The following is a 144,179-nucleotide window of genomic DNA, read 5'->3' as shown; positions in this document are numbered from 1 at the left end:
GTTTGAATTCTGGGTGCTCCCTTGTGTTTGTCATCACTAGGACACTTTACTCAAAGCCATGAAGGATTACTTTAGATAAACACACGACTTAAACATCAAAGGAAAAGATCACAAATATTGTGTCACTCCAAGATATATGGAACTAAAATGAGTTTTAGGTTAAAAGGAAAATCTTGGTTGCTGGAATTATGAAACAAACCGGCAAGAAATGCACAACAACAACTGTGGGAAAGAGGATCTAACACCTAAGGATCTTTCATTAACTCTGAGGCTGATCACCATGTTTATTTTGGCTTTCTTTTAATATGGGTTCTCGTAAATGGTGGTGGAGTTGACAACAATAATCTTTATAGTGTTTAATCTATTTTGCTTTAACAAGTCAGGTGAATATAACTTGTAAGACAATTCATAAAGCTTCCACCATATTAAATTTATTGCTGTAACTTATGACTCACTCCAAATATGCCACAAAAAGTGTTCTTTGCATTGTTAAGCTAACAGAACGTAACTGGATATTGCTTGAGTCAACATGGGGAAAGAAAGGAGATGCGGAGTGTTTATATGCCAACTATATATTTGCTAGACTGTGGTAACTTCACCAGGTATGTTTATTTTCATGTGAAGATCAAATCCTGATTGAATTTAGATACTTCAACCAGACTCCAGTAGACTCAAAACATAAATATTCATGAGATGCTGACCGTAATTATAAAGTTACTTACACAATGTGTACCCCCATTAAATATCACTGGTTACGTCAGTACTGTGACAAACCAAATCTGAATTAGGATTTTACTCCTTCAATTTTTTGTTTATTTTAAACAAACTGAAGGCTCCCAGAGCCCTCTGAAACACTAATTAAACTATTAAAAGGGCTAATGAAATTAATACTTGCTGATTTGGAGGTAAACCCCAATGGTATATTAAAAGAAAAGAGAAAGAAATATACCTTATTTATGATTTAGAAGAGTTCCTATTGAGCCATTGTTTAAATGAAGAAATAAATCTGAGGCAAACTATCATTAAGCATTTTAAAAAACGTCATTTCAACAAAACAATAATGATTTTATCTACCCATTGGTTTCTAAATCCCACAGGATCTAACTTTCTGAATGACTTAATTTGAATTGTGCATTCTGAAGCACAATTTATTCCAATTAGGTTTTTTTCTCTTTTCAAATTAAATCCTTCTTGCTTGTTTAAATATTGAAAAAGATTCTGGATGCTTAAATATATGGGGAATATGTTGGAATGACAGCTCAGTGCCTGAATACCTGCATCTTTTGTTCCTCCTAACTGGAAGGGTCACTAATAAAGTTTACACAGACAACATAATAACCATCTCAAGCATTTTGAGTTGTCAATTCTTCTTTAAGTCTTAATTCCCCAGCATTGACAAATAATTATAAAATAAGTTCTGAGCAATAAATCCCAGTGTGGTCTCCATTATACTTATTCCAATTATCCTTCCTAATTATCTCTTAAAATGTTCATAATGCCAGAACATTCTACTTTCTAACATAGGGAATCTCACAGCCACAGATTAAGCTGAAATGACTTTATATGTCCTATATTTGTTGTCACTGCTGTGCTGGATTTTACCGTGGTGTGTTTGGGTCTACTTCTAAGCCAGACACAATACAACACTTGCCCTGTTGGCTACATGCTTACCCTCTTGTTAGAAATAAGACTTTGTGTCAATTTTCCAGCAGCACATTTCTGGCAACAGGTAATTTGTGTCTTGGACTCCACTTGGCCAAAATATCCTTGGATGTTTATACGAAAACATCTAAAAGAAACGGAAAGTTGCCTTAAAATATGAAGCAAATGTGGCACTGTGGCATTGGTCAGAAGTGGCCTTCAGTCGGATTAATGATTGTCGCAATTTAGTCACAATCCTTGTTCTTTAACAATGTGGCCTAATTTCCAGTAGTTAACTGCAGGGGGTTTTGCTTTGAAGCCAGGTTTGATTTATAGCCTGCTTGTATGGGGAGTGCAGAAATCTGATGCACCGCAGTTCACTTGAAAGTGTTTCTCTCATTTAGAGTAAGAACCACATTTAGACTGCATTCGTTTATTCTCTATAAACTGATAATACAAATACAATTAGGTTTGAATTCTCTCACACAAAGTGGGAAGAAGGGACAAAAGAGCAAGGTCGACAGCTGAAACAAACCCATTAAAGAGTACTTAAACAATGATAAAAGTGAGATACACAATGGTAACTGTTGCAATTACCTGTGCCTCTTCTATCCACGTCAAGTTTCATAACAGTAAATATGGAATCAATATAAATGCAGAATGGAAAATAGCTTTCCACCTGCTATTTGTTCATTATATTGTTTTAATCAATGTGGCCTTGTGGTGCACGTAGGTTTTCAATGCCATCTCAATAAAAGTGAGGTTTGCACAATTATATCCTGAGAACCTTCAGCAAAAGAAATAATCACCAAGATCCAACTAAATTCATTTGGTAGCTGTAGATAAAGGAGGCAATTATTAACTTCAGCTGACTTGGAAACTTGGTGGTCTGCAGTACATTGTTCGCCACCTATGATTTTCCTTGGCATTATTTTACCACAGAGGACAAAAGAATGGTTTCAGAAGAGTTGGCTCAGCATTTATAAGAATGAAAGATATACCTAGACACTAAGGTGGATAAGTGGGGTGGAAGCAAAAACTGGCTTTAATCTAATTTACAGATTTGCTAGTTTCCTCCTGAGTTTTGATTCCCAGATGGCTTGTGTTAAAAGTCTTTATCAACACCAATGGGGTGAATTTGAAAGTCAGAGAGAGTGCCAAGCTGTAAGTAGCAGATAGGCACTCCTGCTACACAATTGTGAAGGAAAATTTTGTATTAGTATTGTGAACACCTGGGATTTATACATATTGAGTGGAAAGGAATTGCTGGAATAATTAGGTGGGCCAGGCAGCACCTGGGAAGGGAAAAGGATAAATCAATGTTTTGAGTCAAGACCTTTCTCCTAGACCAGGGGTTTCTAACCTGGGTTCAGAGATGCCTCAGTTAATGGTAAGGCTTCATGCATTAAAAAAAAAATGATTGGGAACCCCTGATGTAGACTGAGAGAGTAGACAGGAGATAGCTAGTACAAAGAGATGTGTGGGTAGGTCGGGCAAGAGCTTGCAAGCAATATGTAGATCCAGGTGAGGAGGAGTTAATTGGTAGATAGAGTCAGAAGGGAAACATGAAGTTAGCAACAGAGACTGGGGGCAATAAGCAGAGGCAACAAACGGCTACAAAATCAGGAATCTGATAATAAATCTGCCGTTCCATTTCTATGAGATTGTGAATACAGATTTTACATAAGAAATGGATACAAAGTCATGGTCTGGTTTCAGCTTATCTCCAATGCTACTGACAAGCCAAGGCTCCAAATGAGGCTCACAATGAGCCAGTCAAATTGTACTGAACAATAGTGACAGATAGTGATTTTACAGAGACACCTCCACACAGGCACACTTGAAGAATGTGTCCTTAACCCACTGCCATACTTTGCCTATGCTCATAAGTGCATGGTTGAGTGCAGCTCAAACATAATCTTTAAATGGCCAATGACAGAATCTCAGATGGGAACAAAGAGGCTTACAGGAGATAGCTGGTTGAGTGTTGGGGGACAGCCAGCTGTATTATGGGCACTAGCCTCCCCACCATCAACAATATCTTCAAAGGGCAATGCCTCAAGAAGGTGGCATTCATCATTCAGGGCCCTCATTATCTGGAAATGCCTTGTTTTCATTACTACCATCAAGGAGGAGGTACAGGAGCCTGAAGACCCTCACTCAATGATACAGAAATAGCTGCTTCCCCTATGCCATTAGCTTTCTGAAAAGTCCATGAACCAACGACAACAACTGCATTATTCCTTCTTTTTGCATGATTTATTTACTGTTGTAATTGCACTGCACTGCTGTTGCTTAGCAACAATTTCACATCACTTATGCCGTGATTATAAATCTGATACCAGTTCTGAACCAGGTGATGTCTTCTAAAGGGGCTAAACAGGTTTGTGTGTAGAAAAATGAAGAGTGATCTTACTGAAACTTGTTAGACCCTTGAAAGAGTAGATATCAAGAAATTTTCATTAGTCAGAGAATCTCAGATAAGGGGACATAGTTTCAAGATATGGGAGAAGTTATTTAAAACCTAGTAATCTCTCACAAAAGTAATGAACCTTTGGAATTCTCTACCCCAGAGAGTTGTGGAGACTAGCTCATCAGTGGTATGTATAGTGAGGTCAGATAACGTTTAGAAAGGTCCAGAGATTGAGGCTATGGGGATCTCACAGAGGGAGACTTCAGGTCTGGGTTCGATTAGGCATAATGAATTTGAATGACTGGGTAAGCTTGAAGGCCCAGGTGGCCTGTTCCTACTCCAGCTTTCTTGTGTTCCCGTGGGTGAAAATCTCCTGATCCTCTGTCCTTTATGAAACAGCCACTAGGAGTGCCTTAAGTAATTGCTGTTATTACAATTATTGCAATTAGAAAATCTAAAAGCACAGGAAGATAGATCAACCAGAAGAAACCAGCCAAAAGAAACATTCACCATAACAATTCATGCCTCAAACGTAATCCAAAAGAATTACTAAATTGCAAATGGTAAGTTATATTGTACAGGTATAACTTCAATCAAATGAAGTTTGAGTATGAGGGATTGTTGTGAGGGAGTTATATTAAAAATATGTCTGTTGCAGTTTGCGGCCCTTGCCTAATCTTTTCATCCTGATGAGGAAAGAGAGCAGCCACAGCTTGGTGCCTTTTTTGTGTGGTTGGAACTCCAAGAATCTCAGTTAATACATGGCAAGTTTCAGCAGATTTTAATAAAACTTACATTGTGAAAGGTTGTCATTCCATCAGAAACCTCGAAGCAGGTGGCCGCGGTAGAACTGACAGTTCCTTGGGAAGATCGGATTGAGGAGGCATTTGAACATAAGAATGCCAAGTAGCCAGTGTGCCAGTTAGAGCAGTGCCAGAGAAGGGGTGGCGGGCACGATGTGAGCCTATAGAGGTGGGGAGTGGAGGTCTTGCTGGTTGATTGTTCTGCAGAATCTACACTCTCAATGGCATTATGGGGGCTGCAAAGAAAAGAGCCCTCAGGACCTCACAGAGGCTACTGAGTGAGCCTCCAGATGGCTGTAGATCAGGAGGTGTGACCCGTGGATTAATGCTGCTGGGACACAAGCCAGGGCCTGTTAAATAGGCCAGACAGCATCTACAGAAAAGAGTAAACAGTCAAAGCTTCGGGCTGAGACCATTTCATCAGGACCTGATGAAGGGTCTTGGGCCAAAATGTGGACTGTTTACTCTTTTCTATCAATGCTACCTGGCCTGTTGAAAGACCCGAAACACCGGATGACCCCAGATTACATCACTGAGGGTGTGTCCAGCCCATCCTAGGATCTATCCCAGCATCATGAGTATTCTGAATTCCGCAAGGGGAGTGATGAAGAATTCCTGTAAGTTTCCCACTTATCTCATAGTGCAATGGCTACTGTATAAATTTCAGTTCAGCTTGTTCATTGTGGTTGCTATGGAAAACTAACATGGCAACAGATGAAGCAATCACATACAGAATCAGATTCCAGTTTATCTTTACCGGCACATGTCATGGCATTTATAGATTTACCAGCACCAAGACAGTGCAAGACACAAAATTACTATGTAGTAATTTACAAAAATTAATAAATGACAAATAATGAGGCTCAAAGATCAAGGCCTAACTGTGAATTTAGAACCTGATTAGCAGGCCTGAAATTTCAATTCAATTCACCTTAAATTGTCATTCAGCCATGCATGAATACCCATCAATACAGCCAAATGAGACAATGTTACTATGGGGCCAAGATACAAAGCACAGTACCAACCGTCACACACAGCACCCAGTAGAAGTGGTAGAGGCAGGATCGATACTGTCATTTAAAAAAAATTGCATAGGTATATGGACAGGAAAGGAATGAAGGGTTATGGGCTGAGTGCAGGTCGGTGGGACTAGGTGAGAGTAAGCGTTCAGCGCAGACTAGAAGGGCCGAGATGGCCTGTTTCCATGCTGTAATTGTTATATGGTTATATAAGATAGCCAGCACATGCAATATATCAGTAAAATACAGCCCTGAGTTCATGGATGCCGCAGACATCTACAATCCACCACAACACAGCTTGCCTGTCATGAACCCTGCGTGTTGCTGTTGAGCACTGAGCTTCCAGGGTCGTTGAGCACCTGTGTTTACTAATCAATATCTTAACTAGAGCTGTTAAGACGTTGTGCTTTCAGTTTAATCTTGTCAAGTTAATTGTGGCTGGCACATGACTGAAATCCTGCCTCAGCAAGAACCTGGACCCATTGCAATTTGCCTATCGCCACAACAGGTCAACGGCAGACACAATCTCAATGGCTGTCCACACGGCTTTAGTCCACCTGGACAACACAAACACTTATGTCAGGATGCTGTTCATCGACTATGGCTCAGCATTTATTACCATCATTCCCACAATCCTTATTGAGAAGTTGCAGAAACTGGGCCTCTGTACCTCCCTCTTTAATTGGATCCTCGACTTCTTAACTGGAAGACCACAACCTCTGCGGATTGGTGATAACATTTCCTCCTTGCTGACAATCAACACTGGCACATCTCAGGGGTGTGTGCTTAGCCCACTGCTCTACTCTCTATATACACACGTGACTATGTGGCTAGGCATAGCTCAAATACCATCGATAAATTTGCTGGCGATACAACCATTGTTGGTAGAATCTCAGGTGGTGACGCGAGAGCGTACATAAGTGAGATATGCCAACTAGTGGAATGGTGCTGCAGCAACAACCTGGCACTCAATGTCAGTAAGACGAAAGAACTAATTGTGGACTTCAGGAAGGGCAAAGCAAAGGAGCACGTTCCAATCCTCATAGAGGGATCAGAAGTGGAGAGAGTGAGCAGCTTCAAGTTCCTGTGTGTCAAGATCTCTGAGGATCTAACCTGGTCCCGACATATCGATGTAGTCGTAAAGAAGAGAAGACAGCGGCTATACTTTATTAGGAGTTTGAAGAGATTTGGCATGTCAACAAATACACTCAAAAACTTCTATAGCTGTACCATGGAGAGCATTCTGACAGGCTGCATCACTGTCTGGTATGGAGAGGCTACTGCACAGGACTGAAAGAAGCTGCCGAACATTGTAAATCTAGTCAGCTCCATCTTGGGTACTAGCCTACAAAGTACCCAGGACATCTTCAGGGAGCAGTGTCTCAGAAAGGCAGTGTCCATTATTAAGGACCTCCAGCACCCAGGGCATGCCCTTTTCTCACTGTTACTATCAGGCAGGAGATACAGAAGCCTGAAGGCACACACTCAGCGATTCAGGAACAGCTTCTTCCCCTCTGCCATCCGATTCCTAAATGGACATTGACCCCTTGGACACTACCCCACTTCTTTTAGTATACAGCATTTCTGTTTTTTGCATGCTTTCAATCTATTCAATATACATATACTGTAATTGATTTACAAACGCTTGTACTTATTTTTTTATTTCTTCTATATTTTGTATTGCATTGAACTGCTGCTGCTAAGTTAACGAATTTCACGTCACATGCCGGTGATAATCAACCTGATTCTGATTCTGATTATTTAAAGAGATCTCCCATTCAGGTCTTTAGTGGGGTTATTGTGTCGTAGAGGACGAATTACCTCACAGTGTTGCTCAGTCACTCTTCTAAGGCTCTGATTCTAAGGTTTAACCTCTTGTTTCTGTCTCTTCCCTGGAGATCCTGGTTTTTTCTGCACCTGAGTCCTGTCCTTCATGACATTGTCTTCTACCAAGTGAACACTGGGAATGCGGCACCGACTCCAGCCTGAACATCACACCGCACCCGGTAGAGCACACCGGCTCCAACGCCTCTCTCCTGGTGGTTGTAAGCAGGTGATGCTGCAGCTTGAGGCCCCGAGTCCATAAATGCTGCAAACATCTGCAATCTATCGCAAGTTAATATGTGCAAAATTAAACTTTGAGATAATTCATTAAAAGTTATGTATTTCTAGATCCATACATATCTGAAGGCACTCATGCAAATAATTAATGTACAAACATTGACATGTAATTGCCAACAAATTATATCTCATGTCATGTAATCCAATTCGAATGAAAAACAGTGACTTACAGAATGGATTGCAGATTCTTGATCCCTGAAATGACACTTGCAAAGCCTTCAATGGGTTTCCATCTAGAAACAGATGACTGATAATTTATTGAATTACCTCAAATTTTCTGTAGCACACATTAATCAGAATTTTTAAAATATTGTTGCAAAAATGCATGGAGAAGCCTAAACATATGGGATGGTGGGATGATAGTGGAGAGATGTACATCCAGAAGCTACAGTTAGTTTACGGTCGACTGTCCCTCATCATCCACAGTTCAGTCCTACAGGTGCAGCATCCCAACATGCATCAGTATGAGAGAAGGGAGCTTTCCTGAGCAGGTATCACCCCAGAAGTTAAGTAGGTTCATGTTTTCCTTTGAACTACCCACCACTCCCACCTTCTGACACCAACATTTCTCTCATGGTATCAAACTCCACCTCTTCCTTCCACCAGACTCGGGACTCTTCATCTAACTCATAATTTCTCCTATTTCCATATGACACAAAGAGGAGGCCTTCTGGCCCATTGAGTTTTGCAGGGTATCAGAGCATTCCTATCAACCCTATTCACCCATTTATTTCCCTGAAGCTCATTCTCTCTCATGTTCCTAAACCTCTGATTTTTCTGATACCCAGGGTAATTTATAGGAGCCAATAAACCTACCAAAATATACATTATTTGAGATGTGGGAGAAAGCAAGGACAGACAGTGACCTGCATATCTGAACAGTTTTATTGTGGACTTTATTTTCTGGCTCATTACCAGAATAGCTAAAACTCTGAAGAACAATATCCCGATAAGATAATTTAACTAATTCATCCCCCTGCCCCAAGCTATCAACAGCAGTTCAGTCCATTAAACACTCAACCCTTCTCAAGCATTGCGCCTTTGCTATCCAATAATATTGCTTGCTTTCACTGTTAATAAATCGGTTCCCACAATTGTTCCAGTGTATTCCGGAGTTATGGTATAAAGCAAATGTTAATTTCAACAGCAGCCAGATTTAGACCTGAATGTGGATTGTAGATTAAGTTTGAAATGTGCTCAGAACAATGGTGTTCTCGGAGCAGCAGACTGCAGTCGATTGCATGCAAAGAACCATTGCATTTGACCTCAGATGCCCACATATTAATGAATACAGCTAAAGGGACAACTCTGATTAACATTCAGTCTAGGGTGTCTGGAGTATTGCCCTGAAGATTTAGGTATTTGAAAATTATATGTAGCTTAAATGAAGCAGTCAACCCAAAGTGTCGAAGGAAATGATGTCATTGTAACTGTTGAGTTCCATTGAGGCTTCTTCTTCCAAGAGTGTCTCCGATACGATGCTTGCTGCTTGTTTTATTGAGTAAAGACTTCTACAGTGTATCCACCAGTTTAAGTGTCTTCCGGTGACTTCATTCACAGTCACAACCCCAGTGACTTGACTTCCTACCTTTGCATCATTGCCAACTCTCTTAAGGATACAGGTTAGCCCAGACTCCTGCTCAGGTTCAGTAACATCACCCAAAGATGAGTCCACGTATTCATTTAGAACATGTACTTCACTACCTCGCTCAGCCATTACCCTGCCCTGTTTCAATTCGACTGCTTGCCCAATACCAACCCTACTTTAAAGACCACTGATAAAAAAAATAACATTGTTCCTATCTTTATCTGTTATTTTTATTTAGAGAAAGAGTGTGGAACAGGCCCTGGCAGTGCAATGAGCCACATCGCCCACCAATCCCCAGGGGTTCCCAAACTTTTTTATGCCATGGACCCCTTTCATTAACTGAGGGGTCCATAGGTTGGGAACAGGTTGGGAACTCATAGTTTAACTCTCACATAATCATAGGACAAATTACAATGACCAATTAACCTACTTACCATTACTGATGTGAGCTACCAGAGGAAGCAGGAGCACCTGGAGGAAAATTCATGTATCACAGAAGGGGACATACAGATTCCTTACAGACAATATCAGAATTGAACTCAACACTCTGACACCCCAATCTATACTCGCATCGCGCTAATCGCTACACTACTGTGGCGCCTGAGATCAGATGTCTGAGCTGCATACTTTCACTAACATTTTCCATTGCTATTCCGTTGCCTGGATTGGGGAGCATGCCTTATGAGAATAGGTTGAGTGAACTCGGCCTTTTTTCCTTGGAGCGATGGAGGATGATTGGTGAGCTGATAGAGGTGTATAAGATAATGAGAGGCATTGACCGTGTGGATAGTCAGAAGCTTTGGAAGTAGGTACAGAGGAGATGTCAGGGGTAAGGTTTTTATGCAGAGAGGGGTGAGTGCGTGGAATGGGCTGCCCGCGACGGTGGTGGAGGCGGATATGATAGGGTCTTTTAAGAGACTCCTGGATAGGTACATGGAGCTTAGAAGAATAGAGAGCTATGGGTAACCCTAGGTAATGTCTGAAGTAAGGACATGTTTGGCACAGCTTTGTGGGCTGAAAGACCTGTATTGTGCTGTAGGCATTCTATGTTCTATGCTCTCTAAGTTCTATTCCAGTCCTCTTTACAAGTTCCTGCTCAAGCTTGAGGAGACTAAAACCATCACCTTCAGCAGCTGACAAAAGGCTGCCACATTGACACCAATTCCAAGCCTCTTCCTGAGCAATGTCTTGGGCAGAACCAAATACAGTGCAAACTCCGCGTCCTAGTAAGTCCCAAGGTGAATGTCTAACTCCATGTCCTTTTCACAAGTTATCCATTATATTTCCCACCCCAGCCTGTCACCTGCTGTACTTATCTCCATCTTTATGCCTCCTCATGCTGATATTTAATTAGCCCAGCATTTTAATGTCAGGCTTCCTTCCTCAATAAACCTCAGTTCAGCCAAAAACATCCTGTGACAATTTATGTAATCCATAACTAACCTAAACTTGCAGCAGATTCCATTTCTTATCAGTATTTCCAGTGTAACTTCAGTGGGAATGTAATATGGTAGTTTATATCTTAGAGCAATAAAATAAAAGCACATCATGAGAAGAATTATTCAACTGAACTTGACACTCAGCAGTGATGGGATGGGTGACCGAGAAATTTCATCACCAATTCTAAGAACCACCTCACAGGAGCAGAGAGGGTGGAGGGCTAATGGGAAGTAATTTCAGAGTTTAGGGATTACCTGCATAATTGCTGTTCTTGCTGATGTGCCTACGGCAAAGCAGAGTTAGCCACCCACGAGGTGCACAAGTCTTGATAGTTAAAACTAACTCAGCCCTCACTGACATCAGAAGCAGGTAAGTCCCAGTAGACTCCAATTTTTGCTTGGGCAAATGGCTGCCTTTGTTCCAGTTCTAGAAAGTGACTGATTTCCTGAAAATTACTGATTTCTGTATGCATCTCTGCAATGTAAAACACAACCAATCAGAGAACCACTGGAAGACACTTCAATTCAATGGCACTTTCAGGTGGCTACTTAAAATTATTAGTTTCAGTGTAGAGGCTCTATGATTCAGATGAGAAATCATTCCAAACAATATCTTTGCTAATGTCCCCTCACTCTGCCACCAGAAGACATGAAAAAAAACTTAGCATGATTTTGGGCCTCAATCACAAAGTTCCATAAGTATATTTTCAACACAATGAAATTGAAACTTAAAGCTATTGATTATAATACAAAAGTACTGAAACTGCAGCAGGAGCCAAACAATCTCCAAAAAATTATGTTATATTATGATCTATTTACAGAGAGTATTCCGACTCTTCCCGATCCTGAGTGTGTGATTTCTTCAAGTTGCCTCCTGCAGTGTTTGAAACAATTTGCTCTCCCTGGGTGCTGTTGGAGTATGGTTCTGGAGCAAGGTTTAATCAACCGTGTTTGTGGATTGAACTGTAGTTCACATGGTCACATTATGATGTGCTTCTGCTTTCTGGTCACTCCGTTCTCTGTTGCTATTTTTGGCCGACTTTGAATCGGGGCAGCCTGCAGATAATGAACACTCAGCTGAAATAAATATGGATTCTTTCATTTTTGTGTTTTATATCTTGTATTTCTCCTTGTTCCTTTTTATTGTCACTTGTGCAATTTGGGTTTTTTTGGGGCTTGTGCAGAGGTGGGTGTTTTTCTATCAACAGGTTCCACGGTTTTCTTTGTTTGCGGCTGTCTGGGGGCATATGAATCTCAAGGCTGTATACTGCATACATAACGTTGATAATAAATGTACCTGGAATCCTTTGAGATGCTGTCACACAAGAGAATTATGAATCTGTAAGAAAAGAACCAACTAAAAGAAATTACTGATTAAAGTGCCCAATGCACAAAATCATAGGAACAGTAGATACAGCCTGCCGTCCCAGATTTATCGGTTTGTTATTGTCACAGGTGAACAGCCTGACCTACATACCATCCATACAGATCAGGTCATTACACGGTGCGTTGAGGTAGGAGAAAGAAGGTAAAATAATAACACTGCAGAATAAACTGTAAAAGGCTACCAAAAAAGTGCAGTAAAATTGCAAGATCATAACGAGGTTAACTGTGAGCTCAAATTTGGCGCCCTTATTTACAAAAGACAGGATTAAATATATAGGTGCTCCGAAGATGAAATAATTGGTTATTTGGGGAAAGAAATAAATATATATACTAAAGTTATTACGAACTCCGTGGAGCATGTGGGGATCTTCCAATATCCAGGCACTCTTTCTTTTTTTTTCTTTCTTTCTTCTTTTTTTTCTATAGAGATGTTAGGGGGGGAGGGGTTAAGGGGAGGGGGGAAGGGTAATATGCATTTTTTTTCATATACTTTTATTCTGTAATTACCTGAAAATGCAATAAAAAAGTTTTTTAAAAAAAAGAATCTATCTTATCCTATAACAGGTCTATTTAACTGTCAGATAACAACAGGATATGAATTGTCCTTGAGCCTGGTGGCATGCGCCTTCAGGCTTTTGTGTCTTCTGCCCAATGGGAGAGGGGAGAAGAGAGAACGCCCAGAGTGGGTGGGGTCAGACTGTGCTGACTGCTTGACTGAGGTAGCAGGAAATATAGACAGTCCTCAGAGGGGAGGCTGGTTCCTGTGATGTGCCGAACGTGCAGGGCAGTTGCCATACCACGCTGGAACCTGAAGCTCTCGACCCTCTCAATGTTAACTGATGCACCATCAATAACTCACGCTGAGACTTAGGAAGCGAGATATCGGCTTTTATTGACTGGAAGAATAAACAACACTACATCCTGGGGAAAATGAGGGAGAGCAGCAGCCCACAGTCGCCTTTATACAGGGGTCTGTGGGAGGAGCCACAGGAGCAGTCAGACAGGTATATCTAGTTCACCACATTAACACCATCGACGTAGACAGGAGAATGTGCTCTACCCTCCACCCTCCACCCCCACCTTCTGAAGTCAATGACCAGCTCTTTTGCTTTGTTCGTACTGAGGGAAAGGTTGTTGTCATAGCACTATGTATCTAAGCTCTCTGTCTTCATCTTGTATTCTAACTTCCTGGTCAAGAGTTTACAGGGAGTAGAGTAGGGGCTGAGGACGCAGCCTTGTGGAGCACCAGTGTTTAGAATGATTGAGGCAGAGAAGCTGCTGTTTACCCTTACCGATTGTAGTCCGCTCGTCAGAAAGTCAATAATCCAGCTGCAGAAAGAGGCATTAACTTCCAGGGTCTGGAGTTTGGTGATGAGTTTGCTTGGAATTATAGTATCATAGGCAGAATTGTAGTCAGTAAACAATAGTCTGATGTAAGAGATGTTGTGGGGCCCAGGAGATGGTGTCTGCTGTGGACCTGTTTCAGCTGTAGGCAAACTGCAGGGGATTGAGGTTGTCTGTAAATCTGGAGCTGATGCATGCCATGAGCTGTCTCCTGAAGCACTTCATGACAGTAGATGTTAGCGTCATTAAAGCACATTATCTTATTTCTCTTTGGTACCAAGACAATAACGGTCTTCTTAAAGCAGGTGGGAACCTCATTTGAAGCAGGGAGAGGTTAAACATGTATTCAAAAACCCCTGCCAATTGATCCGCACAGGAGCTAAGGACACAACCAGGCCAACTTCAAGGGTGTGTTACCATAATACTACCTGCACACTTCCTGTCCAACCAGGAGATCAAACACCCTCGACCATTGCTATAAAACTATCAAAGGTGCTTAATGAACTATTCCTCGTCCACATTTTGATCAATCAGATGACCAGGCTGAGCCCCTAGCCCCTGAATACAAACAGAAGCTGAAACGGGAGAATGCAGAACAGAAAGTCGAGGAAACAGATGAGATTCTACGTGACTGCTTTGATTCGGTAGACCGCTCCATGTGACCAAGACTGAAGCTCAGAATCTGGTTTATTATCATTGACATTTCTCATGAAATTTGTTGTTTTTGCAGCAGCGGTAACAGCAAGACATGAAAATCACTGTAAGTTACAGAACGAATAAACAAATAGTGCAAAAGACAAATTATAATTTTCATGGGTTCATGGACTGTTTAGAAATCTGATAGCAGAGGGGAAGAAGTTGTTCTTAAATTATTGAGTGTGGAGCTTCAGGTTGCTTTCCCTCCATCCTGATGGGAGTGATGTGAAGAGGATATGTCGCAGACGGTGAGGATTTTTAATTAAGGATGCTGCCTACTTGAGGCACTGCCTTATGAAGATGTCCTTGATGGTGCGGAGGTTTATGGCCGTGGTAGAAAGACCTGACGTGAACCTGTGCATTGGAATCTCCATACCAGGCCACGATGGTCAGAGTGCTGGTCAGACGGTCATACCATTCAGAGTGCTCTCCCACTTCAGTACTTCTTCCCATTTTGTATGATCCAGGCACACCTTCCCAGCTTACCCAAAAGTCCCTTGATCCAGGGCAGCCCTCTTTGTTTTATCCACAACTCTCATAGAAAATAGCGTTAAAGCAAGAATGACTAATGAGGAGGATAGGGATCAGTGCATACTTCCTTCTCCATACTTTATCTCCTTCTTCTGTGATCTAGGACATTCCCTCCTTTACTCCATCAGTTCATGGGACACTTTCCTGTTTTATTCTCTTATTTCCAGAATCATATCCCATCTCCCCTGATTCCAGTTCACTACCATGCATTATTCTTACTTCAATTGATCCAGGTGGCATTCCTGTGCTTTACTCCAAACCTTCCTCATCCTGGCAACCTTTTACTGTCCTATTCCCGTACCCACCTTCTTTTATTCTCAAGACACTGCCTGCTTTGCCCCAGTTCCAGGATCTTGAGGAGATCTCTACTTTATCCCTATCTCTATTTATCCTCAGAAATCTTCCTTGTTTCCTCCCAATCTTTCTTGGCATGAGAGTACAAAAAAGTCCTTGTTTCTATTTTGCCTAGCAAGATAGCAGCTGTCGTCTGGGTAACCAATGTTGAGAATGACTCATCTTGTGTGTTGTAACACAGGCACTCTTCCCCTTACTCCAGCTGTTCATCCTGGTCCACTTATTCAACCACCAACATGCAGGGTCTATGCACATCTGTACTGGAATTGTTTAAAGTGTAAGCACCACAATCTACCATGCTTTGTATTTTAAATAATAGCATGCACTATGGAAGCATTGAATGCCTGCATTAAAGACGATTTTGTTAGCTCCTGCTGTAATTTCCTGTTGTATCCCTGAATTCTTAGCAATGGGTTAGCAGAGGACAAAGTATCCATTATCATTATCATCATGGATATGGTAAGGACCTATAAGTACCTGGAGGTGCATCTGGATGACAGACATGAGTGGAGCACCAACACAGAGGCTGTGTACAAGAAGGGTCAGAGTCACCTCTACTTCCTGAGGAGACTGAGATCCTATGGAGTATGCAGGCCTCTCCTTCACATGTTCTAGCAGTCTGTTGACACCAGTACAATCTGCTATGCGGTGATGGTCTGTGTGATGCCAACAGGCTCAATAAATTGATTAGAAAGGCTGGCTCTGTTGTAGGAGTTAAAATGGACACACTGAAGATTGTGGTAGAACAAAGGACCCTATGGAAAATCCTGGCATTTCTGGACAATGTTTCTCACCCTCTGCAGGCCACCTTGGCTAAACAGAGGAACGCTTTTAGTAATAGACTAAGACAACTGCACTGCTCCAAAGAGCACTATATGAGGTCATTCTTAACCACAGCCATTAGGCTTTATAATGAGTCAACCTATAGCTGGGGAAGTGATGACCCTCTCCTGTTAGACTGTTTGAGGTAACTTATTTTTTTATTCTTTCTTGGTTCTCTACTAACATTTGTGCACTTGTAATGCTACTGTGACACTGTAATTTCCTGTGGGATCAATAAAGTATCTATCTCCCTATCATCATGTGTGGTGGCACGTTGACGTGAGTGATCATGGTCTTATCCATGACCATGATTGTTCTTGGCAAATTTACCTACAGAAGTGGTTTGCCATTGCCTTCTTCTGGGCAGTGTCTTTACAAGACAGGTGAGCCCCCAGTCATTATCAATACTCTTCAGACATGTCCACCTGGCGTTAGTGGTCGGCTTGTGATGTGCACCAGCTGCTCATATAACCACCTGTCACCAGCTTCCATGACTTCACGTGACTCTGAATGGGGGGCTAAGTGGTGTATTAGGGCAGATTTTCCATGAGCCCCTTTTGATAGCTTTGTAGGCCACTGACGTGTATGGACCGTGGGTTGTAAACAGTGGCCTTACATTTATTTATTGAGATACATTGCAGGGTAGGCCCTTCCAGCCCGTAGAGCTGTGCCACCTCAGAACCCTAGCCAAATCATGGGACAATTTACAATGACCAGTTGGACTTAAGAGCCCTTATTACTTGTCCTTACATTCCTAAAGGCTCATGTATATGGAAAAATGAAGCCTGTGAAAAGAGTTTGTTGATCAGAGGAGACAATGACTATACAAATATAAGCTCATAAGAATCTCAAACAAAATCTTTGAAATGTCACTGAAAGTGCACAGAATCAATTTATATAATATCACATGCCTAGTGGTCCCTCATACAATTCTTCATAAGTAATTTGCTCTGGCAGCACCTTAAATAGAATTCAAATTCATAGTTAATTTTGCTTTTAAACAAGATGAAAGCCATACGAGATGCATGGACATTGTCATGGGCAGTGCTGTAGTTCTCAGACAGCTAGCCTCAACATGGATCTTCCTGCACCTTCACTATATTTCCCCAAGTACCTGCTGCTGACCTCTTCCTATTTCTGTCAGAAGCATAGCACCAGTTTCCACAAAGTACATTGGAAACACGCAAATGTGCCTCACCACCACGGCTTGCTTTGCGCTCTCATTCTAATGGAAGGAGAGAGCAGCTTTCTCTAACCAGACACGAGGAAAGGTGAAGCTATTGGGCTTGATCCTCATTCCCTGCCAAAAGCTTGAGTTGCAGCCAAATTGTTGACAAACTTGGTGTCATGTTTGACCATGAGATGAGCTTTCAGCCATAAATGAGTATGATCACTGTGACTGCTATTTCCAGATCCATATCACAATGCAAAGTCTGCTGTGCAGCTCCAATGCAATGGAAGCCAACATTTACAGCCTTATGTTTCTATTCTGACATTCTCCTGCCTATACTCCCTCCCCAAATTGAAGCTCACCCAAAATTTTATCATCCCTATCCTAAATTGCGGCCTATTTCATTATCCCTAACTTTTGTGCAGACTAGTCTATGGTGGCTGACATTTAATCTATGTCTCCATTTTAAAGTTCTCATTGTTGTTAAATCCTTTCATAATCTTCTCCTACATACCTCTGCCGTCTCCTCTAGCCAAAGCCTCCAAGGTAGCTGTGTTCTTAAGTTCTGGGCTCTTATGCTCTTCTGACAAAAATCCCTGGAAGCCATCTCTTTAGCTGCCAAGGCTCTGAAATCTTGATTTCAAATCCCTCCCCATCTCACTCCAAACTTTACCACCTCACTACCTCTCCTCATTTAAGATGCTCTTTAACATTACTAGATTGATTGAACTTTTAGTCACCTCCTCTAAATTTTTGGCCTAGGATCAGTTTTGGTTTGGTATTGTGAAATGCTTTGGGTTATTTCATTGCCCAAAGATACTATATACATTTATTTTAAAATTATTATCATTATTGTGCTTGAAAATGAAGGGATTGTTTGAGTTTAAGGGATGATTTTTCTCCCCATCCATGTTCCATAAATAAGGTAAGTTAAAAGAGGATTTGACTATTTCCAAGCTAATTGGAATACCTTTTCCAAACAATATTAATCCAAGGGGATAGGGATGATCTCAACAGGTGTGTTCAAACTCTTTGCCCTTTTGTTCACCATGCAAGATATTGCATGTTTGATGTGAATCTGGTCTTTGGCTGAACTTTCATCAGTCAGAATCATCCAGCTCACATCTAGACAAACGGAAAAAGTGTTATAACCTGTCAGCTCACTCACTCTAACTGGGAGCCAGCCAGAATATCCACCTCAAATAAAGGCTTCCAATGTGATCAGGATTTATATCTGTTCCAAGTAAAAGTAACCACACAATTTCTTTGAAATATCATTACTCCATATTTCAATGAACCTTTTCTCTAATTCCAAAAGAAATAAGTTAATTGCAGTGTGGAAATCAGAACATAGTTGTTGGAGATCTTAAACAAAAAAGTCACTAAATTTTCCAAATTACCAAAGGTTACTTCCCTGAGGGTGGGGGAAAAACATTCTATATTCCATCTGGGTAGCCTCCAATCTGATGGTATGAATATCAATTTCTGCTTCCGGTGAACAAAGTTTTCCTCCCCCCTTCTTCTATTCCCCACTCTGGCCTTTCGCTTCTTCTCACCTGCCTATTACTTCCCCCGGGCCCCTTCCTCTTTCTCCTGTTGTTTACTCTCCTCTCCGATCAGATACTTTCTTTTCCAGCCCTTGACCTTTCCCACCCACCTGGCTTCACCTATCACTTTCCAGCTTGTCTCCATCCCCTTCCCCCAATGTTTAATTCAGGCATCTCACATCTTCCCTCTCAGTCCTAAAGAAGGGGCTTGGCCCAAAGCATCGTCTGTTTACTCTTTTCAACAGAGGCTGCTTGACCTGCTCAGTTCCTCCTGCAATTTCGATGTGTTGCACCAAATTTTCTTTCTAGTTTTCTTTCTTCTCTCACTGAGTCTTTACTGTATTCTTTCATTTCCCTTTGTAGCGGTGTGCTACACACAGCGCTGGAATAACGACACGCAGACGGTGAGTTGCAGTTGTGTAAAAGATTTATTCAAACTTCGCGGCCTCGCTTTTAAGCCTTCCCGTTTCCACCCTCCCCCGGCGGGAATACTATAGGGGGTGTATATTCACAGTCGCTTCCTGCGCGCGGGCTTTTCCCCTCGCTGGTGAAGAAGGCCTGGCGACACTTTTTGGGGCCGGCCTCTCTGCCGGCGCGCACCATTTTGTGAGCCGGTTCGAGTGTGCTGGAAAGTGGGTCACCACATAACCTCTCCCCCCCCCCCCCCAGAACCGGCGATACACCCCCCAATGTCTACAGTCTGAGTCGGCCTCAGTTTGGGAGGTCTGCCTCTGCGCCGCGGTGCCTGAACCTCGACCGGCTGCGCCAAGTCCACATGGGCTGGTTTGAGTCGGTCCACTGTGAAAACCTCCTCTTTCCCCCCAATGTCCAGCACGAACGTGGACCCATTGTTCCTGATCACCTTAAACAGACCCTAGTAGGGCCGCTGTAGCAGTGCCTAATGTCCGCCCCATCGTACAGAAACAAACACAGTGCTGCAGGTCTTTGGGTACGCAGGTCGGGTTCTGTCCATGCTGTGAAGTGGGTATGGGGGTCAGGTTACCGAGCCTCTCACGTAGTCTGTCCAGGATTGCTACGGGTTCTTCCTGTTGCCCCCTTGGGGCTGGTATGAACTCTCCTGGGACAATCAGGGGTGCGCCGTACACCAACTCGGCCGATGAGGTGTGCAGATCCTCTTTGGGCGCCGTGCGCGTTCCGAGCAGGACCCAGGGAAGCTCGTCCACCCAGTTAGGCCCTTTCAGGCGGGCCATGAGAGCCGACTTCAGGTGACAGTGGAAACGCTCCACTAGCCCATTCGATTGTGGGTGGTAGGCAGTTGTGTGGTGTCGTAACTCGTCGGAGGTAAGACGTTGATCTCGGCTCCGGTGTCGACCAAAAAGCGACGTCCCGACTGTTTGTCCCAGACATACAGGAGGCTACCCTGATGGCCAGCCACCACAGCCATTAGCAGCGGCTGGCCCTGGCGTTTCCCAGGAAGTTGCAGGGAGGGCTACAGTGGCGGGCTTCTGCGCCCCACCGCTGGTGGTAGAATCACCATTGTTCATTGGCCTCTGCACTCCTGCCTCTGGGTTTTGTGGGCTCTGCTGTCGGGCCTGGTCTGGTCTGCTGTTGGGCGCGTGGCTTGGTGATCTGTGCAACGGACACCCCACTCTCCTTCATGGCTTTCCACAGCACATCTGCCTGGGCCGACACCTTCCGGGGGTCGCTGAAATCTGCGTCGGACAGCAGCAGGCGTATGTCCTCGGGCAGCTGCTCTAAGAACACCTGCTCAAACATGAGGTAGGGCTTGTGTCCTCCAGCCAGGGCCAGCATCTCATTCATTAATGCCGATGGTGGCCTGTCTCCCAAACCGTCCAGGTGCAGTAAGCGGGCAGCTCGCTCACGCCGTGAGAGTCCGAAAGTCCTTATGAGCAAGGCTTTGAATGCTGTGTATTTGCCATCCTCCGGGGGCAACTGTATGAACTCCTCAACCTGGGCGGCTGACTCCTGGTCGAGGGAGCTCACCACGTAGTAGTAACGTGTGGAATCCGAGGTTATCTGCCGAATGTGGAATTGGGCTTCTGCTTGCTGGAACCATAGGTGAGGTCGCAGCATCCAGAAGCTTGGCAGTTTGAACAAAACTGGATAAACAGATGCGGCGTCGTTCATCTTCAGTCCAAATATCATTCGGGCCGTTGGGGTCACCAATTGTAGCAGTGTGCTACACACAGCGTTGGAATAATGACACGCAGACGGTGAGATGCAGTTGTGTAAAAGATTTATTCAAAATTCGCAGCCTCGCTTTTAAGCCCTCCCGTTTCTGCCCTCCCCGGGTGGGAATGCTGTAGGGGGCACATATTCACAGTCCCTTCCCACGCGCAGGCTTTCCCCCTTGCTGGTGAAGAAGGCCTGGCGCCCTTTTTGGGGCCGGCCTCTCTGCCGGCACGTGCCATTTTGTGAGCCGGTTCAAGTGCGCTGGAAAGTGGGTCAACACACCTTCTGTAGCTGGTTTGTCATTGATTTCTTCTATTCTAGTACTCATTATCAGTTCCACTTCAGTGGTTAAGGCTACATAAATTTGTTGTGTTCTCTACGGTCCCAAATACCATTTTTCCTCATTAGCTAGCATACACTTACAGCAATTTGCAATGCAAATAACTTATAAATTTAAATATGCAAGAGCAAAACCATTTGGCAGCTATTGCCATTAGATACCTTGACAAGTTAAATTATAATTATAATTAATAATATGTTAATACTTTGATAGAGAACTCATGTCAATATAATTCTGTTATCATGAAACACTCATCTTTGGTGTTGCTTCAGACATTGATGACTTTGGCAATAATTTGTATTTCAAAGTTCAAAGTTTATTCATTATCAAGGTATGTATACATTATACAAACTTGAGTTTCATCTTTTTTTCCACAAAAGACAGAAGAACCCATAAAAAAGAAGACCCAAACTCCCAATGTACAGAGAGAACAAAAATCCTGCAAACAGAAAAAGTAAGCAAATGGCATTCAGAACAGAAGTGGGTCCATAGACACAAAGCCTGGAGCAGCCTGAGCCTCAGTTCAATGCAGAGCCAAGTTTGTGTTGCTAGTAAGAAGCACTTGTGTAATGATACATTTAAATCTGGTGGAAATATTGAAGCATCTTTCTCCTCAAAGAGGAACTCATAGGACTTTTACTCCTGATTATTGTTATGCGTTCATAAGTGTGGATGTTATGACGACCAGGAATGCTGATGGAAAGAACAGAAGGAAAAGGAACAAACCACCTGGCCCTTCAAGTCAGTAGGAGGGAACCCTGTAGAGGTAGTGCTTTTGAATTTTCAGAAAGCATTTGACAAGTTTCCACATAAAGGGCTGGTGTACAAGGAAAAATGGATTGAAAATTGGTAATCACATGGAAGACTGAGAGTCAAACTAAAAGGGGAAGAGTGAAAGATTGCCAATGACATGAAGGCAAGTGGGAGGGCATATTACAATGAGGATTTTAAGACTCTATGAATAGTTTGAATGGGTGGGTGAACAGCTTAACAGATGAAGTTAACTTGGGAAAGTGCAAGGCTAAACATTTCAGTTAAAGGTATCTAAAATCAGAATAACTAAATAGAGAAAGATTGCAGATGAGCAAAGTATGGAAGGACCTATTTGCTTTTGTGCAAGAACTGCAAAATAAAATTAGCAGGCATGTTCAGTAGATGGTTAGTTTGAGTACGACACCACCATCATTGCACTAGTTTGCAGATGATACTACTGTCATTTGACCAGAGGTGACAGATCCAAGTACCACCAGGAAGTAAACAAACTAGGGTCCTTGTGCAAACAAAACTACTCGGAACTGAATGCCTTGAAACAGCGGAGATACATATAGACTTCAGGAGAAGTGTGCCTTTTCTCCACAGACTCATCACCAACAACTCCATAGTTAGCCCCATTTCAATATCTAGGTTCCAGAGAACAATATCTCTTTCAGTAACAAGAAGGGTCGGCAAAGGATACACTTCCTATGGCAGCTGGTTCAACACAATCTGAATGCTGGCCACTTGGTTACCTCCTCCACCTTCCATTTGCTGTAATAGCAGTGGATCATTGAGCAAGTGTGCCTGCATCTGACTCCCAGCTTGAACTCAGCCCACACATTTTAACATGCAAGGATAAAATGAGGAATAATTTGAACTGTATAGGTATTCGGCCATCACTGTCTCCAGAGTAATGCAATGGAAAATATGTCTTTTCTGGTAAAGCAAGTGACCCGTAATTCAGAGTCCTTTGGAAAATTTGTCCCAGCTCTTCCTGAATGAGCCAATGCAAGTACCTGGGATGACATTATTCTTTATATTTCATTTTCTTTGCAGCATTCCTGGAGAAATTTGACTATGTTGTACGAAGGGCATCGATCTCTCCATTCTCCACAGTGCCCTCAACCCTGGATCTGAATCACACTCAACCTCTTCATCTACTACAAAGTCCCCCTAATCCCAGTTCCTCCCAGACCTCCTCACCCAGACACATTCCAGCGCAGGCATTCCTATTAAAGAAAGGATGAGGGAACCAAAGCCAGAGGCCCCTGGATGAAAATTTTAAAAAATAGTAGAATAAAGAAAAGAGTTGGGATACACACAAAATGCCGAAGGAATTCAGCAGATTAGGCAGCATCTTTATTTGACACTTTATTCCTTTCCGTACTGCAGAGTTCCTCCAGCATTTTGTGTGTGCGTTACTCTGGATTTCCAGCACCTACAGACGCCCTTCTGTTTAAAACAACATGGTTATCAGGTGAATGATTCACGTGAGAATTAGACTGAGTATAGCAAACAGATGGGGAACTGAAAAGTAAAATAAACAGAGCAAAGAATCAATGAGAATAAAACTATCATTAGCATAAAATAAGAAAATAGAATGATTCCAACACACACAAAATGCTGGAGGAACTTAGTAGGCCAGGCAGCATCCATGGAAAAGAGTATAGTCGACGTATTGGGCCAAGAGTCCTCATAATTTTTTTCTCCAGTCCTCTAAGACCATGAGACATAGGAGCAGAATTAGGCCATCTGGCCCATTGAGTCTGCTCTGCCATTCCTGCGACCAACACTGTGCACAATACTCGAGGTTAGCCTTCGCCAGCATCTTTCAACACAACATCCCATCTCCTGTGCTCAAAACTTTGATTTATGAAGGTCAATGTGACAAAAGCTTCTTTACAACCCTATCTACCTCTGCCACCACTTTCAATGACTTATGGACCTGTATTCCTAGATCCTTTTGTTCTACCACACTCCTCAGTGCCCATTCGTTCACTGTGTAAGGCCTCCCCTGGCTGGTCCTACCGAAGTGCAGCACTTTACACTTGTTTGCATTAAATTCCATCAGTTTCGAGGCTACCCAGATGAAATATAAGGTGTTGCTCCTCCAAGCTGAGCATGACCTCATCATGGCACAAGAGGAGGCACAAGAGATCGACATAACGGAGTGGGAATGGAAAGTGGAATTAAAATGGGTGGCCACAGGGAGACCCCGCTTTTTCAGGTGGACATAGCATAGGTGCTCAGCAAAGCAGTCTCCCAATCTAGGTCAGGTCTGATCGTTACACAGGAGGCCACACTGGAAGATACAGTTGGTGGCCCCACAGACTTACAGGTGAAATGTTGCCTCATCTGGAAGGACTGTTTGGGGTCCTGAATGGTAGTGAGGGAGGAGGTGTAGGGGCAGGTGTAGCACTTGTTCTGCTTGCCAGGAAGGAGATCAGTGGGGAGGGACGAATGGACAAAGGAGTTGCATAAGGAGTAATACCTGTAGAAAGCAGACACTGTTGGAACTGATCTCTGGACTCTGACACCCTCAGCTGTAACTGTGTTGAACAAAGGACTATGCTACCATGGTACCCTGTGAGGCTAAGAGTCCATCTTATCATACAAAATGTCCATTTAAGAGCCTGATAACAGTGAGATAGAAGCTGTCCTTGAGCTTGGTGGCACAAGCTTTCAGACCATTGTATCTTCTGCCCGATGGGAGAGGAGAGGAGAGAGAATATGCAGGGTTGGTGGAGTCTTTGGTTATGCTGGCTGGTTTACTGAGGCAGCAACAACTATAAACAGAGTCCATAGAGGGCAGGCTGATCCCAGCGAAGTGCTGAAGTGAAGCTACCACTCTCCGCAGTTTCTTGCAGTCACATGCAGAGCAACTGCAATACCAAGCTGTTATGCATCCAGGCAGAATGCTTTCTATTCAACTTTCAAAATAAATTGATTATCAGGGTACATACATGTCACCACGTACAAGCCTGAGGTTCTTTTTCTCTGGGCATAGTCAGCAAATCTATAGAACAGTAACTGCAAACCGGATCAGTGGACAAAAACCTGTTCAAATGCAGATATAATGAATAGCAATAAATAACGAGCATCAAATAACAATGTCACAGAGTCCTAAACTGAGTGTAGCTGTCCCCTTTTGTTCAAGAGCCTGATGGCTGAGGGGTTGTAACTGTTCTTGAACCTGGTGGTGTGAGCCCTGAGACAATTGTACCTTCTACCCGATGGCAGTAGCAAGGAAAGAGCTTGACCTGGGTGGTGAGGATCTTTGGTGATGGACGCTACTTTTCTATGGCAATGTTTCATGTAGATGTGCTCAGTGGTTGGGAGGGTTTACCTGTGGTGTACTGGGCTGAATCCATTTCCTTTTGTAGGATTTTCCACTCATTTGTTGTTCCATACTGGGCTGTAATGCAACCAGCCTTTGATAAAATTCTGTGGTGCAATGATAAAAATTGGTAAGAGTCAATAGGAACGTATTTCTTTTGTCTCCTGAGGTAGTAAAGGATTTGGTGAGCTTTCTTGGCTGTGACATCAATCTGGGGCTGTTGGCAGTGTTCCTACCTGGGAATTTAAAGCTCTCAACCTTCTCAACGTCAGCACCCTCGAAGTCAATAGGAGCATATGCACAACCCACCGCCTTCCTGAACTCAATGTCCAGCTCTTGTTTTGCTGACATTGAGTAAAACATTGTTGCCATGACACCATATCATTAAATTTTCCATCTCCTTCCCATTTCCATCTCCAGATCTTAATTTTTCTCAGATCCCACTGTTTGCCAACTACTTGTGCAACATACAGTATTGGATAAGCTGAGATTTCCTTCAACTAGAGATTAAGACAGTTAAATTTACAGTGTCTTTTGTCCAGTCACTGATAGTCTTTCCTGTCTGGAAAGTCTATGTGGTTGAACAAGGCATTGCTCATGGCAATGAATTTATAACCACCCACGAGATCTCTACTTCCTTAATGCTTCATAGTTTCAGATAATCTTTGAATGAAGTTCTCATCTAGGATATTACTGCCCTTTGCCATAGTCTCCCATCTTCTAAATTACATTATCAAATTCATCTAAAACCACCTTGTTTGTCCTTACTGCCCATTTTATTCAGCCTATTTGCCCCAGCATACCCTACACATTTACATTCTGTGACTCATAGGTGCAGTACACCCAAGGTCACGAGTATTTCAGCATTTAAAATATCTTAACATTACTTCTTTTAATGTGAATAACCTCACATTGCACACTAACCGGCACCTTATGTCCACTTTGTCAGCAGCAACACACACAAAATGCTGGAGAAGCTCAACAGTCCAGGCAGCATCTACAGAAAAGAGTAAACAGTTGACATTTTGGACCATGACCCTTCCTCAGCACTGCTTTGAGACCCTTCTTCAGGTCTACTTTGTCAGCCTGTCGATATTTCATTGCAGACAATTTGCTCCCTTAGTTCTCCTTCCAAGCTAGCAGGTGTGGCTATATCACAAGTTATTGATGCAAATGGATCAGTACTTGGAGCTATGATGTTGTGGCCATTACAAAGACTTGGATGGCTCAGGGCTGGGAATGGTTACTTCAAGTGCCAGGCTTAAATGTTTCAGAAAGGACAGGGAGGGAGGCAAAAGAGGTGGGGGTGTGGCACTGCTGATCAGAGATAGTGTCACAGCTGCAGAAAAGGAGGAAGTCATGGAGGGACTGTCCACTGAGTCTCTGTGGGTGCAAGACAGGAACAGGAAGAGGTCAATAACTCTACTGGGTGTTTTTTATACACCACCCAATATTAACAGGGACATCAAGGAGCAGATCGGAAGACAGATTCTGGAAAGGAGTAATAATAACAGGGTTGTCATAGTGGGAGATTTTAAATGGGGTGGAGTTTGTTAGGTATGTTCAAGAAGGTTCCTTGACACAATATGTAGATAAGCCTACAAGAGGAGACACTGTACTTGATCTGGTATTGGGAAATAAACCTGGTCAGGTGTCAGATCTTTCAGTTGGAGAGCATTTTGGAGATAGTGATCACAATTCTATCTCCTGTACCATAGCATTGGAGAGGGATAGGAACAGACAAGTTAGGAAAGTGTTTAATTGGAGTAAGGGGAAATATGAGGCTATCAGGCAGGAACTTGGAAACATAAATTGGGAACAGATGTTCTAAGAGAAATGTACAGAAGAAATGTGGCAAATGTTCAGGGGATATTTGTGTGGAGTTCTGCATGGGTACATTCCAATGAGACAGGGAAAGGATGGTAGGGTTCAGGAACCGTGGTGTACAAAGGCTGTTGTAAATCTAGTCAAGAAGAAAAGAAGATCTTACGAAAGGTTCGAAAAGCTAAGTAATGATAGAGATCTAGAAGATTATAAGGCTAGCAGAAACTTCAGAAAGAAATTAGAAGAGCCAGAAGGGGCCATGAGAATGCCTTGGCAGACAGGATTAAGGAAAACCCCAAGGCATTCTACAAGTATGTGAAGAGCAAGAGGATAAGATGTGTGAGAATAGGACCAATCAAGTGTGGACAGTAGAAAAGTGTGTATGGAACCAGAGGACATTACAGAGGTACTTAATGAGTACTTTGCTTCAGTATTCACTATGGAAAAGGATCTTGATGATTGTAGAGATGACTTACAGCAGACTAAAAAGTTTGAGCATGTAGATATTAAGAAAGAGGATGTGCAGGAGCTTTTGGAAAGCATCAAGTTGGATAAGGCACCGGGACTGGACAAGATGTACCCCAGGCTACTATGGGAGGTGAGTAAGGAGATTGCTGAGACTCTGGTGATGATCCTTGCATCATCAATGGGGCGGGAGGAGTTCCAGAAGATTGGAGGGTTGCGGATGTTGTTCCATTATTCAAGAAAGGGAGTTGAGATAGCTCAAGAAATTATAGACCAGAGAGTCATACTTCAGTGGTCGGTAAGTTGATGGAGAAGATCCTGAGAGGCAGGATTTATGAACATTTGGAGAGGCATAATATGATTAGGAATAGTCAACATAGCTTTGTCAAAGGCAGGTCGTGTCTTGCGAGCATAATTGAATTTTTTTGAGGATGTGACTAAACACATTGATGAAGGTAGAGCAGTAGATGTAGTGTATATGGATTTCAGCAAGGCATTTGACAAGGTACCCCATGCAAGGCTTATTGAGAAAGTAAGGAGGCATGGAATCCAAGGGGACATTGCTTTGTGGATCCAGAACTGGCTTGCCCACAGGAGGCAAAGAGTAGTTGTAGACGGGTCATATTCTGCATGGAGGTCGGTGACCAGTGATGTGCCTCAGGGATCTGTTCAGGGACCCCTAGTCTTCGTGATTTTTATAAATAACCTGAATGAAGAAGTGGAGGGATGAATTAGTAAATTTGCTGATGACACAAAGGTTGGGAGTGCTGTGGATAGTGTGGAGGACTATCAGAGGTTACAGCGGGACATTGATGGGATGCATAACTGGTCTGAGAAGTGGAAGATGGAGTTCAACCCAGATAAGTGTGAGGTGGTTCATTTTGCTAGGTCAAATATGATGTCAAATATTAATGGCAAGACTCTTGGCAGTGTGGAGGATCAGAGGGATCTTGGGGTCCAAGTCTATAGGACACTCAAAGCTGTTGTGCAGATTGACTCTGTGGTTAAGAAAGCATACAGTGCTTTGGCCCTCATCAATCGTGGGATTGAGTTTAGGAGCCGAGAGGTAATGTTGCAGCTGTATAGGACCCTGGTCAGACCCCACTTGGAGTACTGTGCTCAGTTCTGGTCGCCTCACTATAGGAAGGATGTGGAAACCTTAGAAAGGATGCAGAGGAGATTTACAAAGATGTTGCCTGGATTGGGGAGCATGCCTTATGAGAATAGGTTGAGTGAACGCGGCCTTTTTTCCTTGGAGCAGCGGAGGATGAGAGGTGACCTGATAGAGGAGTACAAGATAATAAGAGGCATTGATCGTGTGGATAGTCAGAGACATTTTCCCAGGGCTGAAATGGCTAGCACAAGAGGGCACAGTTTTAAGGTGCTTGGAAGTATGTACAGAGAAGATGTCAGGGGTAAGTTTTTTACGCAAAGATCGGTGTGTGCGTGGAATGGGCTGCTGGCGACGGTGGTGAAGGCAGATACAATAGGGTCTTTTAAAAGATTTCTGTTCAAGTATACGGAGCTCAGAAAAATAGAGGGCTATGGGTAACCCTAGGTGATTTCTCAGGTAAGGACATGTTCAGCACAGCTTTGTGGGCTGAATGGCCTGTATTGTACTATGTTCCTATGTCTTCATGTTCCAAATGTGAATGGCTGAGAACCCAATAATAAATATGTGAGTAACTTTTCAAAGGTAGACTGCTTGATTTAAATATATTCCTTGCATACACTGAGGTGAACTATCCCTTACTGTCTGAAATCAGTGGTTGAATCCACAAGCATACGGCCACTTAAATCACACTGAGTTTTCAAGTCCTGTGCTTGTGAGGTCAAATTTGGAACTCAAAGACTTACTGAGTGTTAGAACTATTGAATGAGAGAATGGTCAATGTTAATCTTTAAAGGGATTTGGATGTCTTTGCATGCAAGTCACTGAAAGCCAATCTGAAGATTCAATAGGTAATTAGGAAGACTCACGATATGTTGGCCTTTATTACTGCAGGATTTGTGTACGAAAATTGGGATGGATTCCTACAGTTTTGATGAAATCACTCTTCGAGCATTGTGCATAATTTGGTCTCCTTACTAAACTATTGATATTCTTGCTGCAGTAGGAGAGCAGTGAAGATTCTCTAGTCTACTCTCTGGGATATCAAATTGTCATACAGCCAAGGATTCCATAGATTAAGCTTCAATTCTCTAGAATTTAGAGGAATGAAAGGCAAATGAATTGTAGTGTGTGAAATTTCAAGACGGATTGAAAAGATAGATTTGGAGAAAATACTCCTTCAGGGTGAGAAAAGGGGCTTACTGTCTCAAAATAAGAGAGGTAGGCCCTTTGTAAGGAATCAGAAAAACTTACTCACCTGAAGGTTGTGAATCTTTAAAGGGTTGTTGAGGCTCATTTATAGAGAATTGCAGTAAAGAATCATTGTTTTTGGATGTTAAAGAAAACAAGGGTTATGGGATAGTGCAAGAATCTGTATTTTAGGTAAAGCTGACCCTCTGTTTTATGGAATGATAGAGAAGATCTGAGAGGCTGAGGCATTTTATCCTCTGCTTCTCGGGTTCCTATGACTTGGAATACTTGAGTGGAACTTTTATAAACACATGTCTACTTTGAGCAAAAATATCACATTGTGCAGATCAAGTATTTTTTTATAATGGATGTAGTCAATGACTTGTCTCATCATAGGAAGCTGGTATATCCCTAGAACTTGAAACATTACCTAGTTGTCACCAAGCTGAGAGTGGGAGTGTCTGGATGAACTCTCTAATATTGCTGCCAGCACTTAGAAAGATCCCACAGGATGGAAGATGGGAGTGAACATGGAGCCCAGGCACAAGAGGTGTGGCTGAAGGCCTTCCTGTTACTTTTCAGAGACCCAAATTTTAAATCAAACACTGCCTACTGGTTTAAGCACTGTCTGTGGATGATGAAAGGTGTTGGAGCAGGCTGTAGTCAGCTCTGAAGCTGCCTGGCAGGTTGTTAACTGTCTGCAGGGTGTTTCGATAGAAAGTGGGGAAAGGAAGCACACAGTGTTCAGCCTGCTCCAGAAGAGCTGCAAGTTCCTGTTAAAAGTGACCATTTACGTTGAAGATGAAAACATCTGGTGCATAACAAGTGGCAACATGATCTGTAGGTCTGACCAGAGAAGTTTATCAGATGTGTTCAGGTGAACTGCCTGGGCCAGTTTTCTGATGACTGTGACTTCGCCCTGAAACAAACATAGTATGACCTGACCTACACTAAGTCACTTTTTATGCACCAATAGCTCAAATTTCTGTTACATGGAGTTTAAAATGTTCACTGGAATCGCGTCCCAGCTTAACTTAGTAAATGAGTTGAAAGGATTATTTTAAGGGAGAAGGAGACCTATGTAAAGAGCCAAATATCTGCTGGAAATGTTTTTTTTAAACATACCTCTCTGAAATTATTGCACTGCAGTGAACTTGTTAGCAGTTATGAAGTGTAATTCAGATAGTCTCCTCAGGTGGATAATAAAAGGATGATATTGCTGTTTTTCACATATCAGAGTATTTTGACTTAGCAAAGAACTGGCTACGCTTAACCACCATGCTCAGCTGGTATAATGCATTTCTTATTTTACTGCTGTTTGACTTTTGTTTAGAAACTAAAACATCAGCCAAAGTGCAGCTTCCAAACCAAAAAAGGATCATTGAGATCACAGAACAAAACTGGTTACCGAAATCAATTAAGTGCTGTGTGCGACTGTCAGTACAGTTTTGCACCTTGGCCCTGGAGTAATGCTGTCTCGGTTGACTGTATTCATGGGGATTCATGTATGGTTGAATGACAATTAAACTTGAATTGAATTGAACTGGAAAAAAAAGTATTCTACTTTCCTTGGGCAGAAGTTGAGCCAGAGAGATGTAAAAAACAACAAATTGTGCTAGATACAGATGAAAGATAAAGTACTTTTCCCCAGGTTGAGTCAGTGTGTCCTGATGGTAGACTGGGTGAATAACATTCTCTCCCCTATAAACTTAGCAGGATCTTTGATCCGAAGACAACATGTTGCAACTTCCAGTGCTGTACCTGCTGTACTCACTAGAATAGGTGTGCAACCTCATCAAACCCACCTCTAGCTGTTACCATTCCTACTGTTCCAGATTGTGTGTCTCCTCTGGTCAGTGTTCAGCTAACTTGAACATTGAGAGAAAGCAATTTGTATCCTACCTTTGTTGTCTGAAAGCAGCAATGCAGAGTCATAGACATAGATTCCATGAGCAGGGAAATGGGGTCTTCAGCCCAAGGAGCTTCCACAGACTATCAAATACCCGTTCTACAGGAAACCTACACTAATTCTATTTCGTCAATCTTATATTTCTCTCAGTCCTCCCCAGATTCCGCCATTCACCTATATTAGAGGCAAAATAACCTGTCAATCAGCTTTAGGATGTGGAAGGAAATTGGAGTGCCCATTGTTCTTCCAACGCCTATGCAGCTGGTAATCAGGCAAGACCACCGTTTGAAAATGAGATCTCAAGGCGTACGCAAAAAGCAATGTGAATGTTTCCAGCAGATACTCCCACAATGATCTTCAAATACTCTGAAAAAAATACTTTCCATGAGGTGGTATACGTCAGATGGAGAATGTGTGGAGCAGGTTAAGACCTACAAGTATCTGGGAGTACAGTTAGACGAGAAGCTAGACTGGACTGCCAACACAGATGCCTTGTGCAGGAAGGCACAGAGTCGAATGTACTTCCTAAGAAGGTTGGCGTCATTCAATGTCTGTAGTGAGATGCTGAAGATGTTCTATAGGTCAGTTGTGGAGAGCGCCCTCTTCTTTGTGGTGGCGTGTTGGGGAGGAAGCATTAAGAAGAGGGACGCCTCACGTCTTAATAAGCTGGTAAGGAAGGCGGGCTCTGTCGTGGGCAAAGTACTGGAGAGTTTAACATCGGTAGCTGAGCGAAGGGCGCTGAGTAGGCTACGGTCAATTATGGATAACTCTGAACATCCTCTACATAGCACCATCCAGAGACAGAGAAGCAGTTTCAGCGACAGGTTACTATCGATGCAATGCTCCTCAGACAGGATGAAGAGGTCAATACTCCCCAATGCCATTAGGCTTTACAATTCTACCGCCAGGACTTAAGAACTTTTTAAAGCTATTATTAATGCTTTTTGAGATGGTGATTTAGATGCATATCATATTTTTTACTGAGTTAAGTATTGTATGTAATTAGTTTTGCTACAACAAGTGTATGGGACATTGGAAAAAAGTTGAATTTCCCCATGGGGATGAATAAAGTATCTATCTATCTATCTATCTATCTATCTATCTATCTATCTATCTATCTATCTATCTATCTATCTATCTATCTATGAGATTCTGTGCTCATGTACATAGGCACAGGTTAGTGGACTCTGCTACAGTCACGTACTCGTAGCAATACCTTGAAGCCCTTGTACTTGGATGCAAGGCAGGTTGAAAGTCTATGATTGAGTGTCAATCCTGCTAAGATAAGATATGACTAACCCTACATTCACAGGATTTGTACAGCTGAGTGGTTTAGAGAAATACTGAGAGAGCTAAGTGGTCTCTAAAGTTCAGAAAGCAATCGACCATTTTGCTCAACAATTAGAACATAGAACAGTACAGCACAGGAACAGGCTCTTTGTTGTGCTGAACCAAGTCAAAAACACCCAAACACTAATCCCTACTTGCACAATGTCCATGTCCCTCCCCTTACCTCACATTCGTGTGCCGATCTAAACATCTCCTAAAGGCCTCTAATATATTTGCCTCTACCACTGTACCAGACAGCACTTTCCTGGCATGCATCACTCTGGGTAAACAACTTCCCCTCACATCCCATTTGAATCTACTCCCTCACACCTTCAGTGCATGTCCTCTGCTATTAGATATTTCTACCCTGGTTAACAGATACTCCCTACCTATTCTATCTATGCCTCTCATAATCTTATAAACCGCTATCAGATCTCCCCTCAGCCTCCAGAAATCCAGAGAAAATAACCCAAGATGATTCAGCCTCCCATGATAGCACATGCACTCCAAAGCAGGCAGCATCCTGGTAAACCTCTTTTGCACCCTCTTCAATGCCTAATATCCTTCCTTTAGTGGGGTGACCAGAAATGTATGCAATACTCCAGGTGTGGCCTAACCAGAGTTTATAAAGTTGCAACTTTTGAATATGCTGGAGATGTCATGCTCGGCTCACTCATGCTCGAAGGCTAATGTCATACACTTTACTCAAACTGGTTTGAAATCCCTTGAATGCATTGGTCAGCTAGGTCTTGGGTGATGCAGAGTGATGTCCAACCTTGCTTGGAGGTTGCTTTTGGAAACAAAGTAAGAACATAAATTAGAATAATCTCTGTTAAACCATTTCTCATTGTTACATGTCATTGTACTGTTTCTGTATGAGTGAGTGAATGCACGTGGACGTGAATAGAGGAAGAATCATGGAAAACATGCTATCAGATCAAAGACTTCTATTTATCCTCATTCACTCCATCCAAGCTTTGTTGGTCTGAGGATTTTCAGCATTAATGGACTGACCTTTCTCTAAACAGTTGTAGCGTGGCAGCTTTCCAAATCCCATTTTTCTTTCTGAACTTTGATTTTCTCTGAGTTTTACATGCAGAATTCACCCTTGCCATAACCTCCTTCCTCAGCACTGTACCTTCTCTTAAGAGAGCCTTCTTAAATACACATTGCTTTCTACCAATCCTCTGAAGGAGCACTTTCACAATTAACATCAGAGAATGGAGAAGTTCACAAGCTGCCTTCTACCTCACTGTTTCTTCCACTCAATGAAAGAATAAATCAACATGATTTTTAATTCCCATTTTGGTTCTTCAATGGCATTTCTACTCAGGACTTCTTAGACCTCCTCCTAATTACTGAACAAAGTCTGGGCTCAATTCTGGTCACCTCACTACAGGAAGGATGTGGAAACCTTAGAAAGGGTGCAAAGAAGATTTACAAGGATGTTTAAAAAGCAAACACGAGGAAATCTGCAGATGCTGGAAATTCAAGCAACACACACACAATGCTGGTGGAACACAGCAGGCCAGGCAGCATCTATAGGGAGAAGCACTGTTGATGTTTTGGACCAAGACCCTTCGTCAGGACTAACTGAAAGGTAAGATAGTAAGAGATCTGAAAGTAGGAGGGTGAAGGGGAAATGCAAAATGATAGGAGAAGACCGGAGGGGGTGGGGTGAAGCTGAGAGCCGGAAAGGTGATTTGCAAAAGGGATACAGAGCTGGAGAAGGGAAAGGATCATGGGATGGGAGGCCTAGGGAGAAAGAAAAGGGGAGGGGAGCACCATAGGGAGATGGAGAACAGGCAGAGTGATGGACAGAGAGAGAGAAAAAAGAGGAGGGGGGAAAAACTAAAAATGTCAGGGATGGGGTAAGAAGGGGAGGAGGGGCATTAACAGAAGTTAGAGAAGTCAATGTTCATGCCATCAGGTTGGAGGCTACCCAGCCTGTATATCAGGTGTTGTTCCTCCAACCTGAGTGTGGCTTCATCTTGACAGTAGAGGAGGCCAAAGATGTTGCCTGGATTGGGGAGCATGCCTTTTGAGAATAGGTTGAGTGAACTTGGCCTTTTCTCCTTGGAGTGACGGAGGATGAGAGGTGACCTGATAGAGGTGTACAAGATAATGACAGGCATTGATCATGTGAATAGTCAGAGGCTTTTTCCCAGGACTGAAATGGCTAGCACACGAGGGCATAGTTTTAAGGTGCTTGGAAGTAGATACAGAGGAGATGTCAGGGGTAAGTGTTACGCAGAGGGTGGTGAGTGTGTGGAACCGGCTTCCAGCGGCAATGGTGGTGGCGGAAACGATAGGGTCTTTTAAGACACTCCTGGATGGATTCATGGCGCTTAGAAAAATAGAGGGCTATGGGTAAAGCTTAGGTAGTTCTAAGGTAAGGACATGTTCGGCACAGCTTTGTGGGCTGAAGGGCCTGTATTGTGCTGTAGGTTTTCTATTTTTCTATGTTCTATGTTTCTAAAGTCTCAATAGGAATCCTTATTAAGCCTAAATACTCACAATTACACTGACATGTACTGTAAATATCTAACAGGTCAACGCACCTTTAATAATGGGTGTGAAGCACAATCTTTTTAAATAGTTTAAACACTTTGATTGTCAATTAGCAGTTTTAAACTGTGAGCATGAGAATTCCATCCATCATCTGAGTTGGATATAATACAGCACTTCACTTGCAGCAGCTCCAATCACCCCCATCTTGCCTGTATTATGCTGATCTATCAACCCAAAATATTGCCTATTTAACTTAACACAATTACTACCTGATTCAATAAGTTTTCTCCAATATTTTCCATTTTACATATTTCAGATCTTCAGCATCTGCAGACATTTTTTTCAAAATCTTCACTTGTTGATCTCTGCTGGCTTCTGATTAAGCAAAGGCTCAGTTTTAAGGTTCATGCCAATATTGTGTCATCTCTTCCCACCATCCTTCATCCTTCAACTCTTTGAAAAGTCTGCAGTTCTTTAGCTCTGCCCCTTTGATTATCCCCAGATTTCAACACCATCGCATGTACAGTATTTAGTTTTGTATTAATCTCAGCTTGGTGATACTTGTGAAGCACAACAGGACTTTTTACATGGTGTAAATGGAAGTTGGTGTGGTTATTTGATACTTTAATACTTATTTTTCAAGAACTTTTATCCCTTACTCCACTGCTCTTGCTCGTGCCTTCCAGCACCACAAACCTCACTCCTCCAGCTCTATTCTTGTGCACTCTCCTGAATTTAATTGCTCTTTCTTTTATGATCATGCACTACTCTCCAACCTCTCTCCCATTTTTTATGATGGTCCTTAAAAAACTTTGTTATTTGCCCAAGCCTTCAATTATCTGTCTCTGTATCTTAATCAGTACATTCTTTTTAAATTTTGTTAAAATTTCTCTGTTGTGTTTATTAGAATGCTTCATTAAATTAAAGACTGAAGATTGAAAGATTTAAGACACATTTATTATCTAAGTATGTATGCTGTAAACAACACTGAGATTCATCTTCCCACAGACAGCCACGAAACAAAGAAAACCATAGAGGCCATTCAAAGAAAAACATCAAACCAACAATGCGCAAAAAAGAACAAATAGGCCAAACCACAAAAAAAAAAATGAGCAAGAAACACAGAATTTAAAACAAGAAACCACAAAATCATCAAAAGACTCCAGGCATATTCAGCGCAGCTCAGTTCAGTTCAATCGAGTGCTCTGTCTTTCATTATCTGCAGGCTGTCCCAATCAAAATTGTACAAAATAGCAACAAGAGAAAAGAGTAGCCAGAAACCAGAAACATATCGTAACGCGAACTGCAGAGGCCCATCCACAAGCCATGTTAATTAAACCTTGCCCAAGACCCAGACCTCTGGCACCATCCTCCGATAGATCCTCCGGGAGCAGCAGGCAAGAGAGGGGGAGAGAGGGAGAGAGAGGTCACACTCTGGTAGACGGCACTGAACACCCGCCTGCCTTACATTCTTGTCTTCGTTGATTTCAATCTTCCTCGATACTTTTAATCGGCAAGATCAGCAAGAAATTAGAGGCACTGGTAGTTCCAGTTATTATTTCGCTGGCATGATGTCCAAGTCGTATTTTGCAGTAAACTAAAAAAAATCCACACTTGGCTTAAGTATCCTCAGAAATGCAAACCAGATGTGTTACTGGGCCCAGTGCTTAATCTTATGTTAGTCATAAAGTAGTCATGATTTGATGACTTTATATGAGAATCCAAACTTCATAATGCTACAATCAAAGTAGTGTGGGTTCCTGTTACATGCTTAACACTTAAGTGGAGGGAGTCATCACAATGCTGAATTCAATTATTTACTTCCAGTTTTTTTAAATCTTTAGGAAAATATAAGAACTATGAGTATTTTGAATGTTGGATGTTATCCCCAATATATAAGTGAGCAACAATAAATATGCCATCATATCTTATTATTCCACCATTCACTGGAGCTATTTATGATTTGGAGTTATGATCCTGGTACAATGTTCCACCCATTATTGGTCGGTTCTTCATTGAGAATGTGTGCCAGACTGAATTTCTACACACCTCACCACTGATAGATTCCTACAGAGTAATTGCAGATCTCACAGAATACATAAACACGAATATTCCAGACAATGTCATTTCATTAGGTAGAATAAATTTAATGCTTGACTGGTGCTGCTTGTGGCGCGCTTTGAAGTTTCTGCACAATGTACGTCTGAGATTTCAAGAATTAATTTTCCTGTGGTGTTTATTTCTATTTTTAATTTGCCTAGTGCGCTGGGCTATAACCAATAGATTAGGGACCCCCGGGAGAATTACCTGTGGTTTTATTTCTCTGTTTTCTCTCTTAATTACTCCCCCGTCTGTCTGTTTTTTCCATTCCTAAAGTGATCCTGGTGAAGTTTCCCTACTCTAAATGTACATTCCAAAGGAGGGACCAGTAAGAAGTTGCAATGGCTGCGAATAAGGAGCAGAAAAAAATCAGTCATCGATGTGTGGAAGTGTTTGGACAACGATATATATAATGCTGCTAACCCTCAAGGGCTGGCCAGGAGTCTTCACCAAAAACTACCTCTATCACACTGCTGCAGCAAGCCAAGAGGAAAAGTCCAGGGGCATTAAAAATATTGCATAGAAACTCTGGAGCACCATTAACACTTACATAGTGGGAAAGAGACCCATTGACAGTGAGACACTTACAGCTGAGGATCTTGGCAATTGCCTGGACGTACGCCATTGAGTTCCCCCACACCCTCCCAGATTTATGATGCAGTACAATTAGAGAGTTGATACGGAACATAATGAGGGAAGTAGGGCGAAGGTCAGATTACTTTTCATTGTTTCCATAATCCCTAGACTATAAAACAGCTTTACTGGATATAAGTAATTAAATTAAAAGAAACATATATTTTAAAAATCTTTAAGAAAAGAACATTAGAATTAGTTGTTCCTTATTTATCTTCAATCATTTCATCCATCAGTTTTGCTGAACTGATTGATTATGTGAGCCTAGCAGCCAGATTTGCAGCTAACTTGATACTGAGGAGATCTTTTGAAGCCTTCAGACACTGTGGCAGCAGTTCTGTACTGAATCCAATATGTGGTAAAGCTATAATTTGTCAGTTTATTCACAGAATACAACCTCTAAAATATATTCCATGTGTTCTTCATTGAGTCAGATTTTCCAAACATCTGTTATCCATCTTGGATTTCATGGATTTTGGGATGGTCGGTGAACTGCCAACATAACCAATATTTAAGGTACAACTTTAAGCATAATGAAATTTCTCACAGTCAGCATAGACAGGTAAAGCTAAGTTTCAAAGCTACGTCTTTTCTGTGGTTTGTCTGAGATCAAGAATTCATCAGTGAAATCCATACATTAAACCATTTTGCTTTTATGAATTACTCACCATTTCAACACATTTCTTTAAGCCACACCAAGTCAGAAATATGTCAACCCAGCTAAGTAAATCACATGCCCCACTTGATAGTGGCCACGTATACACGGGTTTCTGCCTTTATGCAGTGAATTGTTATTTGAAGGCTGGCGTTGTCAGAAGATTGATGAACACGTTTCTTTCATTGCTGTTAAAGTTCAGCTGCAGCGTTTCAAACTAAGTTATTTTAAAGGAATGCAAAAATCACTGATGAAACTTACATAACAGGATGACTTATTGTAGCCACAGTTCTGGCTGTGTTTGTTGCTTGGTGCTATATTTTATGAAAAGAAGGAAAAATTTCACAGGGTCCACTCCTAGCTATATCCCTTATTTCCACACTCCACCCTTTCTCTATTCCCCACTCTGGCCTTTTACCTCTTCTCACCTGCTTATTACTTCCTACTGGTGTCCTTCCTCCTTCCCTTTTCTCCTATGGTCCACTCTCCTCTCCTATGAAATTCCTCCCCCCCCCCCCAAGCCCTTGACCTGTCTGACCTCACCTATCGTCTTCCACCTAACCTCCTTCTACTCCCCCACCCCGACCCATCCACGTTTCTGTTCTAGCATCTTTCTCTCTTCCTTCTCAATCCTGTTGAACGGTCTCGGCCCGAAACATCAACTATCTATTCATTTCCATAGATGCTGCCTGAACTATTGAGTTCCTCCATCATTTTATGTGTGTTCCTTTGTATCCCTTATTACATTACCAGCAAAGCATTGTGTTGACAGGTCCATGTTCTGGGCAACCTGGCACACGGAGGGCTCTTTGCCCTGTTCTCAACCTTCTCATCACTTATTTTACAGTGGGGAGTACCACAAACTGGGCACACTCAGGTCCGCGCTACGAATGTACAAAGCCTCACAGCAGAGCAGAATTCTCAGATGCTTTCCCAAGAAAGTCTTTGTGATACCTGCTTGAGGAATTCCACAAAGCTGGTAAAGTATTTAAGAAATGCTGTTAAATTCCCCAGACACCATGAGGAAACATATAAGCTATCACATACAGAAGTATTACACCAGAAGTTACAGAACTTGTCTTCCAAAGACCTGCACTAATAACCCCAGTAAGCTGAGTTCAAATCCCACTCTGAGAGTTTGAGTATTTGAATGCAGGTCTTAAAAAAAACATTTAGAAGCAAACTTCCGGTATCAGTAAAAATTGAGTTTGGTGGAAACAGCTTTTTTGTTTACTTAGTTATGTAAATCTCTTCGTCTTACTCAGATGGATCTATAAGGGACTCCTGACCCATTCAAAAAGGCTGTGTACATCACAGAAAGGATAATCAAACTAACATCATATATTGCAAGCCGGTATCCCCAGTACTGAGGTGTTAATAATGTTCAGTCAGTCATGTTGGGCACACCACCCCTGTGACTTCTGCCAGTTCAATATGTTTAAACTTATACACACGCACACACACTTTGGATTTAATAGTTCCTTCTTATGGCTAAACGTAGACTGAAAAACCTTGCTTAATATTTAATCAGAAGCAGTAGCTTGTTACTTAGATAGTTTGGAAAATAAAGCAATTTATTTTTGCTCTATTTATTTAACTAGTTAATTAACTGTACTGCAATCCACAGTTTTTAACTCCATTATTACTGCTGCCACAAAGACAACAAATTTCATGACAAATGCTGGTGATGCTAAACCTGATTCTGAAACTGAGAACTCCATAAATAATATTTCCATCTTTCTTTTCAATCTCCAAACTTTCATTCTCTTTTCTGCTCTCATTGTAGGTTTTTCTTTGTGGCAAATTGGAGATCCTTCATTCACTTTCAGTTCTAACTGCTGGTTATTTTGTCATATAAAAACTTAAGTTAGAAGAAATGCCTCTCTGCAGTAAGGCATTTCCTCTGATCTCCTTGAAAAAGGAGCTTTGACCAGCGGCCAACCTAGACATCTAAAGTTTTGAGAGGAGGGGACTACAATCACGTCCGCTGCCCGAGTATCTCTCTGAGATACCACCACCTTGTCGTGGTTCAGAGGCTTGTGTGATCCTGTGATCCTGAGAGCGATGGCATCTGGAGCTTAGCTCCTGGTAAGGACCCCATGGCGGTAAGATCAAGGAGGAAGATCCCACCAAGACCTCAAAAGCAGAGCACGCAGAAGATGATGGTAAACTAGAGTCTTCTGAATCACAGAACTATGAGGACCACCACAATGACTGCAGCCGAAGAGGGCCCCCAATTGTCTTGGTCTCCATGCCATTAGAATCTGGCCCTTTCTCTGTCAAGAACCATGTGGCTGCTCATGCATCCGTCTCCCCATGCTAAAAGTCCTCAGGCACAGGCATTTCTTCTGGTTTGGTAATCCAATCGACCAACTTGGACAAAGCCCTGTGGCGATCAGGAAGTGTGACAGGAGCAGGACAGTGAAGTCTGGGAGCTCCCAGCCACAACCTGGTACACGGTTGGTGGCTGTTAGATACAGTCATCTTGCTCTTGGACTGAGGCAGATAGAGCTTTTTGGCGGCTGCCCCCATGATTGAGTAGCCCTTTTCAGGACCCGCTCTGCTCACCACACATGGTGAAGGGGCTATGAAAGTTGCCCTGAAAATATTCTGCCTCCTCACTCCTGACTGGCTTACCCTGTCCACTGGGATCAGCAATCTGTGGTCTGAAACAAAAGCATGTGAATTATGGAGCCTGGAATGTACGGGCACTTACAGAGAGTGAAACCAACGGACATCCTGAAAGACATACTGCCATCATCTCAAGAGAGCTGAGAAGATTCCAAATTGATCTTGCCACCCTCTCTGAAATGCGATTGGCCAAGGAAGGATAATTGAAGGAGATTGAAGGAGCAGAAGGGTGGGTATACCTTTTTCTATAAGGGGAAATCAGCAGATAAATCCAGAATCCCCAGAGATGGATTCACCATAATGAACAGCATCATCAGTCACCTCTCCGAATTGCCAGTTGGCATTAACGAACTCCTCATGACCATGCAACTTAAGCTCACTAACAATCAAATAGCTGCTTGTGAGTACCCATGCTACAACCCTAGAGCCACCAGACGATATTACGGAGATCTTCTACGCTGACCTGGACTGCCTACTATTAAATATTTCCAGGGAAGATAAGGTCTTCTTCTCGGATACTTCAATGCAGGGTCAGCGACTCCTGGAAAGGCTCAATGGGAAGGAAAGTGTTGGCAATGTCAGCTCCAGTGGAGTGCTGTTACTCTCCAAGTGTGCTGAACATGAGCTGACCATCACCAACACCCAGTTCCACCAGCAAAATAAGGTAAAAACTTTGAGGATGCATCCGTTCAAAGACTCAGCATTTTATAGATTAAATCATTGTTCAGAGGAGGGATTACAGAGATGAAAAGAATACAAGAACCATAATCAGTGTTGATGATGGCTGGACAGACCATCGGCTTATTCACTCACAAATGACCATCAAAATCATGCGGAAGAGTAGAGTGCAAAGGAAGCTGAGGCGTCTCAGGTTCAATGTCGAGAGCCTGAAAGACACAACAATGATACAACATCTCCAGGCTGCCCTTTCTGAAAGACTCCCAAAGCAGTGTCTGGAGGACATTCAAGCACACTGGACCACACTGAAGACCACCATCCTTGATACTTGTAAAAACATCATTGGATACAAGACAAGGCAAAAGAAAGACTGGTTTGATGAAAGTGACAATGAAATAGAAGAGCTAATCAACAACAAAAGGAAAGTGTTCTGTCCCTGGCAGAAGGACATCAACAGCAAGGCAAAAAGAGAAGCCCACTCCAAAGCTAAGGCCGTAGTCCAGTGTAGAGTAAGTCAGTGGTGGACTGAGAGGGCCTAGAAATACAGTAGCTTGCTGACTCTGGTGATATCAGGGATCTCCTTATTGCCACCAAGGCAGTGTATGGCCCAAACCATCATGGCCTAAACGCCCTTCGCTCCAAAGATGGAGGGAGATGGAGAGCAGGCAAGGAGTGATTTCATGTCCATGTCCCATTCTCATTTGATATGTCTATCCATGGCCTCCTCTACTGTCAAGATGAAGCCACACTCAGGTTGCAGGAACAGCACCTTATATTTCATCTGGGTAGCCTCCAGCCTGGTGGCATGAACATTGATTTCTCTAACTTTCATTAATGCCCCCTCCCCTTCTTAACCCACCCCTTATCTATCTATTTATTTATTTATTTACTTACTTACTTATTTATTTATTTTGTTTGTTTATTTATTAATTATTTTTTCTGTTTTTTTCCCTCTCTTTTTTCTCTCTGTCCCTCTCACAATCACTCCTTGCCTGCTCTCCATCTCCCTCTAGTGCTCCCCTCCCACTTTCTTTCTCTCTAGGCCTCTTGTCCCATGATCCTTTCCCTTCTCCAGCTCTGTATCCCTTTTACCAATCACCTTTCCAGCTCTTAGCTTCATCCCTCCACCTCTTGTCTTCACCTATCATTTTGGGTTTCTCCCTCCCCCTCCCACTTTCAAATCTCTTACTATCTTTTCTTTCGGTTAGTCCTGATGAAGGGTCTCGGCCCAAAACGTAGACTGTACTTCTTCCTATAGATGCTGCCTGGCCTGCTGCATTCCACCAGCATTTTGAGTGTGTTGCTGGAAAATTGCAAATGTCATTCCACTCTTCAAGAAGGGAGAGAGGCAGAAGAAATCAAACTACATGCCAATTCATCTGTCCTCTGTGGTTGGGAAGATGTTGGAGTCATTTATTAAGGGTGAGGTCTCGGAGTACTTGAAGACAGATGATAAAATAGGCCACAGTCAGTATGGTGTCCTCAAGGGAAAATCTTGCCTGACAAACCTGTTGGAATTCTTTGAAGAAATAACAAGCGGGATAGACAAAGGAGAATTGGTTAATGTTGTGTACTTGGATTTTCAGAAGACCTTTGACAAGATGCCACACATGTGGCTGCTTAACAAGCTACCAGCCCATGGTATTACAGGAATGATTCTAGCATGGATAAAGCAGTGGCTGATTGGCAGGAGGCAAAGCATGGGACTAGAGGGAGGCTTTTCTGGTTGGCTGATGTTGTTTCACAGGGCTCTGTGCTGGGACCAGTTCTTTTTACGTTGTATGTCAATGATTTGGATGATGGAACTGAAGGCTTTGTTGCAAAGTTTACAGAAATTATGAAAATAGGTGGTGAGGCAGGTAGTTTTAAGGAAGTAAAAAGGCTACAGAAGGACTAAGACAGAACAGGCAAAGTGGCAGATGGGATACAGTGTTGGGAAATGTATGAAGAAATACAAGGATCGACTATTTTCTAAATGGAGAGAAAATACAAAAAACTGAGGTGTAAAGGGACTTGGGAGTCCTTGTGCAGGATTCCCTAAAGGTTAATTTGTAGGTTGAGTCTGTGGTGAAGAAGGCAAATGCAATGTTAGCATTCATTTCAAGAGGACTAGGATATATAGGCAAAGCTGTAAGGTTGAGACTTTATAAAACACTAGTGAGGCCTCACTTGGAGTATTTTGAGCAGTTTAGGCCCCCTTATCTTAGAAAGGATGGGCTGAAACTGGAGAGGGTTCAAATGAGGTTTACAAAAGTGATTCCAAGATTGAATGGCTTGTCATTTGAAGAGTGTTTGATGGCTCTGGGCATGTATTTACTGGAATTCAGAAAAATGAGGGGTGACTTCAATAAAATCTATTGAATGGTGAAAGTTCTTGATAGAGTGAATGTGGAGAGGATGTTTCCTGTGATAGGAGAATCTAAGACCAGAGGACACAGCCTCTGAACAGAGTGTGTCCTTTTAAAATGGAGATGAGGAGAAATTACTTCAGCCAGAGGGTGGTGAATCTGTGGAACTCTCTGCTACAGATGGATATGAGGCCAAGTCTTTATGAAATATTCTTGATTGGTCAGGGCATGAAGGGATACAGGGAGAAGGCAGGAGATTGGGGCTGAGAGGAAAATTGGATCAGGCATGATGAAATGGCAGAGCAGACTCAAAGGGCCCAATGGCCTAATTCTGCTCCTATTTCTTATGGTCCTGTGGTCTTATTCCAAATTTCAAACCAATAGTACTTTGCCCTCCTCAAGCAGAGGAAATAACCTTATAGCTCTTCAGACTGTCAGCATCATTCATGATTTTAAGTCACTCCAGCCTCTTTACCACCAATGAAAATTGCTCAGGATCAGGATTATACGTATATGTTTTTTGTGTGTTTGTATTTTACTGATATCTTATAGTACTTGCTGTCTTGTATGTGTGAGAACTAGGCCCAATCCATGGTGTCACCTGTTTACAGCCGCCAGGAGGGAGGCGTCGAAGTCAGTGCACTCCACCAGGGGGCAGTGTGGTGCAGGGTCCAGGCTGTCCTCCAGTGTTCACTTGGCAGAAGACAAGCTTATTGTGGTCAGCTGCAGATTTCTGCGGAGTTCAAGGCTCGGCTCTGGACAATTTCTTGCATAGCAATCTCTTACTGATATCTTCATATGCTTGCAATCTTGTATGTGCTATGTGTGCTTATGCTCTTTATGCTGTGTGACTGTTGGTACTGTGTTGTGTACCATGGCCCCGGAGTAACGCTGTCTAGTTTGGCTATATTGATAGGTATTCACGTATGACAACTAAACTTGAATTGAATTTAATTGAATTAAACTTGTCCAAGTATCATCATTATTTCAAAATAATAAATTAGTAAATTACAGATTGGCATATCACATTTGTGTTCTGTGTATCCATGCTCCAATGAATTTATTAGATGCCAGTTTCAAGAGGAAAACCCGATTTTCTCTTTGTATCCCCTTCAGGAAAGCAAAGACACACAAGATCATGTAGAAGTATTTCTTAATTTTAAAGTAACAAAGGATCTATACAGAAGTGCAGTACCAGCTTAAGCCATCGTGCCCGCTCAAGCAATTACAAAATGTTTCATTTCTACATAAAATGCCCTTACACTGAGAAAAGATTTGTATGTTCCGTGACTTGAAGCGGTAACAACAAACCGAGAGATACTTGCAGAAAACAAAACGGTAAAGACACAGTCAAGCATGGAGCAAAGTAGACAGACAGACAGAACACTGCGTTGTCAGTAGAAGGAACTGTAAAGCACCATCCCCATCTAATGCCCAAAAATATGGTTGTGCCGGGATGCCAAACAACAAGGAGTTGGTAATGATGATAATGTTCCCCCAAAGTTATATTTTGAATACTGGTCATCTAACAAGCAGTCTGCAATTGTTTTGTTTAATTTTCATTACTACCCGCTGGGTACTAAATCTTCTTAAAAGCTCAACCTACTGATGTATTGGGATGCTTATTTACGTGTTCTAAAATACAAAATAAATTTAATTACTGAGGAATTCAGTGTTTGCTCAAGAATACTTTTCTCATTCTATTACTGGTTTTTTTTAACCTTTTTTTTTAAAACAATTTACCTTTAGGACAGACCTCAATCAGATAAAAATCAAAGTAAATTTGTGTCAATGTGACTGTCAACACAAGCAATTACGAAGCTGTGAGCTTGGCAGTGCCCTCGAAGATTACAAAATGTGACCTTTCAGGGAGAAGGAGATAGCTTGATCCCTTTGCTTCTTTATTTGATGTCTACTGAAAATTGAGCTGGAGTGACAAGCATTTATTTTCACACAATATTTAAGGGAGACAGGAATGATTGTCCAAAACAGGCAGGTTTCTGGCTCTGCTGACATACATTTCAAACAGAAACAATAACAAAAATCAGTGCACAAAGATCCTCTAATGACATCATTAATAGAATTAAGTCCCAGTGGCTTTAGGCAGGTGTGGTCTAATTGTTAGGTGGAGAAGTCACTGTCATGTAGTAACAGCAGTCCGTCTGGGATTGGTGTCTCCGGGCAATCACTACTGTACAAAGGCATCCAGCGCTGAATGAGAAGGAATGAATAGCTTTCAGAAATTTAGACTCTGAGGAAAAGTTTAAAACTTTTATTTCTCTAAGCCCACCTCCATTCACTCTGCCTTGATCCTTCCTGCCACTAAACACAAAATATAAACACAGTGGATTCCACTTAACTGATCCATCGGTTAATAGAGGCAGCCACTTATTTGGGACGACTCTTAAAGAACAAAAGCTAAGCACAAAAATGGCTGGGATTCCATTCATTTATTTGGGACACTATGCTGCTTAATTGAGACAGTAGACTGTTGCCAAACCGTTTCTAATTAGCATCAGTTGCATGAACTTGTGTGGCCATTAGACACCACACTGTGCTTAGAATGATCAGTTTTTAAATAGCATCAGTTGTGTGTGTTTCTGTTAAAAAAGCAGTGATGTTTGTCGCTGATAGTTGGTGAGAAATAAGCAGTAAGTTAACTTAGAACTGTTGAGCTCAATTTGATTTCAAGCATTCAGGCTTGGAGACGCCAGAAACAGCCGGGAGTGAAAATGAAACAATTTCACTACTTCAATAAGTTAGGAACTATGAATAGTTTAAAGGTATCAATAATCATCCTGAATGTTACAATGAAAATGAAGATTTGGAGGATGCCATCATCAAAAGCATTGTAAGTGTCTCGGTATACACTCACAGGGCTGGACCCAAGCACAGAGGAACGGTAGGCTCTCTCTGTCGCAGTGGTTACCGGTACCAAATCAAGCCATGCGCTGCAGAAAGCAGTCTCGGTCACGGGAAGCCCTGACAGAGTCTCAACCCCAGGAGCTGAGGGTGGCACGTTCCCCAGGAAGAGACGGAAACAATAGGTTAGACACAGGGATACCAACAGAGCCTCAGAGGGAAGAATGAGCAACTCTGCAAGACAAATCATTCTCTCCAACACAATGACTATGCTAAACTAGAGTCCTCTTTCAAAAATCATAGAATGAGGGAAACTCACGTCAGTCACAATTAACTGATCAGATTAAACAGAAAGCAGAAGGCCTTAACAGCTATCGTTAAGACAACAATTAGTAAATACTTGAGCCTGGAAGCCCAGTGCTCTACAGCCAGCAGTGGAAGCCCGCAGGCTCATGACAGTATGAAGTCAGTCCATTATCTGCACTAAGTGTCTGCGCCAATTTTGTTATTTACAGTCAATCAAAAGAACACAGTGGTGTGTTGGTTGTTCATGGTATCCGACGATGAGAGTGCCGGGGAGTTTTGTAAGTGGAAAAGCCGTTGTACTGGGGCAGTTCCACTCTCTTGACCTCAGAAGTCCAGGTCCAGTGGTACAAGAGGTCGCCACAAACCGGAGTCATCCCTGGTTGCAGTGGATGACCATGACACCTTCTGTGCCCAGTCATGCTCGTCGCTCTCCCTGAGGTGTTGCAGAGCTGCCTTCTTGTCCGTTTGGATCTCATCTACTCAGTCCGCTAGAGCTGGTTTCACATGCCAGGGCAGGTATGTCCCTATCTCACCAGGCTGTGAAGCCCGTCAAAATCCTACTCTTGCTACAAGATCCACCCGTATAAGAAGGCGGAGCTTCTCATCCTGGTACACCTATAATTTTGACATGGAATGGCCCTGGAGCCATCATGGGATTCAGTATTTATTTGTGAACCCTCTCAGGTTTAAAGCAAAGAACCCCTGGTTTGAGGTCCACCCATGTCAGCTGTAACTTTCAGACTTCTGGGTGACTTCTTAACTTTAATTAATACCAGCAGCAGTATCATAAGAGGACAGTACACCCAGAAAGTTTTCCAATCAGCAGACCCTTAGTGCCTTTAGGCTTCAAATGACACAAGCACCGTTTCCTAGAAAGAGGTTCACTTGCCCAGCTCTTTTTAGCATCCAAGTACTCATTCAAGTTTCCAACTACATCCCAATTGTGGTTTCTAGCCAAGTAGCAGGTTTACCAGCAAATCCTCCTTCATTGACCAGTCACTGCACAGGAAGGGGAAGGTAACACTTTACCTCCAGAATGAATAAGCAAAGCTGTGAACAAAAATCAGGAATAAATTCTCCCAAGAAGCTTGGTTTACACCGTTGGCTCCTAAATGGTGCACCAACAGTTAAATCTGGTTTGTAGATGAAATTGTTTGTTTGGAAAACCTGTAAAGATGAGCTTGTAGTCTGAGGGTTGCTGTTGGTTGTATTATATTGTAATTAACATCTTTAGATGGATTCAATCCCACCAAAAGCATATGGATTCCAATTTTCCAGGTTCACAATTCTGTGGACAAGCATTGCGTCAGCTTGGCCTTTCCTATTTTCCTGGATTGCAGCTTGTCTCCAATATCAGCTGTGGCTGGAAACTCATCAAGTTCCCCGCAGTCTCTGTGCCTTTCTTGCACACACAACATCAGAAACCGCTGGCCACATTGAGTATGTCAGGCAGCATCCTTGGGAAGAGAAACAGTTAACTTTCTAAAGGTCACTTGCCCTGCCTGGAATTTTGCTCAGTAGAAACGCTGCTCAAGAATTAGTTTTGACAACAAAGACGTTTCTAGCACAGTAAATGAGATCAACCAAAATGCATTCCAAATTGAACAAAGAATTAGAACAGGCTGCATCATATGAAAACAAGGAATATAATCTAAAATGGAATATGCAGAATTATAAACTGGAAGGCAGGCTAGAGCAAATTCTGCTACACAGTTGGATAAGCAAAGGTACAAAGGTTCATTTTATTATCAAAGTATACAACTCTGAAATTCTTCAATTTTCCAGGTAGCCATGAAACCAAGAAAGAAAAGAAAAGCGGCACGGTCATCAGCCCCCAAATCCCACCTCCTAGCAAAAAAATCAACAAAAATGGTACAGAAACATCAACCCCCAAATCCTCCCCCCGCACAAACAGAACCAAGGAGATCGGGTGAAAAAACACTGAATATAAAAACAATAAGACCGAAAAAAAGATTTTATAGTCTGTCCGCATCCAGAATGCAGAAAAAGCCTGAGCAACACTCTCCGCAGCGGCAGGCTCTCCCTCTCTAGTGTAGCACAGCAAAAGGCAGGCAGCCGGCGCTCCCCTCCACACTCGCTTCGAAGCTTCAATCTCCTTCCTTGCTTTAATCGGCGAACAATGGAAGCCTTAAATGGCGAGATGGAGCCAAACGTCAGCTTGCACCCCGTCCTGCAGCCCACCCACTACGAGGTTCATTCACACCGCTTCTGCCTCTTGGAATCCTCTCAGAGACAGCAGAGTGCTGGATCTCCAAACTTCCTCGTTCGCAATGTTGGGTCAATCGCCCTCGTCGCTATGATCGGCAAAATGGGGTCAAACGTTGGCTCTTGTGCCATCCTGCAGCCTTCTCACCATGTGGTTCGCTCACCCTGCCTCCGCCTCCCAGAATCTTGGAGACTGCAGAGCGGTGAAGTACTCAAATGATCTCCAAACAGCAAAACACAGCCTCCAACACTTCCAAAATGACATCAAAGATGAGAAACAAACATAAAAGACATAAAACAAATGAAAAAGATGGTTTTGTGATCTATCCAGAAGATGTCAACCAAGGGAGCATTGTATGCAGGCGCCATCTTGACTGAAAGTCACTTTAAAGCATCAATGCTCTTTAAAATATATTGGAGAATGTCTGTCTGAGCATTACAAAAGATATAAGCTAGGACAGAGAAAACTAGAGAACTACATTCCCTAAAATAATGGTGCTTAAAACAATAAGGTCAGGAAGCATTCATGATAGCCTCAAGAGAAGGGGGAAATTAATTTTTAAAATCTGTACTTTCAATATAGACTGATCTAACAAGCAGCTGCCTTATTTCAATCAATATTTTCAATTCCAGACCAGTTTACCTAATATATACACACAACTTTGTGGCTGTGAACTTCTGATAGCACCAGGTTACAGAACATGCTGATCTCTATTTATAATCAGAATTGTACTTTTGATGTGTGGATATTAAATTGATATTAATAATAATGCAGGATAAGATAAGCTAAACATCAGTGAAATCTGGCTAGAGTTTTGTTTGTCCACAGAAAGGAGAAAGACAACTCCCTCAATCAGAAACAGTAATTTTTTGACGGGGCGTCATTTTTAACTAATTATGTCACTGCATAATATTAATACATTCTCAATGCCTGTGCAGGGTCAGTGACATTCCTATTTCACGAAAGTAGTATAATAGTGAAGCTTACTTCAACAGGATATCAACTTTATTGACAATCAATGATATTGTTCTGATTCGGATGTTATCTGCCACAACGTCGCAGAGTTTCCACGATGGAAAACAGAAAGCGAATATTTGCATCTGAGGTATGTCCAGCATGCTTCCCACTGCAAGAACACATGCAGGTGGAAAGGATAAGCATCTTCAAATGGACATCAGTGTCTCAGAGGAACTGTCCTGGCCCTACAATTTGATGCAGAATGGAAGGGACATCCACGGCTCTACTTCATTGGGAGTTTGAGGGGATTCGGTGTGCCACCAAAGACTCCTACAAATTTCTACAGAAGTCTGGTAGAGAGCATTCTAACCAATTACCTCCAGAAGATAGCATTCATCATTAAGGGCATCATCTGGGCCATGCTCTCTCCTCATTACTGCTATCAGGGAGGAGGTACATGAGCCTAAAGATCTACACTCAACAGTTTAGGAACAGCTTCTTCCCCTCTGCCATCAGATTTCCGTATGAACTATACGTGAATCCGTGAACATGACCTCATTTTATTTTAGCACTATTCATTTATTTTAGCAATTTATAATTTTAATTCCCTTGTACTGTACTGCTGCTGCAAAATAGCACATTTCACACCCTATGTCAGTGACGATAAATCTATACTGATTTTGATTTGTTGCATTATCCTCTATATTAAACAAAATAATCGGCACAATGAAGACCATGATTAAGTATTCAGAATGCTCGCGTACCCCACAACAGCTGGCAATTTAGAGTGTTCACAAAAGGATGATCCACTAATATTAGTAGTTTTAAATATACTGTTTTGAACGCATTGTTCAGATAAAAACCTTCTTCAATTATTCCAGCTCCATTTTTAAACAAATAAGCCACACACGGAATGCTTCTAGAGCATTTGAGAGCATTTGTTTCAATCTGCTCTGGCCCCCAGCAAACTTATTTCTTCCAATCGTGACTCCATTGGAGTCTTTGCTCCAGTCTCTCCTACTTTCATTCATGACATTTCAGACGCACAAGCCAGCTTACAGATTCCATTTCCCTGATCCAAAACAGGTCATCTTTCCGGTGGATGTGCAATCCCTTTACATTTCCAACCCACATCAAGAGGGTCTCAGGGCCTCCTCTTTTTCTTTGAACTGAGGCCTAACAAGTTTCCCTCCACCATCACACATATTCACCTGAGTGAATTCATCCTCACTTTCTGCAGATCCAGCTCATAGCTAGAAGCATTTGTATAGTTTCTAGCTGCACCAATCTTTTTGTGTGCTACGTGGAAGACACAGCGCCCAAGGCAACCAGAGTAGACCACAGCCTCAGCCGCAGAGCAGCAAGCAGACCCAGCCCAACACTCTGCTTTTTCAATCTATCTGGCCCAGCATTTAAATGGTCCGTACATCAGTTCATTCCCCGCATTAGGACCTAGGCCCTGGCACATTGATATGTTCTGGGCATGGACGCTGCCACCACATTTTGGCCTGTACCCGACCTGACTCTTAGATCGATCAGACCTCACTCTCGGTTTAGGTGGATTGGCTTCGAATCTGCCTCTCCTCTTCTCCGCTCTCCCCTACCTTGTGTCAAACATGCCTCAACCTAACTTCAACTCCGCCTCAACCTAACTTCAACTTCGCCTCACACCCACATGCTTCGACCCTTGACTCAGCCTCACCTTCGCTCACCTCTCCATTGTTTGTGGTGATCTTTCACCATAAATCTTACAAGAAAAGTGTTATTAATAAAGTATTTAATTGTATTCTTTGTTTCATTTACCACCAGTAAGTAGTCGCTGGGCTTAACCAAAACCTTCTTAAACCAAAATGTGTGGATGTTGTTTCCTGCACTCAAACAGAACTCAAAATTTTCATCCCTTTTGCAGCCAGTTCTTCACTTTGCACTCAGCTTCACTTGGTCCGTCTCTAAATCTTCCCTTCCCTTTTTGAACCTCCTTTTTTCAACCTCAGCTGATAGACTGGTCACCAAAACCCACTACAACCCTACAGCTATCCTGATTACATAAGGACTCCATTCCATCCTCCCAGCCTCTCCATCTTCATTGCATTGTCTCTGATGCTGTGACATTCTGCACTGGTGCATCTGGAATGCCTTCCTTCCTCCTGAACCTTATTTTTCCAATGGATTGAGACATTGACCATATTCCCCAAACCTTTGCACTCAACCCCTCTCCTCCAAAACAATCAACAGAGTTGCCCTGGTACCTACATTCTCTCGAGTTACCATATTCAACTTTATGATTTAACAAGTTTCTACCACTGAATATACATTATCTTCCATTTTCAATGTCTTTCTGCCCACTTTGAAAAGGAGAATAACACTCCATCTGTGGAAATCCCCACAGCATCCAGTGACCCTGTCATCTTTGCCTCAGAGGCCAATGTCAGAACATCCTTTGAAAGGGTGAACCCTTATAAGGCCTAAAGCTGCAACAGCGTGTCTGGCAGAGTACTGACAACCTGTGCTGGCCAATAAGCTGTAAAGTTCAAGGACATCCTCAACCACTCACTGCTGCTGTCTGAAGTTCCCATCTATTTTATAAAGGCAGCTTCATACCAGTGCCCAAGAAGAGCTGTGTGACCTGCCTCAGAGACTACCATCTGGTAGCATTAGCATCTACCATAAGAAAGTGTTTTGAGAAGTTAGTTATAGCTGGAATTAATCCCTGCCTGAGCAAGGACTGGGAGCTACTTCAGTTTGTCTACACAGCAACAGGTCTATGGCAAATCAATGGCTCTCTCCTCTGCTTTGGAACAGGAAGCCAACAGAAAAACATACATCAGGCTGCTGTTTATCAATTACAGCTTGATGTTCAATACTATCATCCTCACGGTATTAAATCACAATACTTCTAAAACTGGGCCTCTATACCTCCCTCTGCAACTCAACTCTTAACTCCTTCATTGGGAGACCACAGTCAGTTCGGATCAGTAATAACATCTCCTTCTCACTGAAAATCAACAAAGATGCACCTGAATGATGTGTGCTTAGCCCACTGCTCTATTCTAGACTTCTAAGTAAAACTAAGTTGAGGGAGCATATTACTCCCATGTTATCTACTTTGCATTGGCTTCCTGTATCTTTTAAATTAATTCTAAAGTTCTCTCACTTGTCTTTAAAGCTCTCCATGGTGTGGTACAAGATCACATCACAGGATCACTTTTGCTTGATAATCCTGCTCGAGCTTTCCGGTCTTCTTCCAGTAGTTTCTTAAATTTAAACAATCTCCCTCTAAATGTAATTGGCAGGTCAGCTTTTTTGAACTATGCTCCTAAACTGTGGAATTCAACACCTCAAACTATAAGGGATGCAGACTCAGTTGGTACTTTTAAACACCAACTCAAAACCTGTTTATTTATCTTTGCTTTTAACTAACCTAATTTTTATTTCATTTTTATTTTTGCATTTTTTCCCATTGTAAAGCACTTTGAACTACATCATCTGTATGAAATCAGGCTGGTGGCGTAGTCGCATCAGCGCTGGACTTCGGGGTGAGAGGTCCCGAGTTCGAATCCCACCGGCTCCCTTGCACGCTCTCCATCCGTGCCTGGGTTGAGTGTCGAGCTAGCAACTCGACCTCGTAAAAAAAACACCCGGGGAGGGATGGGCTCTGCCAGGTTTCAGATGCCCAAGTGCGATGAGCAATCACCAAAAAGATTGGTGCAAAAAGCTTGTCATGACGGCACCCGACGACTCCACCAGGAGTTAAGGGCACGCACGCACACACACACACACACATCTGTATGAAAAGTGCTCTTACTATCTTTCCTTTCGGTTAGTCCTGACGAAGGGTCTCGGCCCGAAACATCGACATCGCTTCTCCCTATAGATGCTGCCTAGCCTGCTGTGTTCTACCAGCATTTTGTATGTGTTGTTCTATAAGTAAGTTATTATTAAGGTTTTTATTTTTTTCTCAGAAGCTGGTAAAACCTGAGGGAGGGGCATAGCCAAGCACACTGATTTGTCAATTGTTAGGAACTTTTGGGCTATTCTAGTAGTGTTTGTATTGTGATTTATCTAGAGATTTACATAGATATTGCTGTGTGGGCCTTATGCTTAATGCCTGTGTAATAACTTTGGAATGACACCAGTTGTAAATATTAATGTCGGGACAATATATACCCTGTTCACATTCCATAGTCTTTCAACTTCCTCTTTTAATTCAGCATATTTAAAGTGTTTTTCACTTTTTGATTTCTGTATGTAATGTGTGTTTGGAATGGCTATATTTATAGCTATATAAATAAGCTGTTCTTGATTGTTTATACTGCTCGTTTATATTCAGACAGTTGTTATGGACTGTTCCATCAATAATAAAGAATCAGTCATAATATAATTCGTAGGACTCTAAAACTGGATCAGAATTGTATTTATAGTAAGGTTTGGTTTCTTTTATGAGTTTGTATTTTAAAGCAAGATTTTGATGAATGATGTTTGCTATTTGATTGTGCCTGTGTAAGTAATCAGATTGAGTTAAACTTCTGCAGGATCCTGTAATTTTCTGCATTTATCATTTTGAATTTGTTGGTCTTTTACAAGGGGCAATTGATAAGTTTGTGGCCTAAGGTAGGAGTCAATTTTAGAAAACCTAGCACATTTATTTTTCCTACATTTACACACTTTGTCCAGCGGTCGTGAAGCAGACAGATCCCTTCTTTGTAGAAGTTAGCGTCTTGGACCTTCAGAAGTGGTCCTCAGCATGGGGTGGTTGATAAGTTCATGGCCTAAGGTAGAAGGAGATGAGTTATTAACTACAAACTTACTGTATTTTCGCTCAAAGAGTTGAACTACACGTGCATGTAACGCAAGCTGTATAACTCATCTCCTTCTACCTTAGGCCACAAACTTACCAATCACTCCTGCTGTGGACCACCTGGAGGTCCAAGATGCTCTCATTACATGCGCCTGCAGTTGAACTCTTTGAGTGAAAATGCAGAAAGATTGAAGTTAATAACTCATCTCCTCCTATCTTAGGCCACAAACTTATCAATCACCCCTGCCGTAGACCACTTCTACAAAGGAAGGATCTGTATGCTCCACGACCGCTGGACTAAGTGTGTACATGTAGGAGGAGACTATGTTGAAAAATAAATGTGCTAGGTTTTCTAAAATTGACTCCTTCTACCTTAGGCCACAAACTTATCAATCACCCCTCGTATTATGTATTTTTGATTTTTTTTTGTGTTAACCACCTGCCCCTATATTGCCACAAGGAACCCTCTGTTTCTAGGAAGAGGTCTCCAACTCTGAACAGGTGTTCCACACTTCCTTGTTGACATCTTGTCTGCTCAGATCGTGCAGATGTCTTCCATGGAGAGTCATGCTCTTCCATTGATTAATTTTTTCTTCAATAGTGATAATGCATTCATTTTTCTGGGTTGTGCTTTCATTTAAGTTTAGTGGTGTGAACTTTTTATCAGAATTGCATATGTTTGCGTGGAGTGCTGAATCCTGTTTCTGTTGATGAAAATATATCCTTTGAAGTTTTATCTGACTGTGTCAACATTTTTTATGTCCATATTTCTTTTCCTCCTTCTGTCCTAGGTCGTGTTAATCTAACTGTGTTTGAGTATACATAGTGTTTTATAAAATTTGTCATTTCAGTTCTTATTTTTCTTCTTTTAATTTTCCAGCTCCTTTTTGGACCAAGATATTATACTAATAATTATGAATATTACCACTGCCAGTACTTTTCTGGTTGTTTATAACCACTCTTAGCATAAATGTTGTAATTTCATGTATTTGCATGCTTTCAATTGTGTGAGTGTGTTCTTTTGCTTCCCTTATTTCAGTTTGTTTCTTAATTGTGTGGTCACCCTGTTTGACCAGATATTAGACCAAAAGTTCATCTCTGTGTTTGTTGGTAATTCTGTGCTCGAGTTGATGAAATTTTGGTGCATTGAATTTAGTTTCGATGTCCTATATAAATCTTTTTCATTATTCCTGAACTGATAATTCTACTTTCTTTGTCCAGTGCATTTCATGTACAGGTGTCCCCCACTTTACGAATGTTTGCTTTACGTCACTTCGCTTTTACAAAAGACCTACATTAGTAACCTGTTTTCACATTACAAAGAGGATTTTCACTTTTATGAAATTTTTTCCCATATAAATTAATGGTCCTTCGCTATATGCCATTTCAGCTTAAGGAAGGTTTCATAGGAACACTCTACCTTCGTAAAGGGGGGGAACACCTGTATCTATTTAGACCAGCTTTGTATGCACCAAGAATTTGTTTTAATTTATCAATAAATTCTATACAGTAATACTTTCGCTAGATAGATCATCTCTCATATGGATCTTAAATTTTCTAAGTATTTCCTTAGCTTTTCTTTCAACTTTCTTGCTTGGGTTATTCATTTTATACTCCATTAGGTGGGCTACTGCTCTTAAGTTTTCAATTTTATTTCTTAATCTCTTCTGCCATTTCAGTTTTCTCATTCAATTACTCAGTTTTGAGTTTCTATGAATGAGCACCTCTGTTTTAAAGCTGTTAATGCTGTGCAATATGTTATTGTGTGTAGTTCTTCAAATATTTCAAGTTCCTAAATATTGTGGTAATATAATATTCTTGAGAGTATTACCAGTTTTTGCAAATTTTGATGACATGTTTTGTTTTGGTATGTAGGGTCTTTTTGTTGGGTCAGTGCCCATGTATTCTGTTAGTGTGATGTTAAATGTTAGGATAATTTTGTCTCTAAGCTCAGCTTCGTCATAAGCTTTCTGTGTAGGCTCTACATCTATGTTGTTGCTATTACCATCAGTTAGTGGAACAGTTATTGAAGTCATTTTATTTTGGTCAGAATTTGGGGGGCGGGGGCAGCATCTCATTAGTTTCCTGTATAGCACTGTTGTGGTCTTTAGGTTGGTTTCTTTCTAGCTCTTGTGCTACTTGGTAATATACATACATTATGAATATATTTACTTTTAATGACCATTTCCTGCATGTCTTTCTTCTCTTAGCTGCTTGAGCAGACTCGGTTGTAAGTCGACTACTCCCCTGTAAAGCACCTACAGCAGTCATAGCTTTTCACATTGGTGAGCCTCTTTGAATGCAGGCTGTATCTCTTTTCCATTTTTGGATTTCCCGTTGCCTGCCTATCTATCCAGCTGCCCCTAACATGGAGAACAGGATCTGTCTTGATGAAGGGTCTCAGCCTGAAACGTCCACTGTACTCTTTTCCATAGTTGCTGCCTGACCTGCTGAGTTCCTCCAACATTCTGTGTGTGTTGCAGGATCTGGTAATGTATTGGATTATTTCTGCTTTCCCTTGGCATTTTCTACATTTATCATCTTGAATTTGTAGGTCTTTTATTATGTATTTTTTGTGTTAACCACCTGGTCCTGTATCACCACAAGGAACTGTTCTGTTTCTGGGAAGAAGTCTCCAACTCTGAGCAGGCGTTCAATGCTTCCTTGTCGACATCTTGTCTGCTCAGAACATGAGGATGTCTTCAATGGAGAGTCATTCCCTTCCATTGGTTAACTTTTTCTTCAGTAGTGACAATGTCTTCATTTTTCTGGGTTGTACTCTTATTTAAGTTTAGTGGTGTATTACTATTGTTATTATTATTATTATTATATTCCATAACTAAACACAAGAAAATGGGACTAGCTGGGACAGATATCTTGGTCAGCATGGATGAGTTGGGCCAAATGGTCTGTTTCTATGCTCTATAACTCTATAATTTGACTGTGCAACTAGGCCAGCTGTAAATTCATTAATGACACCACTGTTCATCAAATTTCAGATGACAGTGAGAAGGCATACATGATTGAGATAGATCTACGGGCACAGTGGTGCCATAACAACAACCTCACTCACAATAACAAGACCAAGGAGGTGTTTGTGTGTTCCACTTCAGGAAAGGGGGGGGGGGGGGGGTTGAGAGAACACATACCAGTCCTCACCGAGGGGTCAGCAGTACTGAATTGTACTGCTACTACAAAACAGCAATTTTTAGGTTAGATGAGACATTGACAATAAACCTAATTCTGACTCTAACTCTGATTCCCCTCCTCACCCCTTTCAGCGTTTTAAAAAGAATTATTTCCTTCAAATGTCTCTGGTTCAGCATTCAGTCTGCCATTCGTATGACATTCTGCCATGTAACTGCAGGAGATGTAACACCTTTCACCTCACCTCACCTTCCTAACACCCAGGGGCCCAAAGGGTATTTTCAAGTGAAGCAGCTATTCACTCGTACTTCACCCAATCATTTGGTCTTCAAACTGCAGTCTTATCCACATTGGAACAACTAAATGCAGATTGGGTGATCACTTTGCAAATCACCTAACTTCATTCTGCAGGAACATCCCTGAAGTTCCCACTGTCTACCAATTTAAATTGCCATCCCACTCCCGCTCTGACCTTTCTGTCTGTGACACCCCCCTGCACTATAGATAGATAGATACTTTATTGACCCCAAAGGAAATGACAGTGTCACAGTAGCATTACAAGTGCACAGATATACAAATATTAGAAGAGAAATAAAGATAAAAAATAAGCTGTTTTAAACAGTCTAACAGGACGGGGGTTATCACTTCCTCAGCTATAGGTTGATTCATCATACAGCCTAATGGCCGAGGGTAAGAATGACCTCAGTTAGCACTCTTTGAAGCAGCAAAGTTGTCTTATTACACTTGAGGAACAGCACCTTATTTTCTCTCTGAGCCTTCAGATAGCTCAGTCTATCTCTATGTCTGTATCAGAAAGGACTATTTCAGACTGCTATCATTTTGGTTCAGTTTTTTCTTTTCCTGGTTTTGATTAGCCTGCTGGGCATATACCAAAATGTCACCATTGCAACATCTTAAGCAAAGCGTTTTAATCTCATTTTAACTACGACCTAACTGCTACATGAACTCATCTGGTCTCAACCTGTCAGTGATGATCCCTTTATTCTACCCTTTGCTCCTCCACATTCTTTGCTACCTAAAACTGGCTGGTTTCCACATATTCATTTCTGTTTAAGGTTTAGGAACATAGAACATGGAACAGCATAGGAGAGGAACAGGCCTTTCAGCCCCCAGTGTGCTGCCAACATGATTACATTAGTGACCAAATGGTCAACTAAACTAATCCCTGTGACCTACATCCTTCCATTACCTGCATATTCCTGTGCTTTCAGAGATCCTCTGTTGTATCTGCGTCCAACACCACCCCAAACAGTGCACCCATCACTCTCTGTGTAAAAAACCTTACGCCGCACATCTCCTTTAAAGTCATCCCTTCTCACTTTCAGTGCAAGTCCTCTGACATTATGCCTTTCAACCATGAAAATGATACTGGCTGTCTACTTGATCGATGCCTCTCAGAATCTTCTGTTTCCACAGGTGTTGCATGACCTGCGTTTTCTGCTTTTATTTCAGGTTTTCAGCATCTGCGCTTTATCGATTTTCAATATATCGTGAAAGCTTCTTTAAACATTAGAATCCAGGAGCAATGCTTGCATGTCATTGCAGGTGTATTGCCTGTGTCCTGCTTGTGCTGAAATAGTCCATCAGAGCCTGTGCTGTAGCTGAGTCAGCGTATGTTGCCATAGGGTGGGAGACTACCTCCATTCTGGCAAGGATGCAGTTCAGGCTTCAACCAGGTGCAAGGATGGAGCTGGACTCAGCTCAGCTAGGAGATGCTTTTCCTACTTTTCCGGCAAGCTTGACATTGCCCCAAGCATCCTATTGTCTGTTTGCTAGATTACCCTACCTTAGGGTGGTAAAATCAAAGCTATATATTGCACAGAAGCAAACCCTTCAGACCATCAAGTTCACAAAGACTATCCACACCTCATCAAGCACCAATTTTACTGCTATTAATTTTAAAGCAAATATGGACAAGGATAGGTCTGGTACACAGGTTCAGATTCTAAATTGGAGAAAGGCTAGTTTTGATGGAATCAGAGAGGATCTGGCAAGTGTGGATTGGGACGGGCTGTTTTCTGGCAAAGGTGTGCTTGGTAAGAGAGAGGCATCCAAAAGTGAAATTTTGAGAGTACAACGCTTGTATGTGCCTGTCTGAGTAAAAGATAAACATAAAAGGTTTAGGATAGTTTTTAAGAGGTATTAAGACATGGTTGAGAAAATAAAAGGAGGTGTATAGCAGGTACAGACAGGCAGGAACAAATGCAAGAGAACACTTAAGAAAGAAATCAGGAGGCTAAAAGAAGGCATGAGTTTGCCCTAGCAGACAAAGTGAAGGAGAATCCTAAGGGATCCTTCAGATATGTTCAGAGCAAAAGGATTACAAGGGACAAAATTGAACCTCTGGAAGATCAGCGTGGTAATCTATTTGTGGAGCCAAAGGAGATGGGGAGATCTTAAAAGGTTTTTTTGCATCTGTAGTTGGTCAGAAGACCGACACAGTCTATAGGTGTGAGGCAAAGCAGCAGTGGGGTCATGGACCCTATACAGATTACAGAGGACGTGGTGTTTGCTGTCTTGAGGGAAATTAGGGTGGATAAATCCCCAGGCCTGTCAAGGCGTTCCCTTGGATCCCGTGGGAGGTAATTGCAGAAATTCCAGAGTCCTAGCAGAAATATATCAATCATCCTTAGTGACAGGTGAGATACCAGCGGATTGGAGGATAGCAAATGTTCCGCTATTTAAGAAAGGCTCTAAAAATAAATGAAGAATTTACAGACCAATCAGCCAATCAGCCTGACAGAGGGAAAGTTATTGGAAGGTATTCTAAGGGACCAGATATAATGAGTACTTGGATAGACAGGGACTGATTAGGGATAGTCAGTATGGCTTTGTGTGTGGTAGGTCGTATCTAACCAATCTTATAGAGTTTTTCTGAGGAAGGTATCAGGGAAATTAATGAAGGCAAGGCAGTGGATGTTGTCCTCTTGGACTTTAGCAAGGTCTTTGACAAGGTCTCACATGGGAGGTTGGTCAGAAATGTTCAGTCTCTTGGCATTCAAGGTGAAGTGGTCAATTGGATGAGACATTGGCTTTGTGGGAGAAGCCAGAGAGTGGTGGTAGATGATTGCCTCTCTGACTGTAAGCCTGTGACTAGTTGTGTGCCGCAGGGATCAGTGCTGAGTCCTTTGTTGTTTGTCATCTATATCAATGATGTGGATGATAATGTGGTTAACAGAATCAGCAAATTTCCAGATAACACTAAGACTGGAGGTGTAGGAGCGAGGAAAAGTATCTGAGCTTGCAGCAGTATCTAGTCATTTGCAAAAAATGTGCTGAAAAATGGCAGATGGAATTTAATGCAGACAAGTGCAAAGTGTTGCATTTTGATAGGACCAACTAGGGTAGGTCTTACATGGTGAATGGTAGGGCACTCAAGAGTGCAGTAGAACAAAGGAATACAGGTCCATAATTCATTGAAAATGGTTGGACAGTTAGATAGGGTCATAAAGAAAGCTTTTGTGGAATTGGCCTTCATAAATCAAAATTTTGAGTACAGGAGATGGGATGTTATGCTGAAGTTTGTGTAAGACTTTAGTAAGGCCTATTTTAGAGTATTGTGTGCAGTTTTAGTCTCCTGCCTACAGGAAAATTGTAAATAAGGATGAAAGAGTACAGAGAAAATTTACAAGAATGTTGCCAGGACTGGAGGACCTGAGTTATAAGGGAAGATTGAATAGGTTAGGACTTTATTCCTTGGAACATTGAAGATTGAGTAGAAATTTGTTATAAGTATAAAAAAATGATGATAAGGGATATAGATAGGATAAATACAAGCAGGCTTTCTCTACTGTGGTTGGGTGGAACTACATCTAGAAGTCATAGGTTAAGGTGAAAGGCCAAAAATTTAAGGGGAACATTAGAGGAAATTTCTTTGCTCAGAGGGTCGTGAGAGTGTGGAACGAGCTGCCATTGCAGGTGGTGCATGAAAGCTCAATTTCAATGTTTAACTTTTATACCATCCCAGGCAACTGGCATAAACAGCCAATCATGTCTGATGAGTCACCACTTGCAAACTGCACCTTTAATCTGATCTCTGTTACATTTAAGATACCAGGATGTGAGTTGATGGGCACTGGTGTGAGATGCAGTGATGCAAAGTCTCCTTCTGATACCATAGGCTCGTTAGTTAGAGCAGGGTATGCAATTCCTTGAATGTCTGAAATGAGAAAAGCACATTAGTATGGTTTTGGTGAGGGGTAATGACTTAAGGATCATACTTAGCCAATTTGCATGTCACAAGGCAGAATAGAAGGAGAAAGTTTGATATGGGAATGATGATTAGTTATGTTATAACATCCTCTTCTGTGTCCGTGTCCACCCCAGGAGTCCATGATGAAAGGTCCTCTCTCCATAGTGCAACTCAGGCTTCACACTGGTTACTATCCTACTGATAAATTTCAGAGATGCTCACATGACTGTCTAGTATGGGAGGGGAGGGCTGCTACACAGGACTGAAATAAGCTTCTGAGGCTTGTAAACTTATTCATCTTCTTCATGAGCACTGATTTCCATAGCATCCAGGACATTGTCAAAAAGACGGCATCCAATTTTTCAATTTTCTGTTTTTGCACTACTTATTTAACTATTTAATATATTCATATACTTACTGTAATTCACAGCTTTTTTTCTTTTATTATGTATGGCATGGTATTGCTGTCACAAAGACAACAAATTTCCTGACATATGCTGGTGATACTAAACCTGAATGTGATTCTGATCTGATGCATGTTTCGTTTCCATTGGATAGGATACTGAATCAGAATCAGAATCAGTGTCAGGTTTATTATCACCGGCATGTGTCATGAAATCTGTTAACTTAGCCGCAGCAGTTCAATGCAATACATAATATAGAAGAATAAGGGAAAATAATAATAAAATAATAATAAATAAGGAAATCTATTACAGTAAATGTATATTGAATAGATCAAAAATTGTGCAAAAATCAGAAATAATATATATTAAAAAAGTGAGGTAGTGTTCACAGGTTCAATGTCTATCTAGGAATTGGATGGCAGACGGGAAGAAGCTGTTCCTGAATTGCTGAGTGTGTGCCTTCAGGCTTCTGTATCTCCTACCTGATGGAAACAGTGAGAAAAGGGCATGCCCTGGGTGCTGGAGGTCTTTAATAATGGATGCAGCCTTTCTCAGACATCGCTCCATAAAGATGACCTGGGTACTTTGTAGGCTAGTACCTGAGATTAAACATGGTATGATTAATTTTAATTAGATTTTCTCCAAACTGCACATATTTAATTCTTGCTATAAGGGAGGTAAATTGCAAACAATGCATGTACTAAATGTAGAGTAAACCAGCACATGCATTTCAGAAATCCGACTTGAGTCAGTTTAATAAAACCAAATTTCAGGAACGTAGTTCCATGCATATAGCACATAATTTTCTGAAGATACAATTTAAATTCTGTAGTATCTTTTGAGGGAGGTATATTTAATAGATCACATAGGTTGAGATAATGGGGTCTATTTCTTTACCATATTTTGGAACGCCTCTTCTCATTGGAGACTAAATACATAACTCTTAGGTAAGCATAAACTTATAGATGGGGGGAGCAAAGCAGTCTGGTCAATAGAGTTGGGAAAAGATATATTGTGGGCAGCCAATCAATTGGTAAAGGTTAAAACTTTCCCTATAGTGACTAAGTACACATAGTGGCCACTTTATTAGATATGACCTCTACCTGTTAAAGTGTGTGTGCATGGTCTTCTGCTGCTGTAGCTCATCAACTTCAAGGATCAATATGTTGTGCATTCAGAGGTGCTTTTCTACACAGCACTGCTGAAACCCATGATTATTTGAGTTCCTGTTGTCTTCTGGTCAGCTTGAACTAGTCTGACCATTCTCCTCTGACCTCTCATTAACAAGACATTTTTGCCAATGGAATTGCTGCTCACTGAATTGGGTTTTTTTTTTTTCACACAATTCTCTGTAAGCTCTGGAGACTGTTGTGTGTGAAAATCCCAGGAGATCAGCAGTTTCTGAGATACTCAAACAGCCCCGTCTGGTACCAACAATCATTCTATGGTAAAGGATCACATTTCGTCCCTGTTCTGAACAACAATTGAACCTCCTGACCATGTCTGCAGGCTTTCATGCACTGAGTTGCTGCCATTGGTTGGCTGCTTAGATACTTGCATAACGTAAGTGAGCAGGCGTATACATGTACCTAATAAAGTGGCCACTGAGTATATATTTAATTCTCTTGACCCTGAGCAGAATAAAATTAATTAAGGTCACAGTGCAGACTAACCTAGGACCTTCCTGACCCATTTGTTCTGATCCATGCTGGGACAATTCCAGCACCTCTCTTTATATGAATTATCTTCATGTAATGGTTCAGAATAGAACTAACTATGTTACCTTATTAAACATATTCCATCAACTCTCATAACAGCTACACATTTTAAAATATTAAAATGTAATTGCCATTCAAGCCCTGCCTGAAAAAGTGTGTTAATGTAAATATTTACTATACCTTAGGGCAGCGGAGTGGTGTGGTGGTTAGCACAACACTTTACAGTACCAGAGACCTGAGTTCAAATCCCGCCACTGCCTGTAAGGAGTTGGTGCATTCTCCCCATGGCTGTTTGGGTAGGTTAATTGGTCATTGTAAATTGTCCTGTGATTAGGTTAGGATTAAATCAGGGATTGCTGGGTGGTGTGGCTCAAAGGGGCAGAAGGGCCTCTTCCATGCTGTATCTCAACAAAATAAAAATATTGATCTAACTGATCTATCTTATTTATTTATACTATGAGATACAGCATGAAATAGGCTCTTCTGGCCCGGTAATCCACTGACTTAATCCTAGCCTAATCTCAGGACCATTTACAGTGACCAGAAGTCCTACTGACTGGTATGTTTTTGGACTGGTGGAGAAAACCAGAGCACCCGGAGGAAACCCATGGGGTCAAGGGGAGAATGGATAAACTTCCTCCAGACAGTGGTGAGAATTGAACTCCAAACTCTGGATCCCCTAGAGCAGTAACAGCACCACGCTAACCTCTACGGCATTGTCCTAACTTTCTGCCTTATATTAACAGTCAGAACTTTAAGCAGTTTAAGTATGCAGGTAAAATGCAAAAATAAATTGTGTTTATTCAACATCCTACACTACCTCAGGACATTGACAGCTGATGAAGTACTTCTGACAAACAGTCACTGTATTAGCATGAGAAGCAGGATGCGGTATGAAATACAATGTTGGAAAGTGTATGTCATGCACTTTGGTGGAAGAAATAAACGGGCAGCCTATTAATTAGATGGGGAAAGAATTCAAAATGCAGAGATGCAAAGGGACTTGGGAGTCCTTGTGCAGGATACCCTAAAGGTTAACCTCCAGGTTGAGTCAGTAGGTAAATGCAATGTTGGCCTTCATTTCTAGAGGTAAAGAATATAAGAGCAAGGATATGATGTTGAGGCTCTATAAGGCACTCGTGAGATCACACTTGGAGTATTGTGTGCAGTTTTGGGCTCTTTATTTTAGAAAGGATATATTGACATTGGAGAGGGTTCAGAGAAGATTCACAAGAATGCTTCCAGGAATGAGGAGATTACCGTATGAGGAACGTCTGGCAGCTCTTGGGTTGTATTCCCTGGAGTTCAGGAGAATGAGGGGGGATCTCATAGAAACATTCTGAATGTTAAAAGGCCTGAACAGATTGGGTATGGCAAAGTTATTTCCCATGGTAGGGGAATCTAGGACAAGAGGGCACAACTTCAGGTGTGAAGGACGTCCATGTAGAACAGAGATACGGAGGAAGTACTTTAGTCAGAGGGTGGCAAATCTGTGGAATTTGTTGCCACAAGTGGCCATGGAGGCCAAGTCACTGGATGTATTTAAGGCAAAGATAGATAGGTTCTTGATTAGCCAGGGAATCAAAGGGTATGAGGTGAAGGCAGGGGAGTGGGGATGACTGGAAGAATTAGATTAGCCCATGACTGAATGGTGGAGCAGACGATGGGCCGAATGGCCTACTTCTGCTCCTATATCTTATGGTCTTATGGACTTATGGGCAGAAACATATCTATAACCAGATAATTTCAGCTGTACTACCATTACTGGTTGACCGAGAAATTAATGAGAAGTCTACCCTTCACAAACAAATTCTTTGCATGCGTTTCTTAGCACTTGAAACAGCACCAGTTCATCAAAAACTTCATTCACAGCATTTAGTGCCTCATACAGGATTACAGATAGTTGCAAAAATAGATGTAAACCTTGCCTAACCCTTTCTCAATTTATGTAATTTCTATCAGCAATGATAAAATATTTAGTCGATGGTAAATTTCATTTGATTGCAGCCTAATAGTGTGGTACGGTTACTTTCCTTTAAAGTTGTTTTATTGTAACTGCAGCACTTAAATGGTGGCATCTTCTTCCATGCAGAATCATAAAGTAATTACAGAAAATGAAGGAATAGTCTTTTTAAAGTTCTAGCACAATGGAAAATGCGATAATGTCTACATAAACCCCTGCTCTATCTGCAGCTAGATTCAGCACCAAGAAACCTTAAATGCCAGAGTAATCCATAGATGTGACATCTGATACACAGCATTAGTAGTAATTGCAAGGATTTGGAAAGTAAAACACAGCATCTGGTGGGTGAATGTAATTACTCTGGCACAGTCGTCCTTTCCAGTGCTGTGAGATAAATGGAAGATTTGCTCCACGCTCTTGCTCTCCTTGCCGACTTATTTGTGGTATTTGGTGTAGCTTTTAGCATAAAAATGACATGGCACTAACTTTTCTTCTAAATATCTAAACGGTTGATCATTCATCTTCATATAATCCATATCAGCAGTAACTGCTTTGCTCTGGCATTTACTGGAGCTTTTAATAAAATGAACACTATCATCCACTGAAACTGGCTTGTCCTGGCTCTGTAAAAATGCAATTTTTCCATCAGTATAATCCACTTTAGTTATTACAGGTCTGAGTCTCTTTATGACTATAGATTTACTCAGTTACAGCTCCATCCCTTGTTTAAAGACTGACTCCATAAAGTGAAACATGATCATGCCGCTCAAGTTCATTCACAAGATTGGAAATTCTTTTGTACCAGCTGTTAAAGGCAAATAACTTCAGCAATCGGCTCAAAAATCTTATTACAAGTCAACTGCCAGTCTGAAACAAAAATGTCTTACATTTATTCAGTGTGCTGAAGTTGAAGCAAACTCTGAACTTGTCTGTAAGTGTGTTGGAACTTGTAACATTAATGAACGATTTATGTTTCTGATTGACGTACACTGGTTGATCCCATTCTATGGCTCTGGATATTAACAATCAAAGAAATGCCAAAGCAAACAAGAATATAACATTGAATGTTTTGCAACCCAGTAATAAATTCATTGACTTTGCACTGCCATTATACTTACTATAATAACCTTTACAATTTAGTTAAATGTAATCCTTAAATACCTGCAAAACAAATAAAGGGACAGGGACGTAAGAATGGGAAAAGGAAGGCAAAAATCAAATTTTATTTTTATTTTATGTTATTGACATACAGTGTGGAACAGGCTCTTTCATGCCTTCAAGCCACACTGCCCAGAAATCCCCCAAGTTAACCCTAGCCTAATCACAGGACTATTTACAATGTCTGATTAACCTACTAACGGTATGTCTTTGGACTGTGGGAGGAAACTGGAGCACCCGGAGGAAACCCATGCAGTCACGGGGAGTACACTCAAACTCCTTACAGCCAACGGAGAGAACTGAACCCAGGCTACTGGTACAGTAGAACGTTGTGCTAACCATTACGCTACCACACCATGTAGTCTGCCTTTCTGTGCTTGTTATTAGGGAGGAGCAGATGATGTGTGAGGTTGCAACCCAATAACACCCAAGCTGGTGGTATATCAAAAGTGTAAGTTGGCAAGAGCCTACCCTTCTAAACCAAGTGAAAAGCTCACTTACAGTGCAAATTGGAGTCCTATCTCGTTATATGATCCTAGTACAAAATTCATGCACACATGAACAGGATTGTATCTTTGCATAATATTTTAAGAGACCCAGCCAGCAATTCTTAAAGAGGTACAGTAACTGGGTGCTAGTCAATCAACAGGAACAAGCCTAGCATAGACTTGCCTCTGCACTCTTCCAAATTATACATCAGGAACAGTGTCTCAGTGTGCTCTCGATACAAAATTTACTTCAGGGCCCCAAGGGGCATTCACACAAGCAGGTGCCTGGTCAAATTTCCAGCATGAAGCAAAACAACCTGCAAAGGCCCTTTATTATATTTCAATATGAAAAAAACATACAATGCTGAAACACAGCTTTAGCTCATTGTGCTTCAGGGAAAAGAAGTTCTAACATTTGTTAACAGCTCCATCCTGTGGTCGCATGGTCCTGTTACATGATCAATGACCACAGAGCAGCACGTTTCATTTCCAGACTGGTTGAGGTTTGAAGGAACAGTTTCCCTTTTCCACAATACTTCCAATACAACGGTACTTCCATCTCCAGCCCATATTTATCCACCTAATTGATTACCGAGTGCCACTGAGGCACCAAGTTTCCCTTCTTGATCTTTCATAACAATGGTCAGGTTTTCAGTTTGAAAGGAAAACAACAACAACCACACCACTCTAAAAAAGGCAGCAATCAGATGACTAAATATTTCATAAAAACTGATGATGGATGCATACAGTGAGAGAAGGTTAGGCAACTTTTGCATTTCTTTGGCAAATGTCTGTATTCCTGCATGAGGGATTGTCTCCCTGCAGAGAGATATAGGGGGAGAAAAGCCCAATACAGAGGTTAGTGAGAAGATATTGTGATAAAGGAATTAGAGAGTCTGGACCAGGAGAAGCAGAAACATTCCTTCAAGGTTTTTCCCTTCCTTCTCCTGACTCCGCAGAGGAAAATGAATTACTCAGATATCTACTCTTCATTTCAGTGAGGACGAGCGGAATGCCACAGTGAAAACCACAGTTAGTAATCTGAAATAAAAGCAGAAAAAGCTAGAAATTTTCAGCAGTTAAGACAGCATCTGTGGGAAGAAAGACATTTCATGTTAATGCCTCCAGCCCATGTGCCTTCATCAGAAGAGTTGCTTCCTTTCTCAGGCCTAAAGTAGAATTGCTGTCGGGCTGTTATCATTAACAAAGGTGGTTTGAAGTAAGGGTTACGGAAGAGATTATTTAACTTAAATAACATTTGGCTGTTGGGGAAATGGATGGCTTTCGGGCCTGTAAGTTGTCCAGAGTTGCACTAACTACTCACCTTCCCTGCCCTCTGCCAGTGTGAGGCAAGGTTCAGGGGTGATTTAAGATCACAAACACAAGAAAGTCTGCAGATGCTGGAGATCCAAATCAACACACACAAAAAGCTGGAGGAACTCACCAGGTCAGGCAGCATCTATGGAAAAGAATAAACAGATAAACAGTCAACGTTTCGGGCCAAGACCCTTCATCAGGACTGAGAAGGAAGGGGGTAGATGCCAAAATAAAAAGGTGGGGTGAGGGGAAAGAGGCAGACGTGCAAGGGCTGGAGAAGAAACAATCTGATAGGAAGGAGAGTGACCCATAGAAGAAGGGGAAGGAGGAGGGGACCCAGGGGAAAGTGACAGGCAGGTGAGCAGATGTAGGTCAGAATGGGGAGTAGAGGAATGGGGGGGGGGGGGAGGCATGGGGAAGAGACTTGTTGACCAGAAGAAATTGATACTCACTCTGTCAGGTTGGAGGGTACCCAGACGGAATACAAGGTGTTGCTCCTCCACCCTAAGAGTGGCCTCATCCACATTTAAAATCAGAACTGTTAAGGATATTTGTAACAATAAAAGAAATAAAAACTTCTGGATTTTCAATGCAGGCATGTGCTGTTAGGAACAACTTCACCATACACCTGAATATACTTTAGCGGACTGAAAATGTATAACAAATGTATAATAAAACAAGAAGGAAAGTGAGTCACTCTGGGCCCAAGTTTAAATGGCAGGCACCTGGACAAATTCTAAACCAATCAGTATTGAGAAATAAAAAGTTTAAATGAGGACAGTAAGGCAGAAAGGACATACTCAAAATAAACTCAGGTAAGGACATAACATATAGGCCTGAACTTCAGCCTGGCGAGGAACAGTTCAGAGCTATCCTATACTGTATGTACAATACTTACTATACAAACTATGCACTGCTATTGGAAGCTGTCCAAAAGAATAAGAGGGTTGTCCTACCACAAGTGGCTGGAGAAATCAGACTTATGTTCTAAGAAGTTTAGAAGAATGAGAAGTAATCATATTGAAACGTAAGATCCTAAGGGGAAAAGCAGTATAGACAGTGAGATGTTTACATAAGTGGGAGTCTAGAATGAGAGGCATAGTTAGCAAATAATGGGGTGGTGATTTAAAACTGAGGTCCATAGAAACTTCCTCTTGCATACAGTGCGGGATGGAGGAGGCTAGACCACAGGGGATAATTAAAGAGAAGGTCAATAATTTTTTGAAAGAGCTGAGATTCAAGGACAATAAGAAACTGACACCTGAAGAAGAGAAGAAATACAGGACAATTCAATCATGATCGTATCGAATAGTGGGCAAGCTTGAACGTCCAAGAGAACTATTCTTGTTTCTATTTTGTTTTTGTTTTTGCATGGTGGGTAGGGGAGAGATGATACCTGTCCACTTTAAGACTGCAGAACAAAGAGGAACATTTCTTGGGAATATGTGCTGAATTGCAGCCTTCAGGTGGAAGTTCCTGACCAGGGGAATTCATTTTGATAAGAGACAGCAGAAAAAAACTTTGTTCACCTGGCATTCAAATGGTGGTGTAAAACACTTGCGTTGTAGAATTCACACTATCTTGCTTACTTTTCATTGCTGGCTTACCCTTTGCCTGGGAAACCAGGCCACCTTAGGTTAATGATTAAGCAACTTTAAAAAATGAAGACAGGTAGTCTTAATTGTAATGGCCAATCCCCTTGTCATGAATAGAGCAGAGTGGTTTTGACTGAAGTAGGTTCGGATTTTGTTCCAGAGTTTCATTGATTTTTACATGAATTGGGTGATTGCTGGGAGTTGAGGCTCAAAGGTGCAGAAGGGCCTATTCTGTGCTGTATCGTAACAAATAACTAAATGATAAATAAATAAATAACACAAGTTAAGCAAGAAGGAAAGTATGAAGAGTCTGGAAAAAAGGGGCTTGTTGTAAAAAGGAAGCTGATACTGAAAATCTGAAATGTAAACAGAAGATGGAGGAAATGCACAGCAGTTTATGCAGCATCCACAAAGGCTAGTACTTCAGTTCAATAGAGTGCAAATTGCCATTCTTAAAATTTCCCGCAGGACACAAAATCTGGTAAAATGTAACTATAATATAATGCCAGGTTCAATGTCAGGAGAGGCTGAATGACAATAATCAGCAGATGCCAAGTTATTAAAAGGGCAACAATCACACCAGTGCCTAAGAAGACCTGGAAGAACTGCTTTAATTACTATTGTCCAGTAGCACTCACGTCTACAGTGAGGAAGTGCTTAAAGAGGATGGTTATGACTAGAGTTAACTGCTGTCTCAGCAAGGACATGGACCCACTGCAATTTGCCTATCGCCACAATAGATTTAACGCAGGTGCTATCTCATTGGCTCTTTGGATCACCTGAACAATACAAATATCTATATCAGGAGACTGTTTACTGACTACAGCTCAGGGTATATCACAACAATTTCTACAGTTCTGATTGAAAAGCTCCAAAACATTTGCCTCTGTACCATCCACTGCAACTGGATCCTTGACTTCCTAACTGGAAGACTTCAATCTATGTGGATCGAAAATAACATCTCCACCTTGCTGACAATCAGCACTGGCGCACCTCAAGGATGTGTGCTTAGCCCACTGCTCTACTCTCTCTACACCTATGGCTGCTAGGCTCAAATGCCATCTATAAATTTGCTGACAACGCAACTATTATCCCCGGTGGTCTAGCCTCCTCCATCTCTCGTTGTATGCAAGAGGAAGTTTCTTTGGACCTCAGTTTTAAATCATCACCCCATTATTTGCTAACCATGCCTCTCATTCTGGACTCCCACTTTCTCCCTTGGGATCTTACATTTCAATACAATCACTTCTCATTCCTCTGAACTTCAAAAACATAAATCTAATTTCTCCAGCCACTCTTATTCTGGCAAGTCTCTTTTGGACAGCTTCCATTAGCAGTGCATAGTTTGTATAGTAAGTATTGTACATACAGTATAGGATAGCTCTGAACTGTTCCTCGCCAGGCTGAAATTCAGGCCCATATGTTATGTCTTTACCTGATTTGATTTTGAATATGTCCTTTCCAATTCGCTATCCTCATTTAAACTCTTTATTTCTCAGTACTGATTGGTTTAGAATTTTAAACCCGATTCTGATTCTTAAGCTACTGATTGTCAGCATTAGGCACCTGTGGTTGGTTTAGATTATATCTTGTAGCAGTGGGTTGCCACAATCTACTATGCAAAAGCAGTAACATCTTGTCATTCCAGGCAATTGAGTAATGAAGCAGTGAAATGCTACTAACACCGAACTGAGCGTGTAGCGGGGTGTCCACTGTTGAACATCATACTTAATCACTTAACTCTGCCCTTCACCTGATAAACTCTTACCATTAACTCTCAGAATATCTTGTTATCATTAATGTACTTTTCACAGGTAGCTTGCTGCATGTAAATTGAGTTCCTCATTTTGCCCCCAGCTGCAACAAATACCTGTCCGCTGTACTTCATTGGCCATTAAACATCCCGATGCATCCTGAACCATGACAAATGTATGTTCTTTCTTCGATATGACGATGTGCAAATCATGTGTGGTTGAAGCACGCAAAGGCTCTCGAGGCAGGACAATTCCAGTTATTGAAGGATAGTGGGCCACCAATTGGAGGGCATTAGTACTGTGTTTTACTGAAAGGTGCCGTTGGTTTTAATCTTGCCTGACCTAGTAAGATTGCTAAGGTTTTTCCATCCATGTGTGCTGAGCATAAGGTCCTCGAGTTCACAGTTAGTTCCAATATGAGTGGAAAATTGAAAGGAGGGTGGCCCCTTCAGGTGCTGCTCTGCACTCTCTGCTGCTCACCAGTTCCTGCCTCCTCTAACAGGCAGCTTCTGATCCCACTGTTTTTCTGATGGCTGGAACTTACCTGCAATCATATAATAAGACTGGCCTTGGCAATTAATGCTGACCAACTGCTGGGATTTGAGGCAACACATGGTTTCAGTGCTACTTTCAATGAACATTACACAAATCAAAAAGCCTGGGCTTTAATGTCTAATTAATGCTAACACTGTATTCTCCTTTAATAGGTTTTTCAGTTGTGGGCCACAATAAAAGAGTGTAATTTAATGAAAGATAGTGTGAGCAGGTAACTGCTTTATTAACATAATCAATCTACACTTAGAAGGCTTGCTTCCCCCTACCTTGACAGAACAGTCGCATCCTCTGTTTTATTGCCCTCACCAGGAACAAATATACTGAAACATCATCTTCCTTTTTGTTAAATGAACGTTTAAGTTTACATTGTACACAACTCAAATGCTAAAGTAGACAGACACATCCATTGGTTATTATAGCAACAATACACTCACTAGTAGCTGAAAAGGCACACAATTGAGTACAAATACTCTGTACGTGCAGCTAAAGAGATTGACTTTCTTTGTAGTTCTTTTTGGTAAATGTTAAGAAAGACCGAACTCTATAAATGTCACTTTGAGGCCATATTAGCAGATACAAAATGTTCATATTTAATCAAGGTGTCAATAAAAATAAAAAGAACTTTCAGAAAAATGAATCTGAAATTTAAAACATTGGGATGGGGGGTGGGGGGGGGCGGTGTGGACGGATCATCTACTTTGGGAATCGGCTTTTCCAGCCTTTCAAGCCATGCCACCCAATAACTCCCGACTTAATCCTAGCCTAATCACAGGACAATTTACAATGTTCAATTAACCTACCAACCAGCAGGTCTTTGGACTGTGGGAGGAAACCAGAGCACCTGGAGGAAACCCACTCAGTCAGGAAAAGAACCTACAGGCAGTGGCGGGAATCGAAACCAGGTCGCTTGTACTATAAATCGTTGAGCTTACCACTACACAACTGTGCCACCCAATGGTTTCAATGGTGTGGAACCGTTTTGTAGTTTCACCCCAGACCTAAATTGGAAAAAGATGACCAAAAGTAGAAACTCACCTCCTCATTTCCAATTTTCCTTCCTCATTGAATTGAAGTGGAAATACTTTCCTCATTGGGGGAGGGTGAATGTACTTGTGCAACGAATTAATGCTTAGTTAGCTATTCTCTCAATCATCCCCATGCTGAAAGCAGAAAGTAGTAACGGTTTTTTACTAATGAGATCAAGAAAAACTAAGAAAAAATAATGAATTCCTTTTATATTAACTGCCGAAATTTGTACATTTGAATTTTGATGTAGAAAATAAATAGCAAACTTGATGACTCTTTAGTTACATAAACACTCGATGATAAGAACTGCTTCATGGTTCGACGCACTTTTGTAATTACATTTTATTATCGACATCAAAAACATCTTGTAATTTACCCATGGTTTCTGGCAGAAAGATGTGTGTTTTGAAAACTGAAAATGTCTTTTGTAACTTAATTAAATAGAGAGACAAAACAAATGCTATTTCAATTAAGGGGCAAGGTCAGTTTACTGCATGCCTCAGTACATAATATTTACAGGAAAGATTTAGTAAGAACTTTCATACAAATATGAAACATTTAGTTCAATGCTCTGATAACACCAAGATTTCATAGTTTGTCTTTAGAATAGCCATCTGCTTAGTTAAATGAGACAATCATTGATTTGATTTCTATTGAAGTTATTAAAATGATCTGAGGGCAATTGCAGTTCTTCCAGTGCAACTTGAAAAGAAGTAGGAAAGATCTCAATAAAGGTCCAGAGATTAAACCTGCTTCAGGATATGCCGGAACCCAGCATTAACCCGGAGCTTCAGTCCCTGCTCATAAGTCCAGCAGTGTCAGAGGCCTAGTGATGAGGCTGGAGGCACGCACAGGCCAAACTTTATTTCTGGTCCTCACTGGTGGGATTGACTATATCAAAGTGAAGGGCTTCTGACTTGGATCACAAAGAAAAGGTGGAGAAATGTTTTAAATGACCAAAATGTTGAGTTTCTTGACAGAAGTGTGATGATGGAGCATGCGCTTTCACCAAAAAACAGAAGCAAGCACAGGCCCTAACAAAACAAGCACAGTGCACAACATGTTGCAGATTCCTGGACAGGGTATTGTCATAGAAGTGAAAATGCCAGTAGCTGATGTACTAAGCAGGGGAAATCTCTGCTAAAGCACTGTGATTGGCAAAGTCCCTAACAAGCCCAGTCCCAGCATGAGTTCTGAACAGCCCATGCAATTTTAGAGCTTTTGTGTGATTCTGTGAATCAATTACATTGGGTATGTCAAACTGAAATATCAATAAATCTGTAATTTATGGTTGTGGCAAATTCTCCATTACCTGAGAGGTCATATCACAAAGTAAGGATGTACCAACTGCAGCTTCTGTATTCAAACATTACTATGGCCAGGATACACTGTGCTGCTGAGTCCATTTCCATTACCACAGCAGTCACTAGTGGGAGCAATGTTTACATCTCATCAATTTTCATTAAGTTCTTATGTTACTCATGAGGTAAATTCAGCTTGCCACAAGGTCATAAAACTGGGTGTTACAGATTGACCTTTAACTGCTTGCTGTTATTGTTTGTATGATTTGTTTTTTTTTCCTTTCTCTGCACATTGGGGCTTGATGGTGTTTTTTTTCGATGGGTTCTTTTGGGTTTCTTTGTTTTGTGGAAACAAATCTCAAGGTTGTATAATGTATACATACTTTGATAATAAATGTACTTTGTACTTTAAATGTAATAACTACCAGGCTTGTAGAGGACACGGAGCTGGGTAGCCTCTGAGGAGGATGCAGAGAAACTCAAGGTTGGATTATGGACTGAGGGCTATCAGATACATGGAAGGTCCAGGAAAAATGTCAAGTTATCCACCTTGATGGCAATAAAAGAGTATTATCTGAGTGGTGATAAGTTGCGGGGTGGGGGGGGGGGAAGTAGTGAGATCTAGATGTCCTTTTGCACCATTTGCAGAAGGTAAGCATGCAGATGCAGCAGATGATTTAAGAAAACAATGGGCCTCATCGTAAGAGGACTCAATTACATTTAAAAGTGTGATTTTATGCAAATTCCCCCATACAGTTTTATAGCATTTTTAGACATCTACTACTAATAATAAAATGTTTCATCTATTGCAGTATATATTCCATTCATTTATGGGTAGTGGTCATGTGAGTATTGAAAGAAATGAAAGACTTATAGTGTGTGTAAATTGAGCAATACAATATTGGTTACTATAGAAAACGGACATTTCTGACTTATGAAGAAATTGGTTTATGGACAGTTCTCAGGTATGGAACCCCTTTGTAATCTAGGGACAATCTGTATAGGAGCACAGATGTCTTACTGCAGTTGTACAAGGCCTTCGTGAGACTGAGATCTTGATCTTTGATCTTTGTGTGTAATTTGGGTCTTCTTCTCTGAGGAAGGACGTCTGTGCTATGGAAGGATTTCGTCAAAGGTTCACCAGAGTTCAAGGCTCACTGACATCTATAGAAACATCGGGTAAATTGGATCAGACTTTAGAAACATGAGAGGAGTAAGTCATAAATATTTACAAAATATTAACAAGACAATATTGGTAAGGTGTAGGGAGGGTATTCTATTTTGCAGGTGAGACCAAACTCAAACTCAAAAGTCAAAGTAAGTTTATCATCAAAGTATGTATATGTCATCATATACTACCTTGCAATTCATTTTCTTGCAGGCATTTACAGAAAAACAAAAAAAAGTTAATTTATGAAAAACTATACATAAAGACTGACAACCGACCAATATACAAAAGAAAACATATTGTTCAAATAATAAAAATAATAATGCTGAGAACATGAGTCCTGGAAAGTGAGTTGAGAGTTGTGGAATCAGTTCAGAGTTGAGGTGAGTGAAGTTATCCATGCTGGTTCAGGAGCCTGGAGGTTCAGGGGTAATGAGTGATGGTGTGGTACTTCCTGCCCGATGAGAGTAATGAAAAGAGAGCATGGCCTAAATGGCGGGAGTCCTTGATGCTGCTTTCCTGTGTAGTGCTCCTTGTAATTATATTCAACAATGAGGAGGGCTTTCCCTGTGAGAAACTGGGCAGCATCCACCACTTCCTGTTGGCTTTTCCATTCCTGGGCATTGGTGTTTCCATACCAGGTCAATATGCAACCAGTCAGGATACTCTCCACTGCGCATCTGTAGACATCTGTTAAAGTTTTAGATGACAAGCCAAATCTACACAAATTCAGAAGTCGAGGAGCACTGGAACATCTGAACAGCAAAGATTCATCCATCAGGATGTTCTTTATCCACTAATCCAATACTGGTATTCAGCATTCATTACCATCATCCCCTCAAAACTAATCAATAAGCTTGGCCTCAGTACCTCCTTGTGCAATTGGATCCTTGATTTCCTCACTTGCAGACCCCAGTCAGTTCAGATTGGTAACAACATTTCCTCCATGATCTCCAATATCTTATGATCTTCTAAGGTATTGCTCCTCCACACTGAGGGTGGCCAAGTCTTGGCACAAGAGGAGGCCATGGACCTCTGAACAGGAAAGGGAATCAGAATTTTTGTTGTTTAGGTTAGGGACCTCAATAAAATGTGTTTGGGGTTTATTTAAACACAAAACACCTCAATTTGTATTGTTAAGAAGCCATATGGTGTGTTGGCATTCATCAACCATGGGGCTGAGCTCAAAAGCCGAGAGGTAATGTTACAACTATATAGGACCCTGGTCAGACCCCATTTGAGTACTGTGTTCAGTTCTGGTCACCTCACTACAGGAAGGATGTGGAATCAATAGAAAAGGTGTAGAGGAGATTTACAAGGACGTTGCATAGATTGGAGAGCATGCCTTATGAGAATAAGATGAGTGAACTTGGCCTTTTCTCCTTGGAACGATGGAGGATGAGAGGTGACCCGATAGAGGTGTATAAGATGATGAGAGGCATTGATCGTGTGGATAGCCAGAGGCTTTTTCCCAGGGCTGAAATGGCTAACACGAGAGGGCACAGTATTAAGGTGCTTGGAAGTAGTTTCAGAGAGGATGTCAGGGGTACGTTTTTCTCACAGAGAGTGGCGGGTGCATGGAATGCACTGCCAGTGAAGGCGGATGCAATACTCTTTTAAGAGACTCTAAGATAGGTACATGGAGCTTAGAAAAATAGAGGGCTATGCAGTAGGGAAATTCTAGGCAGGTAGGTTACATGGTTGGCACAATATTGTGGGCCTAAGGGCCTGTAATGTGCTGTAGATTTCTGTGTTTTCAAATGTTTGGCCATCAGGAAGTTCTGCTTGTGGCAGATGAAGCCAAGGTGCCCAACGAAGCAGTCCCCCAATTTATGATGAGTTTCACCAATGTAGAGGAGACTGGCGCTTTCTTAGTTCCTTTCAGAATGCCCTTAATATTCCTCCACCTACCATCTCTTTATGTACTTACAGTCAGACTATGTACTTGTTGCATTGTTACTATTCCATTACATGTACATTGTATTTTAAAGGATTTTTCCATTTCTATTCATTATTTTGTTTTTATTGTTTTTTTATGCTACATTGCATTCAGAGTAACAACCATTTCGTTCCCCCTTAAACTCGTGTACTAAAGGGTAACAATAAGCAATCTTGGATCTGGAATTCAGCGGCAATCAATCTGTAGTGCCCATTTTAGACACCAGGGGTCATCTAAAAATCTCCCGCGCGCACACACAGTTCTCATTGATGACTGTGGTAGCATTGAGAACAGATGATCAGCTCTGGATTTCCGGTTACTTGTCCATCCCATCTGCAGTGCTTGGACCGAGAAGCTGAGAAGTTCCCTGGAAGGAGAGTGATGCAAAGTGCCCAATATCACTCACACTACTGAAGACTACATTACTTCTAAGAGCAATAGCAACCTAGGTACTGGTTAAATGACAATCATCCTGGATATTGAACATAAACATAGTGCAGTAAGTGGAGGAACAGACCCTTCAGCCCACAGTATTGTACTAGCAATGTCTAACTATGCTAATCCCTTTCACCTGAGGGAGTGATAGAACATAAATGTATCAGAAACAAATAGAGAGCTATGTCTCCTATTTTTAACAACCTCCCAATTCAAATATCAAACAGTGTACCAAACAGTGCTTCTTCATCCCCCCAGAATCCAGGGGAAAGACTTCCTTCAAAACTGAGCTCTATTTCTCATCCACCTGCGTACAAGTACCTGTACTTGTGGAAGCATTGTTGTGATGGTGGAGGACGAGCGGAAAGTGCCAGCTACAAGCAAACCCATATGTAAACCGGGGTGTGGGGCTGAGCTGGAGGGGCATAGTTCAACGTTCAAATTTATTACCGAAGTGTGCACATCATATATAACCTTGAGATTCATCTTCTTGCAGGCACTCATAAAACAATGAAACACAATAGAACACACAAGACCGCCACATATCAAATTTGCAAAAGAGGACAAATTGCGCAAATAGCAAAAAAAACACAATAACACATGGACCAGGGACTGCGAAGGCCCCGAAAGTGAGTGTACAGCTGCAGAGCCCGTTTGGCACTGAGGCGAGGGAAGCCCGTCCAGGAGCCCGATGGCCGTAGTGCGACCACTGCTCCCAAACCTGGCAGCATGGGGCGGAGGACTCCTGCACCTCTGTATGACAATAGTAGCAAGAAGAGAGGGAAACTGGTCAAACACAGGCAGACGTCGCAAAACACCCGTTCATTTCCTGTTCTCATCCTCAACAATTTTAATCCTGCTTGACACTTTAATCAGTGCAGGGTAATCGAGCCAACCATGTCTTCTGCTATCAGACCTCTAGAGTTTAGTTTGCTGAACTAAAGAGTTCAGTTTTAGTTTTCTTTACTGGCACCTTGGTTCTTAAGGCAAGCTTCTTTAAAGGTCTCAGTTGGTTTATGAGCAATTGTGATACTGTGAGGTTCGAGCAGTCAAGTTTATATGTCAGGCAGAGCAATAGTGTTTGGAGACCCGATGGTTAAAGGAACGGACAGAAGATTCTGTGGCCATGAAAAAGACGCCAGGAGAGTGCGTTGCCTCCCAAGTGCTCTGGTCAAGGATGCCTCAGAGTGACTGCAGAATATTTTCAAGAGGGAGGGTGAGCAGCCTGAGGTTACAGTGCACATGGGCACCAATGACATAGGTAGAAAAAGGGGAGTGGTTTTGCATAGTGATTATAGGGAATTGGGGAAGACGCTAAAGAGTGGGTCCTTCAAGACGGCAATCTCCAGATTATTTCCATTGTCACATGCTAGCCAGGGCAGGAATAGGAATATAATACAGATGAATGAGTGGCTGAGGATCTCACACAGGGGGCAGGGTTTTAAATTTCTGGATCATTGAAATCTCTTCTAGGGAAGGTAGTGGGATGAGTTGCACTGTAACATGGAGAAAAGGGTGATGAATACAAGACCGAAGGTGTTATATTTGAATGCATGTATTAGGAATAAGGTAGATGATCTTGTAGCACAGTTAGAGGTTGGCAGGTATGACGTTGTGGGCATCACTGCGTTGTGATTGAAAGAAGATCATAGTTGGGTGCTTATCATCCAAGGATACACATTGTATTGAAAAGCCAGACACATCAGCAGTGGCTATGTTCATAAAAATTGAAATCAAAGCCTTTGAAAGAGGTGACTTAGGGACGGAAGACGTGGAATCTTTGTTGGTAGAGTAAGAAACTGCAAAGTTAGAAAGACCCTGTGGGAGTTAGGTACAGGCTTCCGAACAGTAGCCATGATGTAGGATCTAAATTACAATGGAAGATAGAAGCAACATGTAATAAGGACAATGTTATGATAGTCATAGGGGATTTCAATATGCAAGTAGATTCCAAACACAGATTAGAACTGGATCCCAAGAGAGGAAATTTGTAGAATGCTTACAAGGTGGCTTCTTTTAGAATAGTTTGTGGTTGAGCCCACTAGAGGGTGTGTAATGAACCAAATTTGATGAAGAAGTTAAGGTGAAGGAACCCTTAGGAGACGGTGATCATAATATGAATTAATTCACTCTGCAGTTTGAGATGGAGAAGCTAAACTCAGATGTATTACAGTGGAGTAAAGGAAAATATGGAGGCATGAGAGAGGAGATGGCCAAAGATGAATTGAAGGGGACACTAGCAGAGATAACTGGAGTTTTGGGGGACAATCTGGAAGGTACAGGATAGATACATCCCAAAGGTAAAGAAGTATTTTAAAGGGAGGATGAAGCAACCATGGCTGAACAGGGAAGTCAAAGACAGCATAAAAGAAAAGAGGGGGTGCCTAATATAACCAAAATTAATGGGAAGGTAGAGGATTGGGAAGCTTTTAAAAAACAACAGAAGGTAATTCAAAAGCCACAAGGAGAGAAAAATGAAATATGGAGATAAGCTAGCCAATAATATAAAAGAGGATACCAAAAGCTTTTTCAGATAAAGAGTAAAAGAGAGGCAAGAGTGAATATTGGATTCAAAGGTTCAATGGTTCAAAGGTTCATTTATTATCAAAGTATGTATGCCGCATACAACTCTGAGTTTGTTCTTTCCAGATAGCCATAAAACAAAGAAAACCATAGAAGTCGTTCAAAGAAAAACATCAAGCCATCCTCCCCCACACACAAAAAAAACACATCGTGCAAACAGCAAGAACAACAAACCACAAACCCCTCACACAAAAGAACACAAGTTGTGCCAAATGGCAACACAACAGGAAAGGTGAAAAGCACAGAAAATAAAAAAAAACATAAAACTGAAAGAGCCACAGTCCACAGTCTAATCCATAAATTGCACAATTTCAGTAACATCCTCTGACAACATCGAGAGAGAGAGAGAGACAGACCACTCAAATGCAGAGGTGATAGGCCAGCACACACAGACATCTTGTTCAGCAGCAAGAAATGATACGCAGTCACACAGTCACCTTATCCGGCAGCAGTGAGAAATCCGTCATAGCAGTGAGCAATAGGTAGGTAGTCAGCAAAGAACCCTAGATCACCTTCCTCATTCACCCAGACGTTTCAATCTTCCTCGACACTTGAATCAGCAATTAATGGATGCTTTACTCAGCAAAATGGAGTCAATCATGGGTTCACGCCTCATCTCTAAGCTTCACCTCAAGGCCACTCTTGCTTGCTTCCTGGAGTTTTCTCGGAGAGTGCAAAACACTTAACATTCAATCAATCTCCAAACTGCAAATCACAGGCTCTAACAGTTCCAGAAACACATTTAAAATGAAAAGAAGATACAGAAGTGAAATAAACTGTTACGTGAACTATCTGAAAGATGTCGCCTGAGGAAGCATTGTTCATTGGCATCAACTTGACTGCGCTGATGGAAAATTATGCTGGAGAGGTAATAATGAGGGACAAATTAATGGCAGATAAACTTAACAAGTATTTTGCATCAGCCTTCATTGGGGAAGGCACTAGCAGTATACCACAAATTCGAGCATGTTGGAGGTAGAAGTGTAGGTTCTATTAACAAGGAGACTGTGCTTGGTCTGAAGGTAGATAAGTCACCAGGATCAAATGGACAATACCTCAGGGTTCTGAAAGAGGTGGCTGAAGAGATTGTGGTGGTATTTGTAATGATCTTTCAAGTATCACGAGATTCTGGAATGGTTCCGGAAGATTGGAAAATTACAAATGTCACAATTCTTTAGAAAGGGATGGAAACAAGAAACAGGAAAGTATAGACCAATTAGCCTCAGTGGTTGGGAAGATATTGCAGTCCATTATTAAGGATGAGGTTTTGGGATACTTGGAGACACATGATAAAATAGGTCAAAATCATCATGGTTTTCTTAAAGGAAGTTTTTGTCAGTCAAATTTGTAGGAATTCTTTGAGGAAATAACAAACAGGATAGACAAACAGAGTCAGTTTATGTTGTTCACCATATTTTCAGAAGGCCTATGATGAGGTGCCATACATGAGCCTGCTTAACAAGATAAGAGCCCATGGTATTACAGGAAAGATACTAGCATGGATAGAAGATTGGCTACGTGGCAGGAGGCAAAGAGTGGAAATAAAGGGAGCCTTTTCTGGTTGGCCACCGGTGACTAGCGGTATTCTGCAGGGGTTGATGTTGGTACCACTTCTTTTTATGTTATATGTCAATAATTTGGATGATGAAATTGATGGGTTTATATTCAAATTTGTAGACAATACGAAGATAGGTAGATGGCAGGTAGTGTTGAAGAAGCAGGGAATCTGCAGAAGGACTTATAGACAGATTGGAAGAATGGGAAAAGAAGTGGCAGATGGCATATACTGTAGGAAAGTGTATGGTCATGCACATTGGTTGAAGGAATAAAGACATAGCCTACTTTCTACATGGGGATAAAACTTTAAAAAATCAGAGGTGATAAATGGAGTTGGGAGTCCTCATGCAGGATTCACTAAAGATTAACTTCCAGGTTGAGTCAGTGGTAAGAAGGGCAAATGCATTGTTTGAATTAATTTCGAGAGGACTAGAGCATAAGAGCAAAGGTGTAATGCTGAGGTTTTAATGCATTGATCAGACTGCACTTCGGAGCATTGTGAGCAGTTTTGTGTCCCTTATTTTAAAAATTAATTAGAGAGATCTAGTGGAGGTTCATGTGAATGATTCTGGGAATTAAAGTGTTAACATATGACGTCCTGGGCATGTACACACTGGCGTTTAGAAGAACAAGGATGATCTATTGAAACCTATCAAATATTAAACGGCCTACTTAGAGTGGATGTGGAAATAATGTTTCCTGCAGTGGGTAAGTCTAAGTCAGAGAGCCTGGCTCAGGATAGAAGGATGTCCACTTAGAACAGAGATGAGGAGGAATTTCTTTAGCCAGAGGGTGGTGAATCTGTGGAATTCATTGCCATTGATGACCAAGACATTGAGTATATTTAAAGTGGAGATTGATAGTTTCTTGATTAGTCAAGGCATCAAAGGTTAAGGAGAGAAGCCAGGGGAATGGGGTTGAGAGCAATAATAAGTAAGGCATGATGGAATGGTGAAGAAGAGCCAGACGGCCTAATTCTGTTTCTATGTTCTATGGTTCATGATCTTTTATTTTGTTCATTGTTGGCAACATGCTCTAATTGTCCAAGCAAGTGTATTTTTGTATGTACATGGGATATATGTACATGCTAATGATAATCTTTGCATCTGGTGAACACAGAACATAGAAGAGTACAGCCCAGGAACAGGCCATTCAGCCCACTAGTTACAGACCTCCAGCTCAAACACTTCCCTTCAACCACTAACCTCTGTCTCCTATGCTCAAACCAGTTCTGAATCCAAACAGTCAATTTGCCACAGAGCTCATTCATCTTAATCCTCTGGATTAGCCTCCCATGAGGGACTTTGTCAAGTGCCTTACTAAAATCCATGTTGACAACATTCACTGCCTCATCAATCTCTCTCACCACCTTGTCAAAAAACTCAATCAAAATGGTAAAGCATGACCTACTCTGCACAAAGCTATGTTGGCTCTTCCTAATTAGGCCATGGCTTTCCAAATGCTCATATATCCTATCCCTATGAATTTTCTCCAGTAATTTCCCTACTACTAATGTGAGACTCACCAGTCTATAATTCCCAGGATTTCCCTTCTTCCCTTCTTAAATAGGGGTACAGCATTAGCCATTCGCCAGTCCTCTGGGACCTCGCCTGTGGCTAGAGATCTACTGATCGAGAGCCCACCAACCTCGTCTCTTGCATCCTTCAATAATCTGGGATAAATCCCATCAGGCACTGGGGACTTATCCACCTTAGTACTCATTTGGATGCCCAACACTTCCTCTCCCTTGACCTCTAAATGTCGTAATGTATTTATACCCTCAACACTGATCTCCTGGTCCTCCATACCCTTTTCTTTAATAAGTACTGAAGCAAACTACTCAATAAGTACCTCACTCACATTCTCTGCATCCAAGCAACTGGTCCCTCCATTATCCTTGAGTGGTTCCACCCTCTTCCTAGTAAACCTCTTCAACTTGATGTATGTATGGAAGCCTTGGGATTCACCTTAACCCTACTTGCCAAGGACTTTTCATGGCCCCTCCTGGATCTCCTAATTTGCTTCTTTAGTTCTTTCCTGGCTTCTTCATATTCCCCATGTGCTCCGTTTGATCCTAACTGTTGAAGCTTTACATACTTCCCCTTTTTCTACTTGACTAAATTCATCACCTCTCTTGATATCCAACGTTCTGTTACCTTTTAATCCCCGTCCTTCCTTTCTAACAGGAACAGACCTTTCCTGTACTCTGTGCAATTGACTTTAAACACCCTCCACATGTCTGACATGGACTTACCACAGAAAAGGTGTTCCCCATTAATGCTTCTTAGTTCCTAATGCCCTCATAGTTTGCCTTACTTCAATTTAAAAATCTCCCAGGAGGACCATACCTATCCTTATCTCCTGAATGATAAGGAGTTTTGGTCATTCCTCTCTAACTGATTCACTGAAAGGTCAGTCACCTGGCCAGACTCATTACCAAATACCAGATCCAGTGCAGCCCCTCCACTCACTGGACAGCCACATATTGATTTAAGATACACTAAACAAATTCTGCCTCATCTAACTCCCTTGTTCTAAGAAGGTCCCATTTTATATTAGGACAGTTGAAATACCCCATGAAAACAACCCTATTATTTTTACACCTTTCCTTAATCTAATTACATTTCTGGTCCTCAATGTCCCAGTTTGCTATTAGGTGGTCTGTAGTACAACACCATCAGTGCAATTGCACCTATCTTATTCCTGACTTCCGCCCAAATTGACTCAGTGTCTGACCCATCCATTATGTCTCCCCTGAGTGCAGCTGTGATATTGTCCCTGATTAGTAATGCATCAGGAGTCCCCAACCCTGCTTTAGTTCCTCCTCTATCCCTTCTAAAACCTACTACATGAATCACCCATTCCTGCCTCTCTCTCAACCGTTTCAGTAATGGCTACAGCATCGTAGTTCCATGTCCCAAGTTCATCATAATACTCCCAGAATTAAAATATACACACTTCAAACTATCCAACCCATCATACCTGTTACTTCAATTTGGTTTACAGTACTCTCCCCGACATCTCCCTTCCAGTCCAATCCTTCCCTTACTGACCTGGGGACTCAGGTTCCTAGCCCCCTGCAAAACTTGTTTAAACCCTCCCGAAAAGCATCAGCAAACCTCATGGCCAAGATATTGGTTCCCCTCCAGTTCAGATGCAACCTGTCCCTCTTGTACAGGTCACCCCTTCCCCAGAAAATGTTCCAATGATCCAAGAACTTGAAATCCTGTCCCCTGCACCATCTGCACAGCCACTCATTCATCCATGCTAATGCCTCATTACTACATGAACTAGCCCATGGCACAAGGAGTAATCCAGAGATTACAACCTTGGATGTCCTTCTCTTTAGTCTCTTTTCTAATTCTATACATTCTCTGCGCAGGACCTCTTCCCATTTTCTGCCCATGTCATTGGTGCCAATATGCCCATGACCTCTGGCTGGTCACCCTCCCCTTTGAGAATATCCTGCAACCACTCCAATACATCCTGGACTCTAGTACCCAAATGGCAACAATCCTGGTGCCTCCTTTGCGGCTGCAGAATCTCCTTTCTGTCCCCTTAACATTTGGGAAGATGTAATCAATCAAGAAAAATCTTCTGGAGTAACTGACTTGGTTGAGGACGGTTACGGAAGGAAGTAAATTATTGACGTTTTGGGTCGAAACCCAACATGAGTTCTGATGTAAGGTTTCAGCTGAAAACATTGGCAATTCCTTTCCCTGCACACATGCTGCTGAAGCCTCCGGGTTCCTCCAGCTTCCAGCAGCTGCAGTTTCTTGTGCCTCAATAGAATCAAAGAGTTTGAAAGAATAAAAGTTGTCATGTTACTGAATTGCTGACTGATGAAGGGAAGAAGGTAACTTTAGTCAGCTGCCAATGAAAGAGTTGTGCACTGATCAAAGCTGATCTGATCATCGTTGGTGTATGAGCATTCTGTATATGATCTTTTAAATTTTGAAGTAACTTGTAGCAGGATTTGTAGCAAAGGAGTTGATTCGTAAACATTATGTGTGCATTGGTGGTTCCGTGGTACAAGTCTCACCTGCCACACAGGAAGCCCAGCTTCAATTCCTGGCTAATGCAAACGTTGAGGGTGACACAGTGGGATAGCAGTTAGGGTGACAATTCGCAGTGACAGCAAACTGGGTTCAATTCCACAACTGTAGGTAAGGAGGTTGCATGATCTCCCCGTGACCATGTGGATATCCTCCGGGTCCGCCAGTTTCCCGCAAAGATGTACAAATTAGTAGGTTAGTTGGTCACGTGGATGTAATTGGGCGGCTCATTGGGCCAGGAGGGCCTATTACCGTACTGTATCTCTAAAATATTTCTGGGAATTGAGACTGGTTCATAACAATACTATTGGATGCTTACTTGGGAAAATCAACAAATTGTAAGTGGAAGCACCTTATTCAGGCCCCTGAAGTTTCACTGATTTACGAAATCTGCAGTAATTTTAAATACATTAATTTTTATCTATCCCTGTTTTGTCTCAAGTTGTGTATTCCATGTGTAAGAATTCTGAAACCTCTCAGACTGACTAAACCTGTCAGTGTAAAATCATATATCTGAGAATAAGGAGGAAAAGGAACCTCGGTTTCACATCTCATTAAAAAAGGTACCTCTGACAGAACAATACATGCAATGTACTTGGGCCATTCTTCAGTTTGGAGCACTTTTAACTACTTGAAATTCTGAAAAATGAAATTTCTCCAAACTTTGTTTTGTTTATGTTATAACCTTTATTTTAGGCTCTGGAATGAAGACCAGATCTTGGCATTGATCAATCTTTAAAAGAACTTTTATATTTTAAGGGTGTTTTTGCAGAGTTTTCACAGATGAGTGTCATTACCATCACAACATCAAAATATTGAATTTAAGTTAAAATGAAATGACTTCAAAGATTTCAAAGTCAATCCTGTAAATAAAAACCATGCACTTTAATAAATTTATTTTAATAAATATACATTAGCTCTGTTTGCCCTCATTTTTTCGCCTCTCCTATGAGGTATTTCATGGTGCATATTGTATTGAGGCAAGGGTTACACATCAAATTACCCCAGAGAGCCTCAACATTCCAACACCCAGGTTCTTGTGTCATGAAGGAAGAGATACTGTTGCATTCTGTGTATAATACTATGGCTCATTAAAATAAGATGCCAAGATTACTTATAGGATAACTAGCAGCTCTGATCTGATCGATGATCAAATGAGAGGTCTATATTTTTAATTGGTTTGTCACGGTTTGCCTCCATTGGAACATTCCAAGCATTTCACTCTTTTGTGTCCGTTGTTTTTCCATTAAAGAGGCAATCAGAAGCAATCCCTGCCCCACACCCAGTTACATCCACCACTGCTGTAACAAGCAGGAAATCAGATGGAAAGACCAGCTCAGCAATTGCCTTTTCGCAGTTCTTCACTCTCAACGTTAAGGGAGTGAAATTTTTGGGAACGCTCCAGCTATTACACCGGGACCAGAGAATTCAGCTGCTGGTGCTCCTGGAGTATGTGACACAGCAGTTGTTCGATATATATCCAGCATGTACATATCTGGATCAAACTAATATTTCTCAGGAATCTGCCTCCCCACAGACTTGGTGCATGCAGTGTCGGTGGCTGTAACAGGACATTAGGCCAAGCCCTCTAGTAGGGTTCTGCCTCTGGCTAGGAAACTGCCTGTCTTCGCTCACACAGTAGGCCAGCTACCAAAACATTCAAGATCTTCTGTAAAGAAGAGACTACAGGGATCTCCACATTTCTAATGCTGCATTCTAAATGGGTAGGCAGGAGTTCCTTCCTTTAACTGGTTAGATAGCAAAGGACAAGTTCTGGAAAATACAAGTCTGTCTACACTACTGCATCCTTAGTTTTGGAAGAAATGCAAAGAGCTGAGGATTTTCACCATGTTTATTCATCTGTATGAACTATCAAAAGACCTGCTTTACACTGCTATCAGTTTCAGCACTGAAAGATAGGTTGTCGCTGAGCAGAGTTACTGTGAGATCAACCACAGTGGCAAGTGTTGCCTAGGAAACCACAACATGAACATATACGTAGCTTGCAGAGTTTGGAACTACTGTGGACATAACACAAGCGTGTTGTTTCATCTGGCACTATCTACCATTAACTTTGCGAATTTTCTCAGCTAACAAACCAAATCTGTTGATAAACATCAGGAAATGATTAGATCGGGTGACAAACCTATAGCTTAACAGTGACTGTTCATGCTTAAGTAGACATGATTCATGAAGGGAGGCCAGTGCTAATCTATAAAAAAAAAGTCATATAAGCTTCTGTGATGGGATCCATTCACACATGGGCAGAGGGCCAGAGTGAAACTAGAATGGGGAGGTGCAGTGAGAATCCCTAAAGAGGGTCATACATGGATTTGAAGATGCTGCTAATGGAGACACAAGGACTACAGATACTGGAATATGGAGCAACAAATGATCTGCTGGAGGAACTGTGGTAAACTATGTGTATACCTGTCTGGACACGCCCCTCTGCTGACTGCTCCTGTGGCTCCTCCCACAGACCCCTGTATAAAGGCGATTGGAGGCACTGCTCCTCCCTCAGTCTCCAAGATGTTATGGTCACTTTTGCAGCTAATAAAAGCCTATCGTTCGCCTCCTGTCTCCGAGAGTTATTGATGGTGCATCAGGAACTCAAGAGGATCACAGCATCTGTCAAAGGGAAGAAATTGGTGATGTTTCGGGTTTCAACCTGAAACGTCGACAGTTCCTATCTTCACATAGGAACTGCTGAGACTACCCACTGAGTTCCTCCAGCAGATCATTTGCTGCTTCAAGAGGCAGTTGATGTCAACAGCTGAGTCTCCTTTAGACAAATTCTGAACCTGGCCGTGAACTTGGGCCGGGTAGAGAAGGGGAACTGCTGTTGGGAGAGCACAGACGAGAAGGGTGGGATTTTTAGCTGAGATTGAAAGATGCTGTACAGAAAGACAAAAACAAGAAAAACAAAAAGCTTGTTCCTGGAGGCCCATGAGAACATTTCTCCTAACGTAACTAAAGGCTGGGTACAACGATGCATTGTTTATTTATTTAAAGATACAGCACAGTAACAGACCGTTCCAGCCTAATGAACCTGTGCCATCCATAACATCCATGTGATTAATTAACATACAGATCTATACTGAATGTCTTTGAAATGTGGGAAGGAACTGGAGCAGACACAGGGAGAGCATACAATCTTCCTACAGACAGTGGCAAAATTGACACTGGTGCTGTAATAGCCTTATCCTCACAACTATGCTACCCTGCTGCCCCACGACATATAGCATAAATTGATTCTAGGTAGTCACACACACACACACACTTTCCTTTAAAGAAAGAAATGGTGTATATGGTCAATTAAAATATTCATACAAATATTAGTTAACCAGTTATATAAATATGTAGTTTCAAATTTGACCAGTTGTGAGCTCAGTTGATCACCTTGTTTCTTGGTTCACTGAACTCTTTGCTACACACTTCACATATCTAAAGTAAAGACTCCAGGCACCGGTAACTCCAGCAGACAATTTCCCCAGGTGGGCCTCATACCCATATGGTCTCGCATCCTGTTCTGCAGATCTTTCCTCGACATAATTGTTCTCATGACTCTGAGTGCATTGTATTAAATATAATGGATCACCATCTTTTGAGTTGTCATCGGTATGTACTGTCCAGATAACACTTAACAGAGAGGTTAATAATTCTTATCAGTGACAGTTACATTTATAGTTTATTTGGTACGTTACTGGATACCAGGAACTCAGTCATGACAACCTTCTGCTTCTTGTTAAAGCTGGCCACCTTTCATTTTTGATTTCATATCACTTTACATTCTGGCTTGCACCCTGATTCATTGTAAACACCCGAGTGATCTTCTTTCCTACAATATTTAAGGTCACAAAGTTAATGCAGGTCCAGCAGAAATTATTTTGAGAAATAAGGAAGTTGTAAAGAAATTAAGTAAATACAGTATATTTTAAAATTTTTAATTTATTTATTGACATACAGTATAGAATAGGCCCTTCTGGCCTTCAATCCACCCCAAATTTAATCCTATTCCAATCACGGGACAATTTCCAATGACCGATTAACCTTACAACCGGTATATCTCTGACTGTGGGAAGAAAGCAGAGCACCAAGAAGAAACCGACACAGTCACAGGGAGAATGTACAAATTCCTTACAGGCAGTGGCAAGAATTGATCCCAAGTCGTCGCCCTTTTTCAATATGTTTGAATAGGTACATTTAATGTCAGAGAAATGTATACATTATACATCTTGGAATTATTTTTCTTCACAAACATCCATGAAAACAGAGGAGTGCCCCAAAGAATGAATGACAGTTAAATGTTAGAACCCCAAAGACCCCCGCAGCACCCCCCCCACACACAAGCAGCAGCAAAGCGATGACCCACCAGCAAGAAAGCATCAGCACCCTCCACTGAGCACTCAAGTGTGCAGCAAAGCATCAATAAAGACACAGACTTGCAGTACCCCAGAGACTACTCGTTCACCCGCTAATTCGACATACCAGTCTCTCTCTCTCTCTCCCTCACTCTCCCTCTCCAATAAGGGAAAAAGAGGTGTCCCCATTTCACAGCCAAGACCCTTCCTCAGGAATGGATTTGTATCTGTCCTTGTAGAATAAATAGAGGCCTTTAGAGGTACAACATGAATAACAAATTCAAAGAAAAGTTAACAGAAATAATGTTTAATGGGTTTGAAATGTAATAAATTCCAGGAGTTAATGACTTGCATACTAGGATTTTGAAGGAGGTAGCTAAGAACACAGGGAATGCACTGGCCTTTTACCTCGCAAATGGCAGTGAATTTAGAATACTTGCATCTGTTTCTTCTGTTCCAACAAATTAATCTTCAGTTTATCTCCAAAACTTTCAACTCTGATGTGACCATTTTCAGTCTCACCTCTCAGGTTATGGCTATACTTTGCTAGGTTGTCATGAAGAACCCCATGCTTGTTATAAATGCCTTCAGTGGAACTAGCTCTACATTGCGAAACAATCCTCTCTTAAAGCACTCAGCTTCATCTGTGCTCAAGCAGCTCCATTCAACTGTTCAGTAAATAATGAGAGCTGGGCTCTTCCTCAGAACTCAAGCAGTTGAATTTTTCTGCCTACATCAACTTTGGCTTCACTCCAATACATCATACTGAGCCTGATTGTGGGGTGCTGCATTGATACAGCTATTTTACTACCACACCTGTGCACGCTTGGTGTTTGACAGGATTTCAGGTTCTCCCACTGAACTTGTTATTCACAAGACTTGCAATTAACCCTATGTTACAGTTTGCACCCAACCCCGCTGACTTCCAGGGTTTAGACACTCATGTTCTCCACAACAAGGATAGCTAGCATGGCCCTTTTAAAGATTTAGGCCACTCTGTTAATTGATGGCATGTTTTGGCGCCAGGATTTTAGTATTTAAAGAACACCAGTGCTTAATCTTCAGCTCAATTCTTCAGCTTAGTTCAGTCTGCAATTGCATTTTTGGGTTTCTTTCTCATTCAGATTCTCATCTAGCATCTAGTCAAGAGCGTTGTTCTTGTCACAGTCTCAAGTCTAATCTCAGATACTCCAGCACTTGGGTCCTTATCATCCCCGCCTAGGCATCTCACCACACCCACGTTTTCTAAGATTTCCAAGTCTCTTTCAAAATGACAACACTAACTTGGGCATGTGCAATAGACTGTCTCCCACTAGCCCTGGACAAGGAATACCGATCCTTCCTCAGAACTCAAATTCCAGGTCTATTCCACTGACCAACATGTTACTTAGCTTTCCAGGTCAATTGCTCAACCTCATCCTTGGCTTATTGGCCACATCTGAAATTTTGCCCTGATATCTTACTGCCATCATGGCTCAATACTGACCACGCTTATTAACCAGTGCAAAATATTGCAAAATGTAGTTTCACCCTTTAAAATCTAACCTGAACAGTTAGCACTGACAATCTGTCTCTCTTGAAGAACGCTTTCAGTATGCTCTTTATGTCCCTGAAGAAAGAAATGTTATTATCTGCTCGTGTTGCAAAACCACATCTGAAAATATGGCATTCTCATTTATTATTGAGTCGCTACACCACATCCATTGGCTCCATGCCAAGTGACTTACTTCAGTTCCCTTACTGCACAATACACACTTGCCTTGGTTAAACTGCTGTCCAAGTACATTTAACAATATTGTGTGACACTAACAATATCTTTATCAGACATGACATTAACCACTGAGGTACTGCATGTTAAATAGAGAACACATCTGCCTTCTCCATAAGGCCGTAAGATATAGGAGCAGAATTAGGACATTTTGGCTCATCGAGTCTGCTCTACCGTTTCATCATGGCTGATCTATTTTCCCTCTCAGTCCCAATTCCCTGTCTTCTCCCCGTATCCCTTCATGGCCTGACTAATTAAGAATCTATCGCTCTCTGCCTTAAATATACCCACTGCTAGGCCTTCTGTCTCTCCAGCACAAGGGACCTCGCTCTTGTTACCAATGCTTCAATTAAAATTTCCAGTTAAGTGTAATGTTAATATCTGCAAAATGCTGCTTAACTTACCAAGTATTTCCACCATTTTCTATTTTCATTTAAAATTAATGTAAAAGGTCCCTTCCCCCACCCCATTTTATTTCTTTCCGCTGCTTTCAAATTGGATACAAGTTAGACCATAAGACATAGGAGCAGAATTAATCATTCGGCCCAATGAGTCTGATCATAACTGATCCCTTTCCCTCTCAACCCCATTTTCCTGCCTTCTCCCCAAATCCTTTCACACCCTGACTAATCAAGAACCTAACAACCTCTGCCTTAAATACAACTAATGACTTGGTGTCCACAGCCACCAGTGGCAATGAATTCCACAGATTCACCACCCTCTGGCTAATGAAATTCCTCCTCAACTCCATTCTAAATGGGCTTCCCGCTATTCTGAGGCTGTGCCCTCTGCTCTTAGACACTGCCACTACAGGAAATATCCTCTTCATATCCACTCTATCTAGGCCTTTCAACATTTGATAAGTTTAGAACATAGAACATACAAAGCCTACAGCACAATACAAGCCCTTCGGCCCACAAAGTTGTGCCGAACATGTCCCTACCTTAGAAATTACCAGGCTTACCTACAGCCCTCTATTTTTCTAAGTTCCGTGTACCTATACAAAAGTCTCTTAAAAGACCCTATCGTATCTGCCTCCACCACCATTGCCAGCAGACCATTCCACGCACTCACCACTCTCTGAGTAAAAAACTTACCCCTGACATCTCCTCTGTACCTACTCACCAGCACCTTAAATCTGTGTCCTCTTGTGGCAACCATTTCAGCCCTGGGAAAAAGCCTCTGACTACTCACACAGTCAATGCCTCTCAGCATCTTATACACCTCTATCAAGTCACCTCTCATCCTCCATCGCTCCAAGGAGAAAAGGCCGAGTTCACTCAACCTATTCTCATAAGGCATGTTCCCCAATCCAGGCAACATCTTTGTAAATCTACTCTGCACCCTCTCTATAGCTTCCACATCCTTCCTGCAACCAGAACTGAGCACAATACTCCAAGTGGGGTCTGACCAGGGTCCTCTATAGCTGCAACATTACCTCTCAGCTCCTAAATTCAATTCTACGATTGATGAAGGCCAATACACTGTATGCCTTCTTAACCACAGAATCAACCTGTGCAGCTGCTTTGAACATCCTATGGACTTGGACCCCAAGATCCCTCTGATCCTCCACACTGCCAAGAGTCTTACCATCAATACTGTATTCTGCCATCATATTTGATGTTTCAAATATTTGATACTGATGTTTCAGTGAAATTCCCCCTTATTCAAGTTGCTGAAGTGATGTATGCAAACAGTAATATTCCCATCAAGGGCTGGAGCCTTTATATTTCAGCAGCCTGACTAAGTGCTGGCAGTCGCACGGAGTGGTACTGCTTACCTCCAAATAAGACAACAATAAAAAATTCAAAGCTGCACCATTGCACTTGAATTGCAAATGGAGTTTAGAATTCACTGACAACATGTCGAAAGTTTAAGTTCTCTGAGTAGATGTTAGTGAGATGTTGCACAAATTGGACACAATATTCCCCTACAATCACACAAAGATTACTCCTATACAGGTTCCATTGGCTGTACAGGGCTTTAAGGTGTTCTGGAGTGGTGGAATAGTTCTAAATAAATGCAATCTTCTTTTCAAGCAATTAATCAATTATTTGTGGAAACTGTTTTTTGTTAATCTTTAGACAATATTTTCATTCTAAAAGATTTAAGGTATGCTTCACTGAATTTAACATTCAAACCATCTGGACATTAGACTCTCCCAAGTAAGCTGGTCTACAGCAAACTCTAGTGAAAATCCCTGTGGTTTTCTGCAATGCAGATAGTATCACTATCATAACTGTACAGCCTGAGGTCATGTTCAGGGTAAAGTCACTCCACCCAAAATGAAACAATCTTGTACATTCTTTATTAAGATCGTCTTGCCTCTGTAAAGTTCACTCCCTTAAATAACAGAGCATTGTATGAGACTGAGCTATCCTGGACAAATAGGGTAAAAGTTAGAATACAGTTTACTTCTGGTTAGATTTTGGCATTACTTTCTTGCATTTTCAGGAAACCTTCCCTTTTATACCATATACTTGTTTCACACAAAGGTAGCAGTGAAGCAGTGAAAATCAATCTCATTCCATTGCCCACCTTGAAATGGGAAAAAGTATATGACTTATTGCACAAATCAACCAAATACAGATTTATATTTGACAGAGAAAACCACCTTCATTATTTCCTAAGCAACTGCCGTGCTCCATAAACTGTCTCATATTTCCTCCAGCTTAATTCGTACATTGCAATCATACTCACAGGAAAAATCCAACACAAAAATAAACAGTAAAGCTGCACAGTGATGTATATATGACTTCAGCTTTATCCTCAAGCATGGATGAAGATGTCAGGCAGCACTTAAATGCCAAAAAGTAGATTTTGTGCAGTGTTATTAACAATATACAACCATATAAGAGTTCCTACAGACAGTGGTACTGGGGAAAACAGGAGAACAAATAAGGGAACAAACAGCGAAAGAGTTCCTAAAAACATTCTAAGAAGGTGAAATTTATGTTATATCTTAGTGGTAAACTAACAACCATAAACAATAATCTACATTCATAAAACCATTCATTCCGTATTCCTCATGTTGGAAATGGTGCACAACACCTGCAAAGAGCCATCACCATTTTTTGTAATTACACTTACAGAGAAGAAATAAGTGCTGGAAATCACCTGATGTCACATGGAATCTGTGAATAGATAGATGGAGGCCATTGGACTGTGGGTGATATGCCGTGGTGTGATGTAGCCTAACAGGGACTTCTGGGGTTGTGACACACTTTCGGGTTATGCTGGTGCTGGTACAGCAGAGACCAGCCCTACTCTGCGTGCTGTTCAGGAGAGTGGAAGAGAAAGGTTTGGGTTGATCTGTAGTGTTCTTCTGTTCAGTTTTAATTTGTTCTATTTTAAATTTTGAATGTGGCTACTTAAATAACTTGTGTTTGGTCACCTTACAGGGGCCGCAAAGGAATTTTTCCGGGCTACCCCTTGTTTTGGATGGCCATTTTTTTTTCACCTGTGCATAGGCAGTTTGCTAGCACTAGCGGTAATAGAGGCATTTAGCATGTTTTCGACAAAAAGTGAGCCAATAATTAAATAGTGGTGAGCTTGAGGAGGAGGTAGCTGACCTGCAGTGTTGTAGAGAATCGGCAGATGTGCTCCAGATGTCCTTTAAGGAGATAGAGAGCACCCCAAGAGAGCCATGAGTTAAGACTCCAGACCAGAAAGAGACAGGTGGGTGACAGTGGGAAAGAAGTGCAAAGTAAGAGGTGCACACTGTCCGGGGGCATTAACCGCAGCATTGGAAGGGTCCAGCCATTTTGAACATCTAGCGATGCTTGACGACAACCATAGAACCTCAGCGGTGGTAGGCAGGACAGAGGAGCCCCACAGGATCCTCTCTAATCCTAAACATAAACCCCGTAAACAGGAAGTAATGATAGTAGGGGACTCAGTTATCAAGGGGATTGAGAACCAGGTGTGTACTGACAAGGAGTCCTGTACGGTGTGTTGCTTAGCAGGAGCACAACTAGGAGACCTCCCTGGACAAGTAGATAAGCTCCCAGCCACAGCTGGAGTGGATCCAGAAGTCATTGTCCACATCGGAACAAATGACACAGGAAAGGGCAGGCTGTCAGTTCTGCAAGACAAATTTAAAGAGTTAGGTGGGAAGCTTAGGGACGGAACCGACAAGGTGGTCTTCTTAAAGTTTTGTGTGCCACACACCAGTCCAGGTAAGATGGAGGGGATTAGAAGGTTTAACGCATGACTCAGATCATGGTGTAGATTAGAGGGGCATAGGTTTATGGTACATTGGGGTCTCTTTGAGGCATAGAAACATAGAAAATAAGTGCAGGAGTAGGCCATTTGGCCCTTCAAGCCTGCACCGCCATTCAGTATGATCATGGCTGATCATCCAACTCAGAACCCTGTACCTGCTTTTTCTCCATACCCCCTGATCCCTTTAGCCACAAGGGCCATATCTAACTTCCTCTTAAATATAGCCAATGAACCGGCCTCAACTGTTTCCTGTGGCAGAGAATTCCACAGATTCACCACTCTCTGTGTGAAGAAGTTTTTCCTCATCTCGGTCCTAAAAGGCTTCCACTTTATCCTTAAGCTGTGACCCCTCATTCTGAACTTCCCAACATCGGAAACAATCTTCCTGCATCTAGCCTGTCCAATCCCTTTAAAATTGTATATGTTTCAATAAGATCCCCCTCAATCTTCTAAATTCCAGTGAGTATAAGCCTAGTCGATCCAGTCTTTCTTCATATGAAAGTCCTGCCATCCCAGGAATCAACCTGGTGAACCTTCTTTGTACTCCCTCTATGGCAAGAATGTCTTTCCTCAGATTAGGGGACCAAAACTGCACACAATACTCTAGGTGCGGTCTCACCAAGGCCTTGCACAACTGCAGTAGAACCTCCCTGCTCCTGTACTCAAATCCTTTAGCAATGAATGACAACATACCATTTGCCTTTTTCACCACCTGCTGTACCTGCATGCCCACTTTCAATACTGGTGTACAATGACACCCAGGTCTCGTTGCACCTCCCCTTTTCCTAATCTGCCACCATTCAGATAATAATCTGTTTTCCTGTTCTTGCAACCAAAGTAGATAACCTCACATTTATCCACATTAAATTGCATCTGCCATGAATTTGCCCACTAACCTAACCTATCCAAGTCACCCTGCATCCTCTTAGCATCCTCCTCACAGCTAACACCGCCGCCCAGCTTTGTGTCATCCGCAAACTTGGAGATGCTGCATTTAATTCCCTCATCTAAATCATTAATATATATTGTAAACAACTGGGGTCCCAGTACTGAGCCTTGTGGTACCCCACTAGTTACTGCCTCCCATTCTGAAAATGTCCCACTCTTTGCTTCCTGTCTGCCAACCAATTCTCTATCCACATCAATACCATACCCCCAATACCATGTACTTTAAGTTTGCAGTATGTTGTTAATTTTAAATATGGCAGATAGAACCATGGACAGGTTGCATTTGAACTGGAGGGGTTCTAAAATACTGGGCAAGCATATGCTTCAGTTTAAACTAAGGAATTTGGTGGAGTGGGGTGTTGGGGCAGGTGGCAGGCAGGGAACTTAGAACAGGCCAGGCTCAACTGTTTAAACACCTTAGTTGAGAATAACATACTAGGACATGATAACAATAGAGTGGTTGATATCATTTACTTGGACTTTGAGAAGACAAGGTACCCCACACGGGGTTAATAATCAAATTACAGGAGGTAGAGATTTGGGGGATAAGAAGTGCAAACAGGTGCACGCTTAGCTCAAAAACAGAAAACAGTGATTTATGGTGAGACGATGATTTTCACATCTAGATGATGTTAAAAGTGGGGATCAGTCTTGGGGGCCATTGCTGTTTTAATTAACATTAATGATTTGGATAAGCACATAACAAATAAACTAGTAAAGTCCGCAGATGACACAAAATTAGGGGGACAGGCTGATAACATTCAGGCAGCAGAATCAGTACATTTCGATCTAAACAAAATGCAGATGAAACTTAACATAAACATATATAAAATATTACACATAGTAGGTAGAAATATTAAATATAAATATATAATGGGGGGATTGAGTTAGAAAGTGCACTGCATGAGAAGGATCTGGGTGTCCTGGTAAACTCATCACTATCAATAACTAGACGATGCACAGAAGCGATTAGGAAGGCTAATAGAATGTGGGCTATATAATGCGCTGTGGAGTTCAAATCTCAAGACGTTCTCCTTAAGCTGTATAACACACTCGTGAGGCCGCACCTTGAGTACAGTGTAGAACTTTGGTTTTCATATCATGTGAGTGATGTGAAGGCACTGCAGAGAGTTCAGAGAAGGGCGACTAGACTTGGTTTGCAGGGTGTGAGCTACGAAGAAAGATTGAAATAATTAATTATTTTTAGCCTAAGTAGACATAGAATGAGAGGAGATAAGATAGAAGTGCTCAAAATTATTAAGGGTACAAGTAAGGTAGATGCCAGCTGCTACTTCAAAATTAATTTTGAATTAATTCAAATTAAAACTGATTAAAGAGAGATTTCAGACTAACATTAGGAAGCATTTATTTACACAGCAAGTTGTGGACACATGGAACAAACTACCTGGTTATATAGTTGAGATTATAACCTTAGAGTCTTTCAAATCTAAACTCGATAGTTATTTCAATACACTATGTGAATTTGGCAAGCTTTGTTGGGCTGAATGGCCTGTTATTGTCAAAAACTTTTTAATGTTCTAATGGTCCACATTAAGTTTCCAATTTCCAGGATCTGCATTCTTTGATTTTGTTCTGTTTCATTGTTGGAACAATGAGTTTTGCATATGCTCTCTGCACAGCTCCTGGTTTTCAGTCACGAAGTATCAAGCACCTCCTTACAAAAGTCAGCAACTTGAGTTATTCTTCCTGTCAGCTTTCAGCACTCTGAGTTGTGCTAAAGAACATCAAAACTTCAAAGTAAGTGGAACAAAGACAAAGCTAAAGATCTTCAAAAGCAACCAGTCTCGGGGTGTTACTTTATCACATTTATCTAACGCTGCAGGATCAGTCTCAATGCCACAAATCATGCCCATTCCATGCCTCGCACCACCTTGTTCTCCACTCAATGACATTTAATGGGCTATATTTAGCAGAATTTTTCACTGGCCCTCAATTGCCTGAAGAAGAGAACAAGCTCAGTGACTAGACTTCAGCAGAAAAGACCGCAGACGTCCTTTGAACAGCTCATGACAGGAGGCAAAGCTGAATGCAGATCTGTGCACAATACATCTGCCTTTGGCATATCTCTGATATTCAAAAAATGAAAACATGGATATTAAAAATGCTTCTTATAAACAGAAAATTGATTAGAAATTAATTCTCCACTTACGCTTGCCTTACAAGAATAGGTTTGGCTGCTTTTTGTTCTTTCCTTGTTCCAGTTTAAGATGGCGCCTGTGATTCACAGCGACTACATATTGCCAGAAAAAACAAATAAAAGAAGACTTCTAAATACTTTATTAATAATGATCAATGGTAACAATGAAGAGACGAGTGGTGGTAGTGGCGGAGGTGGAGGCGCAGGCAAGAAATTATCCAGGAAAGCAGTGGCGTAAGTAAGGCCTGGTTGAGGCAATCGAAAGCGGAGACAAGGTCAAAGCAGAGTCAAGGCAGATTCATGGCGTCCCCAAGAGCGAGGAAAATCTCGATGTCTGAGCACCAGGCTGAATTGGAAAGGCTGAGTATGGTCCAAATCGTGGTGGCAGGGTTTAGGCTCCAGAGCAGTCCAAGAGCAAGGAACCACCCAATGATTGGACAATTTAAGCACCAGGCCAAATTGAAAAGATCAGGGTGTCGGAACTGGAGGTGAGGCAAGGACTGGTTCTGCCCAGTTGTCCCCGCTGCTCTGTGACATTTACTCAGCTCGATACAGAACTGAGGCTGTTCTGAACTCAGGCTCCAGCTGCAGTGATGCCTAGCTTCACAAGTGTGAGCTCACGAAGTTTACTCGGCTTTGTGCTGAACTGAGGCTGTGGTCTGCTCCAACTGCCTGGCTTTGTGTCTTTTGTAAAACTTCAGTTCTGAATGCTATTTGCTTACTCTTATTGTTTGCACTATCTGCTTTTTATTTTTCTCTCTCTCTCCCCACAGATTGGGTGTTTGACAGTCTCTTTAATAATAGGTTCTTTTGAGGTTTTTTTGGTTTTCTGAATGCCTGTAAGGAGATGAATCTCAAGGTTGTATACAGCATACATACTTTGATAATAAATGTACTTTGAACTTTGAATGGATCACATCTACCTAATAACTAAAAAAAATCCAAAATTATTTTAATAAAGGGTAGTATTTGTATTCATTATCCAATACTATATTTGACCAAATGAGAGAATCATTTAAAAGTCACATTGAATGAAAGTTTCCCTTCCTCTACCATCAACTCTGCTCTCAAACGCATCTCTCCCATTTTACGCACATCTGCTCTCACCCCATCCTCCCACCACCCCACTAGGTATAGGGTTCCTCTTGTCCTCACCTACCACCCCACCAGCCTCTGTGTCCAAGATATAATTCTTTGTAACTTCTGCCACCTCCAACGGGATCCCACCACCAAGCACATCTTTCCCACCCCCCTTCTGCTTTCCGCAGAGATGGCTCCCCACGTGACTCTCTTGTCCATTCGTTCCCCCCCCCCCCCCATCCCTTCACACCGATCTCCCTCCTGGTACTTATCCTCATAAGCAGAACAAGTGCTACACCTGCCCTTACATTTCCTCTCTCACCACCATTCAGGGCCCCAGACAGTCATTCCAGGTGAGACGACACTTCACCTGTGAGTCAGCTGGTGTGGTATACTGCATCCGGTGCTCCCGGTGCAGCCTTTTATATATTGGGAAGACCCAACGCAGACTGGGAGACCGTTTCGCTGAACACCTATGCTCTGTCCACTAGAGGAAGCAGGATCTCCCAGTGGCCACATATTTTAATTCCACGTCCCATTCCCATTCCAATATGTCAATCCATGGCCTCCTCTACTGTCGAGATGAAGCCACATTCAGGTTGGAGGAACAACACCTTGTATTCCGTCTGGGTAGCCTCCAACCTGATGGCATGAACATTGATTTCTCTAACTTCCATTAATGCCCCTCCTCCCCTTCTTACCCCATTCCTAATTTTTTTTTCTCACAGTAACTCCTTGTCTGTTCTCCATCTTCCCCTGGTGCTCCCCTCCCCCTTTCTTTCTTCCAAGGCCTTCCGTCCAATGATACTCCCCCTTCTCCAGCCTTGTATCCCTTTTGCCAATCAACTTTCTAGCTCTTAGCTTCACCCCTCCCCCTCCTGTCTTCTCCTATCATTTCAGGTCTCCCCCTTCCCCTCCCACTTTCAAATCTCTTACTATCTCTTTTTTCCGTTAGTCCTAACGAAGGGTCTTGACCTGAAACATCAACTGTACTTCTTCCTATTGATGCTGCCTGGTCTGCTGCATTCCACCAGCATTTTGTGTGTGTTGCTTGAATGAAATTTGAAGTCCATTGTAGTCAAAGTCAAGTCTATATATGCATAGGTGCAATGAAAAACTTACTTGCAGCAGCAAAGTGCAAAATGTAATCATCTTCCCTTTTGTCTCCACTCTGAAGCAATAACCACAAACTTGACTGAGTTCTTTGATGATGTGACCAAGAAAGTCAATGAGGACTGAGTGCAGACATAGTTTATTTGAACATTAGTAGGACCTTTAATAGGTTTCCACATGGTAGGCTGCTCTGGAAGTTTAGATCACAAGGAATGCAGGGAGAGTTGGCTAATTGGATACACAGTTGGCTTGATGGTAGGAAGCAGAAGGTAACGGTAGAAGGTTGCTTCTCAGACTGGAGACAAGGCAAGTGGCAAGTGGTATGGCTTGGAGGGGGGGTCAGTACTAGGCCATTATTGTTCACAAAGCATGGCTAGTAAGTTTGCAGAAGCCATTAAAATAAATAGTGACGACGCCAGTTAAGAAGGTTATTAAGAACTGAAGAGAGATCTTGATCAGTTGAGCCAGTGGGCAGAGGAATGCAAAATGGAGTTCAATTCAGCTAAGTGTGAGGTGATGTATTTTGAAAGTCAAATCAAGGTAGGACTTTTACAGTAGAGTTCCAGACTGTGTTGCTGAAGTACAAGTACATAGTTCCCTGAAGGTGGAGTCACAAATAGAAGTGGTGGTGAAGAAGTGATTTTGAGAAGAATTTATGTTAGATGCTGGCAAACGGGACTAACTTAGATTGGGCACTTTTGTTAGCATAGGTCACTGGGTCAAAGGGCCTGTTTCTGTGCTGTATACCTCTATCATTCTAAAGTGTCCTAATGAAATCAATCAGGTCTCAGATTGTCAACCAGGCCTCAACCCACCCAAAATCTTTCTGTAAACACTGGGCTCCAGGCATGTGTAAATAAATACGCACAACACGCTGGAGGAACTCAGCAGGTCAGGCAGCATCCGTGGAAACGAACAGTCAATGTTTCGGGCTGACGGGTCTCAGCCCGAAACGTTGACTGCTCGTTTCCACGGATGCTGTCCGACCTGCTGAGTTCCTCCAGTGTGTTGTGCATGTTGCTTTGACCCCAGCATCTGCAGAGTATTTTGTGTTTCCCTCTATAGATGCTGCCTGACTTGCTGAGTTCCTCCAGCTTGTTGTGCGTGTTGCTTTGACCCCAGCATCTGCAGAGTATTTTGCATTTATGATGTGCAAATAAGTCTTGGACTTCCTCCATTAGTAAAACAAATTACCAGCAGTTTCCTTCGGGATCATCAACCACAGCCAATAGGATTTAGCCCACATTACTAGAAAAAAGCTAACATCACATATCATTTCCCTAAGTGGATGTGTTTGGCAGAGGAAGTGAATACAAATGGCATGTGATGTGTTTGAACCAGATCTGTCAGTGGATAAATTAAACCAGTTAAGGCTGCTCTTTGAGTATTGTATATAGCTTTGGTTGCATTATTATTGGAAAGAGTGTAGAAAAGATTTACCAGGATGTTACCCAGACTTGGAGCCTAAATTACAAGGAGAAGTTGTGTAGACTAGTACTTTATTCCCTGGAAGGTGAGAGATGGAGAGGGGTGACCCAATAGAGGTATATATGGTAAGATCATGAGGAACATAGACAATGTGAAAGCACCTTGTCGACCCAGGGAAGTGGTACTACAAACAAGGGGGCATAGATTTAGGATTAGAAGTGAGAGATGTAAAAGGAACATAAGGGGCAGCTTCTTAACACAAAGAGGTGGAGCGTATTTGGAATAACTGTGGGAAATAGTAGTCCAGGCAGGCGCATAAGCAACGTTTAAAACTATCTAGATGAGTAAGTTGATAAGAGAGGTTTAGGGGTCTATAGTCCAAACACAGGCAGATGGAAGAAGCTCAATGGCCATGAACAAGAGCCCAACATGAAAGACTAAGATTCCATGACTTTAATCAGTTATGTGCTAGATCTGCACACACCTTCATCATTTGGCCTTGAAGAAAGAAAGGTGAACGGTGCAGAATTTGTGATGACCATGACTGGAGAGAGAGGAGCGGTTTCTCTCTGGAGTAAATCTGGAAGTGTAGAAATAATTAAGCTAGACAACAACTGGAAAAGAATGACTGTGAATGGAAGACGAAAGGTTAGGCAACTGGGAACTTGAAAGAGGAGCTGGAGATGACTGGCAATGAAAAGAGCAGGGACACCAGACATGGCTAAAGATAGACATTATCAAAGTGGAGAAACTGAAGAAATGGCAAGGTCAAGGGGGTATGGCCATGAATATGTGTGCAATCACTTATTAACATAATATATAGGCATGTAGTCAACTTTCATATAAGTGTAAATATCACTGCTTTATCATTCCCTCATGCCCTTCAACACATGAATGACTCCAGCGTCCAATCAAACTGTAATGCTTAAATAAAAATAGCTTAAATATACATGACATTTTAGTCATCATGGCGGCCCTCTCTTTCCTCATTGACTTGTTCACTCCACACCTCCACTCTTTCAAGCAGAATAGTACCATACAAAATCAACTGACACCTCTGTAAAATGATTAAAATACCATTATGTTACATTTCTATTTTACTTTTATAAATCAAATAAGGTATATTAGCTTTGACAAATAGAATATTTCCTTCCCCTTTCAAAGTCACTTAGTATTCTTGGGTTAAATATACAGCAGGTTAAACACAATTTCCATCTCTGCTTCCATAAATGATTCATAAAAAAGTCATTCAGTGGTAATATATAATTTATGTACCTAAAACAAAAAAAAATGGAAGGGCATAACCATTTTGTCTGCTTCATCGATGTAGTTGTCAATTGGGACCAGCGTAAAACAAAAACATTGCCTACTTACTTGTTGCCAAGCAATACTCTGCTGTTCACTGTCATCTTGGCATCTCCCTCAAGCCAATTCAGAATTACTACACTTTTATATGCGTACTTCCTGTCATTATATTGGAAAACAGACAAAAGCATTTTATCACATGTTATGCCTGGATTGCAAAGACAGAGATGAGGGTTCCAGTTGTTTCCCTTTCTCAATGACCTATTTTTTTGATCAACCTATTGCAAATCCATCCTGATTGCTCCAAGTGTGATCTAGTTTTAAATATTTTACTGGCAAAGCTCTTGACTGAGTTACATCAAGACACCGTGAAGGTGAAAGTTGTTTCTTGCTTGTTATATGTTTCTTTTACTAAAATTCTACAGCACCCAAGTAGGTGTAGTGGATGCCTATTTCAGCTTTGGGCTGATGTCCACAAACTTCAGTAGCAGTCTAGGCACTGGGACTGGAGTCAAAGATCAGAGCTCATGGGCAGGGGTCTCAGGGAGCAGATCGAAATTGAGGACAGTTATTGTGGTACGTTTCCTTGTTCTAATCTGGATGAAGGTGCAGCTGTGATTCAAAGGTAAGAATGGGACTTACCGCAGGAATTCAGTCCAGTCCTGTCTTATTAAAAAAATAATTCTCCTGGGAGTGACCTGAGGCACTTCGATTTAATTTCCCCTGTAAAGCTCTGCAAGAATACTGACACAGGAAGTAACGGTGAAGTTGCAACAGGTACTCATGAATGAGCAATACCAAATGGTGTTTGGTTGAATTTCCTGAGTGAAGCAAACTCAAGCAGAAATGAATCAGATAATATTGGAAAAAAAGTCACTTTGAGCATAATTGGCACAAGCTACTTTGTAATAATATACTTAATTTAATTAAACAATTTAATTAAAATCAAAACCATAAATTGGAAATCTATAGCAGCACATCTATGTAGTTCTTCAGTATTTGCATGTTTGAAAACTGCCTCAATGACTATCGCCCAGGAGCACTTACATCCACAGTGATGAACTCTTATGAGAGGCTGGTAGTGAAACATATCAACTCCTGCTTGAGAAGCGACTTAGATCCACTCCAATTTGCCTACCAGAGCAACAGGTCCACAGTGGATGTATCTCAATGGCTCTTCACTCAACCCTGGAACCTTTCAGCAAAGATGCATACAACAGGATATTCCTTATCAATGACAGCTCAGCATTTAATACCATCGTCCCTTCAAAACTAATCAGTAAACTCCAAGACCTGGGCCTCAATACCCCTTGTGCAACTGAATCCTTACTTGCAGACCCCAGTCAGTTTGGATTGTCAAAAATTTCTCCTCCACAGTCACCATCAGCACCGGTGCACCACAGGGATGTGTACTTAGCCCCCTGCTCTACTTGCTTTACACCAATGGCTAAGTACAGCTCCAACATCATATACAAGTTTGCTGATGACACCACTGTTGAGAGCCATATCAAAGGTGGTGATGAATTTGCATACAGGAGAGAGATTGAAAATTTGGCTGAGTGGTGTAATAACAACAACCTCTCACTCAATGTCAATAACTTCCAACACAGCCCCCTGTTATTCTCACTCTTTGCCTCCCGCCAAAATAGCCAATCTTCTACCCATGCTGGTATCTCTCCTGTAATACCCAGGGTTCTTATCTTGTTAAGTAGCCTTATGTGTGGCACCTTGTCAAAGGCCTTCTGAAAATCCAAGTACACAACATCCACTGACTCACCTGTTTCTTATTCCTTTAAAGAATTACAACAGACCTGTCAGGCAAGATTTTCCCTTGAGGAACCATGCTGACAATGGCCTATTTTATCATGTGCCTTCAAGTACCCTGAGACTTCGCCCTTAGTAATCGACTCTAATATCTTTCCAACCACTGTGGTCAGACTAAGTGGCCTATAATTTCCTTTCTTCTGCCTCTCTTCCTTCTTGAAGAGTGGAGTGACATTTACAATTTTCCATTCCTCCGGAACCATGCCAGAATCAATTGATTCTTGAAAGGCCATCACTAGTGCCTCCACAATCTCTTCAGCTACCCCTGTGAGAACCCTGGGGTGTAGTTCATCTTTTCCATCCCTCTTTTGCACTACTTATTATTTACTGTAACACAGTAATTTTATATTTTGCACTGTACTACTGCCACAAAACAACAAATCTCATGAGGTACGGCAGTGCTAATAAACCTGATTGTGATCTGATGTGCCTCGGCCATCCGCAAGGCTGATACACTCAGGGGTTCCCAAACTGGGGTCCATGGAGCCCTTGCTTAATGGTATCGGCCAATGGCAAAAAAAAAGTTTAGGAATCTCTGATCTCCCTAACCACTCCTAAACCATTAAAAGATCCTTATGGGACCTTTTTTTATGCTGGAATACTTTGCAAGCCAGGCAACATCTGTAGAGAGGCAAACAGAGTAATCGCTGAGACACTCTTACAAATTTGCACTGTACAGATTTTCTACACATGATCTATAATTAATAGAAATGATCATAAATAGACTGGGAACTGCGTCCAGAATCCCTATATTTGCTTCAGGTATCTGATACTCTTTATCAGTTGAGTAATTTTCTCAAATCTACCTGATCAAATTGTACAGACCTGAATCACATTGCCACTACTTTTGTGGCCAGAGAAAAGAGTCACATTGAATGACTAGATAGACATAACATTTTTCAGGCTAGCAAGGAGGTAGCTGAGAAAATATATTACAGAAGTTTGAAAACCATTAGGGAAAGGGTGAAGTTAAACTGTGGAAATAGGACTAAGGGACTGGGGGTAATCAGTTACACTGAATATAGAAATACCACATTTATCAAAATAATAAGTATTGGGTAAGTTAATCCTACAGATGATTGGAAAAGTGAAACCAACATACATTTAACAAACATTGTAATGTTACAAGGGGGAATATTAGGTTACTTCTGGGAAGAAGATTTCATTTGGGCCTAATAGTATTCTTCATTATAATTAATTTGTTGGCTAGATTTTATGTCTATCGAATTTGTCCTGTCCAGAGGCCTCGAACACCAATTCTCCACCCCAGAATATCCTTGACCAATTTTAACAGCTGACAAAGTGAGGGGAGGGCTACATTGAATGTGAAAGTTGTTATTAATTAAAATAGCTTTCAACCATTCAGGCATGTTAAAATAATTAAAATTGAAAATCTTTTATAATTCTATTTTTTTCATTTGAAACTTAACTGAAGATACATAAAAACATTTCTAATTTAAAGAAAATAAAGTGAAATAGCTTTTAAAAAATAACTTTTCTTCATCCTTTGCCTCTCAAATCTTTGTCCTACAATAACCATCAAAATTATTAGAGTTTCAGGTACTATGCCAAATTGAGTGGCAACTTCCCCACCATATTACTGGCGAATCCCAAATAGGTTGAGCTCTGTCATTGCAACCAAGTAAACTAAAAAGATTCTGGATCTCTCAGTAAAACCCAGTGTTCCACAACGTGATAAAGAAATCAGGGACATAATCCAGTTCAACAATTGTAAACATTAGCAATAGCAAGAAAGATCCAGTCTGTGATCTTATAAAATAAATATTGCAATTTAAGTTTTCCCTAACTAATACATTGTTATGTCTTTTTATTCCCTTTTAGGACTTGTACTCCAGCCATATGAAGAGATTAATTCATTCTTTCTTTCATCCTTTTAGGTTGGCACATTTTATTAACGGTAGACCTAATAAAAGGAACATTTAGCTGCAAATCATGCCAGCCAGTTCTTACTGAGAGATTGCAGAAACATTCATAGTTCACTGATTCCCAGACATTTATAACATTTATGTAATGGCAACAGCAAAGTACCTCATCATTTGAGAGCACGGGGTGGAGATTCAGATCTACAGGTAATAATTATCTTTGCCATATGGTGGCAGCAGATGCAGTTCTATGTGTTTTTTTTCAGTGCTCCAGTCTGAAATATAAATCAAGAACTTTGATCTGTAAATAAAAGTTGTTGCAATATGGCAAGTTATCATTCAAGGTCACTCCAGGTTAACTTCCAAGAACATTTAATTGTTCTAAAATAACATTCACAGCATATGCAAAACACAAGAGATTCTGCAGATGCTGAACATCTGGAGTCTTGACCCAAAATGAAGTCTGTTTATTTCTTGCCATCGATGCTGCCTGAACTGCTGAGTTCCTCCAAAATGTTGTGTGTGTTTTTCACAGCATATGCATCACATTTATGTGAAAGTAAACACTGAGTAAGACGGAGTGACCAGCACTACTTTGCAATGCAGTCAGCATAATAGCAAAGCAATCAGATTTCCTCTCATATCTTGGCAGTGAAAGTGACATTACCCTTGGCTCATTGGCAGCAAACTCACTTCAGTTTCAGAAGGATGAATATGCAAGCCTCATTCTAAAGACCTGTTCAAATAGCCTGTTTCTTCTGGATAGTATTGATTAAATATTGTGGTATTAGGTGGCCAGCTATAGGCCTGCCTGACTCTTAAGAGGATATAAAATAAAGAATGGTCCATTTTATAAAAGCACAAGAGCATTGTGCTGTTAGTGTTCATTCCTGAAACCCCATCACCATTGATCTCAGTCTTTCTCGGGGACCTTGCTATAGAAATCTATGTTTTAATAATAATTTCCTTTACAAAAGTAATAATTTTCTACATATCCCTCTGGGAATGAATTTGGAAGGGTTGTTTATTTATTTATTTATTGAGCTACAGTGCAGAACAGGCACTTTTGGTCCTTGCAACCACGCCACCCATGACCCCAAATTAATTCTAGCCTAATCACGAGACAATTTACAATGACCAATTAACCTACCAAACGGAATGCCTTTGAACTGTGGAAGGAAACTGGAGCACACGGAGGAAATCTCCTCAGTCACAGGAAGAACGTCAAACTCCTTACAGACAGTGGCAGGAATTGATTGGTCTCCAGCTTTGACAAAGGCTATGGGCTTCTGGATGGGCGGAGGTTCCCACTGCTGTCAATGGCCAAGGAGATATTTTCGGCCAGCCACTGTCTTCAGCACCTGATCATGGTGCTGGCTCATTTACCAGCATGGTCCAGAAGGTAATGGCCTTCTCCCGGGGCTTTTGGGCAGCTACTGCGGCTGTGTTCCAGGGTCCCTCTGCCAGGGCAGAAAAGACATGATAAAGCCTCACTTTCGACACAAGCAAAAAGGTTCATTGTACTAGGCAGGATGTCATCTACAGCCTGGATCATGAACTTGATGCACTGGTGTTCTGCCTGACAGATGTTGGACCAGGAGCTCTACTGCTTTAGCACATCATCCCACCATGTCCAAACTCCCTGTGACTCTGACGTGACTCAGTCATCTTCACTGCATCCTCAGCCCTCCATTTCCTGCCTGTCTGGAACTCAATGCCTGCTGATGAGTCTTTTTTGTCACTGGAATCTCTGTACCACAGCGATTCTCTTGTATGGAAAACCATGAACACCTCATCCAGGCTACTGAAGGGAAGCTGCAGTTTATTCCTCTTTGTACGGAGCAACGCTGCTCTGGCTATATGGAAGACCCAGCCATCTTTGAAAGCAGCCACTGATCTTTCTTTTGTGAGCCTCAGCTGTTGACAAGGGTACCTCAGATACAAGCATGGGCCAAAGGATTCAAGGGAGGATGCCATGCTGGTAGATTCAGGCCCTAAACTTGCCAGGTAGGCTGCCTTGTCCATGCTGGTGAGCCAGACTCCTAATTCCTTGGTGGTCTTCTGGGTGACTTCGCATCTCTTCGGCTGCAGTCAAAGACCTTCCCCAAATTCTTGACTAGCTTCTCAGAGATGGATGGGAAAGCATCCAAGGAGATATGGAACTTGTCTGTGAGTCTGCCTTGCTTTAACACCAGAGACCTGGATTTCTCCAGCTTAAAGTTCATCGTTGTCCATGCTATGAGCCTCTCTAACCCCCGGAGGATCCATCTACTGGCTGGGACTGATGGAGCTGTAACTGTGAGGTCATCCATGAAGGCTCTGATTGGGGGCTGTCACATGCCTGTCTTGGTCAGAGGGCCTCTATATTCCACTTTGGCTGCCTCAACCAGCATGGTGATGGTCAGGGTGAAGAGGAGGACTGAGATTGTATATCCATTTATAATATTCTTCTCGAGCCAGTGCCAGTCTGATGTGATCGTTCTCGAGGAGACTCTCAATCTGAAGTCCACATTGGATGAGGTCCATCCAATGAGATCCTTTATCTTCCTCAGAATATGAAGTCTGTGACATAAAGCTTTATCTATCACTAATCATCTTCTTGACAATGCCCAACTTCAATTTCAGCTTCAGCAGTTGAAGGTATTATCACAGGCTTGGTCTAAACAAGAACCACACTACTGAATTTGAAACCTGAGTTGAATGTAATACCTTTGACATGAAGCAACATTCTTTCAATCGAGTGTAGCATCAAGCCACCCTACGAGAAATTAATTCAATAAGCATCAAGGGGGAAACACACCATTGGTCGTCATCATATCTCATACAGATGGATATGGCTGTTGGAGGTCAATCATCAGAGTTTAAGGAACTCATTCAGTTGTTTATCAGGTAAGTGTCCTAGGCACAACCATTTTCAGCTACTTTCCCAAAGGACTTCCTTCCATGAAGAGGTAAGAAGTGGGAATATTAATTGATGATTGTACAGAATGATACTCAATGCCACTTAAAAGTGAGGTAGTCTATGTCTGCATGCACCAATACCAAGAAAACATTCAGGCATGGCTTGACAACTGGTGAGAACAAAATTCATGTCATATGAGTGCCAAGCAGCGATTTTAAGTGTACAAAATCGACACCAGGTACTTGCTAAACTTCTCTGACAGCACATTTAGATTCCATGGCCTCCATTACCAAGAAAGATAAACACTCAGTAGGCACATAGGTACGCATCCACTCCAAGTCACCTCCATTCTAAGTTTCATCATTGCCGGGTCCAAACCCCAGAACACTCAAAGGAGCTGTAGCAATTTAAATTCAGCGTGTAGGCCAGTGATTTCCACATCACTGAAGTAAATTTCTAAGGATGCCATTTATCCTTTTCATTGGAGATTTAAGAAGTCACAGAATCTTATTCCTATCTTTATTTTTCAAGATGACCATGAGAAGCAAAACATCTTATTTCTTCAAAAGTAAAATTACACAGGTTGAAAAATATGACCCTCAAAGCCTGTAGGCCACACATTTGGAAGTTACACTATGATTGAAATTGTCCACCTTGGATGGAGTTAGGAAACTGTTACCAAGATCCGTAAATCCTTTACATTGCAGTCATGTTCACATAGGCCTGTTACACACTGAATCTAATAAGTAATCAGACAAATATTCTGACAATGTTTTCATGTCATCCTGTATCTATACTACTGTCCCAAAGGTGTGTACATAAATAATGTCATAGGCCAAATCAAAGGTGGTGATGAATCATCATATAAGAGCCAGTCCTCATCGGAGAATCAGAGGTAGAGAGGGCTGGCAACTTTAAATCCTTGGGTATTACTATTTCAGAGGACCTGTCCTGGAAGTGCAATTGTGAAGAAAGCATGGCAGTTCATTGACTTCCTTAGAATCTTGACGACCTTCTATAGAGGTGTAGTAGGGAGTATATTGACTGGCTGTATCACAGCCTGGTATGGAAACACCAATGCTTTTGAATGGAAAATCCTTCAAAAAGTAGTGGATTTGGCCAAGTAAATCATGGGAAAAGCTCTTCCAATCATTGAACTCATCTACATGAAACACTGTCGTAGGAAAGCAGCACCCACCACCCTGGTCATCTTTCGTCTTGCTGCTGCCATCAGATAGAAGGCACAAGAGCCTCAGGACTCACACCACCAGGTTTAAGAACAGTTACTACCGCCAACCATTGCGCACTTGAACAAAAAGGGATAACTTCACTGAACATCACTTGCCCCGTCATTGATTTCTTCCCACAACCGATGACTTCAAGGACTCTTTATCTCTTCATTTCATGTTCTTGTTATTTATTGCTATTTATTTATATTTGCATTTGCAAAGTTTGGTATCTTTTGCAATCTGGTTGATCTTTTATTGATCCTGCTACTGTCATTATTCTATAGATGTGTTAAGTATGCTCATAGGGAAAAGAATCTCAATGTTGTATCTGGTGATACATATGAATTTTGATAATAAAATTTACTTTGAACTTTGGATGGATTCACCAAACAGGTGCCTGTCAGAAACAAACAAAAGCACCTCAAATTCTTACATCAAATTGGTTCTGTATGTACGTACATTTCAATCCTCATTTAAGCGCACAACATATTACATGGGTTTATTCCACAATTACTCAGACACTTTACTCACTGTACTATTGATCCACAATAAGTTATGCCAAGTTTGATATTTGGTTTGTACGTAAGTTAGTTGATCTCAACAACATAGAGAATAGGATCCTGAAAAACATTTGTATAAAGACTGGCCAGTTGTGATGTAACTTCATCTGCCTCTAAGTTTAACTCAGTTTTACTCTCTTCCTAGTCACTGCCGATCTGTGTATTTCCTGTGTTTTTTTCTGTTTCAGATTTCTAGGAACTGATGTGCTGTTCCTTGCAGATCTAGTATTGCCAAGATGGTGCTGGCGATACACAGTGATGTTTTGTAGGCTGTGTATCGAGTTGGTATAGCCCTGCAGCCAAAAGGCTCCTGGACCAGCTTCACTTACCTTAGTGCTGATCAGAATCCACAGCTCCTGGACTAACTTCACTTGCATCAGCACTGATCAGACTCTGCAGCTGTGTCCTTCAGCCATCTGACTCATCTTGGACCGATTTCACTTGCCTCAGTGCAGAACTGGCTCTGCAGCTGTTGATGCACTTTTGGGGACTCTGTGGTTCATATTCTTTTTTATTTGTTCATTTGTTTCATTTGTTCATTCTTTTTTATTGTCTGCAAAAGGCTTGTCAGTCTTTGTTGTGCGTGGTTTATCGCAGATTCTATTGTGTTTCTTTGTTTTGTGGCTGCCGGCAAGAAGATAAATCTCAAGGCTTTACCATCGTATGCATACTTTGATAATAAATTAACTTTCAACTTTGAACTTTCTTTCAAACAGGAGAAAATCTGCAGATGCTGGAAATCAAAATAATGCACACAAAATGCTGGAGGAGCTCAGCAGGCCAAGCAGCATCTATGGAAAAAAGTAAAACCGTCAACATTTCGTGCCGAGACCCTTCATCAGGACTGTCTGAAGGGTCTAGCACTGGTCCTGATGAAGAGTCTCGCCCGAAATGTTGACTGTTTACTCTTTTCCATAGATGCTGCTTGGCCTGCTGAGTTCCTCTAGCATTTTGTGTGTGCTTTATTTTCTTTCTCTGCCTTCACATGTCATAGTCTCTTTCACGCTCCTCCAGGCAAGTCAACTGTGAATACATACATTCATCACATACGCATACAGTGTTTACAGCAGGGGTAGGCAACCTACGGCCTGCAGGCCATATTCGGCCCACGAGCAAATATTGGGATACTATGCTTACCCAGCCCACGAGCGATTTTTCCTTATACGAGTGTTTCACGTGACCACACTGATGGACATGCATGGCGTCTTGTTACACTGACCCCAGGTTCCGTTTACCAAACACTGGTATGACGGGAAGGCAGACTACCTTATTAACATGTATTAGACACTCTCCATACACGCGCAGGTTTTCAGATGGGATCGTTCAAATTTGTAAACAGAAACAGTGTCACTGTGTTTTAACAAGAAATCTATGCTAAATATCCAGATATTTACATGTGCTACAATACTTGTTGAATAACTCGCGTTTTGAAATAAAATGGAAGAAAAAAATTCCAATGACAATGAATGCAAAACACAGGAAGGTAGACACTGAGTGCCGAAATTTCCAAGACACTTGGGCACTAGATTACTTCTTCATCGAGCAAGCTGGGAACCAGTTTGTCTCATTTCTCTCGGAAAAAGTTGCTGTGAAGAAGGTGGCAAATATCAGGTGACATTACAAGACCCGCCATAGTGGAAATTTTAACAAGTTTACTGGACAAGCAAGGAAAGATGAAGTTGAGCAAATGAAGGCTAGTTTCGGAAAACAAACGTCATTTTTTGCCAAGAAAAACAGTGAAAATGAAGGAAATACCCATGCCAGCTACGAATTGATTGAGATGCAGTGTGACGACATATTGAGATCAAAATTTCATTCTGAAGATGTGTCAGTGCTTGACTTTTGTAGAGAGTATATTCATCCAAGTGGCAAGTATCCTAACTTAGTGGACCATGCAAAAAATATGGCATCATTGTTTGGCAGCACTCATCTGTGTGAGCAATTATTTTCAAAAATGAAGCACACCAAGAACCATTTGAGAACAAGATTGACTGATGCCCATCTGGATAATGTCTTGCTCTTGGCATCAACAAATCTGACACTCGATATTGAGAAGCTTTCAAGCAACAAACATCATCAAGTTTCACATTGATTTATCGACTGTTTGCATTAAAATTTTATTTTTTATTATACTCAATTTACCACCATTCAATGCATACCTTTTATGTTTAAAGATTCTTTGTGTCCTTTTAATAGATTCGAAAGATGCCTTGATTGAAATAAATTGTAACTAAACTGAGTTCTTTGATTACTAATTGGCATCCTTGATTAAGCACATTTGATTTTCTAGCATGCGTTATTCATTAATTTAAGGCAAAACATAACTAGATGTATTTAAATGGAGTATCTCTAGCATTTCTATTTTAGTTAGAGCGTGAAATTGATTTATATTTCTGATTCTTATCACTTTGCTAACAACTATTTCTATATAAAAATACTATGTAAACAATCTTATCAAGCTAGGCTGTGATATCTCCATGGCCAAATGTAAAGTAATAAAACAGCCAGTCCCCATGAATTCTCTGGAGGCAGAACATTAGAGAGTTCTGTACCATGCAGAAGTATGGTAAATGTCTTAGTTTCACATATAAATACATGAATTATTAAAGCACAAGAAAATAACTAATCATTGTACAAAAATAACTAGCCATTGTTAACTCAGTGGTTGTTTGAAAGTCTTTCTTATTAGGTTTCCTTAAAAGACAAATTAGATGATTAAATCTGTAATTCTTTCGAAAACCAGTTTGAAAAACTGGGTTGAATTTAAAAGTGTGGTTAAAACATAAAATGCTGAGGGGAGAATAAATTAGCATAATGTATAAAGTGATAATCCATCATTATGTTGGGAATTCATGTTGAATGAAGTGAATGTTTTGGATTTATTCAAGTGGAGCTGTAAGTGTATGGACTGCAAACTCAAAGTTATAATTAAAGTACAAAAAACTTTCAATGGATAATGAGGTTGCGCTGCTCCTAGTATTAAAAATATATTTTTGCTGCATACCTAATAAGAGCATTAATTATAAATTTCTTTATGGCTCCAACAAGAATGAATGTCAAATGATAAGTATCCCTTTAAGTATTGAATCAATGAATAGTTGGTTGACAGTTGTGACAAGGCTTGAATGCTATCACATCTTACAATGTAAATCCAGGAACACAGGCGACCACAGGGCTTCACTTCCAGATGAGCTCAATTCCTTCTGTGCTCGCTTTGACCATCAAAATGTGCAGGAACAATCATGAATTCCCACAGCCTCTGATGATCCTGTGATTTCAGTCTCTGAGACAGATGTGCAAGCATCCTTCAGGAAGATGACCGCACAGAAAGTATCTGGCCCAGGTGATGAACAGGGCTGTGTATGAAAGACCTGAGCTGATCAACTGAGTGGGGTGTTCAATGAGATCTTTAACCTCTTGTTTTGGCAGTCTGAGGTACCCACCTGCTTCAAGCAGGCTTCAATTATACCAGTGCCTAAGAAGAACGTGGTAACCAGCCTCAATGACTATCAATGGTTAACAGACTGATGTAGCTATCTTTATTACACAGATGCCCCAGAGTTGAGGGTAGAGCCAAAAACAAGGCTTCTGCTGTAGGTCTGTTCCAGTGATAAGCAAATTGCAGTGGATTGAGATTACCTGGAAGACTGGAGTTGATGTGTTCTGTAACCAGCCTCTCAAAGTACTTTATGATGGTGGATGCCAGAGTCACTGGGGTGAGTGTTTTTAAGGTATATCTCCTTACCTACAGCACAGTAACAACGCACAGATGGCACAAGAACATGGACTTACAGGTGCTTAAGTAAATAGTTTATTACTTAGTGATTTTAGGCATTAGCTAAATAATTAAAGGCCCATAAACCTAATCAGACACATGTGCCTACACTAATCTCATGTACGTCCACATCAGTAACATTGTCTGATTTCATCTCTTTCTATCTCCTCATTTATCCTTGCATTCCACTCCTGGCTAGTCTCATTTATTAATATCCTCTATAAGGAGGAGGTCATCCAAAGCTATACTACTTAGATTCAAAGTTCAAACGTCAAAATAAATTTATTATTAAAGTATGTAAATTTATTATCAAAGCATGTTACCACATTCTTCTTAGGATCCTGGACTTCCTGTAAGATCACAGCAGGTGGTAAGCATGGGCTCTCTGACCCTCAACGCTGTGTACTAAGCCCCCTCCTTTACTCTCTGTATATCCATGACTGTATGCTACCCACAGCTCCAATTTGCTAATTAAATTTACTGACGACACTACACTGATTGGCCTAATCTCAAATAATAATGAGGCAGCCTACAGAGAGGAAGTCATCACCATGACACAGTGATGACAAGAAAACAATCTCTCCCTCAGCGTTGCAAAAGTAAAGGAGATTATTGTGGACTACAGGAGGAATGGAGACAAACTAACCCCTATTGACATCAATGGTTCTGGGGTTGAGAGGGTGAACAGCTTTAAGTTCCTCAGCATAAACATCACCAAGGATCTCAGGTGAGCTGTACATACCAGCTGTGTGGTGAAAAAGGCATAACAGCGCCTCTTTCACCTCAGATGGTTGAAGGAATTTGGTATGCACCCCACCCCCCCCCCCCCCAAATTCTAAGAACTTTCTATAGACGCACAGTTGAGAGCATCCTGTCTGGCTGCATCACTGTCTGGTATGGGGACTGTACTTCCCTCAATCGCAGGACTCTGCAGAGAGTGGTACAGACATCCCAGCACATCTGAAGTTGTGAACTCACTATTCAGGACATTTACAAAGACAGCTGTGTAAAGAGGGTCTGAAGGACCATTGGAGACCCGAATCACCCCAACCACAAACTTCCAGCTGCTACCATCCGGGAAACGGTACTGCAGCATAAAAGCCAGGACCAGCAAGCTCCGGGATAGCTTCTTCAACCAGATCATCAGACTGCTTAATTCATGCTAACGCAACTGTATCCACTAATTTTTGTAGACTTTTCTATTCCTGGGCATCGGTGTTTCCATACCACATCATGATGCCTCCAGTCAGGATACATTCCACTGTCCATCTATAGAAGTTTGTCAAAGTTTTAGATGACGTGCTGAATCTACATAAATTTCTAAGAAAGTAAAGGCACTGTCTTTGTAATGGTACTACAGGTTCTATCCCTCGCCAAGTAATATTAACCCTTCACTCCTGCATTTCTTGCCCTATATTACATCCGAATGAAGTAACTTGTTATGGTACGCACCTGACTGTGCCAGCCCCCAAAGTTTAGGTGCTCCAGTTCTCTGGAGTACAGATAACTGGCACAGTCCCCTTAAAGATTTTGGTCCACTCCACTAATTGCTGCCATGTTTTGGCACCAAGATCTAGATATTTTAAAAGCACCTGAACTCAGGTTTGGTGCTCAGTCATCAGCTCAGCTTTGGTTCAGTCTGCGATTGCGTTTAGCATCCAAATTCTCATTTGGATTCTCATCTGGTCTCATCAGGTTCTCACCTAGCATCTAGTCAAGAACCCCGTTCTCATCTCAGTCTCAAAATCGTGTCTCAATTCTAGTCTCAGATATTCCAGTATTTGGGGTCCTTACCATCCTCATCTAGTCCTCTCATCACACAACATAGTTTTAGAATTCTCAGATTCCTTTCTGAACCAACTCCTCCCTATCTCTGTACTGATACAACCCTTTAATTCTCAATGTTGTTTGAGCACTATTATTGATTTACAAATATAATTGCTTTAGTTGATGCTTTCAGCTGCTTAGACCATAAATCTGGCTCCCTTCCTGAAACTCTCTGCCTCTCCTTCTAACTTCCTTTAAGTTTCTTCTGAACACCTCGAGTCCTAATCAAGCTTTTGGCCATGTGCCCTCATATCAGCTTCTGTGGCTCAGCTTTAGTTTGCTAATGCTCCTCGAATGAGGGATAATCTTATTGAAACAGATAAGATTCAGAGGTGGCACGGTAGAGTAGATGGCAAGGTGGTTCTGCTAGTGGAAGAATCCTGTGCAAGCGGACATAGTTACAAGATTCGAAGTTGGTCCTTTAAAACTGGGTGTGTGGGAACAATTTCCCACAGAGAGCAACAAATATCTAGAATTCTCTACTACAGTGCAGAGCATTGGGGATATCTGAAGAGGAAGAAGGTACATTTTTGAAAGATCATGGAATCAAGGGCCATGGGGAATGGGCTTGGAAGTCCAAATGAGAAATGGGAAAGATTTCTTGGCAGGTTCATTAAAGTATACACTAGAAGTAATTACCCTTGTGTTGATTTTTGACAACACTCTTACAAAATACTAATAATAATAATAATAAATAAGCAATAAATATTGAGAACATGAGAGGAAGAGTCCTTGAAAGTGAGCCCATAGGTTATGGGAACAGTTCAGTGATGAGGTAGGTGAAGGTGAGTGAAGTTATCCCATCTGGTTCAAAAGCCTATTGGTTGCGGGGTAATAATTGTTCCTGACCCTGGCTGTGTGGGTTCTAAGGCTCCTGCACCACCTTCCAGATGGCAGCAGCAAGAAAGAGAGCACAGCCTGGATGGTGGAGGTCCTCGATGATGGATTTGTTGTGAAAGCGCTCCTTGTAGATGTGCACAATGCTGTGGGGTGGGGGAGATAGCTTTCCACGTGGGGAACTGGGCTAGATTCTCCACTTTTTGTAGGTTTTTTTGTTCAACGGCGTTGGTGTTTCAATATCAAGCCATGATGTCACCAGTCAATATACTCTCCACTGCAGATATATAGAAGTTCCTCAATAGTTTTTGATAACATGCCAAATATTCACAAAGTTCTCAGAAAGTAAAGAGGCTATAGTGCTGTCTTTATAATGATATTTACGCGTTGGACTCAGTACAGATCCTCTGAAATAGTAACATTGAGGAATTTAAAGTTGCTGACCCTCTCTACCTCTGATCTCCCAATGATGGCTGGCTCATTGTCCTCTGGTTTCCTCCTTCTGTATTAATAATCAGCACCTTGGTCTTGCTGACATTGAGTAAGAGATTGCTGTTTTGGCACCACTCAAGATTGGCAGTCTCCTTCTTATATGCTGATTCATCACCACCTTGATTCGGCCAATGACAGTGGTATCACCAGCAAACTTGAATATGGTGTTGGAGCTGTGCTTAGCCACGCAGTCATAAGTGTTAAAACAAGTAGAGTAGGGGGCTAAGCACACAGCCTTGCGGTGCATCTGTGCTGAGGGAGATTGTGGAGGAGTTGGTATTGCCAATCCAAGCTGACTGGGGTTTGCAAGTGAGGAAATCGAAGATCCAGTTGTGCAAGAAGGTATTGAGGCCTTATTGCTTAATTTTAAGGGATTGAAGTTTGGTCTCATATTCTTTTGTACCTTTCCTTATTCATTTTTCAGTCTTTGTTTGTTCTCAAATACTCCCAATTCCAAGGCCTACTAATACTTATAAGCCTCTTTCTTGGATTTAAAGCTATCTTTAAAGTGTTAGAACAACAGCCTAGCACTCAGCATCAGATTGATCGTGGACTTCAGGAAAGGGAAGTTGAGAAAACACATTGTGGGGTCAGTGGTTTGAAGGATGAGATGTCTCAAATTCCTAGGAGTCAACATCTCAGAAGATCTATCTTGGGCCCAACATTTTGATGCAATCGCCAAGAAAGCACAATAACAGCTTTATTTCATTAGGAGTTTGAGGAGATTTGATATGTCACCAACGTCTCCAGCAATTTTCTACAGATGTACAGTGGAGAGCATTCTGAGCAGTTATATCACTGCCTGGCATGGAGGCTCCAAAGCACAGGATTGAAAAAAGCTGCAGAGGATTGTATATTCAGCCAGCTCTATCATGAGCACTAGCATCCCCACCATTGAGGGCAGCTTCAAAAGGCGATGCCTCAAGAAGGCAGCATCCATGATTGGGGACCCTCGATATTTAGGACATGCCCTCGCTCATTAGTGCCATCAGGGAGGAGGTACAGGATCCTGAAGACACACACTCAACATTTTAGGAACAGCTTCTTCCCCTCCACCATCAGATTTCTTAGCCAATGAACACCAACATTAGTTTGCTCTCTTTTTGCACTATTTATTAATTTTTATATATTGCTTATTGTAATTTACAGTTATCTTGTTACATTTTGCGCTGTAATGCTGCTGCAAAATGACAAATTTCATGACATGCACTCAGTGACCACTTTACTAGGTACACCTGTGCTCGTGCTTGTTAATGCAAATATCCAATCAGCCAATCGTGGCAGCAACTCAATGCATGAAAGCATGCATACATGGTCAGGAGGTTCAGTTTTCATTAGTCTTTGCGAGTTGATAGTTTCATTTTAAAACTTTTGTAAGTTATGTGAGTGACTTTAATTAAATTCACAATAGTGTTTTTCATTACTTACAATCTACAGGGCTTTTGAGGGGAATTTAGTTTTCATTTGAAAAGAGAAGTAGTAAGGGTTTTTTTTCAATTATCTACACCACACTCCAGTCCAGTTGGTGGCGGTAATGCTCCTTTAATATGGACTTCCAACTGCCACTAAAAGTCAAAAGAAGAAGAAGAAGAGTTGTTATTCAGACCACACATCAGAATGGGGAAGAAATGTGATCTAAGTGACTTTGGCCATGAAATGATTGTAGGTGCCAGATGGGATGGTTTGAGTATTTCAGAAACCACTGTTCTCATGGGATTTTCATGCACAACAGTCTCTAGAGTTTATAGAGAATGATGCAAAAAACAAACAAAAAAGTCCATTGAATGGCAGTTCTGAGGGTGAAAATGTTAATGAGTGAGGCCAGAGACCAATGGCCAGACTGGTTCAAGCTGGCAGCAAGGTAACTATAACTCAAATAACCACGCATTGCAACAGTACTGTGTAGAAGACACATCAAACCTTAAAGTGGATGGGCGACAGCAGAAGCAGACCATGAATATACACCTCAGTGCTGGGCCTATAAAGTGGCTACTGATAATAGTGGTCAGTGATAATAAATTGAACTCTGATCCCTGTTAGCCACTAATTGACTATTTTATCATTTGGCTCTGAGTGCTTTAATGGAAATTTGATCTCTAATATTTCATTCACTTCTGGTGAAAAGAGCATCTTGATGAGATGTTGATTCTATTTTTCTCTCCACAGATACTGATTGCAGACTTCAGGAGAGGGAAGCCAGAGGTCCACGGTCCATGAGCCAGTAATCATCAGAGGTGAAGAGGGTCAGTAACTTTAAATTCCTGGGTGTCACTCTCTCGGAAGACTTATCCTGGGCCCGTCATATAAATATAATTGCGAAGAATGCATGACTGCATCTCTTCTTCCTCAGGAGTCTGTGAAGATTTGGCATGTCATAAATAACCTTGGCAAACATCCATAGATGTGTGGTGGAAAGTGTGCTGACTGGAACAGTAACACCAATGCCTTTGAGTGGAAAGTCCTACAAAAGGTAGTGGATTAGGCCCAGTACATCATGGGTAAAACCCTCCCAACCACTGAGCATGAAACGTTGCCGTAGAAAAGCAGCATCCATCATCAGGGATCCTCATCCCCAGGCCATGCTCTTTTCTCGCTGCTGCCGTCAGGTAGAAGGTACAAGAGCCTCAGGACTCGCACCACCAGGATCAAAGAAGTTACTAGCCCTCATCCACCAGGCTCTTGAACAAAAAGGGATAACTATGCTCATTTAAGGACTCTTTTATCTTGTTATTTCATGTTTGTGATTTATTGCCCTTTATTTATATTTACATGCGCAGTTTGTTGTCCATTGATCCTGTTTACAGTTACTGTTCTATAGACGTACTAAGTATGCCCACAGGACAAAGAATCTCAGGGTTCTATGTGGTGATATGTATGTACTCTGATAATAAATTTTACTTAGACTTTGACTAATTACTTCAGCATTTTCTGTTTTTATTTCAAATTTCCAACCTCTGCAATGAAAGCAAAATATATTGTAAATATTCAGGACAGCCAACATCTTTGGAGAGTTGGAAGTCATTGTAAAGTCAATGAGCTTCCATTACAACACGGACCAAACACTTCAAACTTTTTGTCTGCCTCAACGGGTGCTCTCTGAGCTCTTAACTATTTCTGGAAGTTTTGTTTTTTATTTCAGATTTCCAGCATCTCCAGGTATTTTTGTTTCCCAGTGAGAATGGAGCAGCTGTGTCCATTTTCTGGTGCCATTGCAAAAATAAAACTTCTACGTTGGGTGTGTTCAAAAGGGAGAGTACGCTGGAGTCCATTCGATTCTGCTGCCAATAAACTGCAGTCGACCGAAGGTTTCGGCCCAAAACGTTTGACTGTTTGCTTTTCCATAGATGCTGCCTGACCTGCTGAGTTCCTCCAATATTCTGTGTGTGTTGCTTGAATTTCCAGCATCTGCAGATTTTCTTGTGCTTGTGATAGGATTTCTACAGAGGCAGCATTTGGCAGAACGTCTTTGGAACCTGCTGCATGAACTATGTCATGCAAATATTTGAGGCATATTAAAGGCAGGGGTTGATAGATTCTTGATTAGTCAGGGTATGAAGGGATATGGGAAGAAGTGAAGAGATTGGGGCTGAGATGGATCAGCCATGATGAAATGGCACAGCAGACTAGATGGGCCAAAAGGCCTAATTCTGCTCTTATATCTAATGGCCTTGCGGACTAAATATTACTTAATGAAAACTGATTCTACTCATTGGGTTCTTAAAAGCTTCAACTCAGAACGAATCTTAGATGCACTGAATTATAAGCAGATACTTTATACACATAAAAAAAGACACCACCTCCCAAGCTTACCGCTGCCTCTGGCAAGTGAATGAGTCCGTCGCTCAGTGGGTTAATGCAAAGCCATGCACATTATTCCAGCCCTCCCTCGCAGAACGAAATCGTACCCAGCCACCCTGGCAGCCTGCAGCGGGCAAACGCTCCGAGCTCGGGCCGTCCAGCCCCAGACTGTCAGTCATTGCGTTGTCGCGTCGGACTCGGAGCCCGCCCTTTCTCGGGCTGTCGTCACTGAGGCTGCCTTCTGAAGGGAGGAATTCAGCGCGGTTACCGGGCAGCGGGGAGCGGCGAGCGGCGGCTGGCGAGCACGGGGATGGAGCGGCGCTGGAGCGACGGCAGCGCCGACACCGAGCGAAGGCTCGGAGACCTGCAGGTAGGGGACAGAGCCGCTGGCACCGAAGGGCTTGGGAGGGGAGGTGCGGGGTTCCTGGCGGCTGTCAGTCGGGATGTTTGAATCTAACTTTGCGGCTGAAAATCACAGGAGTTGACAGCGACCGAGTGGGTATTAATCCATCGCGGATTCTCAGGAGTTAATCTTCCCCCTTTCCTGAGGAAACGAGGCGAATGCACGGATCCTCTCAGATTCCTGGCGCTGTGGTCCGGCCATGTGATTTAACGTTGAGCTGCCGCGTTGAGAGATGGGTTCGGTTTCAGGTGACGGGGATCAGCCGAAACCCAACAGACTGAATGCGAAAGTGGGGTTTATTAGTATTTATTGCAATATATTGTCCAGATATTACATGAGGCGGTGAGCTGATCTCGCAATGGCCCCTGGGATTTGTAGTGTTCTTTTAAAACTGGTGACTGGAAATGATTTCTTTAACTATTGCTGCTCCTGGGAATCTTACTGTTTGCACAGCCGCTAATGCAATAATAAGTCCCCAGATCGCATGAGGAGTCTGCCTTTTTGCGCTATTAGTGTAACGACCAAAAGCACTGACGAAGACAGAAGTTTGTAATTTAAGCAACATCTCTAAGGGTAAAAGAGGCACCTAGTATACTTTGGCAGTTGAAGATTTACTTCTGGGAACCCCCAGAGAAAATTGGATGAGCACTAAGAGAAATTGTAGAAGATCTCCGGTTATGAGGTGATTGTGGCCACAGATGGATGGTTGTGAGGAGCTGTAGAAATAGAACCGTGTGACTAGCTATGCAGACAAACGAGGAGGGAGGAAACTCACGCAGGGGGACAGGATGGCATCTCTGATAGTGAGTGAGGAAAGGAGATCCGATTGGAAGTCTGACTATAACTTGCAGATTTTAGATGCAGTAACACATTCAGGGACTTCAGAAAGGGAAAGAAGGTTAAAGATAACGTGACAATTTGAAAGGATTGTAAGGGCAAAGGGTCTTGTTCTGAGGGGAGGGATATCTTTGTAATTTTTTCCTTCCTTCCACCATCAGATTTCTGAAGTCTATGAGCCAATGAGCACTACTTTATTATTTTCCACTGTGTTATTTTTTGTAACTCTTTTTATGTTTTGCACGGAACTGCTGCAGCAAAACAGCACATTTCATGACCTGTCAGTGACAGCAAACTTGATTCTGATTAATGACAGATTTGAGGGGAAGAAGTGTTATCAAGCTTTGTTACCAGAATAAACATCTGCTTTATACTCATTGCTTTTTAATTTCAAGCGTGAGAACACAATGTCGTCATTTCTCTATAGAGTTTTTTGTAAATATTTGCAAATGTGCTCGTTTTTGTATTCCATTATAATGAGAGGGCAGCAGTGAGCAAAGATGCTTTGGATGAAACACAATGTGAACTAGCAGTTTGGGCATTATCTGTATAGCCATCTCTGTTGTCTGATGTACAAGAAATCCAAAAAGGTGATAGAAACATAGAAAATAGGTGCAGGAGTAGGCCATTCGGCCCTTCGAGCCTGCACCGCCATTCAGTATGATCATGGCTGATCATCCAACTTAGAACCCTGTACCTGCTTTCTCTCCATACCCCCTGATCCCTTTAGCCACTAGGGCCATATCTAACTTCCTCTTAAATATAGCCAATGAACTGGCCTCAACTGTTTCCTGTGGCAGAGAATTCCACAGATTCACCACTCTCTGTGTGAAGAAGTTTTTCCTCATCTCGGTCCTAAAAGGCTTCCCCTTTATCCTTAAACTGTCACCCGTTGTTCTGGATTTCCCCAACATCGGAAACAATCTTCCTGCATCTAGCCTGTCCAATCCCTTTAGAATTTTATACGTTTCAGTAAGATCCCCCCTCAATCTTCTAAATTCCAGTGAGTATAAGCCTAGTCGATCCAGTCTTTCCTCAGATTAGGGGACCAAAACTGCACACAATATTCTAGGTGCGGTCTCACCAAGGCCTTGTACAACTGCAGTAGAACCTCCCTGCTCCTGTACTCAAATCCTTTGCTATGAATGCCAACATACCATTTGCTTTTTTTCACCGCCTGCTGTACCTGCATGCCCACCTTCAATGACTGGTGTACAATGACACCCAGGTCTCGTTGCATCTCCCCTTTTCCTAATCGGCCACAGTTTAGATAATAATCTGTTTTCCTGTTCTTGTAACCAAAGTGGATAACCTCACATTTATCCACATTAAATTGCATCTGCCTTGAATTTGCCCACTCACCTAACCTATCCAAGTCACCCTGCATCCTCTTAACATCCTCCTCACAGCTAACACCGCCGCCCAGCTTCGTGTCATCCACAAACTTGGAGATGCTGCATTTAATTCCCTCGTCTAAATCATTAATATATATTGTAAACAACTGGGGTCCCAGCACTGAGCCTTGCAGTACCCCACTAGTCACCGCCTGCCATTCTGAAAAGGTCCCGTTTACTCCCACTCTTTGCCTCCTGTCTGCCAACCAATTCTCTATCCACATCAATACCATACCCCCAATACCGTGTGCTTTAAGCTTGCACACTAATCTCCTGTGTGGGACCTTGTCAAAAGCCTTTTGAAAATCTAAATATATCACATCCACTGGCTCTCCCCTATCCACTCTACTAGTTACATCTTCAAAAAATTCTATAAGATTCGTCATACATGATTTTCCTTTCACAAATCCATGCTGACTTTGTCCGATGATTTCACCTCTTTCCAAATGTGCTGTTATCACATCTTTGATAACCAACTCCAGCATTTTCCCCACCACCGATGTCAGACTAACTGGTCTATAATTTCCCGGTTTCTCTCTCCCTCCTTTTTTAAAAAGTGGGGTTACATTAGCCACCCTCCAATCCTCGGGAACTAATCCAGAATCTAAGGAGTTTTGAAAAATTATCACTAATGCATCCACTATTTCTTGGGCTACTTCCTTAAGCACTCTGGGATGCAGACCATCTGGCCCTGGGGATTTATCTGCCTTTAATCCCTTCAATTTACCTAACACCACTTCCCTACTAACATGTATTTCCCTCAGTTCCTCCATCTGACTAGACCCTCGGTCCTTTACTATTTCTGGAAGATTATTTTTGTTCCCTATGATCAATTCACCTGTTTCTGACTGTAAAGGACCTACATTTGTCTTGACCAATCTTTTTCTTTTCACATATCTATAAAAGCTTTTACAGTCAGTTTTTATGTTCCCTGCCAGCTTTCTCTCATAATCTTTTTTCCCTTTCCTAACTAAGCCCACTGTCCTCCTCTGCTGGTCTCTGAATTTCTCCCAGTCCTCAGGTGTGCCGCTTTTTTTTTGCTAATTTATATGTTTCTTCTTTGGACTTGATACTATCCCTAATTTCCCTTGTCAGCCACGGGTGCACTACCTTCCCTGGTTTATTCTTTTGCCAAACTGGGATGAACAATTGTTGTAGTTCATCCATGCGATCTTTAAATGCTTGCCATTGCATATCCACCGTCAACCCTTTAAGTATCATTTGCCAGTCTATCTTAGCTAATTCACGTCTCATACCTTCAAAGTTACCCTTCTTTAAGTTCAGAACCTTTGTTTCTGAATTAACTATGTTACTCTCCATCTTAATGAAGAATTCCACCATATTATGGTCACTCTTACACAAGGGGCCTCGCACAACAAGATTGCTAACTAATCCTTCCTCATTGCTCAATACCCAATCTAGAATGGCCTGCTCTCTAGTTGGTTCCTCGACATGTTGGTTCAGAAAACCATCCCGCATACATTCCAAGAAATCCTCTTCCTCAGCACCCTTACCAATTTGGTTCACCCAATCTATATGTAGATTGAAGTCACGCATTATAACTACTGTTCTTTTATTGCACGCATTTCTAATTTCCTGTTTAATGCCATCCCCAACCTCACTACTACTGTTAGGTGGCCTGTACACAACTCCCCTTAAGTACTAAGCGTTTTCTGCCCCTTAGTGTTATGCAGCTCTACCCATATCGATTCCACATCCTCCAGGCTAATGTCCTTCCTTTCTATTGTGTTAATCTCCTCTCTAACCAGCAATGCTACCCCACTTCCTTTTCTTTCCTGTCTATCCCTCCTGAATATTGAATATCCCTGGATGTTGAGCTCCCATCCTTGGTCACCCTGGAGCCATGTCTCTGTGATCCCAACTATATCATATTCATTAATAACTATCTGCACATTCAATTCATCCACCTTGTTACGAATGCTCCTTGCATTGACACACAAAGCCTTCAGACTTGCTTTTACAATACTCTTAGCCCTTATACAATGATGTTGAAAAGTGGCTCTTTTTGCTTCTACCCTCATTTTACACCCCTCTCTCTCTCTCTCTGCACTTGTTCCCATCCCCCTGCCACATTAGTTTAAAGCCTCCTGAACAGCAGTAGCAAACGCTCCCCCTAGGACATTGGTTCCAGTCCTGTCCAGGTGCAGACCGTCCTGTTTATACCGGTCCCACCTCCCCCAGAATTGGTTCCAATACCCCAGAAATTTGAATCCCTCGCCCTTGCACCATTTTTCAAGCCACGTATTCATCTGAAATATCCTCCTATTTCTACTCTGACCAGCACGTGGCACTGGTAGTAATCCAGAGATTATTACCTTTGTGGTCCTACTTTTTAGTTTATCTCCTAACTCCCTAAATTCACCTTGTAGGACTTCATCCCATTTTTTACCTATATCGTTGGTACCTATGTGCACCACGACCACTGGCTGTTCACCCTCCCATTCCAGAATGTCCTGCAGCCGCTCAGAGACATCCTTGACCCTTGCACCAGGGAAGCAACATACCATCCTGGAGTCTCATTTGCGGCAGCAGAAATGCCTATCTATTCCCCTTACAATCGAATCCCCTATCACTATAGCTCTTCCCTCCTGTGCCGGAGAGCCACCCATGGTGCAATGAACTCGGCTGCTGCTGCCTTCCCCTGATGAGACATCTCCCCCAACAGTATCCAAAACAGTATATCTGTTTAGGAGGGAGATGTGATGTAAATGAGAGCATTGTAAGGAAGAGATAGTGATCCTTCAGCAAAAACAATTTCATATTTGCCAAAACTAAGTTCACTTCAACATTGTGTATAAGCCAGAAATTCATTTAAAAAGCAACATTTTAATTTTAATCTGGCATAGCTGTTTGTTTTCTGAAAGCTGTATTTGTCTCTTCATCAGGGCAGGAATATAGACTGGAAGTTAGAAATATATTTCTTAAATTCTGTTTTACTTCATCTTTGTTCCCATATTTTAGACTCAGTTATTTGCAAAATATTTTATACTAAAGTATGGAGATATATTTCTGATTAATGAACTATTTCAGTATGTGCAACATTTTCAAGTGCATTCTAAATTAAGATTAATGTTCCTTGGCGAATTTACATCCGGCTCAGTTAATCTCAAATAAAAAGCTACATCAGCAAGTGCATTGATGATGTTACTCTGTCCAAGACCATCACTACACGTGCTAACCAGAACCCATGGATGACCATGGAGGTGTGTGATCTGCTGAGGACCCATGACTCCACCTTCAGAGCAGGCGACAAGGCAGCCCTAACAACAGCAAGGGCCAAACTGTCCCAGGCCATCAAAGAGGCAAAGTGTGCACACGCCCAGTGAATCCACAGTCACTTCCAGGACAGCAGCGACACACAGCGTATGTGGAAGGGCATTCAGGACATCACCAACTACAGAACAACATCACCTGACTGTGCGGGTGATGCCTCCCTCCCAGATATGCTGAACAACTTCTACGCTCATTTTGAGGCGGAAAATGACGTGGCAGTGAGGAAGTCCACCCCTCCTCCAAATGACCAGGTGCTGTGTCTCACCGTGGCCAATGTGAGAAGAACCCTGTGCAGGGTCAACCCACGGAAGGCTGCTGGACCTGACAATATTCCTGGTAGAGTGCTTAGAGGATGTGCAGACCAGCTAGCAGATGTTCCCACTGACATCTTTAACATCTCCCTGAGCAACGCCACAGTTCCAACGTGTTTCAAGGCCACCACCATCGTCTTCTTGCCGAACAAGTCTTCAGTGTCGTGCCTCAATGACTACTGTCCATCATCATGAAGTGTTTCGAGAGGCTCATCATGTGGCATATCAAGACCCTGATGCCCCCCTCACTGGACTCCCTGCAGTTTGCGTACTGTCCCAACCATTCAACAGACAACACCATTGCCATCACCCTCCACCTGGCCCTAACCCACCTGGACAAAAAAGACACGTACGTTCGAATGCTGTTCATAGACTTCAGTTCAGCATTCAACACAATCATCCCTCAGAAACTGATTGGAAAGCTGAACCTACTGGGCCTGAACACCTCCCTCTGCAACTGGATACTAGACTTCCTGACTGGGAGACCTCAGTCAGTCCAGATCGGGAACAGCATCTCCAACACCATCACACTGAGCACAGGGGTCCCCCAGGGTTGCGTGCTCAGTCCACTGCTGTTCACTCTGCTGACCCACGACTGTGCTGCAACACACAGCACGAACCACATCATCAAGTTCGCTGATGACACGACCGTGGTGGGTCTCATCAGCAAGAACGATGAGTCAGCTTACAGAGAGGAGGTGCAACAGCTAATGGACTGGTGCAGAGCCAACAATCTGTCTCTGAATGTGAACAAAACAAAAGAGATGGTTGTTGACTTCAGGAGGGCACGGAGCACCACTCCCCGCTGAACATCGACAGTTCCTCGGTAGAGAACATTAAGAGCACCAAATTTCTTGGTGTTCACCTGGCGGAGAATCTCACCTGGTCCCTCAACACCAGCTCCACAGCAAAGAAAGCCCGGCAGCGTCTCTACTTTCTGTGAAGGCTGAGTAAAGTCCATCTCCCACCCCCCTTCCTCATCACACTCTACAGGGGTTGTATTGAGAACATCCTGAGCAGCTGCAACACTGCCTGGTTCAGAAATTGCACCATCTCGAATCACAAGACCCTGCAGCGGATAGTGAGGTTAGCTGAGAAGATCATCGGGGTCTCTCTTCCCACCATTACAGACATTTACACTACACGCTGTATCCGCAAAGCAAACAGCATTGTGAAGGACCCCATGCACTCCTCATACAAACTCTTCTCCCTCCTGCCATCTGGAAAAAGGCACCGAAGCATTCGGGCTCTCATGACCAGACTATGTAACAGTTTCTTCCCCCAACCTATCAGACTCCTCAATACCCAGAGTCTGGACTGACACCAACTTACTGCCCTCTGCTGTGCCTATTGTCTTGTCTATTATTCATTGTAATGCCTGCACTGTTTTGTGCACTTTATGCAGTCCTGGGTAGGTCTGTAGTCTAGTGTAGTTTTTTTCTGTGTCGTTTTTACGTAGCTCAGTGTAGTTTTTGTACTGTTTCATGTAGCACCATGGTCCTGAAAAACATTGTCTCGTTTTTACCGTGTACTGTACCAGCAGTTATGGTCGAAATGACAATAAAAAGTGACTTGACTTGTCTTGAAATCATGCTAACCCTATGAGAATGATGCACTGATTGTAGTATGCAAGTCTATTTATTCCGCATTTGTTTATTTCTATAATCTGTAGCTAATTAGGTAAATAATGTTGAAAGACTACGGGGAAAATTTGCAAGGATGTTGCTGGGTCTGGAGGAAATGAGTTATAAGGAAAGATTGAATAGGTTAGGATTTATTCCTTGGAGTGTAGAAGTTTGAGAGAAGAATTGATAGAGAGGTATGCAAGATATAGATGGGGTAAATGCAAGCAGGCTCTCTCCACTGAGGTTGGGTGGGTCTAAAACTAGAGGTCATGGGCTAAGGGTGAAAGGTGAAAAATTTAAAGAGAGCATAAAGGGAAACCTCTTCACTCAGAGGGTCGTGAGAGTGTAGAATGAGCTGCCAGCTCATGTAGTGTATGCCAGCTCGGTTTCAACGTTTGGGAGAAGTTTTGGAATAGGTACATGGATGATAGAGATATGAAGGGCTGTGGTCTGGGTGCAGGTCGATGGGAGTAGGCAGCTTAAATAGTTTAGCACAGACTGGATGTTACCTGGGTTTCAGCACCTATAAGTTACAGGGAAAGGTTGAACAAGTGATACTCAGGTCTTTATTCTTTGGAGTGTAGAAGGTTGAGGGGGGACTTGATAGAGGTATTTACACAGAGAGTGGTAGCTGTGTGGAACAAGCTTCCAGCAGAAGTGGTAGAGGCAGGTTCGGTATGGTCATTTAAAGTAAAATTGGATAGGTATATGGTCAGGAAAGGAATGGAGGGTTATGGGCTGAGTGTGGGTCAGTGGGACTAGGTGAGAGTAAGCGTTCAGCACAGATGGCCTGTTTCCGTGCTGTAATTGTTATATGGTTATATGAATCTGCTCCACCATTTCATCTTCACTGATGCATTTCCCTCTTAGCCTCAGTCTCCTGCCTTCTCCCCATATCCCTTCATGCCCTGACTAATTAAAAATCTATCAACCTCTGCGTTAAATATACCCAATGACTTTGCTTCCACAGCAGTCTGTGACAATGAATTCCACAGACTCACCACTCTCTGGCTAAAGAACTTCTTCCTCATCTCCGTTCTAAATGCAAGTCCCTCTATTGTGAGGTTGTGTCCTCTGGTCTTAAACTCCCTCTCCGTGGAAAATATCCTCTCCACTTCCAATCTATCAATGCCTTTCTCTATTCGACAGGTTTCAATGAGATTCCCCCTCATTCTTCTGAATTCCAGTGAGTGTGGGCCGTCAAACAGTCCTCATATGACAAGCCTTTCAATTCCAGAATCATTTTCGTGAGCCACCTTTGAGCCCTCTCCAAAAGTACTTTTTTGGTGCTTCTCGGTGAGTTAAGAGGATCATCTTTGGGCTCCTGCAAGAGAATGTCGGGGGATGCATTTCCTAGTTCTAGCTGTGATCATTTAAATTCGAGTTATTTAGTTGCAGAATTGTCTGGGGCTGCTCCTACAGGCCCATTGCCCACCAGCCCAACATTCATTGTTGATGGCAGGCTTGGGCTGGAAGTAGACTGAGTACATTTGAATTGAGGGAATGTATGATGCAGAAAGTCTAATAACCACCTTGTTAATCCAATTCATAGAATGCCTTGAAGAGGACATTTTAGCTCATGAGGGAAAAAAAGCCTGTAATTAAGAAATTGCTGACGTGAAGGAGATGTATTGCACACCCTTGAGGCTTCGGAGCTGTTTCTATTATTAGCTACGCCAAACTTGTGTTAGCAGTGCGTGATGTGGCTCTTGCCATTTTGTGTTGGTCGCTTCTGCCTTTGGAAGTGGCATGCAAGCACAGACAAGTAGGGTGGAGCATTTTAGTTGATCTGTGTTTCATCCAGCACCATGCAGACAAACAGTAGCAAAATACTTGTCACACAGGTTCAAAACTTAAGGTGTCAAGAGGGGAAATATTAAGCACAAGATACTGGGGGTGGCAAGGTAGCAAAGCAGTTAGTATGATGACATACTATACAATTCACCGCTGCCTGTAAAGAGTTTGTATGTTCTCTCTGTGACTCTGTGGGTTTCCACTGTGTGCTCCGGTTTCCTTCCATAGTCCAAGGATGTACTGGTTAGTAAGTTAATTGGTCATTGTAAATTGTCCTGTGATTAGGCTGGGATTAAATTGGGGAATTGCTGGGTGGCACGTCTCGAAGAGCCAGAATGGCCTGTTCCGCTTTGTATCTCAATAAATAAATATGGCCATGTAATAGCTACAAGGTATTGTTGGTCTGTTAAATAAATCAACTAGGACAGGGTCATGCAGCATCTGTGGGAAGAACGGAGTTGTCATTGTTTTGGGCCAACACCATACATCCATCCTTTCCACAGATGCTGCTTGACCCACTGAGTTCTTCCACCAGATTATTTGTTGCTGTGGATTCCAGCATCTGCAGGCTCTCATGTCCCCATTGGTTGCTGACATCAATTTGTTCTGGAATGAGGTTTCCATGTCTTTTTGATGTATCAAATCTCCCATTATCCTTCATTCAATCTACTAGAAACGTGTATACAGTGCCTGTAAGTATTCACTAACCCCCCCTCCCCAACACGCCCCCCAGAAATTTTCATGTTTTACAACACTGAGTCACAGTGGATTTAATTCAGCTTTTTTTTACACTGATCAACTTTGTGTCAAAGTGAAAATAGATCTCTACAAAGTGATCTAAATTAATTACAAATATAAAACACAAGATAATTGTTGCATAATTATTCACTCCCTTTAATATAACACATCAAATCATGACTGGTGCAATCAATTAGTTTTCGAAGTCATATACTTAGTCAAATGGAGATCACAAGGTGCATCTGGAAGGTCCAGCTGCTGGTGAGTCAGTATCCTGGGAAAAACTACACCATGAAGACAAATAACATTCCACGAAAAGCAACCCCGTGAAAAGGTTATTGAAAAGCACAAGTCAGGAGGTGGATACAAGAAAATTTCCTTGTCTCTGAATAGCTCTTGAAGTACGGTTAAGTCAGTCATCAAGAAATGGAAAGAATATGGTACAGCTGTAAATCTGCCCAGAGCAGGCAGTCCTCAAAAACTGAGTGACCATGCAAAAAAAGGGACTAGTGAGGGAGGTCACCTAGAAACCTATGACATCTAAGGAGGAATTACAAGCGTAAGTGGCTGAGATAGGAGAGACTGCACATAAAACTGTTGCTGAGTGCTTCACCAGTCACAGCTTTATGAAAGAGTAGCAAAGAGAAAACCTCTGTTGGAAAAAAAACTCACATGAAATCTCGGCTAAAGTTTCCCAGAAGGCATGTGGAAGTCTTGAAGCCAGCTGGAAGGAGGTTCTATGGTCTGATGAAACCAAAATTGGGCTTTTTGGCCATCAGATTAAATGCCCAAGCCAAACACTGCACATCATCAAAAACTCACCAAACCTACCGTGAAGCATTTTTGGTGACTGCATCATGCTGTGGACCTCATTCCATCAGGTCCTGATGCCTCATTCCATCAGGACCTGGAACCAGTTGTGAAGGTAGAGGGTAAAATGAATGTAACAAAATTCAGGGAAATCTTGGAGGAAAACCTGATGTAGTCTGCAAGAGAACTGCGACTTAGAAGATTTGTTTTCTAGTAAGACAATGACCCCAAGCATAAAGCCAAAGCTACACAGCAATGGTTTAAAAACAACAAAGATAATGTCCTGGAGTGGCCAAGTCAGAGTCTAGACCTCAATCCAATTGAGAATTTATGGCTGGACTTGAAAAGGTCGGTTCACTTACAATCCCCATGCAATCTGACAGAGCTTAAGCAGTTCTGTAAAGAAGAATAGGGAAAAAATTCAGTGTCCAGATGTGCAAAGCTGATGGAGACCTATCCACACAGGCTCAAGGCTGTAACTGCTGCCAGTGGTGCATCTACTAAATACTGACATGAAGGGGGTAAATAATTATGCAATCAATTACTTTATATTGATAATTAATTTAGATCACTTTGTAAAGACCTGTTTTCATTTTGACACGGAAGATTCTTTTTCTGTTGATCAATACCAAAAAAGCCAAGTTAAATCCACTGTGATTCAATGTTGTAAAACAATAAAACATGAAAACTTTCAAGGGGGTTGAATACTTTTTATAGGCACTGTAACTCTTACATTCCCCGCTCCCCATACTTGCTTCCAATCACCTTAAAATTATTCTACCTAGTATTGGACACTTACACCCTGGGAAAAAGTCTCTGGCTATCCACTCAGCCTATGCCTTTTATCATCTCGTGTACCTGTATCTCCATTGCTGCAAAGAGAAAAGCCCTAGCTCACTCGACCTGTCTTTATAAGACATGCTGTCTAAACCATGCAACATTCTGGTAAATCTCCTCTGAACCTCCTTGAAGCCTTCTACATCCTTCCTATAATGAGGGGACCAGAACTGAACAAAATACTCCAAGTGTGGTCTAACCAGAGTTTTATAGAGCTACATTATTACCTTCTGGATCTTGAACTCAATCCTCCAACTAATGAAGGCCAACACACCATAGACATTCTTAACAACTCCATCAACTCACGCAGCAACTTTGAGGCATCTAAGGACATGGACCCCCGAGATCTCTCAGTTCCTTCACACAGCTAAGAATCCTGCTATTAACCTTGTACTCTTCCTTCAAGTTCAACATTCAAAACTGTATCACTTCACTTTTCTGGACTGAACTCCCATCTGCCATTATTCAGCCCTGCTCCAGATCGTATCAATGTCCCATTGTAACCTATGGCAATCTTCTACACCATCCACAACATGAACAAACTTCATGTCGTCTCTAAAGTTACTACCCACCTTTCCACGTCCTCATCTAAGTCTATTCTAAACAAATCACCATGGGCAGGGGTTACGAGCAAATCCCTACTGAACACCGCTGGTCACTGACCTCCAGGCAGAATATGCTTCATCTACAACCACTTCTGCCTTCTGTGTGCAAGTCAATCCTGAATCCACACAACCATGTTTCCCTGAATCCCATGCCTTCTGAGTTTCCCAATGAGCCTACCATGGGGAACCATGTCAAATACCTTACTAAAATCAATATACGCAAAATCCACTGCTCTATTTCCATCAGTTTCAATCAGGCTTGTGTGGCATAACCTGTCTACACAAACCCATGCCTAATCAGATTGCTTATCCGAAAGCTCGTTAAAGCTGTGTGAGTAAGCACACCTCCAACACCAGGTTGAAGTTTGCTGACAACACCACTGCTGTTGGCCAAATCAATGCTGGCGATGAATCAGCATATAGGAGGGAGGTTAAAAATTTGGCTTAGTGGTGCCGCAACAAGAACCTCTCACTCAATGTCAACAAGACCAGGGAGCTGTGACTTCAGGAGAAGGGAACCAAAGGTCCATGAATCAGTCCTCATTGGAGGACCAGAGGTGGAGAGAGTCAGTAACTTTAAATTCCTCGGTGTATCATTTCGGAGGACCTGTCTGGGGCCCAGTACATAAGTGCAATTACAAAGAAAGCACAGCAGCACCTCTACTTCCTTAGGAGTTTGCGAAGATCCTGCATAATATCTAAAACTTTGACAAACTTCTGCAAATGTGTGATGAAGAGAATATTGTCTGGCTGCATCACTGCCTGGTATGGAAAAACCAATGCGGTTGAATGGAAAATCCTACAAAAAGTAGTGAATATGGCCCAGTCCATCACGGGTAAAGCCCTCCCCACCATTGAGCACATCTACATAGAACTTTATCACAGGAAAGAAGCATCCATCATCAAAGACCCCTTTCACCCAAGACATGCTCTTTTCTCACTGCTGCCATCAGGAAGAAGGTAAGCCACCAGGTTCAGTAACAGCTATTACCTCTCAACCATGAAGCTCTTGAACAAAAGGGGATAACTTCACTCAATCTCACTTGCCCCATCTCTGAAAATGTTCCCACAACCTATGGACTCACTTTCAAGGACTCTTCATTTCTTGTTCTCACAATTTGTTGCTTATTTATTTGTTTATTTATTATTATTTCTTTCTTTTTGTATTTGCACAGTTTGGTGGTTTTTTGCACACTGGTTGATTGCCCAAGTTGGTGCATTCTTTCATTGATTGTATTATGCTTATTATTCTACTCTGGATTTATTGAGTATGCCTGAAAGAAAATGAATCTCACAGTGGTATATGGTGACATATATGTTCTTTGATAATAAATTTACCTTGAACTTTGAAATCCATCTCAAAGAACCCCCTCCAATTGTTTGTCCACATAAGACTCACTGATCTATAATTCTCAGGATTCGCAGCAGGAAGTAAAAGCAGAAACTTGTAACAGCAATCTTTGTTATCTACATAAATTATTATACACAAAGCATGTGGGTTCAGAGGTGATAGCGGAGGCAGATACATTAGGGGCTCTTCGATAGGCACATGGATGATAAAAAATGGAGGGCTATGTGGGAGGGAAGGGTTAGATTGATCTTAGAGTAGGTTAAAAGGTCAGTATAATATCATGGAGTGGAGGGTCTGCACTGTTCTGTGTTCCATGTTCAAATGTTCAGGTACGTACTTGTACAGGAATGTTGCCTCCACTGTGGCAATTGAAATGCAAGCATGCAGATTTTGGTTGGTGCTATCTATGAAACCATAACTACACATGAGAAATATCTTTGCTTTCTCATTTTGGAACTGTAAAAAGTTGGTTTCATGTGGAATATCATAATTGTCTATTTTAAATATGGGGATATAAAACAGCATAAATATTGTAATGCTTGATTTTTAAATGAAAACTATCTTTACTAATTAATGTTGCTGAAAATGATATGACAGGTAAATAGAATTCCAGTATTCCTTCAGTATAAATCATCAAAGATATTGGTATAGTCCATTTTAAATATGTCAGCTTCTCCAGTTGACCCTTGCATTGGGTCCAATAAACAGCAAGTCCTCCAAACGTTCAGCAGCAGCACTTTTTCTCAGAGTTAACAGAGAGGAGTTGTGTGGGCTGGGGTGGCAGTGAGGTGGAAAATTAGCATGAGCGCATCCAAAAGGTTAAGGGTCTCACGTGTGGACTGAACAGTCATCCACTTGCCGTTTGGCATCAGTGTAAACACATTGCATTAAGTTGCAGGAAATGCTCATACACAGGAGCATGTACCTACCTTTCTGGGTGAAGGGAATTGTATCATAGAATGGTTGCAGCATTGTGCAGTATTAACCCATTGAGTTAATACTAGCTTTATGCTAAAAAAATACACAATGCAATTCGTCTCACTACCCCACCCCAACCCACTTCCTTCCTCTCTTACTTGGGCAGCTAACTTCTGAACGATGACAGTTGAGTTTGCCTCCATGGCTACTCTGGCTGTGGATTTCAGATAGATGTGATAGAAATGGCTGAAGATCAAACTTGGTTGTCATGGAGGCAAATATCCTTGGGATGTTGCAGCAAAATGAGAAGTTGTTTTTGGTGGTGGAAGGGCAGAGGGTGCTTCTCTGAATGTGGAAAATGACAGGTAGAAACTGAAGAATCATGTAAATTACACTGATCAGGGCTTCCCAACCAGAGCTGTACGGACCCCTCTGTTAATGGTAGGGGTCCATGCCATGTAAAAAAAAAAGGTTGGGAGCCCCTAATTTAGTTGTTAGCAACCCACAAACTGAAGGTTTGAAACATTGTTGCTCAGAATTTCTGTGCTTGTAAATGTGCTTTCAGTATTTACAGTGCATCAGACTATCAAATGTTCTCTGGTCTGCTTCTAGAAAATTCTATAGAGCATGAGGCCCCTGATTTTTCACATGCAGCTGAACAGACCTTCATATATTATAGAAATATAAATTTTTATCATTTGGAGGTTGGGATGGGCCTGCAGTCGTTGGTTGTGGGCCGTGTGGTTGAGCTATGTTGAAGGTCAGGTTTAACGAGTGGGGCTGAAGTTAGCAGTTGAGGGGATGGGTTGGCAAATTAAAGGTTGCGGTTGTCAATCATGGAGTTGACATTAGGTGATTTAGGAAAGCGTTCATTCAGATTGAGAGATCATTGAGTGGGATCGAGTGGGTTTGACTTGGAAATTTGCTGGAGTTGGTGGGTGGAAGATGAAGGGCCACTGTGGGGTTAGAATGTAGTTAAAGAAGAGCACCTTGACAGCAGTTCATCTAAAGGGAACTTAGCTATGTGTGGTTTCCTCTGTCAACCTAAGGATTAAGATAGGGAATTTCCTTCTAAGTCAAGAAGTAGCTTTCACAGAAATATTGGAAGCTTATATATGATTGAGTACTTCATAGTCAAAATGCACACTTTTCTTCCACTGAAAATCTAGAAAGTAATGTCCAGACTGTATTATTGGGGCTTGGAGTGCTCCATGTTTTGAGTATCATGTCATATAGGAAAAGGGTCCTGGAACAAAAATCCTGTACTGTGTTTTCCATGAACTAGGTTCCTGACTTTTATTAAGGTTTACCTTTATGGATGTATTTAAAAATTCAATTGCTTAATATACTGGTGTTGCAGACAAAGTAATTCTTAGGCAAGTTTCCTTTGATATTGAAGTGAGGAAAATGGATTAGTCATATTGTAACATTTGAAACAAAATTAAACTCAAAAGTTCTCTTTTTGTAGTTTAACACCATAAAGTTGTTCCTGATAGTTGAGGGAAGAGGTTGTTAAAATGCAGTATAGTGATATTGTCTTAACTATAGCAGACTTGATCTGAAAAATAACCAACCAGCTGACTTGGAGCGAGAGATTTGTCTTGAAACCAGCACAGGATAAAGATGAAAATATTAGACTTAAATATTCACAAAGCTCCACCTTAGAAATTGTGAGTTGCATTAGCTTAGTTCGTGAGTGTAATTCCCTTAATATAAGTTGTGAAATTTAAGATACAATTAATTACTACTTTTTGGGATGCCCAAAATAAAAGCAGACACTGCTTCTTAAGAGGTCTACCATTGTCTTTCCCCACTACCATTGCCTGGATTGAACAAGAGTTCAAAGTATATTTATTACCAAAGTATGTATACATTATATAGCCTTGAGATTCATCTCCTTACAGGCAGCCACAAAACAAGAAACCTAAGAGAACCCATTAAAAAGAGAACCACAAACACCCAATGTGCAGAGACAGAAAAAACATCGTGCCAATAATAAAAGTAAGCATGTGGCATTTAGAATGAAAGTGAATCCTCAGATACAAGACCCAGAGTGAGGCCTACAGCCTCAATTCTTTGTAGTATAATTCCATTCCTGTGAAACACGTCTGAGCTTTAATGGCAGAGAAACCATAGAGCTGAAATGCCTTGGCTCCCAATCACCATGTTGGAATAATGAATATAACCTGGCTAGCATTGCTTTTGGTGCGATGAAGAAACCTTAGTGTTAATTCTGTAAGCAGCCCTTTAATCTGAAAGGCTTGGCGATATTCTTAAAATAACTACTTCAGATATGCTCATTGGTACATGATGTCACCTATGAGCTGTTCGACTGTCATTTACAACCACTCCCAATAGGTTAGAATGTAGAAGAATCAGCTTTCGATTCTAACATGATCAGCAGTGTCAAGTCTGGAGAAAGTAAGAGAACAATGCATTGTTGTTCTATATGAAATATATCACTCAGCACTTGACAATAAGGGATTGTAAAATCTTTGAATATGATTGTTTAATACCATCGGGGAGGAGATTCTGGAGCCTGAAGATCCGCACTCAGTTATTCAGAAATGACTTCCTCTCCACCACCAAATTTTTGAACAGCCTGTGTCCTACCTCATTTTTCCTTTATTTACACTACTTATTATTGTAATTTCATGCTTTTACATTGTGCCGCCGCGTAACAACAAACTTCACCTCATAAAATTCAGTGATATTAAATCTGATTTTGATGATGGAGTTTCTTTAGTGTGAATTTCTTGTTATTAATCATTTTAATCTGATTACGAAATGCTAATTTATGGGTATTTTGTGAGCTCGACTTTTTCAGTGTGCCATGTTGGGATTGTCTAAATTAGATACCAGGATACTTCTAGCTATCCTGAGGAGATGTAAAAATCTTGCTTGCCCTTTTCATTCAGTGCCATTACAACAGCACTAAAGGAATGTGATGCAAGAGAGGCTCAGAACATTTAATGACTGCCATCTACATCAATGGTAAAATGAGTGAAGCTTTTTCTCATACTTCCAGGAAATTAGCATTCACCGAGTGGGAGAGAACTGTCAACTGATCAATTAATGCCATCTCTGTTAAATTGCAATGTGCTAATGTACTCCTCTGCCTGCCTCTTGAATAGTTATAGTATTTGTGGAAGCAGGATGATAATGCAGTGTAATTAAAGGCTATTAAGTATAGTTGTTGTGAAATGCATATTTTATTTGCAATAGATTCAAAGTACATTTATTATCAAAATACGTAGGCAGTGTACAACCCTGAGATTTGTCTTCCCACAGATAACCACAAAACAAAGAAAAACCATGGAACCCATTCAAAGAAAAACATCAAACCACCCCCCCCCCCATGTGCAAAAAGAAACAAA

The 144,179-nt window shown here is 41.7% G+C and overlaps 1 long non-coding RNA gene across 1 annotated transcript; it reads right to left on the bottom strand.

The window, feature by feature from the left end:
- Positions 1-63,097: 63,097 nt before the first annotated feature.
- On the bottom strand, positions 63,098-126,521 carry LOC140726531 (uncharacterized). Its single transcript, XR_012098660.1, has 5 exons — positions 125,898-126,521; positions 75,345-75,469; positions 70,858-70,943; positions 70,413-70,547; positions 63,098-63,324 (listed from the first exon to the last, which is right to left on the bottom strand). It is a non-coding gene; the product is annotated as an uncharacterized lncRNA (long non-coding RNA).
- Positions 126,522-144,179: the final 17,658 nt, after the last annotated feature.

The sequence above is a fragment of the Hemitrygon akajei genome, chromosome 4 (assembly GCF_048418815.1).
Source record: "Hemitrygon akajei chromosome 4, sHemAka1.3, whole genome shotgun sequence".
NCBI classification, from domain to species: Eukaryota; Metazoa; Chordata; class Chondrichthyes; order Myliobatiformes; family Dasyatidae; genus Hemitrygon; species Hemitrygon akajei.
The sequence above is the reverse complement of the archived record's forward strand: the minus strand, read 5'-3'. Positions and strand labels throughout refer to the sequence as shown.